The 144,179-nt window shown below is 43.4% G+C and overlaps 7 protein-coding genes across 8 annotated transcripts; 2 read left to right on the top strand and 5 right to left on the bottom strand.

Annotated features, from left to right (window-relative positions):
- Nucleotides 1–4,028: 4,028 nt before the first annotated feature.
- Nucleotides 4,029–6,635, bottom strand: crp1 (C-reactive protein 1). Its single transcript, XM_041898155.1, has 3 exons — nucleotides 6,528–6,635; nucleotides 6,310–6,385; nucleotides 4,029–5,788 (listed from the first exon to the last, which is right to left on the bottom strand). Exons 1-3 carry the CDS (start codon nucleotides 6,528–6,530, stop codon nucleotides 5,178–5,180), a joined length of 690 nt encoding a protein of 229 aa, XP_041754089.1. The 5' UTR covers nucleotides 6,531–6,635; the 3' UTR covers nucleotides 4,029–5,177.
- A 508-nt stretch (nucleotides 6,636–7,143) lies between these two features.
- Nucleotides 7,144–14,158, bottom strand: LOC121567309 (E3 ubiquitin-protein ligase CHIP). The gene is made up of 8 exons (XM_041877252.2): nucleotides 13,967–14,158; nucleotides 12,627–12,863; nucleotides 12,197–12,395; nucleotides 11,619–11,784; nucleotides 11,169–11,247; nucleotides 10,926–10,982; nucleotides 9,310–9,426; nucleotides 7,144–8,999 (listed from the first exon to the last, which is right to left on the bottom strand). The coding sequence occupies exons 2-8, from the start codon at nucleotides 12,738–12,740 to the stop codon at nucleotides 8,874–8,876; spliced, it is 858 nt and encodes a 285-aa protein (XP_041733186.1). The 5' UTR covers nucleotides 12,741–12,863; nucleotides 13,967–14,158; the 3' UTR covers nucleotides 7,144–8,873.
- Nucleotides 14,159–27,347: 13,189 nt separating this feature from the next.
- On the top strand, nucleotides 27,348–28,056 carry LOC121584918 (myeloid-associated differentiation marker-like protein 2). Its single transcript, XM_041901172.1, has 2 exons — nucleotides 27,348–27,457; nucleotides 27,531–28,056. Exons 1-2 carry the CDS (start codon nucleotides 27,348–27,350, stop codon nucleotides 28,054–28,056), a joined length of 636 nt encoding a protein of 211 aa, XP_041757106.1.
- An 860-nt stretch (nucleotides 28,057–28,916) lies between these two features.
- LOC121584911 (myeloid-associated differentiation marker-like protein 2) lies at nucleotides 28,917–29,723 on the top strand. Its single transcript, XM_041901162.1, has one exon. The coding sequence runs from the start codon at nucleotides 28,917–28,919 to the stop codon at nucleotides 29,721–29,723; it is 807 nt and encodes a 268-aa protein (XP_041757096.1).
- A 3,719-nt stretch (nucleotides 29,724–33,442) lies between these two features.
- Nucleotides 33,443–38,661, bottom strand: mss51 (MSS51 mitochondrial translational activator). The gene is made up of 6 exons (XM_041898141.2): nucleotides 38,506–38,661; nucleotides 37,135–37,287; nucleotides 36,830–36,954; nucleotides 35,899–36,462; nucleotides 35,634–35,727; nucleotides 33,443–34,393 (listed from the first exon to the last, which is right to left on the bottom strand). Exons 1-6 carry the CDS (start codon nucleotides 38,520–38,522, stop codon nucleotides 34,189–34,191), a joined length of 1,158 nt encoding a protein of 385 aa, XP_041754075.1. The 5' UTR covers nucleotides 38,523–38,661; the 3' UTR covers nucleotides 33,443–34,188.
- Nucleotides 38,662–40,633: 1,972 nt separating this feature from the next.
- LOC121567300 (putative protein MSS51 homolog, mitochondrial) lies at nucleotides 40,634–53,741 on the bottom strand. The gene is made up of 7 exons (XM_041877240.2): nucleotides 53,516–53,741; nucleotides 47,567–47,734; nucleotides 47,140–47,289; nucleotides 44,323–44,447; nucleotides 43,410–43,973; nucleotides 41,324–41,417; nucleotides 40,634–41,113 (listed from the first exon to the last, which is right to left on the bottom strand). The coding sequence occupies exons 2-7, from the start codon at nucleotides 47,722–47,724 to the stop codon at nucleotides 40,891–40,893; spliced, it is 1,314 nt and encodes a 437-aa protein (XP_041733174.1). The 5' UTR covers nucleotides 47,725–47,734; nucleotides 53,516–53,741; the 3' UTR covers nucleotides 40,634–40,890.
- A 5,247-nt stretch (nucleotides 53,742–58,988) lies between these two features.
- On the bottom strand, nucleotides 58,989–130,355 carry capn15 (calpain 15). 2 transcript variants are annotated; one of them, XM_045220781.1, is made up of 12 exons: nucleotides 130,112–130,355; nucleotides 90,695–92,390; nucleotides 81,200–81,408; nucleotides 75,994–76,177; nucleotides 75,107–75,330; nucleotides 72,179–72,304; nucleotides 71,785–71,937; nucleotides 65,737–65,898; nucleotides 65,192–65,424; nucleotides 64,120–64,283; nucleotides 63,182–63,360; nucleotides 58,989–60,418 (listed from the first exon to the last, which is right to left on the bottom strand). In XM_045220781.1, the coding sequence occupies exons 2-12, from the start codon at nucleotides 92,366–92,368 to the stop codon at nucleotides 60,241–60,243; spliced, it is 3,486 nt and encodes a 1,161-aa protein (XP_045076716.1). In that variant the 5' UTR covers nucleotides 92,369–92,390; nucleotides 130,112–130,355; the 3' UTR covers nucleotides 58,989–60,240. The 2 variants fall into 2 exon arrangements, with proteins under 2 accessions (XP_045076716.1, XP_041733160.1); XM_041877226.2 differs by lacking the exon at nucleotides 130,112–130,355 and having other exon boundaries at nucleotides 90,695–92,412.
- Nucleotides 130,356–144,179: the final 13,824 nt, after the last annotated feature.

The raw sequence follows: 144,179 nt of genomic DNA, 5'->3' as shown, positions 1-144,179 counted from the left end.
ATGAATCTGTAATAAATTGTTGTAACATATTGGTTGAAATTGTGTGATGAAAACAAATAACCTGATATGTGCTTATTACTGTATTGGATTAAACACCAGACACACTTCTCTTCAATGCACATTTCCATGTTTTAGCATCATTATGCATAATAATCATAATTCACACACAGTCGCCAACCAATGCATGTACAATTTAATACAATTAGCTGGTAATACTTTTTCATATTTCTTCAAAGAATAATGGACCTTATACTGTATGTCTTGTTAAGATTAAACAGTAGTTGTTTTCTGAGGACAAAAGCAGGTTGAACGTCCACATTTTAATGAAATGAACATTTCTGCAAGAAATCTCTTTAAAAAATTCCATCTGTTCAATGGACACATGCCAGAGCTCACCCGGATAGCTCGTGGCACTGTCTTGCGTATGCAAATATGTTTTGCCTGGAAATCTATTTGGAGTTGCTCGAAGGAATCCAGAACGGGCCTCCTTCTGTCTTCCCCACCGGCTCATGCGGGCCTCCCTCACGCCGTCTATGTCCTCTCGTGTGGAAGACATTTCACCAGCTCACACACGCAGGGACGAGCAGCGCGCTGCATGCACCACATCGCACCGCACCGTCTCAGATGGCCCAACCATTGGCGACTATGCAGATCTCACAGGCCGCTGCTGCTGGCTCTCTCTATCTCTGCGAGCAGGACAAGGCGCCCCGCAACTGTTTGCTCAGTTGTATAATACACGCTGTAGACCCCATTCAAAGGACAGCGAGCAAGTAATTAGAGGCCTACTGTTTCACTAGTTAGCCATAAAGAGGTGAAAAGGGCTCTACAATAAATGTTTAGGTGTTGTAAGTAAACCTAACTTTAAGGTAAAATGTTCTGTATTGTTGTTTAAAAATTCAGAGTGGATCAAAACATCAATATGGGACTTTTTACATCAATTTGTGATGTTTTTTGGTGTGAAAAACATCACTATATGACTAAAACTGTTCTCATACTGTGTTCAACCATGTTCGATCTTGCCTAGCCATCTTGTTTCAAGAGGACCACAATGGAAATAAGTCCCAGATATTATTGTGTGTTATCCTCAATGATTTTACTCAAGTTTTATGTGTGCTTGTTTTTTTAAATGGTTGAATTATTAAACTAAACTAAAACCAGGTTGTATATAATCCTATAAAATAATGTTTGAAACAAATATGCTGATAGTTGATTGTGTATAAAGGGTTCCAATGGTATTTTTGGCACTAAAGTCTATTCTTAGTATGGAAAATATTAAATATACTGCAATCAAAAACACACAAATTTGACCATTTTGTACTGAACCTTCACTTCAGTACAAAATAGGCCAATATAATTATTTGTTCAGAAATATTCCAAAATATTCCTACTCACTAATCTATAGTCTACTGCAATATGGGATGTATTCATAGTTCATTCATAGTTCATCCGATCTCAAAAAGTTCAAAAACCTGACTAAACTTGAAAGTTAATCTACCATAAGTAAAAGTAAAGAGGATATGGTGATATGGTGTGTACGGGTTGAGGGTGTAGTGTGTAGTGTGACGGGGGGGGGGTGTTATGCGCGCGTGTCTAGGCTGGAAGGCAGCTAGCACTCCTCTTGGGCATGGATGCGAGAGGATAGAAAGGAGGAGAGGAGAAACAGAAATGTGTGGTTGAAACAAGAGGGCTGAGGAGCCTGCCTGGGCAGATGGTCCACAAAGGTGTTACCACACAGTGAGTGGGCAGCGCGATTGATGCATTGCAACATTCAAGAAGGTGGAACATTTGGCTGCTGACCCGCAGTCAGAACTCATTCGCCCTCCCTTCCTTATTTAGCTGCTGCTGCTGAGAGAGCCGACGGGGGATTGGGTCCGAAGAAACACACACACACTCGGAACGCCGCGCTTTCCCACCCTCTGGGGGGCCTAGGCTGTGTGTTCACTGGAAACTTCTCCTTCCTCTCCAAGGAGGTCAAGATGGAGGGGGGAGGGAGAACGGGTTCATAGTGCCACAATATAAGAACAACAGGCTAACTACTACAGTGCTACAGTACATGGCGGCTAATAAGGACACATGCTTTCCCACTGGGCACACACTGGTTGAATGAATGTTGTTTCCACGTCATTTCAATGAAATTACGTTGAACCAACATGGAATATACGTTGAATTGACGTCTGTGCCCTGTGGGTTCTTTCAAGGGTCAATGTTATCAGGACTACACCCTACACTTCATTATTGGCGCAGTGAACAATATACTGTTTATGTGGTGTTGTTCCTTTTGAGTGAGATCATTCACAACATATACAACATATACACTACCTGTCAAAAGATTTAGAACACCTACTCATTCAAGGGTTCTTCTTTGTTTTTTTTACTATTTTCTACATTGTAGAATAATAGTGAAGACATCAAAACTATGAATTAACACATATGGAATCATGTAGTAACCAAGAAATGTTAAACAAATCTAAATATATTTTATTTGAGAGATTCTTCAAATAGCCACCCTTTGTCTTGATGACAGCTTTGCACACTCTTGGCATTCTCTCAACCAGCTTCACCTGAAATGCTTCTCCAACAGTCTTGAAGGAATTCCCACATATGCTGAGCACTTGTTGGCTGCTTTTCCTTCACTCTGCGGTCCGACTCATCCCAAACCATCTCAATCTGGTTAAGGTCGGGGGATTGTGGAGGCCAGGTCATCTGATGCAGCACTCCATCACTTTCCTTCTTGGTAAAAAAACCCTTACACAGCCCGGAGGTGTGTTGGGTCATTGTCCTGTTGAAAAACAAATGATAGTCCCACTAAGCCCAAACCAGATGGGATGGCGTATCGCTGCAGAATGCTGTGGTAGACATGCTGGTTAAGTGTGCCTTGAATTTTAAATAAATCACAGACAGTGTCACCAGCAAAGCACCCCCACACAATAACACATCCTCCTCCATGCTTTACGGTGGGAAATACACATGCGGAGATCATCCGTTCACCCACACTGTGTCTCACAAAGACACGGCAGTTGGAACCAAAAATCTCCAATTTGGACTCCAGACCGAAGGACAAATTTCCACCGGTCTAATGTCCTTTGCTTGTGTTTCTTGGCCCAAGCAAGTCTCTTCTTCTTATTGGTGTCCTTTAGTAGTGGTTTCTTTGCAACAATTCGACCATGAAGGCCTGATTCACACAGTCTCCTCTGAACAGTTGATGTTGAGATGTGTCTGTGACTTGAACTCTGTGAAGCATTTATTTGGGCTGCAACTTCTGAGGCTGGTAACTCTAATGAACTTATCCTCTGCAGCAGAGGTAACTCTGGGTCTTCCATTCCTGTGGCGGTCCTCATGAGAGCCAGTTTCATCATAGCGCTTGATGGTTTTTACGACTGCACTTGAAGAAACTTTCAAAGTTCTTGAAATGTTCCGTATTGACTGACCTTCATGTCTTAAAGTAATGATGGACTGTCATTTCTCTTTGATTATTTGAGCTGTTCTTGCCATAATATGGACTTGGTCTTTTACCAAATAGGGCTATCTTCTGTATACCCCCCTACCTTGTCACAACACAACTGATTGGCTCAAACGCATTAAGAAGGAAATAAATTCCACAAATTAAGTTTTAAGAAGGCACACCTGTTAATTGAAATGCATTCCAGGTGACTACCTCATGAAGCTGGTTGAGAGAATGCCAAGCGTGTGCAATGCTATCATCAAGGCAAAGGGGTGGCTATTTAAAGAATATAAAATATAAAATATATTTTGATTTGTTGAACACTTTTTTGGTTACTACATGATTCCATATGTGTTATTTCATAGTTTTGATGTCTTCACTATTATTCTAAAATTATTATTCTACTAAAACTTTTGACCGGTAGTGTAGGTTATTACACATGAACAAATGGCCATTTCATTTTAGAACAACAATTTAAAAAAATAATTCAAGTGAAAACAATGGCACACTATACCACCATTAATTTACATTTTGAAGGTCTCACCAGCAATTGTAGGCATACTACAAAAAGAGGATACTCAAAAAGTTCAAAGACCTATTTTCTCTTTAATAACACACACTTTTAGTTATGCACATGCCAAGATTTGATTTCAGACCCAAAAGCATTCTTACATCAGTTTAAACATGGTACATTTATGAGAGAGAGTGTGCTAACCAAAGGCAACATTATGGCAATGGCTTTTAAACATCATAATTGCTGTTTGTCTGAAAGCGCAGTTAAATTATTAAGTATAGAAATAATGAATCATCCTTCTCTTTCACGCTTTCATTCACCTCCTTTGACTCTCGTTTACTCATCCTGTTTTCCATAAACAATTGCCAAAATAGGGCTAACATTATTGTTAACTTTTATGAATAAAATCAATATCAAAGAATTTGAAGGACATGCATGACTTTAACATTACAGGTCTAATGTTACCAGTTTCAATTGAGCCATTAGCGGGAACAAAAGCAATTGAAATCTTGAGCACAAGAATGCCACACCATGTATGATCAAGCAATGTCTTGTTTGACGCTCACTGAATAAAGAAACTAGCATATACTGCCACCTTGTGGTTAAATCTGGTACATCAACAATACATTCCATTGAAATTAGGGCTCACCAGCCGCGTGACAATTGTATAAAAGTCCCTAGAAGCCTTGCATATGAGGCCACATAAAAAAGAAAATCATGCTGAGAGCAACAAATAAATTAGCTCTGTAACTAAATAACAGATTAAATTGCATATTGTATGAAATTTGTCCTGAACATTCATGATAATTACCAAGAGGAGACTAATAAACTCCTTAATAAATTAACATAAAAACTGCTGGAATGCTAATAAAATATAGTTAACCTCACCATCCATGCATTAGGTGAGTGGACATACTGTATCTATCCTAAATAGTTAGTTCTAAAGAAGAATTGTGTTACATACATGTGCCTGTCTGATGAAGGACCTTTTGGAATCAACTGGTTCTGATCTTTCTGCATAGACTATTTAAACATCACAAAATGAATGTCCATCTTTTCTTATGAACCACTGGTATTTTGTGAGTGAATATAGTTAACTGGCTACATAAGGCATGCAAGTGACTAAATCTAGAAGACCAAACTAAACAAAAAGGTCAGCAGCAGTCCAGCACAGACACCCAAATGGGTCACATCCACGTCCGCTCGCGACTCCACTCCGAGTCAGTCATCATCCACCACCATCACATTCCCGTTCAGCTGGTACTCGATGGTGGCCCAGTCAAAGATGTTTCCCTTAATGATCTTATGTTCGTAATGCAGGGCTTGGATCTGGCTTCTGGGCAGCACATAGTCCCACATGTTGAGGTCGGTCACCTCCCCCACAAAGCTTTGCACCGCCTCCAGGTCTCCCAGGTGTTTGTCCGGGTCTTGCCCAAGGAGGACGGTCCCCTTGGGCCGAATGGTGTGACCCGGCTTGTACACCTGGTAGGTGCTGCGGCGGCCGTCCACCCAGAAGGCGGCCAGCCCCGTACGGGACTCCCAGGTGAGGCAGAGACTCGTTCTGAAGGTGGTGATGGGTGGCAGGTGGAAGAAGGCACCGTCGCCACTCAGGTAGAAGGCGATGCGGCCGTCTTTCTCGCGCCACACGTTGAGCTCGTCGTAGTCGGGCGTGCGGTAGGCGAACAGGATGATCTGCCGCTCGCCCTCCAGCTCGGTGGCCACGCGCATGCACAGAGTGAACGCCCGCAGGTCCATCTCCTTTTGGGGGATGAGCGCCACGAAGCTGAAGTCCGTCTCGTACGGGAAGACCAGCACCTTTCCGCCCAGGCCAACTGTAAACAACAACATCAACTGTCTATTAAAGCAGTCACTGGTGAAGATGACACAACAGTATTGTAGCACATTAACGGTGGTCTGACTGGGAATTGAACCCGGGTTCCTGTGACTGTCAGTCCAACACCTTAAATCGTTCAACCAAGAGGTCCAAACCACTTTACGGTCACTAGATGTTGTACTGCCGTCACAACAGTATAAAACAGCTTTGCATGAGAGCAATCTGAGTATGACTTCTCTCTGAGAAGTGCAACATGTTAAAACATGAGTTAATAAGGAATTTTTTACTTTAGGTATGCACACATGATATTTACATTTACATTTTAGCAGACGCTCTTATCCAGAGCGACTTACAGTTAGTGAGTGCATATATTTTTTTTCATACTGATATGAGCTATAGGATTTACTATTTGGGATTTTCCCAATAACAATTGTTGTTTAGTAAAGAAATAATTACAAAGAAATAATCATTATCCTAAATGATTCCCCTATATTCCATAGCCTACCAACCAAAACATACCTTCATTGGCTGAGGTGACACCCATGATACCCAGTAGGAGTATGACACTGGCAGCTATCTTTTCACTTGAGAGTATCTACCACAACAAACACATATCAGTATTGTGAAACATGCCACTACTACAGTCATTGTGAAAATAATAAATAGTAGTAAATACATCATATACTATAGTAAAAGTGCATATCCTGCTAACAAAATACTAACAGTATTGCTCTTACCATGTTGATTTAAGGTTGTTATTCCACTGAAAGGTGATGATGCTAGCTCACTCTGTCACGCCTGTCTGTTCTTAATGCCATGGGGTCTGGACTCCTCTTCCCTCCTAGTACCAGACCATTACATCACTTCAATGGACGGATGTGCTGACAATGGACCCGGTGTGTGCGAGGGGGCTTGTGTCTGGGTGACACTGGTCTTTTGTGTTGACTGACGCCCGAGCGGACGCACACACACTTTCAGAACATGTGATTGTGGGTGTGTGTGCCTATCAAGTAATTAAATGACTGTGTTTTGAGGAAGGGTGACCTCTAGGTCCAGCAACCTCATGGTCTCTTGTACATTTTGTTTTGAACAGTACTAATGTCTGATTGACGGGGTTGATTCACTTACCTACAACTCTTCTTTTTGCCGTCTGTTTTTTAAATTCCCAACCTCCCTAGCACGACACACACCTCAGATGCTGGAAGCAGCTCATGGAGCACCCCTGGAGCAGGTTAAGTGCCTTGCTAAAGTGCACAACAGCAGTGAACCATTAGATGTGATCAAAAGTAGTGTGAGCAAAATCGGATGAACATTTCACAAGGAGACAAAGGAACAACAAACCAAGGTCATGTGTATAATTAACATATCTACATTTAATACAGTTGTTTATTCTCAAGCTCTCCAGAAATCCTCAAAAAGCCAATCCCTCACCCCAACACAAAACCTGCAGTTCACTAAAATCACATACATTCAGCTGAAAGGGGACTTATGTAAACTAATTGAGAAAAACTGAGGATAAATATTTAAGGAGAATCTGTCAATAGCAGAGACTTCCAAGCTCATAGTCGAGGTACTGCAACATTGATTGTTGTGATTGTCCCCCTTCCAGCATTTCTAACCATAGGTTAGATCAAAATAGGGAAAGACACTGAAATGAGAAGGTGTAAGAGACTCTCAAAGTTTTGAGAATTTGACTGCTTTGACCATTAGTCAGTTGTCATAGACATGTGTTAAGTTGTTGTGAATACCTACTGCTACTGTGTGGTTATAGTAAAGCAGGTATGTACGACAGGGCTTTTCCCTGTAATGGAGTGGGGGAAACAATTCTTTGCAAAGCAGACCTGAATGCTTAACAACCTGAGCAGACCTCATGCTTAGCAATGTAGGGAGTCCATTGTCATGTCAAATGCATACTGTACCGGCGGTTGCACTACTAGCCATCAGCCAAACACATTGTCCAAGCGCACGTACCTATTGTTTTGTCTCTAATAACAGCACAGTCCTTCAAAACATGTTTCAAGAACTTCAAAAGAGAAAGTAAAGACGATGTTCTCATATGATAAAAGTGCAGCTATTTGAACCATTATAGAGGGAATAGAAAGGACCTTGTAGAGTCTCTATGCAGCACTTTCAACTGATGAATTGTCTATCAAATCTCCTTTTTGGATGATGAAAATAATGCAATTTGGTACTACTGTAATAATACATACAACTTGTTGTAAAATAAAATAGGTTTAATCTATTCACTGTCACTATATGCATACATTCAACATAGTATAACTGCCTGCTATGGGGGACTGATATAATGCAATAGTGGACCGTTGACCATCGATTGGAACATTCTAGTTTGTATGATCTTGTTATAACTCCACAACACAGGCAAGGACTTGAAGCAGACCGACTTGGTTGGTCAGTTTTTCTATAATCAATTTCTCACATTTGCTATCGTCTTGCATAAGAAAATCCACACTAGATTGTTTGAAAAGTCAAATAACAATTTGGCATCAAATTGACCAAGACCACCAACACTGAATTGTAGGAAATGAGTAATTACGGTACAACTAACTATACAACTAACCCATTATTATTTTAAAAATTGAAGTAAACAAAAAAAATACTGGAGTAAGAGTTGGATAAAAAGCTAATATTTTCATCGTTTGGGTAGATAGTTCCAATGGTTATATTTGAGAAGAGATTGGAAGCGTTACATTAGAGGGTTCTGAGACACCTGAGTGCAGAGCGATGTGTTCAGAGAGGATTGTGGCACAGAGAGAGATAGAAGGGAAGAGAGAGAGACCTGAGAAACATGGCCCCCGATTCTGAGGAAGGAAGGGAAGCGATAAAGAAAGATTTCAAGAGAGAAGGGGAGGAGAGAGGAGACAAATTTAGAAAGAGAGAGGCATCACCTCGCGATATGGCTGTCATTTCACAGTCCATTGTGTCGCCCCCCCCCTGTGTAAAGTGCATGTCCAGGAGGGATTTTGTGAATTCTGTCTCTTCCTTTTTTCTTTACACTTCTGGTGTGGGTCTCAGCTCTGGGCCGTGTGGGTCTATGAGCCATAGAGGGTTAGGGTTATGGGGGTTCAATAGTCCTCCACCCAACCGTTCTCCTGGATAAAGGCGTCGATGACCTCCTTCATGGCCAGGTTGGGGATCAGCTGGTCGTGGGTCAGAGGACTCCGGGTGACCGGGTCAAAATGACCCACTCGCTACAGAGGACGGAGGAAAAATTTAATGATTGTTTGAGGTATTGCTGTTGCTGTGAGATGGTAGCTTTCATTATTATGCATTTTACTCATGGTTTACAGTTTACTTTGGATAGTATTACCCTTGTGGATGAGTGGTTGGTAGAGTAGGAACTGCAAGTGTATGTATAGCTATCTAAATGGGTGGTAATTTAGCGGTAAGTGATTGGTAGTTGGTTGTGTGGATAACACAGTATGTCTATGAATGGGTGACGGTTTACCTATACTTCTGCTGAGTAGATGTCTATGACTATAAAAGGATGGTATACTGTACCTGTAGATGCTCCTCGATGTCCTTGCGGTCGTAGGTGATCCCACTGGGGGTGATGCAGGGCTCCCTCATCAACTCAAAGCTGATCTTTCCACACAGGTAGTCAGGGATCTCCCGCTTCTGTGGGGTGTACAAGAATATACATGCATGTCAATTATACATACATGTCATTATAAATACTACCCCCTAGACGAGTGGTTCCCAACCTTTTTTTAACCGTGGCACACTTCAAATGTCCCTATTAATGCATTTACATTTTAGTCATTTAGCAGACGCTCTTATCCAGAGCAACTTACAGTTAGTGAGTGCATACATTTCTCATACTGGCCCCCCGTGGGAATTGAACCCACAACCCTGGCGTTGCAAACGCCATGCTCTACCAACTGAGATACACAGGCCTATTTATTTAGTGGTAATGACCTCCATCTCATCTGATCCATACTGCAAATCATCTATTTTGTGACAAACATTTTTTATAGATTAAATAGGGTTTATTTTAACTATTTTCATAGTTCCTTACTCATGATGATTCATGTGTGTGTACCGAGGTATAAGCAGTAACTTAGGCTCCCTCGGACGCATTCTAAAGGTGCAACCACCGACACAAATACATGTTTTGTTTGTTTCTATGACAGAGGCTGTGGTACAGCTAAGCCTAATCAGACTTGCCTGTGCTAATGGTTCTCACAGGTTAAGTAAAATTATACAAATGGCTTTGTTCGTGATGCGCGTCCCTCAAATTATACAAATGTAACAATAGCCTGAGCACACCGGACTTGAAACATCGATACAGATGTAACCATGTGTGCCATTCAATGTATTATCTGAGCCTCACTGGTGCTCCCAAGTCAAAATTCCATGAGCATTCGACAGGTCATTTTTATAAGAGAGTTCCATAAAAATAAAAATAAATATTAGGAAAAGTTTCACAGCACATCTGAGAGTTCCTCAAGGCACACAGGTTGAAAACCACTCCCCTAGACACCACCTAGATCTGGGTTGTATTCATTAGGTACCAAACAGAGGAAAACGGACTGTAAAAGGGCGGACTACCTGAGCTTGTCCAATAAGAAATCCTAGTTTCCCATGGTAAAACATTTTGCTACGGTGTGCACAACTCAGTATAGGGGTTTGAAACACCAATGTTGACAGAGGCAAGACGGAGTCTTCCTAACTGACAATGACAATTACATGTACCAAGTCAACAACTATATATAGGCCCCGATAATCCTTCATAACAAGCCTCGACAAGCAACTTGAGGTGGTGGTTGCTGTAGAAACGGCTTGGACTGGAAATAGGAGGTGGAGGGCTAGTCTATTTTGGTAACCATAACACTGACACAGCTAAGTGTCAAAGCAAGAGGGTGGGTCAGATCCAGCTGACCAGAGAAACAGAGTGTGGACAGATTGTATGCGTTTCTCTAAATGAAATGGTGAGATTTTATGAATAAGATCGAATATGTATTATTATTTCAGTAATGCATAGAGCTGTGTTGTGCTATGGCTAACGATATTGAGTAATCAGTAAGATTCAGTGAAATGACCATTAGTCTGGATTGAAGGTTTGTTTACAATAGCGGTAAACGGTGTGTTCAACTAACTTAAAATGTATCACTCACTTTTCTCTTCTCGTCCACTTGGGAAAAGAGCTCCTCCATGTCCATAAGGAACTTGTCCTATTTAGGGAAAGAGCAGAGTTGGGTGAGGCTAGCACAGAGCATTAATACAAACACCCCTCAATATCAATGAGATATAGAGAAATAGGCTACATGATGGCAATTCTGTTATACAACGCCAGTGCTTAATACTTTAAGGCAAGTGGTCCCTGCATATAGACGTAGGAGGATATAGACATAACTTGCATGTTTTGATTTGATCTTGACAACATCACTTCCACTCGAATTGTCCTCCTCTTTGTTTTCCCGGCAATCCGCCACTTCCCTGAGAAAATATAAAGACGTAGCATTTCCTTAATCATTCGCTGAAGATCCCAAGATGAATTGAACAACAGAAAATGCTCTCGCAAATTGTAATGCATTAACCAGACTTAATCCCCAAGATTTGCACCAACATCTCAACAATTTCATTATCACACATGATTATGCATGTGTAGAACACTGGGCAGGATATGTAGCAACCCATGTAATGTCATTCAAGGGGGTTCTGGCAATGAACTCATATGCAATGAACCTACAGGGTATGCAATGAACTTGTATGCTTCCCTATAGGAAATGGAATATCAGCGCAGACGTTTTGCTCATACACTAGTATGAGTCTCAGTCCAAGAGCGTTGCGCCAGGTCCCTCCCTCACCTCTCCTTCTCAGCCAGGATGAGTTTGGTGAGATAGGTAAGCAGCTCGTTCTCCTGGTTGATGCGCTTCTCCTCGATGCTGTTCCAGCGCTTCTTCTTCGCGATCCGCAGGGCACTCGGGATGTCGTCTCCAAAGTTCAGCTTTTGCTCCTTGGCCAGGTTGTAAGCTGCCGACAGAACGGATCCAGATATCATTAATGTTGTCCGTTGAAAGTAAGAGCTTAAAACTGTAATGCTGCCTCTTTTCCTTCTACAGATCTTAGCATTATACAAAATAACATTTTAGTTACATTAAAACATTCTATACAATTGCAGTTTAGTACCATAACCTCAAAGGAGGTACCTAGTACTGGGTATAGTTAGATTGCGGCACATAGCATACTAACTAGCACTCAAAACAAAAATGCACATCTACGTTGTTGGGCAATACTGAGGGGGCCATATAAATACCGTCCATAGAATCTTATTTATTAACTTTAAAGACAAACTGAGCCTATATTGGCACTCATACTCTAAGACTTTGTGAAGGCCCAGGCTAAATCTGTGTCCGGGAAACTGGCCCTGAGGGTTGAGCCTGACCTCTCTGCAGGTTGCCGATGGCCTCGTCGTAGTTCTCCAGCTCCAGGTGACACTGGCCCAGGAAGAAGTGGGCCTTGACCGACTGGGAGTCCATCTCCAGCGCGTGCTTGCAGTCCGCCAGGGCTTTGTCGTGCTGCTGCAGCTTCAAGTGGCACAGAGCCCGGTTGGTGTAGTACACCGCCACCGACGGGTTACGGTTCTGTTGGCAGGATACACACACACACACACATATATTGCACAGGCTACTGTTGTAAGGGTGCATCAGTCCAGCGGATAGGCTACTTTCTATACGTACATCAATCTATTCACAGTAGGTGAATAAGTCAGTGTCAATATCTCACGTCATACCCTTTCAAAGCAAGCGGACAAGTCTAGCCATGTCAGCTACTGCTACATTATCCGGCATAAAGGGCAGTAGCTCGCTACTCACGATGGCTTTGCTGTAGCAGGTGGCAGCCTCCTGGTACTTGCGGCACAGGAACAGTCGGTTGCCCTGTTCCTTCAGCTCCTGTGCTGTGGAACTCTTCTCCGGGCTGCCTGCCATCTTCTCCGGTGGCTCCGCGGCGCCCGCTCCGCGCTGCTTCCCTATCCTGTTCCCCGTCTCTCCGGCTGTCTAGCTGTCAGGTGGAAGAATGGCCTGGCCGTCTGTTCTTTGTCTTCTCTCCAACTACAAACGAAAGATGGGCAGCATCGTGTATCACTCGTGATGAGGTGCAGTCGCTGTGGCAACTCATAAATTGAGCCCTCACACTTCACTGGCTAGCTATGCATCATCATCACTGTTATATGGTTGTGCAACTGCAAGATGCTGAAGTCGAGGTTTGAGATGCAGAAAAGCCAGTCACTACCGGGCACACCACCTGGCCACACTGAAAGGACCGCATTTGTCAAAATGCAGAATCCATGTCATGTCCCGAAAGTTAGCTAGGTAGCTAGGTCAAGACTATAACGTTAGCTCCTTAGTCCAAGGAAGCCACAACAGCCAAATAACGTTACTCAATTTAAACGTGAATCTATGCTCAATTGCCGTACGGTTCTAGAAACATAAATCCCTCTACTTTCATATCACATCAAAATCATTTAACAAATGCAAAATACACACTTACTGTATGTACACCGTTTTAACCTGGTTTAACACTATTTTTCAGTGACAACATATTTGTGCCGTCTGTCTTCCGTTTACACACAGGAGTTCGGAGACGCTGGTAGTTAAATTAGCACAGGTTGTCAGTCCAGTCTGTTTCCCGTAAACAAGAGCTGTAACATGGAAATATGCTCGTGTGGGAACCATAACCCTATAAAAGGTGTGATTTTAGAAAATTATTTCTCGCCGATTTGAAAGATAACGTATTTATCCTTCCAAAACCGTACTGTTAATGTTCAGACCGAGCGTCGCTGCTCTTAACAAAACTTCCCCCTTCAGAAGACGCCTTCGTCCAATTACTTATGTGAAATGTACTGATGGAACCGTGAGTCATGATCAAAGGCTAGTAACGGTAGTTAGCTAAGAAGGTAGCTAGCTAACTAATCTTAAAGCTAGCTAGAGAGTGGACTTTCCCCACCATGAGTTTGCTGTTGACTGAATTCGAAATGATGGCAAATGTATGGTAGTTAGCTACATTGCAACGTCCAAATCCATGCAAACCCCACAACAACCCCCCGCGGCTAAACAACAACAAACTAGCTAGCTAGCTAACGTCTAGCCTACCTCAAATATGCGGTTATTTAACTACTACTAGCTCTACACAACATAAACATCTTCAACCTCACCTTTTCAAAGGAATTTCACATACAGACGATTGATGTGCCAGTATCTTTCGATTTCAATTCTTAATTGATTTGCATTTCCCATCGAGCTTTCACGACAGAGCGATAGGAGCTAGCAAGTTTGTTGTTATGACGTCATGCTGTAGACGACGGAAGCCCGCGAGGTACGTTTTAGTAAAAAACATTATAGGTTTCTGAATCCCACTTATCTGTCTAACAGATGGCACTCTTTGACAACATGTAATCTCAAATTATATATGCTCATGCAATTCAGAGGAATAATGGGTGTAAATGATACACGTTTTTAAAATATGTTAATTGATTCTGTATCATCAAAGTCAGGGTTGGTCTAATTGCCTTTCAGCAGCAACTGAGGCTCACACGTCTGAGCAGGGTTGGGCCTGACCATGTTGCTGGAAGCAGTCCCGGAAGCGAAATTTCGTTTCATAGAACACCCGGAGGCAAAGTCATTGGGCGCGTTCGAGTGGATCACCTTTGTCATGACGTTGACCAACGTTGGTCACCTCCTTTCAAAGTGTGTTGCATTATGGGTATAAAAATGTTCCGACTTGCGACTACATGCAGAGAGGACGAGAGAGGCCTACTCGGCGGAAAATCTGTCTCCCTCCAGCAGATGGCGTTTTTCGTTGTTTTGCCCAACAAGCAAGGAGTTTTTGTATAGAGGTCAATGAGAGTCGAATTTGGTCAACAAAAAAATGAATGGTTTATTTGCTATGTGAGGTTTATTTGATTGGATAGAAGTTTCGTAATTCTTAAGTTGTTATGAGTGTACTGATATAAGTAGGACACGTGACATCCTGCGAACTTTGAGAAAAAACACTTTATATCGGAGTTGTCTTGACTTGGCTATGTATATTCATGCAGAGCTGCAAAAAACACTCAAACTGGACAGTTTTAATCTCCAGCTCTTCATTCAAAGACTCAATCATGGACACTCTTACTGATAGTTGTGGCTGCTTCGCGTGATTTATTGTTGTCTCTACCTTCTTGCCCTTTGTGCTGTTGTCTGTGCCCAATAATGTTTGTACCATGTTGTGCTGCTGCCATGTTCTGTTGCTACCATGTTGTTTTCATGTTGGGTTGCTACCTTGCTCTGTTGTCCTGTGTTGTTGCCATGCTATGTTGTTGTCTTAGGTCTCTCTTTATGTAGTGTTGTGTTGTCTTTCTTGTTGTGATATGTATTTGGTCCTATATTTATATATATATATATATATATATATATATATATATATATATATTACTTTTTTAAATCCCAGCCCCGTCCTCGCAGGAGGCCTTTTGCCTTTTGGTAGGCCATCATTGTAAATAAGAATTTGTTCTTAACTGACATTTTTTTTTAAAGGCTAGTAGCATAGCATCTCTCTCCATTGAATGCAGGCGGTTGACGTCAACAACCCTCTTCGAATATTCAAAAATGGATTACAATAATGAGATGTATCCAGAGTGACTCCCATTGTTAGGGCGGAGAGCCATGCATCTCCAGAGTGGCACAGCGGTCTAAGGCACCGCATCTCAGTGCTAGAGGCGTCACTACAGACCCTGGTTCGATTCCAGGCTGTATCACAATCCGGCCGTGATTGGGAGTCCCATAGGGCGGAGCACAATTGTCCCAGCGTCGTCCGGGGTAGGCCGTCATTGTAAATAAGAATTTGTTCTTAACTGACTTGCCTAGTTAAATAAGAAATATTGTCAGTATAGAGTACCACTGTATGAGTCATAACAGGGGTGCAACTTTCACTGGGGACATGTCCCCCCCACATTCTGAAATTGCATTTTTGTCCCCCCCAGTTTTATAATTGGAATGTGATACAAATCGAGGCGTTGGTGTGCTTTAGGACCATGCGGACGCCTCCGAGCAGTCAGGTAGGTGGTTTGGAGTGTTTATCCCGCTGGATAAGAATACAATTAATAAAATTAAAAGTTATGGCCCCCCCACTTCTAAAACCAAAGTTGCGCCCCTGAGTCATAATACCCATAAACCTAGTGGTCAGACAGGGAAATGGTTCCAATCATTTTCCCACCATTAATTTTTCCAATAGGCGATTTTAGAAACACGTAAAATAAGGGCTGTGTTTCGTGTAGGCTTACCCTGGTGTGTTGTTTTGATAACCGTGTAAATCTCTCTAGTACAAGGTGACTGTATTTAGCCCCAAAAAAAGAAAAAGAAAAAGACATACAAATGCCATGATGATTTGGACGAGACTTCCGAATCGAGGCAAAGGTAAGAATCTCTTGGTTAACTATTTACTGTTAGCTAAATGTAGTAATTAATAAATTGGCAAAATGTCTTGAAATTGACAATTCTGTGAACTGTCTTGTGCAAGTTTCAGCTAGAGATGACGTGCAGGAGCTTGCAGGGATTTGTAGTCTTGCATGATGTCTACTCCGATGCTAATGAGCATTCTAATAATGAGCATTTTCGAATATGAGAGTAAATAGAACCCAATATATTGATAAAAGGCACCTTGTCCGAGAGAGATTTACATGGTTATCAAAACATCACGCCAGGGTAAGCCTACACGAAACACTGCCCTTTTTAAAAGTATTTCTAAAATCCCCTATTGGGAAAAATAAATGGTGGAAAAACTATTGGAACCATTTCCCTGTTTGACCGCTAGGTTTTATGACACTGCCACTGTGGGGCTCTATATCCATAATCTTTGCTACATGTGACTGCATGACCTTTACAACAACCATGTGATCAAAGGTCATTAACTTTCGGAACCAAAGCATTGTGGGAGACCACCTGCTTCTGTTTTTTTGGAAGCAAAAAGCACTACATGCTCATAAATGGTTAATGTTGCCACCCATCATTGGGTATTATCAATGCATGTTTACTGTTTTGGGTGGATTACTATTTAGAGCTTAAAGATGCACTATGCAGAAATGGCTCCGCCATTTCCTGGTTGCCAAAATTCTAATAGTTCATTTCAGTTTAGGTGACAAAACAAGCAAGTGTAGTGTAAAGAATCATTGTACCATTTAAACCGCTGTGAAATATATTTTCCATAACCAAAAATATGGTATTTTCAGCTGTTTGAAGCTGGTGTACAAAACCGAAAGTAAAAGACGCAAAAACGAAACATGAACATGAAGCATAGAAATAGCTCACATAGAACAGATCTACCGCTTCTCAGACTTGCTTTCAATCAGAATGACCGATCTATAACTCACATTTCTATGTGAATTTGGCCAAGTCGCCCAAAAAATTACATATTGCAGCTTTAAATACATATTTATCCTTACATCCTTACAATCTAATTACATAGGCCTACATGTGATCCAAATGTCAAAATAAGTTCAGGAGTAAAAATGTGCTTAACAAGTCACATAATAAGTTGCATGGACTCATTCTGGGTGCAATAGTCTTTAACATGATTTTTGAATGACTACCCCATCTCTGTAATCCACACATACAATTATCTGTAAGGTCCCTCAGTTGAGCAGTGAATTTCAAACAGATTCCGTGTAGCTCAGTTGGTAGAGCATGGCGTTTGCTATGTCTGTCTAACTTGCTGAATGCTTGATTTAGGTCACCTGGTAATAACAAAGGGGTTGAATACTTATTGACTCAAGACATTTCAGCTTTTCATTTGTAATTATTTTGTAAAAATTTGAAAAAACATAATTCCACTTTGACATTATGGGATATTGTGTGTAGGCCAATTTAATCAATTTTACATTCAGGCTGTAACACAATTTTATTGGGGGAAAGTCCAGGGATGAGAATACTTTCTGAAGCCACTGTATGTACATGAAGGCAAGGTAAAGTGACTAGGCATCAAGAGGAAGTAGGGGTGCTGATGGTGCTGCAGCACCCCCTGATAAAGAAAAAAGAATATATCACACAATTTGTGAACTAGGCCTTTATTACTCCTGTATGAGCAGAGAAGAATACTCAGCTGTTTGGGTTGTATCAGTATGTGTGTGTGTGTGTGTCGGTTTTGTTTGGGAGTGTCAATGTAGTGTACAGTACCAGTCAAAAGTTTGGACACACCTACTCATTCAAGGGTTTTTCTTTATTTTTACATTGTAGAATAATAGTGAAGACATTACAACTATGAAGTAACACATATGGAATCATGTAGTAACCAAAAAAGTGTTAAACAAATCAAAATAGATTTTATATTTGAGAATCTTCAAATAGCCACCGTTTGCCTTGATGACAGCTTTGCACACGCTTGGCATTCTCTCAACCAGCTTCACTTGGAATGCTTTTTCAACAATCTTGAAGGAGTTCCCACATATGCTGAGCACTTGTTGGCTGCCTTTCCTTCACTCTGCCGTCCGACTCATCCCAAACCATCTCAGTTGGGTTGAGGTCGGGGGATTGTGGAGGCAAGGTTATCTGATGCAGCACTTCATCACTCTCCTTCTTGGTAAAATAGCCCTTACACAGCCTGAAGGTGTGTTGGGTCATTGTCCTGTTGAAAAACAAATGATAGTCCCACTAAGCCCAAACCAGATGGGATGTCGTATCGCTGCAGAATGCTGTGGTAGCCTTGCTGGTTAAGTGTGCCTTGAGTTCTAAATAAATTTACATTTACATTTACATTTACATTTACATTTACATTTACGTCATTTAGCAGACGCTCGTATCCAGAGCGACTTACAAATAGGTGCATTCACCTTATAGCCAGTGGGATAACCACTTTACAATGTTTAAATCACACAGTGTCACCAGCAAAGCACCCCCACACCATAACACCTCCTCCTCCATGCTTCACGGTGGGAACTACACATGCAGAGATCATCCGTCTCACAAAGACACGGCGGTTTGAACCAAAAATCTCCAATTTGGACTCCAGACCAAAGTACACATTTCCACCAGTCTAATGTCCATTGCTCGTGTTTCTTGGCCCAAGCAGGTCTCTTCTTTTTATTGGTGTCCTTTAGTAGTGGTTTCTTTACAGAAATTCGACCATGAAGGCCTGATTCACACAGTCCCCTCTGAACAGTTGATGTTGAGATGTGTCTGTGATTTGAACTCTGTGAAGCATTTATTTGGGCTGCAATTTCTGAGGCTGGTAACTCTAATTAACTTGTCCTCTGCAGCAGAGGTCTTCCATTCCTGTGGCGGCCCTCATGAGAGCCAGTTTCATCACAGCGCTTGATGGTTTTTGCGACTGCACTTGAAGAAACGTTCAAAGTTCTTGAAATTCTCCGTATGTCTTCAAGTAATGATGGACTGTCATTTCTCTTTGTTTATTTGAGCTGTTCTTGCCATAATATGGACTTGGCTATTAGCCACCGTTAGCAGTTTTCACCCAGAACATCTGATTTTCTGCCAGAATAACTGAATCACTGGACCTTAACACCGGATCGCAACTAGCTAGCCGCAACCGAATGGATGTCAAATGGATGTTGCTGTAGGCTAATTACCACTGCCCCCGAAGCAAGCGTCAGTTAGCCTTGAGCTAGCCTCGAGCAGGCCCATATCCCGGCTATCTACCTCTGTCTACTGGCGGGAGTAGCCAACTAACCAGCTAACTAGCTACATGCTATTAGCCACCGTTAGAGGTTTTTCTCCATTGTCCGTGGCCTGCACTACCTACCAGCCAGCTCTAGCCTGGACTATTATCGGCCAGTCTGCACTGTCTGCACAGCGCGTTATCGACCCAGAACCTATCAGATTTTCTGCCGGAATCACTGAATCACTGGACCTTTAACACTGGATAATCGCAACTAGCTAGCTGCAACCAAATGAACGTTGTTGTTGGCTAATCAGCTTTGAGCTAGCCTTGAGTCAGGCACATCTCCCGGCTATCTCCCTCTCTGTCAACAGGACGGGACCTCCTAGAGTCGACACGGAGCCCCGCCGATCCATCACGACTGGTCTGCCGACGTAATCGTATGTGGTTTCAACAGGCTTCCCGTTGCGACGACCACGAAGATCCATCTGCTAGCCCCGGCCCGCTAGCACACGCAAACGACAGCCGTGCTTCCTGATCGCTGTGCTGTAGTACCAATTCGAACTGTTCTCGGACTCACATATTGCTGTTCACTGGACCTTATGATCACTCAGCTGCACAGCTGATGCCTGCTGGACTGCTCCTTTACACGGTACCCTGTCCTGTTTATCTGTTTAGCCTCAGCCCAAACTTTATCGCCATTACCAGTTGTTGTCTTAGCTCTCTCTAATAACACCTGTGATTGCTTTGCCTCTCTCCCATGTCAATATGCCTTGCCTATTGCTGTTCCAGTTAGTTCTTATTATACAATTTCACTGTAGAACCCCAAGTCCCTCTCAAACTGCCTCAAATAGTTCCTTTGTTCCAACCCCATACACGCCGAGACCGGCTTAATCGGTGCCTCCAGTGATGCTATCTCTTTCATTGTTACCCAACGCTTAGGTTTACCTCCACTGTACTCATATCCTTCCATATCCTTGTCTGTACATAATGCCCTGAATCTATTCTACAACGCCCGGATACCAGTTCTTAAAGCCTTTAGCCGTATCCTTATTCTAGTCCTCCTCTGTTCCTCTGGTGATGTAGAGGCTAACCCAGGCCCTGCAGCCCCCAGTATCACTCCTACTCCCCAGGAGCTATCATTTGTTGACTTCTGTAACCGTAAAAGCCTTGGTTTTCTGCACGTTAACATCAGAAGCCTACTTCCTAAGTTTGAGTTATTCACTGCGTTAGCACACTCCGCCAACCCTGATGTTCTAGCAGTGTCTGAATCCTGGCTTAGGAAGGCCACCAAAAATTCTGAAATGTCCATCCCCAACTACAACATTTTCCGTCTAGATAGAACTACCAAAGGGGGTGGAGTTGCAATCTACTGTAGAGATAGCCTGCAGAGCACTATCATACTATCCAGGTCTGTGCCCAAACAGTTTGAGCTTCTACTTCTAAAAACCTACCTTTCCAGAAATAAATCTCTCACTGTTGCCGCTTGCTACAGACCCCCTCAGCTCACAGCTGTGCCCTGGACACCATATGTGAATTGATTGCCCCCCATTTATCCTCAGAGTTCGTACTGCTTGGTGACCTAAATTGGGATATGCTTAACACCCCGGCCATCCTACAATCCAAACTAGATTCCCTCAATCTCACACAAATTATCAACGAACCTACCAGGTACAACCCTAAATCCGTAAACATGGGCACCCTCATAGATATCATCCTGACTAACTTACCCTCTAAATACACCTCCGCTGTCTTCAACCAGGATCTCAGTGATCACTGCCTTATTGCCTGCGTCCGTAACGGGTCCGCGGTCAAACGACCACCCCTCATCACTGTCAAACGCTCCCTAAAACACTTTAGCGAGCAGGCCTTCCTAATTGACCTGTCCCAGGTATCCTGGATGGATATCAATCTCATTCCGTCAGTAGAGGATGCCTGGTTGTTCTTTAAAAGTAATTTCCTCTCAATCTTAAATAAACATGCCCCATTCAAAAAATACAGAACTAAGAACAGATATAGCCCCTGGTTCTCCTCAGACTTGACTGCCCTTGACCAGCACAAAAACATCCTGTGGCGTACTGCATTAGCATCGAATAGCCCCCGCGATATGCAACTTTTCAGGGAAGTAAGGAACCAATATACACAAGCAGTTAGGAAAGCAAAGGCTAGCTTTTTCAAACAGAAATGTGCATCCTGTAGCACTAACTCCAAAAAGTTTTGGGACACTGTAAAGTCCATGGAGAATAACAGCACCTCCTCCCAGCTGCCCACTGCACTGAGGCTAGGAAACACTATCACCACCGATAAATCTACAATAATCGAGAATTTTGCTACGGCTGGCCATGCTTTCCACCTGGCTACCACTACCCCGGCCACCAGCTCTGCACCCTCCGCTGCAACTTGCCCATGCCCCCCCCGCTTCTCCTTCACACAAATTCAGACAGCTGATGTTCTGAAAGAGCTGCAAAATCTGGACCCATACAAATCATCTGGACTAGACAATCTGGACCCTTTCTTTCTAAAACTAGCCGCCGAAATTGTCGCAACCCCTATTACTAGCCTGTTCAACCTCTCTTTCGTAACGTCTGAGATCCCCAGAGATTGGAAAGCTGCCGCGGTCATCCCCCTCTTTAAAGGGGGTGACACTCTAGATCCAAACTGTTACAGACCTATATCCATCATGCCCTGCCTTTCGAAAGTTTTTGAAAGCCAAGTTAACAAACAGATCACCGACCATTTCGAATCCCACAGTACCTTCTCCGCTATGCAATCCGGTTTCCGAGCTGGTCATGGGTGCACCTCAGCCACGCTCAAGGTCCTAAACGATATTATAACCGCGATCGATAATAGACAGTACTGTGCAGCCGTCTTCATTGACCTGGCCAAGGCTTTCGACTCTGTCAACCACCGCATTCTTATTGGCAGACTAAATAGCCTTTGTTTCTCAAATGACTGCCTCGCCTGGTTCACCAACTACTTCTCAGATAGAGTTCAATGTGTCAAATCGGAGGGCCTGTTGTCTGGACCTATGGCAGTCTCTATGGGGGTGCCACAGTGTTCAATTCTTGGGCCGACTCTTTTCTCTGTGTATATCAATGATGTCGCTCTTGCTGCTGGTGACTCTCAGATCCACCTCTATGCAGACGACACCTCCAACGAGCTTCAATGCCATACAACAGTCCTTCAGTAGCCTCCAACTGCTCTTAAACACTAGTCAAATTAAATGCATGCTCTTCAATCGAACGCTGCTGGCACCCGTCCACCCAACTAGAATCACTACTCTTGACGGGTCTGACCTAGAGTATGTGGACAACTACAAATACCTAGGTGTCTGGTTAGACTGTAAACTCTCCTTCCAGACTCACATTAAGCATCTCCAATCCAAAGTTAAATCTAGAATCAGCTTCCTATTTCGCAACAAAGCCTCCTTCACTCATGCTGCCAAACATGCCCTCGTAAAACTGACTATCCTACCGATCCTTGACTTCGGCGATGTCATTTACAAAATAGCCTCCAACACTCTACTCAGCAAATTGGATGTAGTCTATCACAGTGCCATCCGTTTTGTCACCAAAGCCCCATATACTACCCACCACTGTGACCTGTACACTCTTGTTGGCTGGTCCTCACTATATATTCGTCGCCAAACCCACTGGCTCCAGGCCATCTATAGATCACTGCTAGGCAAATCCCTGCCTTATCTTAGCTCATTGGTCACCATAGCAACACCCAACCGTAGTATGCACTCCAGCAGGTATATCTCACTGGTCATCCCCAAAGCCAACACCTCCTTTGGCCGCCATTCCTTCCAGTTCTCTGCTGCCAATGAGTGGAACGAATTGAAAAAATCTCTGAAGCTGGAGACTCTTATCTCCCTCACTAACTTTAAGCATCAGTTGTCAGAGCACCTTACCGATCACTGCACCTGTACACAGCCCATCTGTAATTAGCCCACCCAACTACCTCATCCCCATATTGTTATTTATTTTGCTCATTTGCACTCCAGTATCTCTATTTGCACATCATCTCTTGCACATCTATCATTCCAATGTTAATACTAATTGTAATTATTTTGCACTATGGCCTATTTATTGCCTTACCTCCATAACTTGCTACATTTGAACACACTGTATATATATTTTCTGTTGTATTTTTGACTTTATGTTTTGTTTTACCCCATATGTAACTCTGTGTTGTTGTTTTTATCGCACTGCTTTGCTTTATCTTGGCCAGGTCGCAGTTGTAAATCATAACTTGTCATAATATGGTTATAACACTGTCATGACACATATTTAGACCTGTTGTGACATATATTGCATTATTTTATGGCTGGTTATGACACCTACATAAGAGTGTCAAAACCCACAAAACCTACCATGGTAGTTATTTTATGGCTGGTTATGACACCTACATAAGAGTGTCAAAACCCACAAAACCTACAACACAAGGCAAAACATTCCATTACAGTACGTTACATAAACTTTTCTGAAATTGACCATATAAAATTATCATTGTAATTGCGCCCAAATTGAAGTCAGACATGCACCTATGACGACTGGGATGAATGCAGGAGCAGATTTCAGGAGCAGGACAAGACACCCTCTTTTTGAATGATAAACGACATAAGGGCTATCTGGTTTATATCATTATAATGGTCATAATCAATGTTCCCTCTGAAATGCGCTCAGGCGCACAGCTCCCCTCACACTGCTGCACAGAAGAAATATGAGCCCATGCAGAGAAGCGCGAGATTGAACTTCACTCAACTTTCTAGTTTTCCCCTTTAGTTAACACTATCAACGTTTTGCTCTACTGTGGGAATTGTGATACAATCAACGCAATATTAGCCACTTTCAATGTAATTTAGCATGCAAAACTAACTGTGCAAAATATTTTCTTGTAGGCAAAGCACATTGGAGTAGGATTCTATTGCATTGACAGGCATGACTCAGGCCTGTAGTCTACACAGACTGGTGCACCATAACCAATCAGAGCTGCAGTAGGCCTATATGCAAATAGCCATTGCCATATATGGATCTGTGCCATTCACTTTTAACTGGACTGTGTTTAGGCTACACTATGAGTGGTCGGATAAGATGCGCTTGTTTTGAGATCAAAGTGAGAGCTGCATGTAGCCATGTGTGCACATTTGTTCATATTTTTTGCTAGTAAGTGAGTTATTAGCCCAGTTATTGCTAATTTCTAGTCGACAGTGGGGGAGTGGTTGCTTCCAACACGAGCACAAAATGTGTGCATTTCTAGCCATCTTTGAAAAGCGAGTCAGGTAAAGAGCTTTTTTATGTCTTAAAGGGGAAGTGTTGTATTTTGAGACGGTCTTGAATAATCTAAGTAGCCAATAGGCAGAGCCTAGCATAATTTGTCTTATTCTCTGTAATAATGGAATGGGAATAATAATGCATTTTATTTTGTAAAGTGGTTTCTTGCATCAAACACATTTTCAGTCACCTCCTTGTCTGAAGGACAAGTGGATAAACAGGTTAATGTCAAGTCCTGCATGTTTTTTTCTTCTCCAAAAGTATCATGGAATGTAGGCATTGAACACCACACATTGGCTGCTAATGTAGGCTGAATGATAGAACAGCTATTTCCATGTTAAAATGTTATGGGATGCATTTTCTCCATTGTTTTGACGGTAGGCCACTCTGGTAGGCCTACATTATGATCAAACAGCCACAGTAGCCTACTTGGCCACTGTTAAAACTCCCCATTACAACAACAACAAAGGACTTAAGAAACACATTTTCAAATTAAAGTAAACTTCTTGGCAGGGAAAAAACACATTTGAATAAATGTGGGTTTTGACACTCTTATGTAGATGTGATAACCAGCCATAAAATAACGCAATATATGTCACAACAGGTGTAAATATGTGTTATGACAGTGTTATGACAAGTTATGTCAGCTGTTATGACATGGTTATTACCTACAGGCCCTAGTTTTGTCGCACCTGGACTACTGCCCAGTTGTGTGGTCATGTGGACAAAGAGGGACATGGGTAAATTGCATTTGGTCCAGAACAGAGCAGCACATATTGCACTTAGGTGTACACGGAGGACGAATGTCAGTAACATGCATGTCAATCTCTCCTGGCTCAAAGTTGAGGAGAGATTGAATGCATCACTACTGGTCTTTGTGCGAGGTGTTGAAGGTACTGAACTGTCTGTTCAAGCAGTTGGCACACAGTTCGGACACTCATCGGTACAACACAAGACATGCAATCAGAGGTCTTTTCACAGTCCCCAGGTCCAGAACAGAGGCTGGGAAACGCACAGTATTAAATAGAGCCATGACTACATGGAACTCTCTGCCACCCCAGGTAACTCAAGCTAGCAATAAAACAATATAAAAAAAAAACAGATAAAAGAACACCTTACGGCGCAACGGGGACTGTGAAGAAACACAGACATTTTTATATATTTTGTATTGTAATTTGCACTGTATTATGTATTGTATTATGTAGGTGGGTGGCCTTGCACGAGCCTTGGCTTGTGCGAGCTGGAATGGCTCATAGGGCAGGAGCCATCTCCTGTTTCTGAAGCGTGAGGCAGAGGCAGGAGATGATATATATTACATTATGTATATTATGTATTTTATTTGTTGTTTTGTTTCCTGTTTGGACCCCAGGAAGAGTAGCCTCTGCCTTGGCAGTGGCTAATTGGGGATCCCAATAAAATACTAAATACAAAAGAATTGAGCTTACCTCAACAGGAGCAAAAAAATAGGCTACTAAGTTCTCATAATAAGCTTTACAGAGAATAGGCTACCAAGAGACAGTAATGTGGCGCTCTGTGGTGAGGCTGAGGCAGGCTGCAGTGTATGCAGGAGGAAGCAGAGGAGACAGAGAGAAAGAGGAAGGAAGCAGAGAGAGAGGTTAGTACATTGGTTCCCAAACTTGGGGTCTGGGCCCCATGTGGGGTCCCCTGAGAAAATCTGTACTAATCTTATCAAACAAGTTAGGAACTTAAAAAAATAAGATATGTTTCAATATGAAGATCCCTACATAGCCTATCTTTCCTATAGGCCTACATTAAAATGCAATAGAAATGCAAACAATACATTTCTAAAAATGTCATATGGTGGTTGTTCGTCTTATCTCGATCGCCCACTGGAGTTTATAGTTGCTCTATTACCCACTTTTTTTTTACCACTACATCACTGATATTAATACAGAATCTTAATTAATATTGTAATAATTAATGTGAATGTGATAATACGATCATCTGTGTGCTCCATTGATGTCTGTTTGTGCGGAGCTTGATTAGTAATGCCTTGGAATACAAACGTGAACGTAATTTGAGAAAATAGATATCTATGTAAAGAGTTGCTGATTTTATGCAATTAATCATTACAACTGACTGAACAATCGCTGATGCTACATGTCAGTGTGAATCCTTTCTCATATGTCCCTCCTTTCAGGGGTATAAAATTACAATTGTATAGCTAATAGGCTATGTGTTTGCAGATCGACTGAGGGGAATGAACCTAAAGCAGCCAAGGTGATAATGGCTGGAGTAATTTTTGCTTGTTTTTGCTGTTCTCCAAATAGCATTTTAAATTGTATAGAAACTCCCCCACCCCCTTCCGGACCTCACTAAAACCCTGATTACGGCCCTGATGAGTACTCTTAGGGATAAAATGGGTGATCTAGCTATAAAAGGTCTATGGACGAAAAAAATGTAAGAAGAAGACAGAGGTGAAGAGCTGGAGCAAACATGAGTTATTCTGGCCTGGCAGGTTTCGATAGCTCCCTGATCTCTGATGCGACCTTAAAGGGAGTCATTGTTGAAGGGCAGTATTTCCTCTGACTTGTTCGAGGACACATCGTTAGCACCGTGGCCTCATCCAGCGCTGTGCAATTAACCCAGTCTCTCCGAGACTGTCCTTCCATCGAGAGTATCCAACAGGAACGCTCCCTGCAGGACCAAAACAACATGTTCAAGCAGCAGAGAGGTATTCTGCGTCTCCTGGAGATCCTGCTCTGTGTCATACTAATCACTGTGGTGGGACACAGAAGTCTGTCCTCCAACCCCTGCTGGGTGTGGTGCATCTTGGCCTGGTCTTTCTGCCTCCTGACCACCCTAGTGACCTCCACTGCCGAGCTCTGGTCCATGTAGCCCGCTGAGGGAGTTCCTGGACTGGGATGACCTCACTGCTGGCCTGGTCCTACTGGACACCCTCCTGGTCCTCTCGCCGTCTGTCATCTACCCACTGTTCTACGTGTGCTGGAGCTGCCCCATCCCCCTGGTGGCCACCACGCTCACCGCCCAGTGCTCCACAACCTTTGCCCTGGAAGCGGTCACGGCCAAACAGGAGGGCAAGGGCAGCTACCTGTCCACCTTACCAGGGTTCCTGAAAGTCGCAGAGGCGTTTGGGGCGTGCATCATATTTGTGTTCCTTACCGACTACCAGGGAAATCCAGGAATGGAGTGGTGTGTGATCGTCTACTCTGTGTGTTTCCCCTTGACGATCCTTGTCATCGTCCTCAACTTCTGTCCCTCTGTAAAACATCTCCTGCAGCCTCTGGAGGTGTACCTGGCTGGCTTTGACGTCCCGACAATTCTCCTGTTCACCTCCGCTGCGACCCTGTGGCCCGTTTTCAGCTTCCAGAAAGACCTTGGTCCTTCCATCTGCCACAACTGATGTGTCAACCTGGTCCTTTACGCTGTGAACTTGATTTATTCCCTGTGTGGCTTAGTTCGTTGTCGTACTGGTGCATGATGACGCCTACATATATGTAGCACGTTCAGTACATCCTTGTCAATAAAACTTTTCATCTTACCATACAGATGAGTGTTGCTGTACTTTATTTAGTCTGTCTAACTAGCTTTTTTTATTAAAAATAAATAAATAATAATAATCACCAACGCGCTGCGGCTCACAGGCCTTCCCCGAAGAAGCAATGCAATGCGATAGCCGCTAAAATAAAGGCTTTTTAACTTTTCCACAAGAGAGAGTGCCTTGTATTTTTTGAAGTGCAATGTTTTTACACAGCTGCAACTTCATTTGGTCGCTATAAGTTATACCCTGTTCTCCAATGAACACCTTTCTTTGTCTTCATTCTTGATGCCAAAGCAGCTCTCCCTCCCTTTTTTGAATATTGAAATAAACCTTTTTTTTTTATCCTTGGAAACTTTAGGAGGGAGTGTGCATTTGTCACAGATGTTTTCCATGCTTGAAAGGAACACTTTTAGCCAGTCTCTCTTTCAGAAACTTGAGAAACACGCCCTCTTAAAACTCACTGGAGTATACTGTCCAGCGTAGATACTGCACACCTTATTTCATGAATATTATGCAAAGCACATTGTGACTGGCTAATTACTAGGTAACAGATAAGAGGATAGCTCAGACGAAGCTCACTCTCTCCTCTACCATTACAGCTGTCTAGAAAGCCTAATAGAGGAGAAGAGGCATCACCAGAAACAATGGACAAAATAAAAGGGGCACTGTCCGAAGCCATATTCACCCCTTCCACTCTGTTAAATGGACGAGGGGCTTTGCACATGACTCAGATAGTGCTGGGCATCGTGACCTTCATCCTGGCCGCTGTTCAGGGCGAGACTCAACACACCTACTGGAATTATGCCATGTTCACCTGGGCCTTCTGCTCCATCATGACCCTCATCATCACCGTCATTGAGATGTTCCTGCTCCACCTCCTCCTCAAGTTTTGTCTGGACTGGGACGACTTCACCACGGGAATGGCGATGTCCTCCGCCCTCATGACCACGTCCGTCTTCGTCATGTACGCCAACTTCTACATCTGCCAAAAATGTTTGTACTCGATTTTGATCGCCTTCCTCGCCCTACTTTGCGGCGTGGCCTACATCTTAGAGGTCGTGAAAGATAAGTTCATGGATAAGAAGAAGGGGAGCTACCTGGCCACCCTGCCTGGATTCTGGAAGGTTCTGGAGGCTTTCGTGAGCTGCATAATTTTTATCTCCCTCACGGGTTACGACGGGAAACCGGCCCTGATAATGTGCATTGTGGCCTATGTTATTCCCTTCCCCATCATCCCTATTATCATCATCACCAACATCTTTAAAAAAATTAAGAACTGTTTGCCATTTAGTATAGACAGGTTTGTGTTTATATTTCTGGTCATCTCTGTGGTTCTCTATACCTTTGCTGCCATCATCTGGCCCATCTATACGTTCAGAGGCAACCCTCGTCCCAGTGACTGTCCTGGAAGCTTCTGTATCTGGGCCATTCAGTTCATGGTGGCATTCATGACATACGTCAATCTGATCCTCTTTGTAGTGGACTTGGTGTTCACCCTGCTTGGGATATGTGGCTTCAAACGCTCATAGCTGACGTCTAGCGGTAACTGATCTCTGTCTGTATGTCCGTCTCTGTTTTACTGTACTATTTATTCCATAGCTTTATGAATTATTTGTTGTTGCATTGAAAAGTAATTTAACGAAAGCTGCTTGTTCCTGTCATCTTTTTTGATTTAGAAAAAAATATATTATAGTTTAAGTAGAACAAATATAAACCGTGCAGTGACCTCTGAGGAATTTGTCCTAATTATCCATATAGAACGTGAAGAGTATAGTTACAATATCAATCACACATGGATATTTCCATGGCAACAAGGCATACATTTACATAAAAGTAGCCTATGTAACAGCATTACATGGCCAACATGCACAACTGCTGTATATGATAAAGGATTTTGAAGTACCACAACCACATTTCTTTTCATTCTGTTAAATTATTGGTGTGAGTTGCAGCACTGGCCTACTGTCCTTTTACCACTGGCATTCTCGGTAACACTTTATTTAGATAGTCTGTAGACATTGTCGTGTATTAGGATTATGCCTTTGTTAAATGTTTTAAGTGGAACCGGAGAGGACGTTAATTTTAGTATCAAGAGGGAATGTTTTAGTGTAACGCCACATACAACAGACAGGAAGTGTGTTGTAGACAGGGGAGACTGGTGATTGGCCAGAAGAGGGAGCACCCATCTTTTTGCATTGTTTATAAGTAGGGGCTAAACGAAGAAGAAGTCAGAGCGGCCATTGCAATCTGAGGCGTCGCTCTCCGGGTGGTCATGACATCTGTCACTTATGCTGTAAACGTGTGATATTAATAAAAGCCTCTAATCACAGTGCAGCCTAAGCGGACTCCTTGTTGACAGCAATAGCCACCAACAACAGACACGACAACATTCTAAAGATTGACTATCAGTAACATGTCAACTAACTGTCTACTAACCCTAGCCCTTATCCTAACCCTAAACTCAATCCTTCCCCTAACCCTTATTCTAAACCTAACCATAACCTTAGCAAGCAGTTGCTTATCAACAGATAGTTTGTTGATAATATGACTACAGATGGACTTTTCAGACTATCTAAATAATGTGTGACCACATTCTCATTGGTTTATAACAGTAACAGTGCAGAACAGCTTCTCCATAGTGTCCTGTATATCTACTCCTCCAGGGATTTGAATAACGATATTAGCCTGGCCACTTCTGTCTTTAATACTATGAGGGTTGCCTCCATCCGACACTGTGAAACACTCAGTTATGAAGGTGGAATAACACAGCGTAGCTCAAGGGAAGTGTTGTCACTCAAGAGTCTACAGCAAAAGTTGAGCTTGGAAAATCATGGTTATCCTAAAAAAGCCACACATTTTGGAATTGAAGTTTACTGTATTCAGGAGATGGAGATGTGCAAACATTTCAAGAGTCTGCCCAACATCTTGCGGCTGCTGGAGATCATACTGCGTGTGTTAGCCTTGGTCATCCCTGTGTTCAGGGGTAGGATGGTGAACCCCTACGGCATGTACTGCAAGTTTGTCTGGGTCTTCTGTGTTATTGTGGCCTTGGTCCTTCTGGTATTGGAGATCTTGTCCACCCCCCCCCCTTCCCCGACCTCTCCTGTGGTCTGACCATGCTGTGCACGCCAGTGGAGGCTCCTCAGAGAAGGAAAGGGAGGACCCTCCTTCTCAGTAAATTTCCTTATTTTTTTTGTCAAACATTTAAAAAGTTATATTTTTTAGATAAAACTATACTAAATATATTCACGTCACCAAATAATTGATTAAAACACACGGTTTTGCAATGAAGGTCTACAGTAGCCTCAACAGCACTCTCTGGGGCAGCACCATGGTGTAGCCGGAGGACAGCTAGTTTCCGTCCTACTACGGGTACATTGACTTCAATACAAAACCTAAGAGGCTCACGGTTCTCACCCCCTTCCATACATAGACTTACACAGTAATTATGACTACTTCCGGAGGATGTCCTCGAACCTATCAGAGCTCTTGCAGCATGAACTGACATGTTGTCCACCCAATCAAAGGATCAGAGAATGAATTTAGTACTGAAAGCATAAACTACAGCTAGCTAGCACTGCAGTTCATAAAATGTGGTGAGTAAGTTAGATGACTCAAAGAGAAAGACAATAGTTAATTTCTTCAAAAATTAAGAAGCAAGAGAGAGAGCTAGCTACTGTATATTTCGTTGGTATTTGTTTCACTTTCACTTACTTAGCTAGCAAATGCAGCTAGCTAGTTTAGCCTACTCAAACACGCGGCTTAAACAGAAAGGGATGCTATGTTAGCTAGCTGGCTAAGGCTATCCAAAACTAGAACTCTTCCAAGTCAAGGTAAGCTGGTGTAACTGCTAAAGTACTTGCTATACACTGCACTGCATGATTGTAGCAGGTTTACTAACGCGTTAGTTCTAGTAGCTATGTTGACTATGACGTAATATGGTGACAACGATGTAGGCTGTGTGTAGCGGTTATGGTATGAAGGTTTGGCTTGGATTTTTTTTTTGCCTGGTCACAGACAGCTGTTGTGTTGTGCACTGAAGTCCACAAGCGAAGGGAAAAGGTGAGAGGAGGAGAGCGAGTAGATGCGAGAAGGAATTATACAACGAGCAATGTGATCATGCTGTTTGTATGTGGCTGCTATGAAAGTGAACTGTGTGTGTGGGTGATCAGGGGTGTTCATTACGCCGATTATGTTAAAACATTTCTTAAATGGAACCAAATGGAACGTAACGGGGATAAACATACCTGAATTTGTCCAATAGAAACTATCGTTTGCAACTGTTTGGACTAATGATTACGCCCTAGATCAGCTAGATGCAGGCAAGAGTGTGCAAGGCGGTATTGAATGTGTAACTGTCTGTGTCCTTGATTACAAAACATGTGCTCTCAACCCGTGCACCTACGTTGTAAACTTTCATTCGTAGGCTAGGTTGTAGCAACCTCATGATGGTTATTGGGAAATTTTTTGTATCATGTAGTAGCCTAAACCTATCGATGTTACATTGAGCTGGGTGAATGGAATATGAATGACAGTCATCCAATATGTTGCAATAGAAATAAGGCCATGCTCATTTAAAAAAAAGTTGTCCTTCCTAATCTTAAACGGCACCGACCGCCACTGGTGCACGGTCATGTTCGCAGCCACCACACTCATCTTCGCCATCAAATTTGCTTGCCTGTCCTACATCAGCAGTATCTTCTGCGTCATCTTCTCATCATAAGGAAAATTAAGTGTCTGGAGGGCTATTTGTCCAGTCTCAGGGGGTCCTCCGCTTCATAGAGGCCGTCTTGGCTTGCATCATCCTGGCCTGCGCCACAAACTACTTCCTGGGTGTGCGGTGGGTCATCTGCCCGCCTGCCATGGTGTGGTGCATTGTGGTCTATATAGTTTGCCTCCCTGTCACTGTGCTCATCATACTCATCCATCTGATCAAGCTACTTGAATGCTTCATCTCCTGTAATGGAATGGAGCTGTTGGAGTTGGGTGTCAACATAGTGGCTGTGGTGTTGTACCTGTCTGTTGACATCCTCTGGCCCGTCTTCGGTTACAGACACTACCCTAACTATAATCTGCCTAACTGTGACTATTGTCGCCATGATGACTTGGTTACTGTGGGGACTATTGCCAATCTCAACTGCTTTAATACTACTAACAAATACCTTGAAATAAATCAACATAATGCAAGAATATGTGGCCTTCTTGTCTTTTTTATGACTTCAAATGTAAAATCCACAGGTACACTTGATGTCATTGAGGTGTTTATAGATTAGAAAAATTATAGATGTAGGACCACACACAAATTTAGATTTGCTTAATTATTTCAGCAACCTAACAGCTGATAGTATTTAAAATAAATAATGAACTAAGCAAATCGAAAACCTACATGCTGCTGTCCTCTTCTGCAATTAAACATGTTCCAGTATACCAGCAACTTGGCTTAACTAATTATTGTGTGTTAGTTCTGCTTTTTGAACCGTTTTTTAAATGATCATTGTGACTGCAATTAGAAAAGCACCCTCTATCTCCTGTAAGCAGTTTGTTGAACCATAGTAAGTGTAGCAACATGCAAACTCAATTTCATAGATAACATAGTATGTAGATGTACATAACTGTCACTTCATTGTACACTGGCTCAGAAACACATGGCTTGCATATAAAATGAGTGCAATATGCTACTGTCCAAAATCTATGCAAAGGATCTATTGCCTGCCAACAAGACAATGGTTTTGTATGGGTCAATTCAAATTGTGAGATATAAACGTTCAATTTAATTCCACTTATTATGGAAGAGCAATTCGATAGTCGATGCAAATGCTTAAACGTCACTACGCTCTTGACTGAACTACTGTTATTGTTTTTCAATGAGGCATTGCACTTATTTTTCTCACTTTGAGTTGAAAAATATGATATCCTTGTCTTCTCCCTACTCCTAAAATCTTCTTTGTGTCTTGAATAACAATGTCCCGTTAGTGTTTGACGTCAATTCAATTCTCAATCGTCCTCTGGTTCTTCAAACTCCACTGTCTCCAGTAGGCCCTGGAAGCAGAAGTAATGGGAGTTGCAATATACAGGTGGTTTGTTAGGAGTGGCCTGGACCTGCTCTGGTTTCTGGGAGGCAAAGGGGTTGACTCCACTGCATTTTAAATCCATCTCCAACTCCGAGAGGATCTGCAAGCAGTAGGTCATCTCTGTCTTCCTGCGGGGATCAGGCAGGATCAACAATTACACACTAAATTCTATGTAGTAGACAACAGTGAGCACACACACACACACACAATACAGATGAATATAAAGGGGCAATCTGGGATATAGAGGGAGTATGGGGGGGTGTTCTAAAGCTAAGTTAGATACCATAGGTAGGTCTCAGCATTGTGAAGATAATGTGTGTTTGTGAATGTTAGTAAATATATTACATCATACAATGCACCATGATATTATGCTAAACAAGTGAGTATTATTAAAGTGCTAATCCTGGATGGCAAGGAGCTCGGCCCCAGTGATGTACTGGACCATCCGCACTACCCTCTGTAGCGCCTTGCGGTCACATGCCAAGCAGTTGCCAATGGGCCATCAGATAGTCAAAATATTCTACAGTTGGACCATTGAGAGCATTTTGACTGGCTGCATCACCGCTTGGTATGGCAACTGCTTGGCATCCGATCACAAGGTTCTACAGAGGGTACTGCGTACGAATGGGGCCGAGCTCCCTGCCATCCAGGACCTCTATACCAGGCGGTGTCAGAGGAAGGCCCTAAAAATTGTCAAAAACTCCAGCCACCCTAGTCATAGACTGTTCTCTCTGCTACCAAGTCTGGAATCTACAGGACCCAGAAAAGCTTCTACCCCCATGCTATAAGACTGCTAAATAGTTAGTTAAATAGTTAACCAAATAGCTACCGGACTAACTATTTAGCCGTTTTATGGCTTGGGGGTAGAAGCTGTTCTGGGTCCTGTTGATTCCAGACTTTGTGCAGCTTATGTGATGAGTCAAAACAGTTATGGCAAAAAGATAGTTAAATAGTTAACCAAATAGCTACTGGACTATCCGCATTGACCCTTTTTGCACTAACTCTTGACTCATCACATACGCTGCTACTGTTTACTATCTGACACTTTATTCCTAGTTATATGTACATATCTACCTCAATAACGTTGTACCCCTGCACATCGACTCGGCACAGGTACCCCTTCTATACAGCCACGTTATCGTTACTCATTGTGTATCTATTACTTTTATTATTACGTATTTTAATTTTGTTATTTCTCTATTTTCTTTCTCTCTGCATTGTTGGGAAGGGCCCGTAAGCATTTCACTGTTAGCCTACACCTGTTGTTTACAAAGCATGTTGATGAATAAAATGTGATTTGATTTGGTAAAGATGGAGGATTCTATTATGCTATGGAGGGTATTTAGATCAGGGTTATGTGGGGCTTACTCTAGTGCAGTAAACAAGGAAGGGATCTCGTAGTCCCTGAGGAGCAGCAGTGTTGGTAGCCAGCCCTGATCGAGGCCTTGACTGGCATCAAACCCTATAGGAGACAGAGGAAGTCAAACAGAGCTTAGCTCAGACAAGAACAGCTCCTAATCTGTTTCTTGCCCATTTGTTTTATCATGAGATAACTGGAGTTTTAGCAAACACAAACTTTGTCAATTCTATTTCCTTGAAAAGCTGGACATTGCACAATGGCAGAGCTTCTCACCTGGGTGAAATCCAACCACCAGATCTGGCTTAGCTGCTTTCTCTGTCTCCACAAGCTCCTCAAAGAACTGGTGGTAGAGGCCCTTGTAGGCACTGATATAGGTCTTCGTCTTGGGGCCAAAGTTAGTCAGTGGGGGCCTCATGATTGGCCCGTCCACCACCTCTGGCCCCACCATCACCACCTCCAGACCTTTGTGTCCAGGGAACATTCGGTCCAGTTCATCATAGTCCGTCAGTCGTGCTCCCAGGGTCTCACTGTCAGAAACCCCTATCAAGTGGATGGTGAGGGGTTTGGAATATGGGTTTAAGCCAAACAGTCTAAACCCTAGGGCAATAGTCATCGGCCGTGAGAAGAACTCGCTCGATACCCGCCAAATCGACTTTCTCAGGTCATCGTCCTCTGGCTTGGGCCTGCCGGCATTGGTCCAAAGGTCTGTCATATTAGTGCCAGACAAGATGGCGTCCAGACGTGGGGTGAGGTCCCCTTGCATGGCAAGCCAGTCATCCCAACCCTTCACCTCCCCTTGTGGTCGGGTCCACTTCTGTGTAGAGAATGGGAGGTCTCCTGATTGGGTAAGAGGAAGGGGGAGTATGAAATCAGTCTGGGCTATCCAGAAGTTGGTGCTATCCTCCTGGTGTTGTCTATTTTTATTTATTTGAATACACTGTTCAGACAATAACTGTCATAAAACATTAATAGGAAATGGTCCTCCTAGAATCGAACCCTGTGGAACACCTTTTTAATTCATTTTTCAAAATGATCTCAGATAGGTGGTGCTTTCATCTTGACAAATAACAGAGGACGATGGCTCTTGCTAGTGTCGATGTCAGGACCCTCAGTGCACATTGTTAATCTAAATCACGACAATCATGCAGCAATTGGCCCAATGTCATGGCTCGTTCCTCTTTTATCTGCCTTCTCTTTCTCTCACCTTTGAACACAAGCCATTCCACCAGTCGGTCAATGGCTACTAGACGCAACTCCGAGCAGACCTTCTTGTGCTGAGGCCAATCAGCCTTCTGACACTCTTTACTGCAATAGTAGACATTCAGACACCTGGGGTAGTCAGAAGGAGGAAGATGAGGGAGAGGATGGAAGGGAAAGGAAGAACCTGTGAGGACAGTACACCCACTTCCAACCAGATAACTATTTTGGATCATGTAACCAGTACAATACATAATGGAGTGCAAGTTTCATGTTCAAGTATATTTTTTATTCTGTCTTTCTCATAATTACCTCACACAGCGTTTGAGTTTTTGTGCATCTGAAACCTGACCAGGCTGCTTTCCGCAACTGGCGCAGAATTTGAACGATTCCTCCATCTTCTGAAACATCTCTTTCTGAGACTTGAAGGCCATGGCCTTGGCCTTACCCCCTGGTGCTGGGGCACTAGGGAGTGGTAGATGGAGACAATAATTGTATTTGTATTTACAGATGGCATACAAGTTTGTTATTAAGGCACATGAAAGTTCACATGTTCTAGAAGGCATTTCTGCCAAAAAAAAAACGTATTTTGATATACATATCTTTTTTAAACGTTCAAACGGCTCTCCTGTGAAGTCGTGACTTGTGACATACGGAAACGGGTCACATATGTGCAATTTTTCATAATTATTTTAAAGCATCAATAATGCTATAGGACCACATTCAGCTTTTTTGAATTAAAACTTGACAGGGAGAATAAAAAGTAGGCCTTTTCTAACACACTTCAACGGCAAGAGAGTTTGTAAAATGTGTGAAAAAAATGTTTTTACAATGAGAATGAACTAACCACAGAAATGCATGCAATAGAAACACAACACCCTATACTCAATGAGGGGATTTCTATAATAAGGTGAGTGTGTGGGTGGCTGGTGGGGTTGGTCATGGAGGGGTTAAAAAGGAATCCCACATCACAGAAAAAAAATATGTTAATACATGAAAGGCAAATGTATTTGCCAGGGTTCAGACCCCAACTCACATCAGATGGGATCAAATCATGACTTCATGACTTGAATGAGACCTGTCTTACAGCTATTTTTCATTGGTGTGCTACCCAATCCTAAAGACCACTACTGACCACCGTGAAGCACATGTCCCTTATTTTTAGATTGGAGTATTTGGTCTGCCATATATGGAGAGGGTTGAGGGAGGAGGCGGGGGGGGGATTGTTCGAGAACATGGCACATGAAACACACATTACAATACTTATATAATAAATCCTTGAAATATCAGTAAAAAAAATAGGTTGTGTTCGATATGTTGTGTTGTTAGACCCAGATCCAGATGACAATGTTTTTAAAGCACAGAACAGAATGACAAATTCCTTTAGTAGAGGAAATACTACATATAAATTGAACATCATATTGACAGTGACAATAGAGTTATGAGACACAGAAAACCATCATGGCCTTGACTACATCTGAATGCAGGCCTACGTTCCTTCAGTAAGTCCTCAGTGCATATTTGAATGCCATAGCGTGTCCAGTCCCGCAATAGACGTAGTAAAACCCATGGGGACATTCAGTGTCTACCTTTAAAGCATAACACGAACATGAGGCAGGGGAGAGACCATGCACACACGTTAGCGTACCTGGTAATTCTCGATCAATAAAGCCATTTGCTTACCTCTTGGTATCTGTCATTGGAACTCTTGAAGTAACGCACGTTGCTGAATTACTCTTCTCACGGAGCTTGCTTGGTTTGCAGCGATGGCTGCGCCAGCCACTTATACCACCTGTGCTCCCCCTTCCAGAACTGTCTGACAACTCTAGACCCTTCCCGTCTCTTCAGATGGTCGCAGTTCCTTCATATAAACTTTCCCTAAACTCATTCCACTTGTAGGACAATATTATTGTTTTTTTGAACGAATAGAAAATATTGCATACAGTAGGCTATGCTAAAGGCTGTATACTAGTCAGTAGCAGGCTGTTGTAATATAGATTTTCATAAGCTTTGAAGAATCTCCAGTTTAGATTCAATATATATATATATATATATATATATATATATGTAGGCCTAAATATATACACTGAACAAAAATACAAACAACATGTAAAGTATTGGTCCCATGTTTCATGAGCTGAAATAAAAGATCACCGAAATGTTCCATAAGCACAAAAAGCTTATTTCTCTCAATTTTTTTAGCACACATTTCTTTACATCCCTGTTAGTGAGCATTTCTCCTTTGCCAAGATAATCCATCTACTTGACAAGTGTGGCATACCAAGAAGCTGATTAAACAGCATGATCATTACACAGGTGCACCTTGTGCAGGGGACAATAAAAGCCCACTCTAAAATGTGCAGTTTTGTCACACAACACAATGCCACAGATGTCTCAAGTTTTGAGGGAGAGTGCAATTGGCATGCTGACTGCAGGAATGTCCACCAGAGCTGTTGCCAGAGAATTGAATGTTTCTCTACCATAAGCCGCCTCCAACCTTGTTTTAAAGAATTTGGCAGGTTGTCCAACCGGCCTCACAAGCGCAGACCACGTGTATGGTGTCGTGTGGGCGAGTGGTTTGCTGATGTCAACGTTGTGAACAGTGATGAGATCCTGAGGCCCATTGTGAGGCCCATTTTTGTTAAGGTATCTGTGTCCAACAGATTCATATCTGTATTTCCAGTCATGTGAAATCCATAGATTAGGGCCCAATGAATTCATTTAAATTGACTGATTTCCTCATATGAACTGTAACTCAGTAAAATCAATGAAATTGTTGCATGTTGTTTTCATATTTTTGTTCAGTATACGAAGGCCTAAATACCTGAATGTGTAAGCTTATATATCGGCCTACCATAGCCTTCTTGTAAGTCACTTTGGCTAAATGGCATATTATTATTATTCTAAAATTGCACTTTTATCACAGATAGGACATTTGACTGTATTCAGGAGTGCATTTATGATTTTGATCCACAAGATGGAGTTGTAGGTCTATTCAAGACTGGGGCAAGCATCTATAGATGTGGATTGGATTGAGTCAATGGGATGGAATTAATTGCACTCCTCGGTTTCGACACTGAATTATTCATAATTAAACTTCAAATATTGATGGACAATTTTCACACTTCTGGAACGTCCACTTATCTGTGTAACATAATTTTATTGTATTTATTAACCAAATTAGTTTTCAGTTTCACTATTCAGCTGGTTGGTCTGCATGCAATTGTGTGCAGTGGTGGAAAAAGTACCCAATTGTCATACTTGAGTAAAAGTCTAAAAGTACTTGGTTTTAAATATACTTAAGTATCAAAAGTAAATGTAATTGCTCAAATATACTTAAGTATCAAAAGTAGAAGTAAAAGTATAAATCATTTCAAATTCCTTATATTAACATTTACGGATAGCCAGAGGCACACTCCAACACTCAGACATTATTTACAAAAGATGCATTTGTGTTTAGTGAGTCCGCCAGACCATATGCAGTAGGAATGACCACGTGTTCTCTTGATAAGTGCATTAATTTCACAATTTTCCTATGCTGCTAAGCATTCAAAATGTAACGAGTACTTTGGGTTATCAGGGAAAATGTCTGGAGTAAAAAGTACAATATTTTAGGAATGTAGTGAAGTAAAAGTAAAAGTTGTCAAAAATATAAATAGAAAAGTACAGATACCCCAAAAAAACTACTTAAGTAGTACTTTAAAGTATTTTTACTTAAGTACTTTACACCACTGATTGTGTGCACACAAAACATGTAGGCTTTAGCAAACTAAGTGAATGATCAGCATTAAAACTAGACACACAGGCACCATAAATGTATATAGCTTCATTGGTTCATCATACACAAGAGATACAATGGAGAGCAACACCATAATGCATTTTGCCTATGCATATAAGCAACACTAAAAGCATCCATATGAATACGTTTTTTGAACCTTTATTTAACTAGGCAAGTCAGTTAAGAACAAATTCTTATTTAAAATGACAGCCTGCCCCGGCCAAACCCGGACGACGCATGCAATATAGGATGCTAATGTGGCTATCCAGAGGCTATTCATTTTATACTTTTTAAGCCTTCCAATAAGTTTTATAATTGTCCGATTGCTGAAGCTCTTCTTGCTCCCATAGGCCCTGAAAATAGAGGAAGTGGGAGTTGCAGTATGAAGGTGGTTTGTTGGGACAGGCCTGGACCTGCTCTGGCTTCAGGGATGAAAAGGGGTTGGGGCCACTGCCCTTGATATGCATTTCCAACTCAGACAGAATTTGCAGGGAATAGTTCAGTTCCATCTCACTGTGGACAGACAGAAAAACACACAACATGATATCTGAACCCTATTTAAGTCAACAACAATCCTAGCTTTGAGCAAAGCCTTACTACTTGACCTGACCAGTGAAAACCCTATAACTTGTCAGGTCCTGGTCAGGTAAGATGGTCAGAAAGAACTTCTGAACACCACTCCTGAACACCACTGTCTTAAAGCATAGAGGTGAGGTGACTTACTTGTACATGGTGAAGAATGAGGGGATGTTGAAATCTCTCAGGAGGAGGAGGCTAGGCAGCCAGCCTTCTCCCAGACCCTGTGTGGCATGAAACCCTGGGACACAAAGAGAAACATACACATGAATCTCCTCAAGTATGGACAATACATTGAATGAGTCTCAAGTTGAATCTGAAAAAATATAAATCAGACAAAAACAAAAAAAGAGAATACAATCTAATGTGCATACACTGTTTTGCACACAGAAAGTGTCCATATCTCATTCAAAATATGGATATCGAAGGGGTCACATTAAAGCATACAGGAATGTCAGCAGCAATGGAGTGCATGTTCAGAAAAGGCGTCCCGAGGGATACTATTACAGGGACAGTGTAAAGCTTCTAATGTAGGGTATCAAATGAAACACAGTCTTATGCCCCCATCATGTCTCGCGAGAGAACACACACCTAAGAAGGAGAGGATTTGCGGGTGAATAATGCATGTTATGAAATATACACCCAAGGTTACAATTTAAATGGCGATAAAACATTTAACACGGACTAAGCAGCGTTTATCCCTCTAGGAGGTAAGGTGACAGAGAGACACCACATCATTACATTTACGTCATTTAGCAGACGCTCTTATCCAGAGCGACTTACAGTTAGTGAATACATTTTTTTTTAAATACTGGGCCCCCATGGGAATCGAACCCACAACCCTGGCGTTGCAAACGCCATGCTCTATCAACTGAGCTACATCCCTGCCGGCCATTCCCTCCCCTACCCTGGACGACGCTGGGCCGATTGTGCGCCGCCCATGAGTCTCCCGGTCGCGGCCGGCTGCGACAGAGCCTGGATTCGAACCAGGATCTCTAGTGGCACAGTTAGGACTGCGATGCAGTGCCTTAGACCACTGCGCCACTCAGGAGCTCATTTACATCATGACTGTTAATGGTCGCAATAACCACCGGCTACAGGGCCGGCCGCCATTTTGAATGTGGGACAAAGATACTAAATATACCACAGTTAGGACCATTATCTGGATTCGTTATACTTCTTCTATGAGGGTAGTTTAACATTGTAAGGAGGAGAAAAGGCAGTGTAAGATGGCTTTCAATGACTAAACCAAGTACAGAAAAGTTGGACTTGCATGTGTTTTATTAAGGTTTTATATGGGGTCTCTGCTTCAGTCTCTATCTTTGCTGTGATGATGTCACTAATTACTCCTCCATCAGCTGTCTTTGTGGAGTTTCCAGTTGGAGAGTCAAACATTCTTGGCAAATAACCATTCTGGATTGTTTGAAACACTGTAGAGATTAGCCAGTTTCAACCAGAGAAGATACTAGACTGTATCAGTAAGTCAAGTTACTGTTAAAAGAGTAACAGATAAAATAAGTGCATGTTTTGAAGTTAGATGCATCACTGTTGTCAATGCATTGTAAAGAGCCTTGCTTGGACCACCTTTACATGTGGCATTAGAATTAAACTACTTTATTACCTTCGCCCTCTTAGCAGTTCTCAGCTTTCATTAGTACCTACAGAGACGGGGCTTGACTATGGGATAGGGTTGCTTGGGTTTGGATGTGAAAAGGACACTGCCAGGGGTGTTAACGGGGTTGGGGGCTGCGTGTTAAGTAAACTCCAGGGGGGACTGGAACTCTCCCTCGCAGCAGGAGATTGCGTAGAGTCCAGCAATCAGGTGCCAGGTTCGGCCCAGCTGTCGCCATGAATCACTAAGACGCCAGTAAAAGTCTGGCCTAAACACATCTTTCTAATTTAGTGAGTAACACTCTCCTCCTCCCCCATCATCCTGGCTCTAAAGCAGACCATTTTCCTCTCAAAGACAGCTGACCACTTGAGTTTGACTCTGCTTAATCTGTCAGGACAGACTGTTACCAGATGGCCAGGGCACACGCGAGATTTGGTTCTGGGTGCCGAGATAAGACCCTTAAAATAGCTTGACGCAGCAAATCTGGCAATAACATGTTTCAAACAAAAACAGACTTCTCAGAACTCTGAAGAGGGCATTCAACTCATTATGCCAACTACCGTTCTTTCAACCCTAACCCTCTTTTAAATTGGATTGAATTTAAAACAAGGAAATGTTTACCTGGATGGAATCCAACCACCAGATCTGGCTTAGCTGCTTTCTCGGTCTCTACCATATCCTCATAGAACTGGTGGTAGAGGCCCTTGTAGGCACTGATAAAGGTCTTCGTCTTGGGGCCAAAATTCGTCAGAGGGGGCCTCATGATGGGCCCATCCACCACCTCTGGCCCCACCATCACCACCTCCAGACCCTTGTGTCCAGGAAACATTCGGTCCAGTTCATCAAAGTCTGTCAATCGGGCTCCCATCGTCTCATTTAGGCCGGCCCCTGCTAGATGGATGGTGAGTGGTTTGAAGTAAGGATCTAGGCCAAAGAGTCTTATCGCCATGCCAACAGAAAGTGCCCGAGACAGGAACTCGCTCTCAACTCGCCATACAGAATCTCTCAGGTCAGCATCTTCTGGTCGTGGCCTAGAGGCATTTTTCCAAAGCGCTCCCATATTTGTGCTAGACAAGATGGCGTCCAGACGGGGGGTTAGGTCACCTTGCATGGCAAGCCAGTCGTCCCAGCCCTTCACCTCTGCTGCTGGCAGGGACCACTTCTCTGTGGTGAATGGGAGATCTCCTGATTGGGTGGCAAAGAGAAGCAGTATGAAATAAATATGGACCCTTGATGACTGTATGTCGTCATTTAGTAGCACAGAAAACCTAGTTATACTATGGAATATCATACAAAACAATAGTGACATTTTAAAAAATGATGGTCCTAATATTGAACATTGTTATACGCCATTTTAAAGTTTCAGACACTGTGTATTCAGATTTTCTTGAATTTCAATATTGCATTGCAATGAACTGATATTTGAATTGGTTGCACTTTCAAAAAGCTGAGAGTGTGGGACTATAAGTACAGAAGAAATGGTCAAGAAATGTGTTACAATATCAGCTCTCTCCCACACCTTTCTACGTCTCACCTGTGAACATAAGCCACTCCACCAGCCGATCAACTGCCACTAGACGCAGCTTCTCACAGAACATCTTATGTTGAGGCCAGTCCTTCTTCTGACACTCCTTTGTGCAGTAGTATACATTCAGACACCTGTGTGAGAACAGAGGAAATAAGGGCAAAGAGGAGGATGACATTTATGTTGAACATGCAAATAGAGTGCGTCTTTGGAATCACATCACAGGCTTGCTTCTTGTGAGATTAGTGGCTATTTTGTCTTGGTATATTAATAGTAGCCATATCACATTGGTGTGTAGAGTCATGCCACGGCCAGGTTCAAACTCTGACCTTAGCTATCAATGGAGGCATTTTGACACATTTAAGACTCTGTTGGAGTCTGTCCTGTTTTCAAGAGCAGCCGGTGTTAAATAGCTGCGGTAAAGGACAGAATTTAGGTGGGAATTTACTGCTGATTATACAACCACCGGTCTTGTGCCTGGCCACATGGTTTAGGTGGTGAGATAATGCTGTCGACGGGGTGGCTGCCTGGCTACTCTCTGAGACCATAATACACTCACCCATCATCCACCACTCTAAGCCCCAGACCTGGTTACATTTAGATTAACATGTATTCAATTATCAGTCACCCTTGTCCAGAGCCACTTTCAAATACCCTCAGTGCTGATGAGGTGATCCAGACTGGACAAAGTCGTTTATCCACTTTCTGGGCAGCGAGTCTCTGAATTAATGGTAGTGAAGTGTTTTCAAACTATTGTCTAGTGCAGAGGTTACAAAAATGTCCTTTAGTCTGTGAACTATACCTAAAGCTATTGGAAGTTATTTTGTGAAATGCCAAATTCTGACAAAAGCTATCTTTCGAGTCATAAATCACAACCCACCAGTGAATACGTTTTCCCATGGGTTTATAGGTGATAATCCTTTATGCCAAAGACCCTGCCACCCCTAGTCGACATTGCAATAATGCGAACAGCTCTGTCTTGCGTCCCCAGGAATCGGTTGTACTTTCCTTGTCTGGGACAGGCCATTGTAGCTGGAATCTCCTGAGCCTCAAAAATGCCCAGCTGGCGCTTCAGACAGGCTCAATCATATGCTCAAAGTATTTGAAAGAAATCAAATGTTATTTGAACCCAGGTTTGATGTGTCTATACTGTTTGTGTAACAGCTATGAAGCTTTCCGGCTGGAATGGAACTGAATGACGAAAGTCTGTCATGGAGAAGTTTGTAGATATAAATTGCTTACCACTATGGTCAATAATAGATTCTTATATTGAAATATGATAGACTTGACGTGTCATTAGAAACTGCAGGTTGAGTTCAACAAATCGTCTTCTCCAACTGGACAAAGTCATAGAGTTGCTGAGAGATGAGAGAGTCGGAACGCCTGGCTAAATCTGCCCTTGGCTAGGATCCAGTGAGTCTTCAGTTCTGTCTGCACCTAACTGTCCTATCATCATGTTGTTGAAGAAATGAGCTGCACATGAATGTGTTGTGTGGACGGCACTGGTCAACATGCTTAACACATGACAGCTATTGGGGAATAGATCAAAATACCTTCCCTTCTGCGTTATGACATTGCTGACCATAGAATGATGTCATGTTGTAGAGAGTGCATCGAGGGGTTGGCAGGCAAATGTGGAAGTTATCTGCTCTTTTTTGATAAGCAAATATACATTTTACATTTTTTACATTTTAGTCATTTAGCAGACGCTCTTATCCAGAGCGACTTACAGTTAGTGAGTGCATACATTATATATTTTTTTCATACTGGCCCCCCGTGGGAATCGAACCCACAACCCTGGCGTTGCAAACGCCATGCTCTACCAACATCCCAGCCGGCCATTCCCTCTCCTACCCTGGACGACGCTGGGCCAATTGTGCGCCGCCCCCGGTCGCGGCCGGCTACGACAGAGCCTGGATTCGAACCAGGATCTCTAGTGGCACAGCTGGCACTGCGATGCATTGCCTTAGACCACTGCGCCACTCGGGATGACAAATATATAGAAGTTAGAAACGTACTGTATACAGTGTATAACATGCAGAACATTAGGAACACCTTCCTAATATTAAGTTGCACCCCCTTTTGCCCTCAGAACAGCCTCAATGGACTCTACAAGGTGTCGAAAGCTTTCCACAGGGATGCTGGCCCATGTTGACTCCAATACTTCCCACAGTTGTGTGAAGTTGGCAGGATGTCCTTTAGGTGGTGGACCATTCTTGATACACACGGAAACTGTTGAGTGTGAAAAACCCAGTAGCGTTGCAGTTCTTGACACACTCAAACCGGTGTGCCTGGCACCTACTACCATACCCTGTTCAAAGGCACTTAAATCTTTTGTCTTTCCCATTCACCCTCTGAATGGCACACATACACAATCCAATCTCAATTGTCTCAAGGCTTACAAATCCTTCTTTAACCTGTCACCTTCCCTTCATCTAAACTGATTGAAGTGGTGACATCAATAAGGGATCATAGCTTTCACCTGGATTCACCTGGTCAGTCTGTCGTGGAAAGAAAGGGAAAAGAAAGGGGGATATCTAGTCAGTTGTACAACTGAATGCATTCAACTGAAATGTGTCTTCCGCATTTCACCCAACCCCTCTGAATCAGAGAGGTGCGGAGGGCTGCCTTCATCGACATCCACAAGAGCAGGTGTTCCTAATGTTTTGTACAGTCAGTGTAGACAAGTCCTTTATACGCAATGAAACTATACAAGTAAACATTTATCAACTTTAATAACTTTCATCAAATTAGTTTATGAGTTTAACCCTACTTTGTGGTCACATTTCGTTCATTGACCTGTAACTCCTCAATGTTTTGACTCACTTCACACAACGCTTGAGTGTCTGGCCCTCTGAGAGGTGCTGTGGAAGCTTGTTGCATCTGGCACAGAATTTAAACGTCTCCTCCATTTTCTGGAACATCTCCTTGTAGTTACGGAACACCCCTCCCTTAGTCTTCCCTTCCATAGCTGCCCTGGGGTGAGACAGACACACAACTGCTTTCACACAAAGAATAATCATCAAATAGTATCAATACTTTACCATCATGTTGTGGGTGAGTATGTTGTTTATTGATGTAAAATTGTGTAATCAGAAAATATTACAGGTTTGATATGGTGGCCCTAAGGGTCAAAGTAGCTTTTAAAATGTAGTGACAGCGCGCACACGTTTGGGGTTGGTGAAATGGGGCTATTGGTTGGGTGCTTGCTTGGTAATTGAGTGTTTCAGATTACATGTCAGCCTATATTTACCTGTATTCCCCATAATCCTTCATGTTGAGTTTGTTGAGAATGACCTTGGACAGGCCAGGGACGTTGGAGTCCAGAGAGTAGAAGCCAATGCGGTCCGAGAACACGCCATCTATTCCTGGAGCAAAGGATTCTGGGAGTGCTGGGATTTGTCCAGACATTTTGATGTGTCTGAATGTTGTTACAAGGGGACACAGAGAGAGAGAGATACAAAGACACACAGCTGATGATCAATCAACTGCAACTCTGCGGCTTCATCAAGACATTTGGTCCATCAAAATATGTCCTATAGATAGCTTGTCTATGGTATGTTTTAGAACTGGCACACCACAGTGACTTACAAGGACAAATCTATATGTCCGCCAATTGTCTACAGCAGTAAATATTCCTAGCATGTGGCCTAAGCCACAGAGCTTCAGGAAGGCACTTTATAATTGATTGACAGACAGAACCCAGACACTCTTGGGGTAAACAATGGGACACGGTTAGGCCCCAAGAGCCCAGATTGACAATGACAAGGAGCAGGGATGGTGATGCGATCTCAGACAGACAAGTAATTGGGGATAGTGGGGAGGTCAGAAGGACAGACCACTAGGATATCCCACTTTCTAAAAAAATAAAATATATTCAGTCACAGATCAAAATGTATAAAACATCCACCAGGAAGTCATAACCTTGTGTTATAATAGACATGTCCACTAATCTCACTCAACTCAGAATTATTTAAGGAATTAAGTATGACTTAGTTAGAAGTGCACATGTATTATTTCACATCGTTTTTTACTTAAACGTTGCATGATTCTACTGGTGTTATTACATCATATGATGAGTAAAACATTGAAAATGTGGAGTTTAATCAAGTTAAGAAACATTCCTCAAAATGAAAATAAGACATTAGCCTCAGCACGATCTTGGACCCTTCCCCATCTTCCACTACGGTTGCCAGCAATACACTGAAGTCACTGACACATGAATTTTTTATTTTTTTTTATTTCACCTTTATTTAACCAGGTAAGCCAGTTGAGAACAGGTTCTCATTTACAACTGCGACCTGGCCAAGATAAAGCAAAGTAGTGCAATAAAAACAACACAGAGTTACATATGGGGTAAAAAAAACATAAAGTCAGAAATACAACAGAAAATATATATACAGTGTGTGCAAATGTAGCAAGTTATGGAGGTAAGGCAATAAATAGGCTATAGTGCAGAATAATTACAATAGTATTAACACTGGAATGCTAGATGTGCAAGAGATTATGTGCAAATAGAGATACTGGGGTGCAAAAGAGCAAAATAAATAACAATATAGGGATGAGGTAGTTGGGTGGGCTAATTTCAGATGGGCTGTGTACAGGTGCAGTGATCGGTAAGGTGCTCTGACAACTGATGCTTAAAGTTATTGAGGGAGATAAGAGTCTCCAGCTTCAGAGATTTTTGCAATTCGTTCCAGTCATTGGCAGCAGAGAACTGGAAGGAATGGCGGCCAAAGGAGGTGTTGGCTTTGGGAATGACCAGTGAGATATACCTGCTGGAGCGCAGACTACGGGTGGGTGCTGCTATGGTGACCAATGAGCTAAGATAAGGCGGGGATTTGCCTAGCAGTGATTTATAGATGGCCTGGAGCCAGTGGGTTTGACGACGGACATGTAGTGAGGACCAGCCAACAAGAGCGTACAGGTCACAGTGGTGGGTAGTGTATGGGGCTTTGGAGACAAAACGAATGTAGGCTGAAGAGGGGTAACTGGGTCTCCCTTATCCTTTCCTGCCCTGATGTCAGAGTCCCCCTAACAGGATGGTAATACCCATGTAATGGAAACCCTGGAGAATAGAGCTCCATTAGGGAAGATCAGGAGATATGTCAGAAATGAGGCGACCAGCCTGTTGCCCTTGACGCCAAATCACAACCGCAACAGTGAATCAATCCCCTCATGGCCACTTGCATAAGTGTGTGTATCATATCACAGGGTGTGTATTGTCAGTATACAGTAATTTTCATCATAGGTACACGTCAACTATGACAGACAAATAGAGAAAAAAAAATCCAGAAAATCACATTTTTAATGAATTTATTTGCAAATTATGGTGGAAAATAAGTATTTGGTCACCTACAAACAAGCAAGATTTCTGGCTCTCACAGACCTGTAACTTCTTCTTTAAGAGGCTCCTCTGTCCTCCACTCGTTACCTGTATTAATGGCACCTGTTTGAACTTGTTATCAGTATAAAAGACACCTGTCCACAACCTCAAACAGTCACACTCCAAACTCCACTATGGCCAAGACCAAAGAGCTGTCAAAGGACACCAGAAACAAAATTGTAGACCTGCACCAGGCTGGGAAGACTGAATCTGCAATAGGTAAGTAGCTTGGTTTGAAGAAATCAACTGTGGGAGCAATTATTAGGAAATGGAAGACATACAAGACCACTGATAATCTCCCTCGATCTAGGGCTCCACGCAAGATCTCACCCCGCGGGGTCAAAATGATCACAAGAACGGTGAGCAAAAATCCCAGAACCCCACGGGGGGACCTAGTGAATGACCTGCAGAGAGCTGGGACCAAAGTAACAAAGCCTACCATCAGTAACACACTACGCCGCCAGGGACTCAAATCCTGCAGTGCCAGACGTGTCCCCCTGCTTAAGCCAGTACATGTCCAGGCCCGTTTGAAGTTTGCTAGAGTGCATTTGGATGATCCAGAAGAGGATTGGGAGAATGTCATATGGTCAGATGAAACTAAAATAGAACTTTTTGGTAAAAACTAAACTCGTCGTGTTTGGAGGACAAAGAATGCTGAGTTGCATCCAAAGAACACCATACCTACTGTGAAGCATGGGGGTGGAAACATCATGCTTTGGGGCTGTTTTTCTGCAAAGGGACCAGGACGACTGATCCGTGTAAAGGAAAGAATGAATGGGGCCATGTATCGTGAGATTTTGAGTGAAAACCTCCTTCCATCAGCAAGGGCATTGAAGATGAAACGTGGCTGGGTCTTTCATTATGACAATGATCCCAAACACACGGCCCGGGCAACGAAGGAGTGGCTTCGTAAGAAGCATTTCAAGGTCCTGGAGTGGCCTAGCCAGTCTCCAGATCTCAACCCCATTGAAAATCTTTGGAGGGAGTTGAAAGTCTGTGTTGCCCAGCGACAGCCTCAAAACATCACTGCTCTAGAGGAGATCTGCATGGAGGAATGGGCCAAAATACCAGCAACAGTGTGTGAAACCTTGTGAAGACTTACAGAAAACGTTTGACCTGTGTCATTGCCAACAAAGGGTATATAACAAAGTATTGAGAAACTTTTGTTATTGACCAAATACTTATTTTCCACCATAATTTGCAAATAAATTCATTAAAAATCCTACAATGTGATTTTCTGGATTTTTTTACAGGCCTCTCTCATCTTTTTAAGTGGGAGAACTTGCACAATTGGTGGCTGACTAAATACTTTTTTTCCCCACTGTACCTGCAAGGTTTTACATGACTGTAAATTAAAATAAAATAAAAACATGACTTGGCATTTTTCCTATTTTGTTGCCTTACAACCTGGAATTAAAATGGATTTTTGGGGGGTTTATATCATTTGATTTACACAACATGCCTACCACTTTGAAGATGCAAAACATTTTTTTGTTGTGAAAAAAACAAACAAGAAATAAGACAAAAAACTGAAAACTTGAGTGTGCATAACTATTCACCCCCCAAAGTCAATACTTTGTAGAGCCACCTTTTGCAGCAATTACAGCTGCAAGTCTCTTGGGGTATGTCTCTATAAGCTTGACACATCTAGCCACTGGGATTTCTGCCCATTCTTCAAGGCAAAACTGCTCCAGCTCCTTCAAGTTGGATGGGTTCCGCTGGTGTACAGCAATCTTTAAGTCATACCACAGATTCTCTATTGGATTGAGGTCTGGGCTTTGACTAGGCCATTCCAAGACATTTAAATGTTTCCCCTTAAACCAATCGAGTGTTGCTTTAGCAGTATGCTTAGGGTCATTGTCCTGCTGGAAGGTGAACCTCCGTCCCAGTCTCAAATCTCTGGAAGACTGAAACAGGTTTCCCTCAAGAATTTCCCTGTATTTAGCGCCATCCATCATTCCTCCAATTCCGACCAGTTTCCCAGTCCCTGCCGATGAAAAACATCCCCACAGCATGATGGTGTTCTCGGGGTGATGAGAGGTGTTGGGTTTGCGCCAGACATAGCGTTTTCCTTGATGGCCAAAAAGCTCAATTTTAGTCTCATTTGACCAGAGTACCTTCTTCCATATGTTTGGGGAGTCTCCCACATTCCTTTTGGTGAACACCAAACGTGTTTGCTTATTTTTTTCTTTAAGCAATGGCTGTTGTCTGGCCACTCTTCCGTAAAGCCCAGCTCTGTGGAGTGTACGGCTTAAAGTGGTCCTATGGACAGATTCTCCAATCTCCGCTGTGGATCATTGCAGCTCCTTCAGGGTTATCTTTGGTCTCTTTGTTGCCTCTCTGATTAATGCTCTCCTTGCCTGGTCCGTGAGTTTTGTTGGGCGGCCCTCTTTTGGCAGGTTTGTTGTGGTGCCATATTCTTTCAATTTTTTAATAATGGATTTAACGGTGCTCCGTGGGATGTTCAAAGCTTCGGATATTTTTTTTATAACCCAACCCTGATCTGTACTCCTCCACATCTTTGTCCCTGACCTGTTTGGAGCGGTCTTCATGGTGCCGCTTGCTTGGTGGTGTCCCTTGCTTAGTGGTGTTGCAGACTCTGGGGCCTTTCAGAACAGGTGTATATATACTGAGATCATGTGACAGATCATGTGACACTTAGATTGCACACAGGTGGACTTGATTTAACTAATTATTTGACTTCTGAAGGTAATTGGTTGCACCAGATCTTATTTAGGGGCTTCATAGCAAAGGGGGTGAATACATATGCACGCACCACTTTTCCGTTATTTATTTTTTAGAATTTTTTGAAATAAGTTATTTTTTTCATTTCACTTCACCAATTTGGACTATTTTGTGTATGTCCATTACATGAAATCCAAATAAAAATCCATTTAAATTACAGGTTGTAATGCAACAAAATAGGAAATTGGCCAAGGGGGATGAATACTTTTGCAAGGCACTGTACATTTACAGGCTGAATAACAATCTATACACTAAATATATACAGGGATTTACACAGGTAATTATAGGGATATCAAAAATATAGAGCACTTATTTTAAAAGATGTTGTATTATGTTACCTATGGAGTGCATTCTTAATAGTATATATTCCAGAGTAAATAACATGCATAAAACTATTATGTTTGAAGTTACTGTAAAATACAATGACCTTTACCTATTCTACTCACATTTTGGAGACAGGGCTGGCTCCAAAAGCACCACAGAAATGTACTAAAAGCAAAATTAGCTTCACAGACAAATGCCTAGCATTTTCTGGAGTATACGTATACACACACACTGGCTATACTGCGTAGGCCTGTGTAACTTAACTGTATAGAGGTACAGAAGTTCCATACTGGAACTGCACAGAACGTTTTTTTTAAAGTGTGAAACAGTGGACATTTCTCTTTGTCAGAAATATGGCATACTGTATCTGCAAGGCATAAAAATGCATTGTGTAATTAATTTCTAAATTAATTTTCCAGCCAGAAAAAAAAAAAGGTCTTATCTTCATGGGGCCAAATTGAAAGAACTACAGTATATTAGTACGTTTCATATCTACAGGGCACAAGGAGGGCAAAGCATAAAATGTATAAATTTCCCACGAGAGGAAAAGTTTAAATTCTTGAGAGACCGGTTTCTGACCAAGAAGTTAATCACTCAGTGCACCATACTGTTTGCAATCACTACAGACAGGCTGTATATTCTAAATCATTCTAAATCACTACATCACTATACTGAACCACTATGCAGACAAATCACAGCAACACTGTGATTGACTCACACAGGTAAACCAAAATAACTTCACAATACCTTGTCAGGTCTGGTTCAGAGGAATGTTCCTGGTTCTTCACTGGGTCTCTCTTTCTAGTCTCTTCCTCACTCCAGACTGCCTGGTGAGGGATGGTGAGGGTGATTGACAGCTCCCCAGGTTGGGTGGTGGTTGTGCAATGCTAACCCCAAGCAGGGGGGCCAGCAGTGAAAACCTATCCCCCTCCGAGCAGGCCTGAGCTGGGGGCAAGGAAAAGTGCTGATGCCTGAGCTCTGGAGGATTCCTGGCATCCGAGGTCGAGATTTGGGGGGCAAAGGGAGGGGATGAGGGGATGGAGGAGGGAGGGGTGGAGGTTAAGTGATAAACAGGGGCGGAGGTTAATAATAATAATACACTACCGGTCAAAAGTTTTAGAACACCTACTCATTCAAGGGTTTTTCTTTATTTTTTACTATTTTCTACATTGTAGAATAATAGTGAAGACATCAAAACTATGAAATAACACATGGAATCATGTAGTAACCAAAAAAGTGTTAAACAAATCAAAATATACTTTATATTTGAGATTCTTCAAATAGCCACCCTTTGCCTTTAGTCCCCTGTAGCTCAGTTGGTAGAGCATGGCGCTTGCAACGCCAGGGTTGTGGGTTCGTTTTCCACGGGGGGCCAGTATGAAAAATGTATGCACTCACTAACTAAGTCGCTCTGGATAAGAACGTCTGCTAAATGACTAAAATGTAAATGTAATGACAGCTTTGCACACTCTTGGCATTCTCTCAACCAGCTTCACCTGGAATGCTTTTCCAACAGTCTTGAAGGAGTTCCCACATATGCTGAGCACTTGTTGGCTGCTTTTCCTTCACTCTGCGGTCCGACTCATCCCAAACCATCTCAATTTGGTTGAGGTCGGGGGATTGTGGAGGCCAGGTCATCTGTGGCAGCACTCCATCACTCTCCTTCTTGGTAAAATAGCCCTTACACAGCCTGGAGATGTGTTGGGTCATTGTCCTGTTGAAAAACGAATGATAGTCCCACTAAGCCCAAACCAGATGGGATGGCGTATCGCTGCAGAATGTTGCAGTAGCCATGCTGGTTAAGTGTGCCTTGAATTCTATATAAATCACAGTGTCACCAGCAAAGCACCCCCACACCATAACACCTCCTCCTCCATGCTTTACGGTGGGAAATACACATGCAGAGATAATCCGTTCACCCACACCACGTCTCACAAAGACACAGCGGTTGGAACCAAAAATCTCAAATTTGGACTCCAGACCAAAGGACAAATTTCCACCGGTCTAATGTCCATTGCTCATGTTTCTTGGCCCAAGCAAGTCTCTTCTTCTTATTGGTGTCCTTTAGTAGTGGTTTCTTTGCAGCAATTCAACCATGAAGGCCTGATTCACACAGTCTCCTTTGAACAGTTGATGTTGAGATGTGTCTGTTACTTGAACTCTGTGAAGCATTTATTTGGGCTGCAATTTCTGAGGCTGGTAAATCTAATGAACTTATCCTCTGCAGCAGAGCTAACTCTGGGTCTTCCATTCCTGTGGCAGTCCTCATGAGAGCCAGTTTAATCATAGTGCTTGATGGTTTTTGTGACTGCACTTGAAGAAACTTTCAAAGTTCTTGAAATGTTCCGTATTGACTGACCTTCATGTCTTAAAGTAATGATGGACTGTCGTTTCTCTTTGCTTATTTGAGCTGTTCTTGCCATAATATGGACTTGGTCTTTTACCAAATAGGGCTATCTTCTGTATACCCACCCTACCTTGTCACAACACAACTGATTGGCTCAAACGCATTAAGAAGGAAATAAATTCCACAAATTAACTTTTAAGAAGGAACACCTGTTAATTGAAATTCATTCCAGGTGACTACCTCATGAAGCTGGTTGAGAGAATGCCAAGAGTGTGCAAAGCTGTCATCAAGGCAAAGGGTGGCTATTTGAAGAATCTCAAATATAAAATATATTTTGATTTGTTTAACACTCTTTTGGTTACTACATGATTCCACATGTGTTATTTCATAGTTTTGATGTCTTCACTATTATTCTACAATGTAGAAAATAGTAAAAATAAAGAAAAACCCTTGAATGAGTAGGTGTTCTAAAACATTTGACCGGTAGTGTATATTTATTTTATATAGCACTTTTCATTACAAGTAGAATCTCAAAGTCGCTTTAAAAACAAAAGAAGGTTAAGTGAAATACAGGTTGAAAGGGGTAGACGGTAGGGGGGTTGTTAAGGGGTTAGTTGGTTTGGGAAGGGGTTCTGGGTGATGTCACAGGGAGTCTGACATATGCTTCTTGATTATCAAGGCACGTTCCTCTGCCCTGCACCAGCCTCACAAGCTGAGGTGCTCTCTGCTGGACAGAGGAAGTAAGGACAGAGCACCAGGGAAGATGAGTAGGGAAACTGACACTGAAGAGCATAGTTCACATAACTTCCAGCTGTGGCCAATAAAAACAGAGAATACTATTGACATAAGGTTGTCAAGAACTGTCCATATGCTATAAACATACTGTAGCCAAATTTACAATGAATGCAGACATTTTGACTACCTGTACTCTCTGATTGAACAGTAGAGTAGTTAGAAGAGAAAGCAGATACATAAGTGAAGGGCATATTAAGAAATGAACAATTGTATTTTTTTATTTAAAAAAACTTTATTTGGTCCATTGGAACCTGAGATTGAAAATTAAACATACATAGGTTTTTATACATATACTCATATATTTCCCCACAAAATCAATAAAATACTCTATATATCACATTCCTGCCCAAATAAGAATTCAATTTTCTGTTACAGCATTATGTTGGATTTGATTTGATTTTATCAAGGTAAAACAGTTGGTTCACTGTGTCGGTTGAGGTGGATTATAGCACTGGAGTCTGTACAGTTTACAAAGAGAACCAGATAGTTAGACAGAGGCTGTTGGCTATGGACTGTGAATGGCCATAGCCCCCTACTGAATATCACATGGAACCCCTACCGCCAGGAAGAGTCACCACCACCACAACTCAACACGAGATGAATAGAATTATCCACAGGAACAACATAAAGAGAACAATAAAAACATATATAACAAAAAAAAAAAAACGAAATGTAAGCACACAACATGTAAAGTGAAGTCACAGAGCCTCATGACGCTGACATTTGAGGTGCCTTTGATTTCAGGTATTTTTCAGTGCAGGTTTCAGTTTCCGACAAAAGCCAGTCCCACTGGGCAAAAATATATAAACATTCCCTTTTCTGTCACCTATCAACCAATGGGATCGTTCACTCAGGCAGTACTTATCATATCTGCAGTTTACACACTCATACGCATGCATCTCATCTTACTTGCACACGTTTTACATTTGCGATACAGCAGGTTCTCTTGTGCTTTGATCAAATCATTTTAACAATAACAAATGAATAACACACAGAATGGACAGCTACTTAGCTGCAATCACAGAGAGCGAACCGTCATTCTCCTGAAAGTGTTCCGGTACATGTTAGACTTTGACTAAAACAGCGGACTACTTGAACTATATTATGGTCATAATGCATACAGTACTTGATGACACTGTCATGAAATATGCTACTAGTTGGCTATCCAACAAGTTAGAAGTGGTTGCATTGCACAAGACAGCATGTATCATGACGTTGTCAGGCTATCTATTTGTCATGAGTGGTGTCAAAACTGTCATATGTATGACATCATCGTCAGCTCAAGGTCTTATTCCATAATTCCATTATTTTGTGGGGACACTACATTCGAACACATGCAAAGGAAGGTCAAGTATTTATGCAAATCATTACATCCAAAGAAAAACAATACCCTAAACAAATCATCTTTCGAGTGCACCCCCAAACTTTTTTTTCATGTTTTCCCAATTCATTTTATTACAGAAAAGAGAGATTTATAGTTCTGCCTTAACTTAGACTTAAGTTACATCTTAAGTTATTTCACTTAACTCCCAAGAAATCTCCCACACCTCAGCGAGCTAAGACGGTGTCGTGTTTAAGGATTTCCTCCTCTGTCAACCTCTGACAGGAGATGGAGCGAGTTAATTGTTTCAGTTTAAAATGAGGGATTTTTGTTGTCTTGGTGAAGTCTGACAGCCTGGTTAAATCAGACTGAACACTCACTGCATTGTCAACCAGGCTAGAAGTCTGATGGCTCCGGCGTAAAGCATGAATAACAGTTGTGACATCACTCACATCCCTCACTGCTCCCTGTGCATCCTGGGAAATATGGCACACAATGCTCCAAGATTGCCGGAGAGGGAAGAAACCGCTACATTCTGCCCTCACATCTACATTTCTCAGGGGCCTCTTCAGTGTATGTATGTTTGTGTGTGTGTGTGTGTGTGTCAGTGTCTGTGTGTGTGCGCATGTGTGTGTGTGTGTGTGTGTGAGAGAGAGGAATTGTGTGTCTGTGTTTGTGTGTGTTTGTGTGCGTGTCTGTGTCTGTGTGTATGTCCAATAAAATCTCATTCGTTATTAAAAAGCAGAATTTGTTCTCTAATGTGCTTTTGCGGCGTCCCTTAGGGACAGCAGTCCAGATGCTCTGTTGTCGAAGGCTGACGGACCAAACTAACTAAATGCTCTCACAACTCCTCCACCTTTAAAACACACTCACTTCCTCTTCAACATCCTGTTCATTAGGGCAAGCAATGAAAAACATTTAAAATGGAAATGACCATTTCTTATTGGACAAGTCCAGGTAGTCCCTCCCCGTTTCAGTCCATTTTCTTCCATCTGGTGAATAATGAATACGACACAGGTCTACCCCATCAAATGCACTGTAAACTAAACTCACTATCCAAACAATCATGGCTTCCTCAAGTATTCCCTTACTTAGTAGTCTCCACTTTAAGGAGAAGACAGACCAACATTTCAGGTAGACCGACAATGGAGACTTTAATATGACAGTGATCCACTGACCTCCACTGTTGTATTTTCCCAACAGGACTTTAACCAGCTTTGTGTATCTGAAGAGTTGATGTTGATGCTGGAGCGAGACTTGATGTACCAAATGTGAGCAGACAGGCTGACTGAATGTGCAAAGTCAATCAACCTCAGGGAGAAAATGATCTCTTGCCTCCTTCGGCATTGATCACTGAACTGAGGGAGAAAGTAAGACGAGGAAGAAAGAGAAAGAGAGAAACTAGAGGTTAAGAGGTTACACTCCCTCTTTCTCGACACCCAGATAATATTGACCAGATTTGCTGAAACAGCCAGAGAGACAACTATGTAAAAAAAAAAAAAAAAACTGCTGATGACACAGATCTGGACCACAAGCTCTTTCTCTCCCTCTATACTCAAAAACAACAGCTCCAACGTCATGGAAGAAAAGCAGCTACCTTCCCAAACCTGTCGAGTGATGGACCGCATGGATAACAAACGACAGCATGTCGAGTTAAAACAGCGAGATGCAACAACTTGAAGATTCCAGTTATGCTATATGTCCCGTACAGTACAGCTGTCTATGATACACATTGATTTGACATTTTTCTTTGTAACGGAGTCAGAGTCCAGCTTATATCTGAGGTGGATAGGCTTTGACTTGCGTTTGAGAAATAATAACACAGCATTTCAACAGCAGAGAAACAGGGGTTGACCGACAGAAAGACAGAGGAGACGGATAGAGAGATGGTAACCTAGATGGCTTGTTAAACGATTCCAGCACACGTACAAAACGCAGACCAAAGAAAGACAATAAAACATCTTTAAAAATGTAAATGACTGTGGTAAAATCGCTCGTCGGGTTTGGCTCACATAGTACCATGGTGTGGAGTACGGGGGAAGAATTGTACCCCCCCTCCCCATCCTGTTGATAGTTGACAGCTCCAAAGGTGCAGGGTACGGGAGGCAGGACAGGGGGCTTGGGGGAGAGAGCACCTAACTCTCCCCTCCATCCCCATCCCAAACTAAACCTCACACAGCTGCGCCTATTGGGAGTAGGACGAAGTTTCCCCTAGGCCCAGATGCTGATCTAAGGTACATTTTTGCAGTTCTGCCAATGAAAAAGGTTAGGCTTTGAGGAGGGGAAGCTGATCCTAGATCAGCTCAAGGCAACTTCTACCTTGAGTATGGTGGGGTGGGTCCATAGACCAAGAACAGTGGGGTCAGGTGGTCAGGTCAGTGTGGTGGATTGGCTCAGTTGGGGAACAGCCACCAGGTGGCTCAGTAGTTACAGCACTCCACCCTGACCTCTGAATGACATTTAACCTTTGGGATGTGGGGTCAACAGTCAGTGTTCCTGGGCGTTCGTTGACATCGGTTGGGGGTTAGAGAAAGAACGGGCGCTGTTCTGTTCTGGTCAGGGTGTCTGTCTGTGTAACATCCCTGGTCCATTGACAGAAAAACAGTACAGTGTTGTAGTTGACGAGGTGAGATCTAGAATCCTTCCTGGTTGGTTGGAGGTTGGAGGGTCTCAGGCTCAGGACCCCTCCAGTCACCCAGAAACACTGACTTCACCTGGGAGGGGTCCCTCATCTCCCATCACATCCACCCACTCCCCTCTCCTCCTTCCCAACTGGATCGAGGTGTTTTGGCAGGATTGAGTCCTCATCATTCAGGGATTGAGGAGGAAGAAGATGAAGCGCACGAAACCGCCAGTCATCCTTCCCACGGATGTCTCCTCCCTCTATCCATATGTGTTTATTCCAGCGTCACACAGCCCCTGCTTTCCGTACGTATGTGTTCGCGTACGCGTGTCAACGTGTGTATCATCAGCTTGTGTGTGTTTGTGTGTGTGAGGGGGGGGCCGTGGTCATAGGGGCCGTGGCCGGTGTAGGCCGTCGATGTCGGGGGTGAGCTGGGGGCTGTGCGTGGCCTTGGTGGGGGTCCAGTCCCCTAGGGAGGCCTGGGCGGCCTTACGGTGGGCCAGCCGGTGGGTGATGGAAAAGCCTGCGTTGCCCTCCAGCTGGGATAGCACCACCAGCACCTGCCTGCAGGGGGAGACAAAGTCAGATAACACAGTCAGGAAACATGGTCATGCATTCACGCAAGACTGTCCTCAGCAGAATGATGTGGTATATACCCTGACTGTACAAAACATTAAGGACACCTGCTCTTTCCATGACAGACTGACCAGGTGAATCCAGGTGAAAGCTATGATCCCTTATTGATGTCACCTGTTAAATCCACTTCAATCAGTGTAGATGAAGGGGAAGAGACAGGTTAAATAAGTATTTTTAAGTATTGAGACAATTGAGACATGGATTGTATATGTGTGCCATTCAGAGGGAGAATGGGCAAGGTAAAAAATGTAAGTGCCTTCGAACGGGGTATGGTAGTAGGTGCCAGACGCATCGGTTAAAGTGTGTCAAGAACTGCAACGCTGCTGGGTTTTTCACACTCAACAGTTTTCCGTGTGTATCAAGAATGGTCCACCACCCAAAGGACATCCAGCCAACTTGACACAACTGTGGGAAGCATTGGAGTCAACATGGACCAGCATCCTTGTGGAACGCTTTCGATACCTTTTAGAGTCCATGCCCCGACGAATTGAGGCTGTTCTGAGGGAAAAAGGGGGTGCAACTCAATATTAGGAAGGTGCTCTTAATGTTTTGTATACTCAGTGTAAATCAGGGATGGGCAACATTGATCAGGGTGGGGGCCACAAAAAAATCTGAACTCGTCATGAGGGGCCGCAGTTGCTCGCAGGTCTGCGTACCCACATCCATATCATTTTTTTAAACGTTTTATAGTTAATTTCGTGCAATTTTACACATTTGCCATGGGGTGTAGAGAAGATTTAGCAATTTTATAACTAATTTCATGCAATTCTACTAATTTAGCCATGGGGCAGAGTGGAAAATGAGCTGTTTTCCTGCTAATTTCCTGCAATTTTACACATTTTGCCATTGGGTGGAGAGGAATGTTTGCAGTTTTTAATATAATTGTATCCGTTTTTCACAATTCCTGACATTTAATCCTAGTAAAAATTCCCTGTCTTAGGTCAGTTAGGATCACCACTTTATCTTAAGAATGTGAAATGTCAGAATAATAGTAGAGAGAATTATTTATTTCAGCTTTTATTTCTTTCATCACATTCCCAGTGGGTCAGAAGTTGACATACACTCAATTCGTTTTTGGTAGCATTGCCTATAAATTGTTTAACTTGGGTCAAATGTTTTGGGTAGCCTTCCACAAGCTTCCCACAATAAGTTGGGTGAATATTGACCCATTCCTCCTGACAGAGCTGGTTTAACTGAGTCAGGTTTGTAGGCCTCCTTGCTCGCACACGCTTTTTCAGTTCTGCCCACAAATTTTCTATAGGATTGAGGTCAGGGCTTTGTGATGGCCACTCCAATATCTTGACTTTGTTGTCCTTAAGCCATTTTGCCACAACTTCGGAAGTATGCTTGGGGTCGTTGTCCATTTTGAAGACCCATTTGCGACCAAGCTTTCATTTCCTGACTGATGTCTTGAGATGTTGCTTCAATATATCCACATAATTTTCCTTCCTCATGATCCCATCTAGTTTGTGAAGTGCACCAGTCCCTCCTGCAGCAAAGCACCCCCACAGCATGATGCTACCACCCCCGTGCTTCACGGTTGGGATGGTGTTCTTCGGCTTGCAAGCTCTCCCCTTTTTCCTCCAAACATAACGATGGTCATTATGGCCAAACAGTTCCATTTCTGTTTCATCAGACCAGAGGACATTTCTCCAAAAAGTACGATCTTTGTCCCCTTGTGCAGTTGCAAACCGTAGTCTGGCTTTTTTATGGCGGTTTTGGAGCAGTGGCTTCTTCCTTGCTGAGCGGCCTTTCAGGTTATGTCGATATAGGACTCGTTTTACTGTGGATATAGATACTTTTGTACCTGTTTCCTCCTGAATCTTCACAAGGTCCTTTGCTGTTGTTCTGGGATTGATTTGCACTTTTCGCACCAAAGTACGTTCATCTCTAGGAGACAGAACACGTCTCCTTCCTGAGCGGTATGACAGCTGCATGGTCCCATGGTGTTTGTACTTGCGTACTATTGTTTTTACAGATGAACGTGGTACCTTCAGGCATTTGGAAATTGCTCCCAAGGATGAACCAGACTTGTGGAGGTCTACCATTTTTTTCTGAGGTCTTGGCTGATTTCTTTTGATTTTCCCATGATGTCAAGCAAAGAGGCACTGAGTTTGAAGGTAGGCCTTGCAATACATCCACAGGTACACCTCCAATTGACTCAAATTATGTCAATTAGCCTATCAGAAGCTTCTAAAGCCATGACATCATTTTCTGGAATTTTCCAAGCTGTTTAAAGGCACAGTCAACTTGGTGTATGTACATTTCTGACCCACTGGAATTGTGATACAGTGAATTATAAGTGAAATAATCTGTAAACAATTGTTGGAAAAATGACTTATGTCATGCACAAAGTAGATGTCCTAACCGACTTGCCAAAACTATAGTTTGTTAACAAGACATTTGTGGAGTGGTTGAAAAACGAGTTTTAATGACTCCAACCTAAGTATGTAAACTTCAACTGTAACAATTAAGTATACGACTGCAAGTAAACACTGTTAAAAAACACGGTCATTAATAATTTCTGTCTTCAACAGTGGTATATAGGCCTGTATACAAATTAAATGTGCTCTAGTTTATTTTATTTTATTTAGTACACTTTCTTCTCCGTGTACCTGGTAGCAAGTTAAGGTGTGTGAGTTTACTCTCTAAATAGGCCCTTAAAACAATGTACTGTGTGGTGTGCAGTACCTGTGCAGTGGCGGTACACTGTCGATGGTCTTAAGGCTGCCGCGGGTGGACACCACGTTGAAGCTGTCTGTACAGTCACATGACACGTGGAGGTAGTACTTGGGGTGGCGGTTCTCCACCACCACGATCAGCCCCGCCCAGCCGTGGGTCAGGTAGTAGCATGTCATACCCTCGCGACCCTACATACACAGATAAAGAGAGAGACAGACACGCAGACAGACACAGACAGACACACAGCCTGTTACTACATCATAATATATACATAATATGACAGGGTTACGCAATAGTTTAACGAACCAGTCTCTATAAATATTCCCTCTGCCTACTACTTTCGAGAAACGCAAGGCTCCACATACAGTAGGAAGTGTAACCCATGTTTTTACCCCAGCAGTGGAACATTCATGCTGCCTTGAATGTTTCCAAAGCTGTTGGTCACCTTCTGTGGATAGTAGATTCAGAGTTGGAAAACTGAATCATTTAACAGAGTATCGCTTACATTTAAAAGCCCCGCCGTCCCCCTCAAATACCTGGAAACATGACAGACCCTTTCAGACAGGCAGAAGTGTGTGAATGTAGAACAGATACTTGATTTGTGCATCCAACTCGCATCCACCCACATTCTCTTCCTTACTCTAGCCTTGTTTGGTGTGTGTCCATGAGAGTGTGTGTGTATGTGTGTGTGTGTGTGTGTGCCAGTCTCCACTGTCCACTGTGTGTGTGGGACATACATACACTCTCACAAACAGTCTTTGTTCTAGGTTAAGGAGGATGAAAAACAATTGTTTTTTTGGTGTGTGTGTGTGGCTCACCCCTCTTCCTCAACCCTCTCCCTTGTTGCCGATCAGGAGGACTACAATGTGTGTGTCTCCGAGTGTGTGTGTGTGTCTCTCACTGTGTGCATCTCTCTCTGTGAGTGTGTATGTGTCCATGCCCCTCACCTCGTGTCGCTCCCCCTTGTTCTCGGTTAGTAGGATGATGGCGTCGGCCAGCGTGGTAGAGGTAGCCTCCACCTGCTCCACCATCACCTGACGGGAGCTGTAGATGGCCAGGATGTACCCTGGGAAGTCCTGGTTGGGACGCCGTGCACTGGTTGGGCTCGACACTAAGAGAAGACAAGATTCCATTGTGATTGGTCCATGAACCCATAGAAAGCCATGTGAAATGTATAAAAGCCTTACTAAAACCCTGATGAAGGCTAAGGGCCAAAACATTGGTTTTATCAATAAAGAAGTGTTTGTATCAACTTCCACTGCCCTCCAAGTCGCTGAATTTCCTCTTCTCCTCCATTTTGTTTTCTGTTCCCTCATTTGAAAGACAAAGTTCAATCCAGAAGCTAGCAGGTTAACTACAGAGGGGTATTCCAGAAAGTCATGAAAGCAGCAAAGTCGGCTTGGCTGGTTGCTGTTTTTCGTCGCTCCCTGCTAGAGCGGCCCATCTCTCTCCCTCCTCTAGCGCTTTATCAGCTCTGGTTAATAAAGTAGCTTAAAAACTGACTTTTCTCCTGCTTCTCTCACTCGGAGTCTGGATCCCACCAGGTCTATACGGAACAGGTCTAGTTGTCCTCGGGTCCGTTCGGAGTGGGTCTCTATATTTTAAAAATGTATTTATGCATATTGGGTTCGGGTGGGAATGCCCCAGTTCCATTTCGGAATGGGTCCAACCTTTTGGACCCATGAAGACCTCTACCATGTGAGTCTATCATAGATGAATCAGTCCATAGGCATATTCTCCTTATTGAATGCTTTACCGGCTGCTCACACACATATTCAAACACAGCTGACACATTCGTACTATGAGATGACACATGCATATCATGAATGTGTCAGTTGTGTTTGAATAGGTGTGAGAATGTTGATGTGTATGTGTGAATGTAAATGTAAATGTAATTGTGTGTGTTTGTGTGTGAAGCTAGTGTGGGCGGTACTCCTCTACCATCCATTCATGCCAATCGGTAGAGGGATATACTGTAATACTGTATATGTGTATGTGTGTGTGTGTGTGTGTTTGTACCTGGTGTGGGCGACCCCACTCCGCTGACGTTCATCTGCCAGTGGTTAAAGGCGCAACACACCACGGCGTACTCGCCCGGCTCCAACATCACGTCGCAGCCCACAAACTTCTTGACGGCCCGCTTGCTGTGGGCCAGCAGCCTGCCCAGGGTCAGCTTGTTGCCATTGCCAAACGATGCTCTGAACACCATGATACACAGGTCCAACAGGGGGCTGTCTGCCGTCTCCGACCGTCTAGAGGAAGGAGGGGAATAGAGATTCAGAAGTTTAAAAGTTGTATTGTTTATTTACATGGTCTAAATGATTATTGTTCATTCCAACAGGTGGCTGTTGACCGAGAGAGAGAGCGAGAGAGAGAGAGCAAGTCAGCAAAAGAAAGAAAGAAAGAAAGAAAGAAAGAAAGAAAGAAAGAAAGAAAGAAAGAAAGAAAGAAAGAAAGAAAGAAAGAAAGAAAGAAAGAAAGAAAGAAAGAAAGAAAGAAAGAAAGAAAGAAAGAAAGAAAGAAAGAAAGAAAGAAAGAAAGAAAGAAAGAAAGAAAGAAAGTACCTGCTGCCCTCCTGGAAGAGAGCAAACTCCAGCGCGGTCCTCTCCAGCATGGTCAGAGCAGTAACCGTAACAGGACCACAGGCTCTACTGGGGAAATAGCCCTGTAACCGCACCTCCTGCCAGTCTGAGTGGATCTTACAGATGTCCACCGAGTCAAAGTACCTGTGGAAACACAAAAAATACACAGACAGGGTTAGAATCGCTGACTGTGTAACAGTCGGTTCCATCCTGACCAGGACGTGATCTTACAACCTAATCCACAATAACACTCGTCGCTCAAAGCCAATTGTGATGTCACTGATCACCACTAGTCACTTCACTACCCAGCCAGTTTCACCACTGCTTCAACTGCACAGGCACAAAGAGCCAAAGAAAAGCTGCCCAGAAAATAAACATACAATATCTGTTCTACGAATTTTGATACAACACGTGCTGACATCATATGATGAAATCTGTAAAGATTGTCGATTTTGATGTTCTGGGCCAACAATAAAACCATAGTCCCTTGATAGGGTTAATAGCAGTGTGTGATTGACTAAAACTAGCAGTGTGGTGCACCACAAGTAGCTGTGTTAGGCCCAATTAGAAATTCAAGCTGTGATGCGCCTCTGCAACATCTGTTCACATCAGCCCACAAACAAACACACAAACACTCACACACATGCACACGGCTGCTGCATGCCATGACAGGACTCCCTTCCTACACAGTAACTTTACGTGAAAGCTATACTGTATCAAAAGAGCACATAGATGCATACACACCCTCACGGCAATACTCCAATAAGCCCCATCTTTGATCAGCACAAAGTCTTCTGAAAGACAGCTCCTTCATTTGACTTCTTAAGGCATGAGCTATCTTGACATCCTTTCCTCTCCCTCTCTTACAAGTTGATGTTTTCCCGATAACTTTGACAGACACCCAACTCGGAAGACCACCCTCTGACCTGACATTCCAGTCGTTCACACGCACACACGATTCAAATGTATTTATACAGATCAAAGCCAACCCTTTACCTTTCTCCACCTTACTCCCCCTCCTCCGGTATGTTTACCAATCATCCCTCTCTCGTCTTGTGGTACGTAAACATTTGGCTTGCTAATAAAAATGGCTCTGCTTCAAAGCGACCGCCCCCAGAGACCCAACCAGTGACTGACTCACCCTCTTTTCCTCTCAGTCTGTTTTTCACAGTTTTATCACCCCCCCCGGCTTTGTCATCTGTCTGCTCCTCACTTTCGTCTTCCCAGAAGAAGAGAGGGATAAGAGGGTGGAGGTGGAAGAGAAAACGCTTTGAAACCAGAGTGAGGGCTACTGTGGTGTTCTTAGTTAAACTACTAGGCTACACCTGTTAAACGCTGTGAGGACTTCCCTTCAGTATTTGTTTGTCATGTACCCTTTACTAGGGATGGGCATTTGAAATGATTTCACTATTCAAATAATATCATGATATTTTTTCGGCTATCCGGGTAGTCGAAATACAGTACATGTTTTACAGAATATATATACAGTGCCTTCGGAAAGTATTCAGACCCCTTGACTTTTTCCACATCTTGTTACGTTACAGCCTTATTCTAAAATGAATTAAATTGTATTTTTATTCATCATTCTAAACACAATACCCCATAATGACAAAGCAAAAACTGGTTTTTAGACATTTGTAGAAACATCTCAAGGATGATCAATGGAAACAGGATGCACCGGAGCTCAATTTCGAGTCTCATATCAACCCCACGGTGGCGTTATAACGGGCACATGTTTATATCTCTTGATCTGTTTGACTCAGAGTGATGAAATTTGGCACACATGCTCAGGGATATGAGTTTTGCTAACCCACGCAATATCTCAGTCACCACTGGGCCGATTTTGACGAAACTTGGGTGAATGATGAGTCTTGCCATAGAGATCCACCATTTACAAAATTACACTGATTACGTACGTTAGTCACAGGTGATATCTCAGACGCCTTAAAAATAATAATTATTGGCCTATTTATTTTCTTCTCAAAAAGGAATACTCTCCCAAGTAATTGAATAATAATGTCAGTCGGATATTTGAATATTCAAATAACCATGCCCATCTATACCCTTTCCCTTGCGGTATGCTGAGCAGAGTTAGCTACTGTGTTCCTTCCCTCTTCTTTCAGATACAGTATATAGACAGACAGACAGTAGTGTTGTCACGATGCCAGAATTTTGACTTTGATTCTGATACCAGGTTTAGTATCACGATTCACGTTACCATCACGATATTTAATACCAAAACGATACCACTTTTTTTTTTTAAAGAAGGCATATTAACCAAAGTCACAGAATGGCACTTGATTCAGACAGATAAACCTAGCTACTGCTTTGTTCAATTGTTGGGCATCTTTTGAGTTCAACATCTTAACATTGGACATTTTTTAAGTCAACATTTTTCAGAGACAGCCATGTATGCATTAATGAATCAATCATACAATCAATTTGACTTTGTTTTTACCAATCTAACTACATAATGGTAATCATTTATTTGAATGGTAAATCTCTATTGATAAACTGGGTAAATCAAGATGTAGCCTAGGCCTATCCACAATACAGGTGAATAGATAGATATTCAATAGGAGTGTGTGCATGCATTGAGTTATTGAGCTTGTTTTGGCTGATTTCATGGGGCTACAGATGACAAACAATCTGTTTCCCTTCCATTTGGGGCTTATTTTATTGTCCTGATCAACATTTGCATAGATGTAGCTTATTTTATAAAAGTGTGCGCTGTCTCTTTAACAAGTAATGACATCATTCATCAGGCAAGAGGGGGGGCAGCCCAGAGTCAGTTGGCTGAGGCAATAGATAATTTTTATTTATTTTATTTTACCTTTATTTAACTAGGCAAGTCAGTTAAGAACAAATTCTTATTTACAATGACGGCCTACATCATCTTTGGGAGAGACCTGAGAGAGAGACCGATTAAGTGAATTAATAACGTTTTTGGTGGCATTCAGCTTTGAAATCAGCATATTTTGCATTATGGTTAGCATATTATCACAAACAAAGTACCAGGGTAGTGAATTGGTGATAGCTTTAGCTGTAAGCTAGCAAGAAAAGTGTGCCTACAAAGCTGGAAACTACCGGTACCTTCTCATATTGTAAAGTGTTCTAGCCTGTATGGACATTGTTTTGCAAAAAGTAATTAACAGTTTCAACATTTCTACATGCCGTGTCGCATTATTCAAGTGTGTTAACTTCTGTGCAGCATGAGTGGGGAGCTCCCATGATGCAGCCCAGACTCCCAGTGCAGACAAAGTGGAGCAGGCACAGTGCTAAAAGGGGGACATCGGCTGCGCTGATAGACAGAGTTGATCCGTGAGACACATTTGACAGAAGTACCTAAACTAACAAAAATGATAGTACCGAACCGTTTTTCAGGATGGCTCACCCCTCACAGTTCTGGGTGACTTTAACCTCCCTAAGCCTTTGACTCATTTCTCTCTGCCTCCTTCTTTCCACTCCTTTCCTCTTTTGACCTCACCCTCTCACCGTCCCCCCCCTACTCACAAGGCAAGAAATACGCTTGACCTCATCTTTACTAGATGCTGTTCTTCTACTAATCTCACTGCAACTCCCCTCCATGTCTCCGACCACTACTTAGTATCATTTTCTCTCTCGCTCTCCTCCAACACTACTCACTCTGCCCCTACTCAGATGGTAATGTGCCGTCGCAACCTTCGCTCTCTCTCTCCCGCTACTCTCTCCTCTTCCATCCTATCATCTCTTCTCTCTGCTAAATCCTTCTCCCTCCAATCTCCTGATTCTGCCTCCTCAACCCTCCTCTCCTCCCTTTCTGAATCTTTTGACTCTCTATGTCCCCTATCATCCCGGCCGGCTCGGTCCTCCCCTCCTGCTCCGTGGCTTGACGACTCATTGCGAGCTCACAGAAGAGGGCTCCGGGCAGCCGAGCGTAAATGGAGGAAAACTAGACTCCCTGCGGACCTGTCATATTTTCACTCCCTCCTCTCTACATTCTCTTCCTCTGTTTCCATGGCTAAAGCCACTTTCTACCACTCTAAATGTCAAGCCTCTGCCTCTAACCCTAGGAAGCTCTTTGCCACCTTCTCCTCCCTGCTGAATCCTCCTCCCCCTCCCTCTCTGTGGATGACTTCGTCAACCATTTTGAAAAGAAGGTTGACGACATCCGATCCTCATTTATTAAGTCAAATGACACCGCTGGTCCTGCTCACACTGCCCTACCCTATGCTTTGACTTCTTTCTCCCCTCTCTCTCCAGATGAAATCTTGCGACTTGTGATGGCCAGCCGCCCAACAACCTGCCTGCTTGACCCTATCCCCTCCTCTCTTCTCCAGACCATTTCCGGAGACCTTCTCCCTTACCTCACCTTGCTCATCAACTCATCCTTGACCGCTGGCCATGTCCCTTCCGTCTTCAAGAGAGTGAGAGTTGCACCCCTCCTCAAAAAACCTATACTCGATCCATCCGATGTCAACAACTACAGACCAGTATCCCTTCTTTCTTTTCTCTCCAAAACTCTTGAGCGTGCCGTCTCTAGCCAACTCTCTTGCTATCTCTCTCAGAATGACCTTCTTGATCCAAACCAGTCAGGTTTCAAGACTGGTCATTCAACTGAGACTGCTCTTCTCTGTGTCACGGAGGCTCTCCGCACTGCTAAAGCTAACTCTCTCTCCTCTGCTCTTATCCTTCTAGACCTATCCGCTGCCTTTGATACTGTGAACCATCAGATCCTCCTCTCCACCCTCTCCGAGTTGGGCATCTCCGGCGCTGTTCACTCTTGGATTGCGTCCTACCTGACAGGTCACTCCTACCAGGTGGCGTGGCGAGAATCTGTCTCCGCACCACGTGCTCTCACCACTGGTGTCCCCCAGGGCTCAGTTCTAGGCCCTCTCCTATTATCTCTATACACCAAGTCACTTGGCGCTGTCATATCCTCACATGGTCTCTCCTATCATTGCTACGCAGACGACACACAATTAATTTTCTCCTTTCCCCCTTCTGATAACCAGGTGGCGAATCGCATCTCTGCATGTCTGACAGACATATCAGTGTGGATGTCGGATCACCACCTCAAGCTGAACCTCAGCAAGACGGAGCTGCTCTTCCTCCCGGGGAAGGACTGCCCGCTTCATGATCTCGCCATCACGGTTGACAACTCCATTGTGTCCTCCTCCCAGAGTGCAAAGAACCTTGGCGTGACCCTGGACAACACCCTGTCGTTCTCCGCTAACATCAAAGCGGTGACCCGATCCTGCAGGTTCATGCTCTACAACATTCGCAGAGTACGACCCTACCTTACACAGAAAGCGGCACAGGTCCTAATCCAGGCACTTGTCATCTCCCGTCTGGATTACTGCAACTCGCTGTTGGCTGGGCTCCCTGCCTGTGCCATTAAACCCCTACAACTTATCCAGAACGCTGCAGCCCGTCTGGTGTTCGACCTTCCCAAGTTCTCTCATGTCACCCCGCTCCTCCGCACACTCCACTGGCTTCCAGTTGAGGCTCGCATCTACTACAAGACCATGGTGCTTGCCTACGGAGCTGTGAGGGGAACGGCACCTCCTTACCTTCAGGCTCTAATCAGACCCTACACCCAAACGAGGGCACTACGTTCATCCACCTCTGGCCTGCTAGCTCCCCTACCTCTACGGAAGCACAGTTCCCGCTCAGCACAGTCAAAGCTATTTGCTGCTCTGGCACCCCAATGGTGGAACAAGCTCCCCCACGACGCTAGGACAGCGGAGTCACTGACCGCCTTCCGGAGACACTTGAAACCCTACATCTTTAAGGAATACCTGGAATAGTATAAAGTAATCCTTCTACCCCCACCCCCCCCTCCACTTTATAAAAAATAAATACAAGTGGTTGTCCCACTGGCTATCATATGTTGAATGCACCAATTTGTAAGTCGCTCTGGATAAGAGCGTCTGCTAAATGATGTAAATGTTAATGTAAATGTAAAAAAAGTACAGGAGTTTCGGTATTCCGTGAAATACTAACAGACAAACACATTGAGACGCATTGGTGCATTGAGACGGGACCTACTTGATGAAGTCTCCGTACTCTATCCAGAAGACACCCTCGCTGCTGCCATGGGCCATGAGCTCATGGCGGAGGTGCTGTGGCCAATCAGGCCACTCGTCTGACCAGCTGCCATTCCACGAGAAGCGTCCCCATGGGTTCCTCAACCGCAGTAGTCTGAGCGGCAGAGAGAGAGCAAAAAAAATGCAATTGAATTGGGACTGAAAAACTGAAGGACACTTATCAGGGTTCGATAAGTTTCTTACAACTACCCGCGGCAATAATGGAAAGGACACAATGACAGGAATCTGAAAAAGAGACATGGCCCTTCTCACCAATAACGTATAGCCCCACCCCCTTAACACTTTTGACCAATTAGCCAAAACCAGCTCCCACTAGTAACCCAATCGGCTCTCACCTGTAGCCCTGTACGTCCCGTACGTCCAGGATAGAGTAGGCGTGGCGAGGGCGGAGGCCCAACGACTCATACATCACATCATCCACCTTCATGTTCCCTCCTCCGCATGACGCCCCCATTAGAAACCTACCCACCGCACACAGAACATTGATAGAGATACATTCTAATGAGTTGGGGTCCCATTTCCATTATGTGCAATGTTCCCTCTAAGATGCACGCGCGCGCAGTGGCCTTGAGACTGCTGCGAAGCTCCCCGGGACTGCCGTGCAGAAATATCAGCCCACAGAGAGAAGCACGAGATTGAACTTCACTCAACTTTCTAGAGCAGTGGTCACCAACCGGTCGATCGCGATTGACCGGTCGATCTCCAAGGCATTCCTAGTTGATCGCCAAACATTTCTGTAAAAAACACAACGATAAAGCCTTGTGTTCCTATTATTATTATTTTTGTCTGTTGGCGGTAGGTGCAACAATTCAGCTGCCTGCACACCAGGTAGGCGAACTGTTGTCATTTTGAACCATTTCACGTGTCTGAAGGTACAAACTCTGCCTTCCCGGCAGACCGGAAAATCAAGTGCACTATAGGCCTACCGCTGGCCAATCGGACGACTCAGATGACTGTGTCTGCAGTAACGTAGCAGGCATAAAAGAAAACTACAGCAAAGCTGATACTGTGAGATATCAAAACGTTTAAAACCATGACTAGAGAGAATGTCAACGAATACAGCAAAGAGATGCTGCTTTCAACACTTGTATAAGCCATAAAATGCGCATTCTTTCTATTTCCACTACAACAAGCACTGCAGCAGTAATGAATGAGTAGGAAAGTGTATCGATAGGCTTGCGTTGTTATAATTAGCGGCTTGGGTCTTTTTTAATATCACGGAATATAGAATATAGGATTAAACAACATTAATTTGTGCATGAGGCAGAAATCATGCGGTGCGACTTGAGTTTCGCCATAATCTGGAAGACGGTGTCCCTTTTTGGTCAGTGTCAGTGGAGGAAAGGGAGAGAGGAGGGATGTTGAGAGGCGGACCATCAGTCTACTGCTCTCTCTCTCTCCGCTGAGACTGACCATCAGATGCAGGCACCATCAGCCCAGTAAAATAAAAATAAAAAGCACATTATTTAAATGTATGCTCACTCAGCTGTGCTTCACAAGTAATACAACAACAGATCTATCACCGGTGCGATCAAGTAGCGTACGTCTTTTTTTTATTTTTTATGGCCCGAACAACAATGCATTGTCAGGGTAATTCAAGCAAAGCCAATATGCGGTGATAAGGTATTGGGCCTATAGCTTACTGCACAAAACTCATTGCTACAGTACTGTTTTAATTAGTTGATGTTGCATAGGCTTTCGTTTTTAAGTCATGTAAAACAAATATTCTGAGCGGTAGATCTCGGCTTGCATTTTGACTCAAAGTGATCTTGACTCAGAAAAGGTTGGTTACCACTGTTCTACAGTTTTCCCTGTTAACACCATCAACGTTTCCCTTTACTGTGGCAATTGTGATCGAATCAATGCAATATTAGCCACTTTAATGCAACATACCGAAACAAAACGAACTATGCAAGAGATGTTGTTGTAGATTCTATTGCATTGACACGCACTACTCAGCCAGTACTCTACACAGACCGGTGCGGCAAAAACAATCAGAGCTGCAGAAGGCCTATATGCAAATAGACCATTGCCATATATGGATCTGTGCCATTTACTTTGAACTGGACTGTGTTTACAGCATGAGCGGTCGTGAGTAGATCCGCATGTTTTGAGATCAAAGCGAGAGCTGCATGTAGCCACGTGTGCACATTTTGTTCTTATCCTTTGCTAGTTAGGGAGTTATAGATCATTTGTAGTCAGCAATAGGGGAGTGTAGCTCAGTTGGTAGAGCATGGCGCTTGCAACGCCAGGGTTGTGGGTTCGTTTCCCACGGGGGGCCAGTATGAAAATGTATGCACTCACTAACTGTAAGTCGCTCTGGATAAGAGCGTCTGCTAAATGACTAAAATGTCAAATGTAAGTGATTGCTTCCTACAAGAGCACCAAGCGTACACATTTCTAGACATCTTTGAAAAGCGAGTCAGGTAAAGAGCTTTTTTTTCTGTCTTAATGGGGCAGTGTTGTATTTTGAGACAGGAATGAATAAGCTAAGTAGCCAATAGGCATTGGGTAGCATAATTTGTCTGATTCTCTGTAATAATGTTATGGGAATAATAATGCATTTTATTTTGTAAAGTGGTTTCTTGCATCAAACAACACAACAACATTTTCAGTCACCTCCTTGTCTGAAGGACAAGTGGATAAACAGGTTAATGTCAAGCACTGCGTGTTTTTTTCTCTCAAAAGTCTCATGGAATGTACGCCTACATTGACCACCACACATTGGCTGCTATTTCCATGTTAAAATGTTATGGGATGCATTTTCTCCATTGTTTTTGATGGTAAACCACTCTGGTAGGCCTACGCTATGATTAAATAGCCACAGTAGCCTACATGGCCACTGTTAAAACTGTAACTTAAAGCGGGTACAGCCTCAGTGTTCACAGTAAACACGCGCTGGAAGTTGCACAGAATTGTTGCGCTTAGCAGACCTGAAATTTGCTCAGTGCCGAAAATTTGTTGAGGGAACATTGATCACGTGTCACCTTAAACTCTTGGGGGTGGTTGCCAAAGTGGACCCAGATATAAGCCTCCTCCTGGACTAAAAAGCATTCTCCATTGAACATGCTTGTTAGTCAAGGAGTAGGCTGAATCAGGGTCCATTCAATAGGCCTCTTCATGTCTTTTCAAATAAATGGACTTGTTCTTGACCTAGACTCTTGAGAAACTACTTCATACCTCGTGCCATCTGTGCACATCATGATACATCTACACAGCATTATCGACTTTCTCCGAAGACAAACCTCCTCTATCCCCCTTACCCGGCCTCCTTAGAGCTGAGCATCTTGGCCCAGATGAGGTCCGTGTCGATGGGCTCCTCGCGGGGGTTGGTGGAGCTGACCTGCAGCATCAGGGAGTCACACGGTGCCCCCGTCAGCGTGGCCAGGCCCTCGATGGCGCGCCCTGCCTGCAGGGCAAAGTAGGAGCCATGGAGCTTGGCCAGGGCCTTCTCTATCAGGGCCACCCAGAGTTGCTTACGCTGAGCCTGGCGAGAGAGAGGAAGGAGGAAGAAAAAGGGGGATGGAGAAAGGGAGGAAGGAAAGACAGAGAGAAGAAAAGAGGGATAGTGAGAGGCAGAGGGGGATAGAGGTGGTGAAGTAGGGAGGATGGAGAAAGGTAGTGAAGGGGATAGAGGGAAGTGGAGGATGGAGAAAGGTAGTGAAGGGGATAGAGGGAAGTGGAGGATGGAGAAAGGTAGTGAAGGGGATAGAGGGAAGTGGATGATGGAGAAAGGTAGGGAGAGAACAGTAGGAAAGGGGAGCGAGACACAGAGAGAGAGCGCAAGGGAGAGGGAAAGAGAGAAGAGTAGAGAGAAGGAAGGATGGGGATAGAAGGAGAGGGAACGGGATAGACAGAGAGAGAGAGAGAGACAGAGAGAGAGAGAGAGAGAGAGAGAGAGAGAGAGAGAGAGAGAGAGAGAGAGAGAGAGAGAGAGAGAGAGAGAGAGAGAGAGAGAGAGAGAGAGAGAGAGAGAGAGAGAGAGAGCGAGAAGAGGTCAAATTAATGAGCAGTGAATAACCTTGCAATGCAATGAACTTACAGGGAAGAAAACATTCAGAGTTCACAAAAGCAATGAAGGACCATTTCATTTTTGTATTTAATGCATAATACATCCGTGCGCGTGAGTGTGTGGTGTCCCACCCCTTACCTGGGAAAAGAGCAGGTATCCGTACTCATCGCAGGGAAGCATGTCATCCACCAGCACGGTGATCCAGGTACCATCCTTACAAAGCCTGACCTGGTAGGCCCCCTCCTGGCAGATCCCCCTGGTGATCATCACCCTCTCCACCAGCTCTGGACGCTCCGCCAGCACCGCCAACGCACTCAGGAACCTACAGGAGGCAGCAACGAGATAACCAGTCAGTAAGTCAGGCAGGCATAGTCTTGAAAACCCGACCCAAGGCAACACAGTGACTAGGGTCTGGTTTCAATGATGGACTCTTTTGGCACTGCCTACGTCAATAAGGGGAGAAACAAAATTCTGGGGACTATCCCAACAAATCACAAGGCAGACATGCCAGAACTTTGTGATTCAATACCAAAGTTTAAATAAAATCAAATCGTATTGGTCACATACACATATTTAGCAGATGTTATTGCGGATGTAGCGAAATGCTTGTGTTCCTAGCTCCAACAGTGCAGTAGTATCTAACAATTCACAACAATACACAAATCTAAAAGTAAAATAATGGAATTAAGGAATATATAAATATTAGGACGAGCAACGTCGGAGTGGCATTGACTAAATACAGTAGAATAGAATACAGTATATACATATGAGATGAGTAAAGCAGTATGTAAACATTATTAAAGTGACTAGTATTCCATTATTAAAGTGGCCAGTGATTCCAGGTCTATGTATATAGGGCAGCAGCCTCTAAGGTGCAGGGTTGAGTAGCCCGGTGGTACCCCTGCTAGTGATGGCTATTTAACAGTCTGCAGGCCTTGAGATAGAAGCTGTTTTTCAGTCTCTCGGTCCCAACTTTGATGCACCTCTACTGACCTCGCCTTCTGGATGATAGCGGGGTGAAGAGAACGTGGCTCGGGTGGTTGTTGTCCTTGATGATCTTTTTGGCCTTCCTGTGACATCGGGTGCTGTAGGTGTCCTGGAGGGCAGGCAGTGTGCTTCCAGTGATGCATTGGGTAGACCGCACCACCCTCTGGAGAGCCCTGAGGTTGCGGGCGGTGCAGTTGCCGTACCAGGCGGCGATACAGCCCGACAGAATGCTCTCAATTGTGCATCTGTAAAAGTTTCTGAGGGTCTTAGGAGCCAAGCCGAATTTCTTCAGCCTCCTGAGGCTGTTGCGCCTTCTTCACCACACTGTCTGTGTGGGTGGACCATTTCAGACTGTCAGTGATGTGTACGCAGAGGAACTTGAAGCTTTCCACCTTCTCCACTGCGGTCCTGTCGATGTGGATAGGGGCGAGCTCCCTATCCACATCTGTTTCCTGAAGTCCACGATCAGCTCCTTCGTTTTGTTGACGTTGAGAGAGAGGTTATTTTTCCTGGCCCCACTCTGCCAGGGCCCTCACCTTCTCCCTGTAGGCTGTCTCATCATTTTTGTTAATCAGGCCTACTACTGTTGTGTCGTCTGCAAACTTGATGATTGAGTTGGAGGCGTGCTTGATCACGCAGTCATGGGTGAACAGGGAGTACAGGAGGCGGCTGAGCACGCACCCTTGTGGGGCCCCAGTGTTGAGGATCAGCGAAGTGGAGGTGTTGTTTCCCACCTTCACCACCTGGGGGCGGCTCGTCAGGAAGTCCAGGACCCAGTTGTACAGGGCGGTGTTCAGACCCAGGGCCCCGAGCTTAATGATGAGTTTGGAGGGTACTATGGTGTTGAAGGCTGAGCTATAGTCAATGAACAGCATACTGAGGTAGGTATTCCTCTTGTCCAGATGGGATAGGGCAGTGTGCAGTGCGATGGCGATTGCATCGTCTGTGGATCTATTGGGGCGGTAAGCAAATTGAAGTTGGTCTAGGGTGTCAGGTAAGGTAGAGGTGATATGATCCTTAACTAGCCTCTCAAAGCACTTCATGATGACAGAAGTGAGTGCTACGGGGCGATAGTCATTTAGTTCAGTTACCTTTGCTTTCTTGGGTACAGGAACAATGGTGAACATCTTGAAGCAAGTGGGGACAGCAGACTGGGATAGAGAGAGATTGAATATGTCCGTAAACACTCAAGCCAGCTGGTCTGCGCATGCTCTGAGGACGCGGCTAGGGATGCCGTCTGGGTCGGCAGCCTTGCGAGGGAAAACATGCTTAAATATCTTACTCACGTCGGCCACGGTGAACGAGAGCCCAAAGTCCTTGGGAGCGGGCCGCGTCGGTGGCACTGTGTTATCCTTAAAGCGGGCGAAAAAGGTGTTTAGCTTGTCTGGGAGCAAGACTTCGGTGTCCGCGACGTGGCTGGTTTTCCCTTTGTAATCTGTGATTGTCTGTAGACCCTGCCACATACATCTTGTGTGTGAGCCGTTGAATTGCGACTCCAATTTGTCTCTGTACTGACGTTTTGCCTGTTTGATTGCCTTACGGAGGGAATAACTACACAGTTCGTATTCAACCATATTCCCAGTCACCTTGCCATGGTTAAATGCGGTGGTTCGTGCTTTCAGGCACAACCTTTACAGTGGTTTTAGTTAAGGTAGTTGATGCAAACGAGCCACTTGCGAAATGCACTCATTAATAATAACCTCCATGTTCTCCATCTTCCTAGCTACTATTTTATTCAAGCGGATAAATTAGTGTGGATAAATTAGAGTCCATACATTTTATTTTAGTTTATGGTAATTTGACCCCCTTTTTCTCCCCAATTTCGTGATATCCAATTGCGATCTTGTCTCATCGCTGCAACTCCCCAACGGGCTCGGGAGAGGCGAAGGTCGAGTCATGCGTCCTCCGAAACATGACCTGCCAAGCTGCGCTGCTTCTTAACACCCACTTGCTTAACCCAGAAGCCAGCCGCACCAATGTGTCGGAGGAAACACTGTTCAACTGACGACTGAAGTCAGCTTGCAGGCTCATGGCCCGCCACAAGGAGTCGCTAGAGCGCGATGAGCCAAGGAAAGCACCCCCGGCCGAAACCTTCCCCTAACCCGGACGACGCTGGGCCAATTGTGTGCCGCCCTATGGGACTCCCGGTCACGGCCGGCTGTGACACAGCCAGAGATCGAACCCCAGGCTGTAGTGACGCCTCAACACTGCGATGCAGTGCCTTAGACCGCTGCGCCACCAAAATAGTTTATAATTGAAACCAGATTTTTGAGACTAAGGCAGGCAGACAAGAAGGTCATAAGTAAGTAAGTTAGTATAAGTCAGTCAGTCAATATAAGTAATTAATCACATTTATGACAGGATTCCGGACTGTAGGGTTTTTACGCTATTTCCAACTTCACAGTAGGGCTGAAATGCCTTGAACATGTGAACTTTCATATGCCTTAATATGCCTTTTATTATGAGCCTAGTTTAGCCAAGGAAAAAAGCACTGAGCTATGTAGGGAGAAAGGCAGGACCCATGATTGGCTGAGATAATGGATAATAGACTTCCTTCTGGAGGACAATGCCATGCTGACTCAGGCGTTTACATGTGAATTCTGAAAGAGATGGGTGAGGCTTAAGAGGGTGTGAATGATTCTGAATGGGTCGTAAACAAAGAAGAGCTCTCTATAGAAGTGCGAAAATCATTCAAGGTATTTTTCTCCTACTCGTCTCCAAAGTGGCATAACAAGTTTATCACATTTCAAAGCAGCATAACTTCCCCATGTTTCCTCCAACTGCAGTGTATGATACGCCACTTTGAAGCTCAGCTTCTGTACTTTTATAAATTGATGGTTGACTTGCCACCAACCTCAACCCCTAAAAGAGCAACGCAAGGTGACAGAAGCCAGGACAAACTCCAGATGTAGGAGGACAACATTGAGAGGAAGCAGACTAGAGTGAGGTTATGGAATGCAGGAGATCTTCTACTAATCTATCCTTCCTAGTGCTGAGCCCCTTCATTTGAGGCCTTACTCAACAAGCACTCACTGTATGTGTGTATGTGTGTGTGTCTGTGTGAGCATGCGTTCTCGAGCTAGAGAATCTGTCTCAAGAGGGGCTCTGCATGATATTCTAGTATCATCTCAACGAGACATTTTCAATAATAACTCTATCTCCCTGTCTGCTCCGGGTACAGTGCTAGACAAGCGTGGCCGATCTGGCCATTCAACCCCATGCAAATCCAATCAATGCAAATCAGATAAAAAGAATTGAATCAAAATCCAATTACTTTGGGCATAGCGACAAGAACGCTGGACTATGACGGGTCGTGTTTCTAGCCTCTCCGGCCGCTCAAGGGTGGGTTGATGTGACGGTATGCGATTTGACGTGGTTGCGTGGCTGGGGATGTGTAACATGGACTGTAAATGTGACTAGGGTGGGATTCAGAATGGGAATTGGGTTACTTCCTGTAGTGTGAGAGCGAGTGAAGGGGTGCCTAGGGAGGGTTATTTTTGATAAGCGGCTGTGTGTGTGTGTGTGTGTGTCTGTATTTGAGAGTAAAAAGTGTATGAGAATGAGTGTGTGTGTGTGTGCGTGTGAGAGAGAGATAATGAGTGAATAAGAGTGTGTGTGTGTGTGTGTGTAGGAATGACTACACAGGCCCCAAGGACACCCAAAACAAGGGCGTGGAGATAAAATGTGTCCAGACCTACATTCCTCTGAATAATCCCCCAGTCAGGTGCTGTATCAGTACATCTGGCCGCCTCACCCCTCCTCTCTCTTCCCCTCTCTCCACTCTTTATTCATACTCCTTCTCTCTTCCCAGCTCTTTCTCGATCTTCTCTTTCTATCTATTTATTTATCCCTACCTCTTTCACTCGCTCCCTCCCTCCCTCTAGCTCCTTCTCTCTCTCTTTAGCACCCCCCCTCACTCTCCCTCGCTCCCTTTCTCTCTCTCGCTCTACTTTAGGCCCAGGGAGTACATCTATATTCATTTTTCAATGATGAACAACCCGGGCCACCAGTGTGTTTATTTATTCTCTCCCACTGACCTTTAAGACGAGCGTTGAGAGATCACCTCTCTCTCACATGCAGAGGGGAGTCGGTTTATTCATTCAGAAACACCTTAGTAATAAACCAGGGAGAGCAGAGACAAACACTGTTTCTAACAAGCACAGCAGGCACACCGAACACGCAGGCCCAGTGTATACACTATGACACACAAGCATGCACACACACACTGTTTAAGGAAGGTAGTACACAGTTTGGTACCCACACAGACTCACGCGGACACACACACACACACACACACACACACACAGTTGAGCTACAGATACTACGACGCTGCAAACGTTCAATGATGACAACTCACCAACAATTTCCCAGCAGGCCTTGCAGGATGTCCGAGGGCCGAGGGGTGCGGAAGACAGACCATTTGACGCCCCGGTCCTTGAAGTTGTTGCAATTGATCTCGTGAGGGCGGAGCCACTTTTTGATTCGCTGCTGGACGCTGTCGCCCTCGGGGAAGCCAACGGATCGCGGGCCGGGAGGGAAGCTGTCGTCCACGAAGTTCACCACGTTCTAAAAGTCAGAGAGATATAAAACATTACCCTTAAACTCTAAAAGTGACAGAGGTTACACAAAAGTCCAGCTGAGAAACACACAAGGATCAGTAGAATCTGATGAAGTAAGTTAATGGCCTGGGTACGAGCACGAGACATTTGCTTGGAGAGGAGAAGGCTGAACAAGTGTATTATCATCCTGGCATCAAGACTAGTCAAGACAAGACTAAGTCACCACACTGAGAGAAAACATGTATGTTGGCTGCAGTCTGGAAATCCCCACAATATAGAGGAATGTGGGGTAAGTTCAGCCAAAGGGTTAAATGAGCCACCCCTTGTTTCTAGGACGCCATACACAAAATGTATCATGTGACCAAATATTTTGGAAGAGGTCATCATTTCATGGAGGCTGTGAAGGAAAAAACCACATGGAAAAAGTGGTAAGCAAGTTAGGTCCAAAAAACAGATTTTCACAAAGTTAAATAAATGTATTGTTATAGGTTTCATGATGCTTGTATCTAAACCAAAGTAGATCGTTTTAATATTGTTTTGTATATCAGTTGGGGTCTCTATAAGCTACAATATGAGATCCTAAACCTAGGATGAAAGTGCACCCTTGTAGCTGTGTGGGCTAATATAGTCAAAATGTTTGCCTTGGGGTAAGTTGAGCCAATGGCCACCATACCCCATACAAATTATTATTACATTTGGTTAGTTTTATGCATAATATGCATTTTTGTTGCAATGTAGACATCATCATGCCCCGTGTTACAAATGTAAAACAAGCAGGGGTCTGGCCCCCCTTGAGGTTCTTCAGAGAGCAGCGAGAAGGGAAGAAGTCCATTCGAGCAACAGCAAGGGATGAACAAATAGACTGAATGACACTGTAGAGGTACAGTGCATTCGGAAAGTATTCAGACCCATTGACTTTTTCCACATTTTGTTACGTTACAGCCTTATTCGAAAAATGGATTGTATGTATTTTTCCCCTCATCAATCTACACACAATACCCATAATGACAAAGCAAAAGCAGGTTTTTAGAAATGTGTGCAAATTTATAAAAAATAAAAAATTGAAATATCACATTTATATAACTATTCAGACCCTTTACTCAGTACTTTGTTGAAACACCTTTGGCAGCGATTACAGCCTCGAGTCTTCTTGGGTATGACGCTACAAGCTTGGCACATCTGTATTTGGGGAGTTTCTCCCATTCTTCTCTGCAGATCCTCTCAAGCTCTGTCAGGTTGGATGGGGAGAGTCGCTGCACAGCTATTTTCAGGTCTCTCCAGAGATGTTCGATCGGATTCAAGTCCAGGCTCTGGCTGGGCCACTCAAGGACATTCAGAGACTTGTCCCGAAGCCACTCCTGCGTTGTCTTGGCTGTGTGCTTAGGGTCATTGTCCTGTTGGAAGGTGAACCTTCACCCCAGTCTGAAGTCCTGAGTGCTCTGGAGCAGGTTTTCATCAAGGATCTCTCTGTACTTTGCTCCATTCATCTTTCCCTCGATCCTGACTAGTCTCCCAGTCCCTGCAGCCGAAAAACATCCCCACAGCATGATGCTGCCACCACCATGCTTCACCGTAGGGATGGTGCCAGGTTTCCTCCAGACGTGACGCTTGGCATTCAGGCCAAAGAGTTCAATCTTGGTTTTATCAGACCAGAGAATCTTGTTTCTCATGGTCTTAGAGTCCTTTAGGTGGGCTGTCATGGGCTTCCATCTGGCCACTCTACCATAAAGGCCTGATTAGTAGAGTGCTGCAGTCCTTCTGGAAGGTTCTCCCATCTCCACAGAGGAAGTCTAGAGCTCTGTCAGAGTGACCATCGGGTTCTTGGTCACCTCCCTGACCAAGGCCCTTCTCCCCCGATTGCTCAGTTTGGCCATGTGGCCAGCTCTAGGAAGAGTCTTGGTGGTTCCAAACTTCTTCCATTTAAGAATGATGGAGGCCACTGTGTTCTTGGGGACCTTCAATGCTGCAGAAATGTTTTGGTATCCTTCCCCAGATCTGTGCCTCGACACAATCCTGTCGTCTCGGAGCTCTACGGGCAATTCCCTTGACCTCATGGTTTGGTTTTTGCTCTGACATGCACTGTCAACTGTGGGACCTTATATAGACAGGTGTGTGACTTTCCAAATCATGTCCAATCAATTGAATTTACCACAGGTGGACTCCAAGTTGTAGAAACATCTCAAGGATGATCAATGGAAACAGGATGCACCTGAGCTCAATTTCGAGTCTCATAGCAAAGGGTCTGAATACTTATGTAAATAAGGTATTTCTGGTTTTTATAAAAACCTGTTTTTGCTTTGTCATTATGGGGTACTGTGTGTGGATTGATGAGGATTTTTATTTATTTAATCAATTTCAGAATAAGGCTGTAATGTAACAAAATGTGGAAAAAGTAAAGGGGTCTGAATACTTTCCGAATGCACTGTACATTGACAAAAAATAAAACAACAGTACCTGTGTGAGAGACTATGATAGAGTACCAGAGGCACACAAGGTCTTATCTGATGACATGGAGTCTGAGCTTGCTAAACATATCAATAATCTCGCAGACCAGTTTCATGGGCTTAGAAGCCTCAAATGCAGAGAACTTGCCTACAAATTGGTACATCCTCCCTGTCCCCTGTCCCAGACAACTGGTCAAGAAATGGAAGGGTAAGTGATATTGAACAGAGAGCTCTATATCTAAATGTAGGCATACATTTAGATATACAATATACCACACCCCCATTCCATGAATTCAACTTTGACCTACCAGCACCCACTGTCACGTAACACCATCACCGACTTACCCCAAAGCGGCTCAACTTACCCTGTCCCTAGACTCAACTTACCCCATAGTTGTGCCAAGAGACCACTTTTTTGGACAAGCTATGTTTTCAAAACGGTTATGTTTACATGAATTCTGATTATTTCCAGGGATACACATCCTGAAATATATGTAGATATCTATGTTAGAAAGAATACTATATTTCCCTTGCTGTAGTGATGCTGAATGTAAAAAATGGCTCAACATACCCCACTCTTCCCTACTGCAAATATAGTATGTGTTAACTAACAACACATGTCAAATAGCCTAAACATGCCAGGGTAGCCTAAACATGCAACTATCAGAGATCCAAGGTTAGGACTATAAACCATTATAGACCCTAGCCTACATGTTTTCTGTCTGACGTCTGTGTTAAACGTATGATTATTAATTCGGAGCCCTGCATGCCACCATAGGAGCCACAGAATGCTGAGTCGTGAACAAACACCGGCAGCGAATATTCATGTGGCGAAAGGAGCCTCCCCCTGCTGCTAACACATTAAGATGCACGAGCAGCATGGAAGGTGCCAAGACACATCAAAACGCATATTCCGAGATCAAGAAGACGGCACGCTGAATCACACAGCGATGCTTCTAAACACACCGACTCGTGCACCCCATGAAGCACTTTCAAGCGCTCACTTAGGCTAAATCGTGCTTCTTTGAAAAGTGCAATTGATTTAATCTGTTCAATACAAATGTAAGTGATCACTGTTTAACAAAACAGTTTGAATTTAGGCGAACCGACCTACAATAATGACCTGCCAAAACCCTGCTCGACAAACCTGAGGGAACTCATACAAAGACTAGCCTATCCTATTCCCTCTGTGCGCTGGTGGCAGCGGTGGCATCCTGCATCCTGAACCAGTGGTAAGTACTGTAAGCACCCCGGCGGTGCACAGTCAGTGGAGGCAAATTGATTCGTCACCCTACCCAAAAGCCACTTCTGTCGCCCTCGACACCGTGGCAGACAGCGGCAGCAGCACATTGGCCCCTGCTCCCGTTTCCCATCATGCCCCAGCAGATTTAGCCCCCCCCCCCTCCGGGTCCGTCGGTGGCTCACTGGCTCTGCAGTTCAGAGGATAACACCGTCCCTGTTTGTTGTCGGGCTTAGCCAGCAACCGATAACATTTTCCTTGCTTCACAGCAGTTGGGAGGGCTTTCAGCGTTGGCTGACCTGCAAATAGAGAGGCCTTTTTTACTTTAGTTCCAAAAGCCACTCGCCGACAGCACAGGACCTCGGAGACGGCAGCATATACGAAATAGGATAAACGTGTACAGTGTATGTGGCGTGTCCACTTTCAGCACACGTGGAAATCAAAGGCAAACGAGGACGAAGCAGATGAGTCATCATGACACGTGTAGAAATAGGACAGACTGCCACAGCGAGCCAGACAGACAGACAAGACACAAACAGTCCCATGAAGCGTTAGTGTCCCTTCAGCTATTCTCGCCAGGGCCAGCTGTTTGAGGCCTGTTGTGATGGCGACAGTGCAACACAGTGCTGGTCTGACTGCCTGACTGTCTCCGATGGAACCGTGTTGGGTAATTCCCAAGGCTGGGCCAATGCCAATGCCTGAGAGCACTCTACTGCATTCACAGTCACAGTTCATGGCTAGGCAAGTCCGGCTAACAAAACACACAGCACTCCAGCTGTCTGAGTTTCTATAGAAACCTGAATCAATACTGGGACATTTGAATGCGGAGAGGGAGTGACTGGCACTCACTGCAACCAAGTGCGATGCTACAGTCAACCTATTGATCGTGGTAATAGATGGATTTTGAGTCGACATGACAGTGGCACACTTATTGAACCGCCATCACATAGAAACAGCGCTGATAACGCTTCCACTGACTTATTGTAAAACACGTGCCAATATGGCGAGTTGAAACATGTGGCAGTTGAAATTTGTCAGAGTAGAAAGTGGTGATTTGCCTGTCGCTGTAAGGTTCACAAGCTTTCAGTTAAAATCCACGTGTAGGCCTACTGTTTGAATCGTGCTGTTATATAGCCTTGGCTATTTAATGAAAAGTAGAAGGGACAGATGGAACATATGATGTTGTTGTCAACAGAGGAAACATAAATCAATATCTTCAGTGTAGTCTGCATGTTCCCAAAGAGTTCATTCCTGGTGGCAAGCGAGAAACAATGTTTTGCTAACATGCCTAAGCATTGTTACCCTATCTGAAATTGTACAGTGGATGGGCACACTTCCCACTGGGCACAAAGTGGTTAAATCAACGTTGATTCAACGTAATTTGTCAACATATTGTGACGTGGAATATACAAGGAAAATACATTGGATTTAAAAAAAAAAAGTAATCAACTGTTGTTTTGAGGGTAACATTTCAACCACATGATTATGTCATCATGGTAACCAATTTTCAACATAGACAAACCTTTGTACCTTGGAAACAACGTCAGATCTTCAACGTAATATCCACTATTAGAAAAAAACAATAGGCTGGTCAGCACCTCCTACTGGAGAGTTCATATATCTACAGCTATACCTTCGGTCTCCCATCCAAGGTTTTAACCAAGCCCTTTCCTGCTTAGCTTTGATATTTGTCACTGACTATATGTGCGATCGTGAGAATGATTGTTGAGAAATCTCCACTTAAGATATTCACTGTTGCTATAGAAGTCATTCCAAATGAAATGTAACCATACTTTATCAATCATATATCACCAATGCTGCTATTTAGGGCCTATATTTACATTTACATTTACGTCATTTAGCAGACGCTCTTATCCAGAGCGACTTACAAATAGGTGCATTCACCCTATAGCCAGTGGGATAACCACTTTACAATATAATTGGGAAGTCATCAACAGCTATTGTTTAAATTCAGCCCTGGACTCAACAACACAATTGACAATACATATAGGCCTAGGGTTTGAAGATTTGATTGATTTCAAATAGAATCTACAAGTTAATAACAAATGTTGGAATCACGTCTCCATCTCTCGCAAAAAAATCAACGTTAAAGAATAGGAGTAAATCAAATCAAACTATTTAAAGTGCATTTAAAGTTAGATTTGATTTAGTCCTATTCTTTAACTTAGATTCAAAACGATCTATTACTAATCTGTAGACAAACTTGAATTAAAGCCAGACTCAGTGGCTCAGATGGAACTATCCAAGCAGAAGATACAGTTTATGTATACTGTTTAAGCCAGTAGTCTGCTCATAGATTATGAATGTAAGAACTACACATTGACACATACAGCCCAAAGCCGGAGGTTTAAAAAATATTTTGCAGTCACCAAAGTTCCAGAGAATGTCTTTAAGGAGGAAAACCACACCTTTGCAGCCTGAATGAAGAATGTTTTATGTACAAACCTGTCCACGGGGGATACGAATGTATAGCTGGCTGCATGTTGGACGGTATGATGAAACGACTCAATATTGCCATCTGCTAGCCTTTGGGCTACATACGCAACAACTCTCTACAAAAAATGTCCTACCCGGACGGAAAACAGTGATGCACATAACACTTCTACAGGCATGTGGGGAGAGGGTTCTTGAAATGTAACATCCAATCAAAATCCCAGCAGACCATTCAAACCGTTTTTGCAACACAAAATTCTCCAGCGACATGATTTTGAAGGTATGGCAACGTGAGCCTACACCCTCTATAACCAATGTGGTTATTATCTGACCCTGCTGGTTACCTATGAACGTTTTAACGTCTTGAAGAACTATCTGGCTTTAATGGCCATGTACTCTTATAATCTCCAGCCGGCACAGCCAGAAGAGGACTGGCTACCCCTCGGAGCCTGGTTCCCCTCTAAGTTTCTTCCTAGGTTCCTGCCTTTCTAGGGAGTTTTTCCTAGCCACTGTGCTTCTGCCTCTGCATTGCTTGCTGTTTGGGGTTTTAGGCTGGGTATCTGTAAAGCACTTTGTGACAGCAGCTGATGTAAAAAGGGCTTTATAAAATACATAATTTTACGGTATTTCAGCATCTCGTGTGAGGCTGAGGCAGTCATGAGGCACCCTGTGGGAGATAGATGCACTGCACGGGGGGTGCTTAGCTGACTCCACCATCCCTAAACTAAGCTGTGCCGCTCGATGCTCCCGCTGATTACATTTGCTTTAGGGAAGCGGATAATTGCTGCTACTCTACTCCCCCGTTTCTAAAGATAGAACGGCCCGTGTTCACCTTAGCGTGCACATCAGTAGCACCACAGCCGCAAAGGAAAAAAGGGGGAGTGGTATGGTGCACGGGGGGTAGAAATGAGGAGAGGGGGGAATAAAGTAGGGGGGTATGGGAAGAGAGGAGGAGGATGGTGGGATGGGATATTGGAGTGAGGGATGAGAGTAGAGATGAAGGGATACATTTAGCCTAGTTGTTGAAGAGGAGGAGAGGAGAGGCTCTCCAACATCCTTCCTCTATAAGCCGGCGTCCCACCCACGCTCCCAAAGGTGAACCTGCAACTCGCAGAGCAGCACTTGACATAAATAATGCATGGTAGAGCTGACGGTGTGCCATTCTAAACATGACACGATACCCTCCACATGGAATGAAATGCATACGCGTGAGCGACAACGTTCCTGTATCAGTTAAAATGTACCGCCCATTTTCTTGCTTATGACAAATAGCGTAGGCAAACACATTTGATGACTTACAGTAGGCCTAGGTAAACTTTAAACATGATGGAATTCTGTGGCTTCTTTCAATCCAGATTCCATGGTGTCGAGACAAAGCAAACTTGAAAAAGTCAAAAAGTGAGCTAGCAACAGATGCTGCTATCTTCCTTCTCTCTCTCCCTGGGGTCAGTCTTATGTCCCCTCACCCAGTGTGTTCTATACACTGCCAAACAAATAGCACACTACTAACCATTATGTGGCTGGCTACTTAATTGACTAATACATTTTCTAGGGCAAACATTTTGCTGGGGGGGCATGCCCCCGCACCCCCCTAGCAGGTAAATTTTTTCATTATGCTGGCTACTTCAGGTTTTCAGGAACACAATGTTCACCCGAACAGGCAGTTGCCACTGGTTACATCACGCTGGCTACGAAACCAACCACTCCAAAGGCTAATCAAAATCGGACCAATCAAAACGCTTACGCAAGAGTACTGACCCAAAATGGTCTTTTAGTATTTCAAGATGAGCACAAGTGGTGGGGCAAAGGGATGTCACTCTACATGAGGTGTTTTAATCTAGAGATTAGGTTGTAATTAGGTTTTCTCCATTAAGAAAAACCCTTGATTAATTCTTCCAGACTGACAATTATGCTGGTTAATGAAAATTCATTGTTTCTTGATGGGGGTCAACGTCATTATGGTTAGAGGATCTACGTTTTTGTTGGCTATTTGAGAACTTTCAACCCTCTTGTAATCTTGCAATAGTTTATTAAAATTGTTATTTCTAAGTTTACTATAAATTAAATTGTACTGACTGAGGTTGATTTGTATGCATTGACTGACGCCATTATAAAAACCACATTTCACTGTTTCAATTTAAATAAAAATGTATTAAGATTCACGTCTCCTTGTGTGAACTGAAGACTGAAACAGACTGGTAGTGTCTGTGTGAGAGAAAGTAAAGCCAGAGAGACAAAGTCTTTATGCAGATCAGAAAGTGTACCGGGGCAGCTTGGTGTAGCAGCGTGAAGTTGCCCCTAAACGCTGACCTTCGGTCAGTTTTGCATTTTCCCCACTAAGGTTAGGATTGTGGGAGGGGCAGCTAATCCTAAATTTGTGTAGCTCACTTAAACACCCGCCTGGACGTGACCGAGAGATCCTTATGGGCTTTATAACCATCTCTCTCAATGTTGTGTTGTTGCACCGCACATATTGCAATGATAAATATGATACACACAGACTCTGGGCTTGCGAGTAACTTACTCATGGACAAACAGAACCCTTTCACTTCGGAGCATTTTTAGGACAAACAATTACTAATTGGAAACCATTATGAGGTATGGAAAAACGTCATCCGACTTGGAGATTTCAGAATTACTATTTGGGATAAACAGAGACGCTCAGGACCGCCAGTGCAATCAAGGGACCAACGTTCACCCCGTGCCCCATTAAACATCAACTAATGAGCAGAGGAGTGCAAACTGAAACTACAACAACAATAAAAGCCTATTAGGGTCTCTTGGCAGCGTCTTAAAAAATTAGGCTGATCGGAGTAGCGCGTTTAATCACCGGAACCATGGTAAAGAAGCCAGAGTATTAGAAAGCAGTATTGTGCCACTTGGCAGTTCAGAGTTGCAGTGTGATGCATGTAAAACACCCCTAATGCATTCAATATTCATGGAACAATGAAATATGTTCTTTGGGAAGCTCGTTGACTATTCATCTCTACTGAAAGAGATGCTGACATGTCAGTGGCAAGCTCTTGGAAACTGATGTAAGTTGCTAGCGTATGATGTCAGTTGTCTTGACACATGCTCTTTAAGAAGACGCTATTAGCTTTTGAAAAGCATAAACACAATCCATTTCCCAACCCCCGGTTCCCAGAGCGGCTTACCTCTCGACAGAAGGTGGTGATGTTCTCCCAGAGTTCCTTGGCTTCGCCCTCGTCGTTGCGCCGGCGTGCCTCCACGTGCATGCTCTCCCTCCTCTTCAGTGGCTTGGCCACCTTGCGCAGTGTTAGGTACTGCTGGGCCGTGTGGCATGCCGCGCAGTTCTTTGACTTGACATCGTTGAGCAGCGTGCATGCCGGACAGCCCCACTGCTTCTCCTGCAGTAACGTGCACGAGGAAGAGGAGGATGAGGAGGATGAGGAAGAGGAGGAGGTGTTGGTGGCCGAGGGCGAGGGTGAGGGGTAGACCCGGGCTTGTTTTCGGGCCTTGTGTCCAGAAGACGATGAGGAGGAGGCTGAGGAGCAGGAGCAGGGGCCGGGGAGGCCGCAGTGCGGGCAGCAGCGAGAACTAGGCTCCTGGAAGCCATGGAGCTTGGAGGAACCGCAGGCCGAGCACTTGGCCGCCCCGGTGGGGTTGCGGAGGGTACACTTGGAGCAGGCCCAGGTGCTGAAGTCCGGACTGGAGGGGCTGGCCGGCGTAAAGCGCACCGACTCGCAGCCCACCAGGTCGATGAGGTCGGCGCCGGCCCGCGATGAGCGGCATGCCTCGCACTTGGACGAGCCGCTCAGGTTGGGCAAGGAGCACCCGGGGCACTTCCAAGTGGGGGGTGATGTGACTGGGTCGTGGGAGGTGTGATGGGGTTGGGGGCTGTCCTCCTCCTCCAGGATGCTGAGGCGCTTGCTGGGGAAGGAGGGCTCCTGAGGCTGGGCGTGCTTAGGCTTGGCAGGGCGGAGGGGAGGGCAGGGCTGGGGGGGCACGCAGGCCGTGGAGGGAGAAGTGGGGCTGGGGGCGTTGGGGTTAGGGTTGGGCGGCCGCCCTGGTGGGGGCACCTCTCTCCTGCTGCGGGGCACTGGGTTGTTCTGGAGAGAGGAGAAGGGCGTGAAAGGGGAGGAGAGTGGCGGAGGGGGCAAGTTGGCGTCGGGGGGCTCCTGGGGTTCGCAGGGGGGGGCTGCGGGGGGTGAGTCGTCTGTCAAGTCAATGAGGAGCGGAGGGGCGGAGGCCCCTGCTACGTGGACGGGAAACCCTAGCACGGGCGTGCGCACCTCGGGCACCACCAGCGCCTCGGGGGGGATCTTGGGCAGCGACAGTTTCCTTGGTCCCCCACAGGCCGAACACGACAATGCAACAGGAGTATTATGAAGCGTGCATCGTGGGCACGCCCAGCCTGAGTGGTGGTGCTTCTGCCCCTCGGATCCACCCAGGCCGCTCAGGCCCCCCACCTCCCCGTTGCTTTCCGATCTCCTCAGCGCCTCCTCCTTGGCCGGCTGCTGCCCGCGGGGCTCCGGGAGAACCGTGGGAGTCATGACCGGCATCGGAGGCTGCGGCGGCGGGGGCAGGAAGCCGTTGGTGGTGGCAGCCATGGTAGTGGTCGGCGTGGGGGTGCCCGGCGAGGGTCCGAAGCCACAGACGGTGCAGGCGCCAGAGCCCTGGGGGTTGTTGAGGGTGCAGCGGGGGCAGGCCCAGCGTTGCTGCTCCTCGGTGCTGCTCAGCCTCAGGATCTGATTGAGGTCGGGCTTCTGGCGCGGTGCCTCGCAGATGGAGCAGCGCGGCGCCGCCCCTGCGTTCAGGAAGGTGCAGCGGCCGCACGACCACTCGCTGCCTTGCACTGCTGCCGCCATGGAGCCCGGGGACTGAGAGTGGCTGTATGAAAGAAAGACAGAAAGAGAGAGAGAAGAGGAGGAAGAGTGGGAAATAGGGAGCAGACGTTAAAAGGGAAGTTGGAGATAAGTGGGGAAAAAAAGTGAGGAGAGAAGATGGAATGAGAGAGGAGAGGGAGATTAGCCAGTGCAGTGGAATCAAATCTCTCTCTTGGGGGCATTGAGGGCAGTAAATCCGTGCACAATGCCCCTGTGATGAGAGGAGCCAGACAGACAGACAGACAGGAGAAGAAGCTGCTGGTACTACTGCAGGAGAATACTGAGTGAATCCCCTCACAACCATCCACCTGACTGACACTTATTGGAATGGAAAACACCGGGACCTTCTGATCTAGCACCTCCTATCATCCTCTCTCTGGTCAATGTTAATGGAGAGGACAGGAGTGGAGGGCCAAATAGAGTGCGAGTTAGAATCAAAGCAAAAAATGATTTTAAATGGGCACTGACGTCCTGCTGATGTGAAGACGAACTTCTTATCCAGGTTTATCCTCCTTGATCAAGATCCCTGTTGCCTATACTGTTATGTGCAACAAAAAAAGCACCCCTTGTGTGCACTTCCGGTAATACCGTATACCCCGGTATGGTATAGAAAGTGTATGATGTATGAAAATCTGGATACCGCCCAAACCTAACTAGAATAACTAGTATGTGTTCAAACTAGGACGTGTTCAAACTAGGACGTGTTCAAACTAGAATAACTAAGATTATGTAGATGTGTTCATAAGGCCCGTCCTAGGGAACTAGGGACTAGCACGGTTGGCCAACTCTATAGAGTGTGCCAGGCTGATGGAGGCGAGGGACTGAGGGGCCCCTGGGGCCACTCGACATGGGGTGCCGTTCGAGCGGAGCCCATAAATGTCACTGCCACTCAAAGCGCTCATGTGTGAACACGGACACAGGGAGAGAAATGGACGAAGTGCTAAGAGCTATTGCCACTATCACTGCGTTAGACCGCCCCGGCTGCCCCATTGGCTAGCATATCATCAACTAACCCAGTGGTTCTCAAACCTCTCCTCGGGGACCCCTAGGCGTTCCATGTACAGTGCTATGAAAAAGTATTTTCCCCCTTTCTAAATGTTCTCTACTTTTGCATATTTGTGATACTGAATGTCTTCAGATCTTCAACCAAAACCTAATATTAGATAAAGGGAACATAAGTGAACAAATAACACAACAATTACATATTTATTTCATAAACAAAGTTATGCAACACCCAATTCCCCTGTGTGAAAAAGTAATTGCCCCCTTCCACTAAATAACTGGTTGTGCCACCTTTAGCTGCAATGACTCCAACCAAATGCTTCCTGTAGTTGTTGATCAGTCTCTCACGTCGCTGTGGAGGAATTTTGGCCCACTCTTCCATGCAGAACCGCTTTAACTCAATGACGTGTGGGTTTTCAAGCAAGAACTGCTCGTTTCAAGTCTTGCCACAACATCTCAATTGGGATTAGGTCTGGACTTTGACTAGGCCATTCCAAAACTTCCAATTTGTTGCTTTTTAGCAATTTTCATGTAGACTTGATTGTGTGTTTTGGATCATTGTCTTGCTGCATGACCCAGCTGCGCTTCAGCTTCAGCTCACAGACGGATGGTCTGACATTCTCCTGTAGAATTCTCTGATACAGAGCAGAATTCATGGTTCCTTCTATTAAGGCAAGTCGTCCAGGTCCTGAGGCAGCAAAGCATCCCCAAACCATCACACCACCACCACCATGCTTGACCTTTGGTATGATGTTCTTACTGTGGAATGCAGAGTTTGGTTTTCGCCAGGCATTACTGGAACCATGTCTTCCAAAAAGTTATACTTTTGAATCATCTGTCCATAGAACGTTCTTCCAAGAGTCTTGATGATCATCCAGGTGCTTTTTGGCAAACTTGAGTCAACTTTCTGGACGAGATGGGTCCCATTAGTTAAAAATATATTATTTAGCAGTGATGGTGAGCGGGGATGCAGACCCAGACCCTGATGAGTCTTCTATTGTTAGATTTGTACATATGTTACATTGGAGCAGCAAAGCAAGCAATGTTCATACATTGTATAATTTCATCGCCTGTTGTAACCAAGAGCATATACCAGTTTGAGTAGACTTTGCAAGTTCACTGTCATGCAGCCTCTAAGTGTTAGAGGGGAAATGCTTGCAGCTTTACAGCAAAGAAAACAGCTCGTCTCCAGCCTTAAGAAAAAGAAAAAGAAAAAAAAAGACCCATATTACCGGAGATGCCCTTTTTTCTTTCTATCGTTATTCGCGCGCATTTTATATAATTTCACAAACCATGTCGCGGTCCTTTTTAAACTATTCCCGGGTCGTTAATTATTGGTTTGATAACAAAGAACTTTAGCAAATATGAGCAAATCAGCCATTCTATGCAGCATTCTATTATACACTGAACAGTGTGAAGTTAAATTCAAATGTGTTTTATTGAGTAGAAGTGTGAATTTCAGTGACAGGTTTTTAGAGAACGTTTAAAAAACGGGAACAAGTGGCTGGGGGACAGGGGCAAACAGAATGTTAGGCCACTTTTTTTTATATACCGTTGTATCGCGATACTACTCGGTATCATGATACTTGGCCTGGTACGTATCGTTTGTATAATGTTGGTATCGTGACAACACTACAGCGTTCTACATTTTCAATGCGCTTTACAGTGGTGTTATACAGTAGGAAATACATCCATCTCGCCCTTTGTCTGTGTAAAAGTGTAGTAGAATTGACTGACTCTTTCGCATTTCCAATGAAACGTAGCCTATGGCGGTACAGAAATAACAGCATATGTACGATTCGGTTCTTTGTGATGATCATTGTAAAATGCACATGAAGCAGAACTGACTGTAGGCTACATCCTTAGAGGTTTGCATCTTCCCTTTTTAAGACGATTCTGTGCACTCCTTCGAAAAGCATTGCGAGTCTATATTCCTTGTACTGTGTGTTTTATGCAATAGGGGAATATGAAAAACCTTCTCTCTAAGATTGACAGCCGTTGGACTGGCCCGGGTAGATCCCACTGCTGCACTACAGCTCCACTGGAGCACCATGTGTCCTGGCCAGCTAATTGCCCTTAGTTCAACTCCATTAAACCCTTTCAGGCAGGAACACGGCTAAAAACCCAAGAGGTCCTTTTAGAGACCAGGCCCACTCTCTCTCTCTCTCTCTCGCTCTAGTCCTGTACTAGCCATGGGTCCCAGAGGTTAGAGAAGGGTCATTTTAAGCTGGGGAGGAAGTGAGAGAGGTGGAGGACAAGAGGGAGGAGTGCAAATGCTGCTGACGTGCTCTGTGTGTGTGTGTGTGGGCGTGTCTGTGCATGTGTGTCCACTAGTAGCCTGGGGCAGTCAGATGGGGAGGAAGCCACATCGTTTTGTGTCAGAAGCCATTAGTGATCAGCTCTCACTGGCCCGGCCAGCACTCCACTCATCAACAGGGAATGGACTTAGTTACTGTCCAGAAAGTTAACTCTCCAACACTAACACAGAGAGAAGTTAGAGAGTAAAAGAGAGCCTGATTAAGTCATCTTAACCCTAAAAACACTAACTGTCAGGTAGAAAGTACTTGAAGGCCATCACTCAAACATTTACAGTATTCATCTTTCAAACAAAAAAGATTATTCAGAAATGTAGGGGTATCTATTACTAAAACACTAAAGAGGATAAGAGGTTTGGGGAATAGGCCCATCACTAAAAGCACTAGGCTAACTCAGATTGGAGTCCAACTCATCTAACCAAAATAGTTCTGGGATAAGGGCACTTCTCCCTAAAACAATGACAACAGAAACAGGATACATGCTACTCTGTCCTCACATTAGAGGTCTTCACAGGTCCAAAAGGTTGGACCCGTTCCAAAATGGACCCGAGGACAGTCAGACCTGTTCCAAAAAGGCCTGTGAAAAACAGACCCAAAACAGACCCGTGCCGGTTCGGATCTGAGAGACCCATTCAGATCTGAGAGTAGAAAGAAAGAGAGAGAGAAATAAATATCAGACTGGGTGCTGCCAGCGCCATCAATAAACGAGTGATATTGGCCAAATGATCCACAGACTGCCTATAACAAATGACAAAAAAACTATTTGTTGCGTTTCAAATATTGTTTTATTGATTTCCTAAAACAATAATTGTCCACCTCACGGTTCAGCTGTTGGAGATTTGAGTGCTAAATGCATTAGGGCATTGCATGCATATTGTCACGTCTACTCTCGCTCTGGCGCTCGAGGTCGGCAGTTGACATTAAGGACACCTGCCACCATCATTACGTGCACCTGCGCAGTATTATGAGACTCACCTGGACTCCATCACCTTCCTGATTACCTCCCCTATATATATATATATATATATATAAAATCGCACTAACTATTGTCACCTTCTTACCAAGCTGCTTGCCGATTGTCTTGTAGCCCATTCCAGCCTTGTGTAGGTCTACAATCTTGTCCCTGACATCCTTGGAGAGCTCTTTGGTCTTGGCCATGGTGGAGAGTTTGGAATCTGATTGATTGCTTCTGTGGACAGGTGTCTTTTATACAGGTAACAAACTGTGATTAGGAGCACTCCCTTTAAGAGTGTGCTCCTAATCTCAGCTCGTTACCTGTATAAAAGACACCTGGGAGCCAGAAATCTTTCTGATTGAGAGGGGGTCAAATACTTATTTCCCTCATTAAAATGCAAATCAATTTATAACATTTTTGACATGCGTTTTTCTGGATTTTTTTGTTGTTATTCTGTCTCTCACTGTTCAAATACACCTACCATTAAAATTATAGACTGACCATTTCTTTGTCAGTGGGCGAACGTACAAAATCAGCAGGAGATCAAATACTTTTTTCCCTCACTGTATATATATATATCACTCACTTTGGTTCCTTCCTTAGGCATTATTGATTCTGTTCCTGTGTTTCATGTCTGCACGCTAATCGGGTTTCTTGTTTTGTTCCATTTATTATTAAATTCATTCCCTGTACTAGCTTCCCGACTCCCAGTGTACACGTTACACATATAGGCTATAGGCCTAGGTGTCCACTGTATGATATGAATATTTAAAAAATATAAAAGGAAGAGAAGCTTAGGCCTAGTCCTAGCCCTAGAGAGACCGACAGAAAGATAGAGATATGCCGGCGCCATGTTCCTGACACCAACATGAATTCTTTATCCTTGTCAGATAGGCTTACAGGAGGAGGCTAATTCGTACATTTTCTATCAGAATATTTTTTTGATAAAGATAAGCATTATATTGTTAGATTAAAGGAGTAACTCTGGTAGGCCTAAAACAATCTTCCCCACCTCAAGTTCAACTGTCGGAGAACCTTCACAAAAGTTTCTTAACTTTATTACGGTAATATCAAAAGTAAGTCAAGTCATTGTTTATAGGGAAAATACGAACAGGTTATTATATTGCAGCATTAAATTAGGCTTTGCATCTCGCCCTCTTTGGTTTTCCTTTTCATGATTTGAGTGTGAGTAGCCCTATTTAGGTCTACCGGTCATTCTATTATATTGCAGCAAACACAACATTACAGTTGGAATTTAATTTGGCCAAAGAAAATGTCTCAACAGAATGAAACAAAACACTTGTTGAAAATCTAAACTGAACTGGTTTAAACCTTCAAAGTTTTGCAGTTTTTAACAGGCTAGGCCTATATTGCAGCAATTACCAACAAAGGTGAGTTCCTACCATAGGTCTACCCAACAAATGACAACAATAGGCTAATGATATTTATTTTACATCAGGCCTACTTTAGGATAGTACACTATATACAAAGGTATGTGGACAGCCCTTCAAATTAGTGGATTCGCCTATTTCAGCCACACGTTACTGACAGGTGTATAAAATCGAGCACACCGCCATGCAATCTCCATAGACAAACATTGGCAGTAGAATGGTCTTACTGATCGGGCTCTGGCTGGGCCACTCAAGGATATTCAGAGACTTGTCCCGAAGCCACTCCTGCGTTGTCTTGGCTGTGTGCTTAGGGTCGTTGTCCTGTTGGAAGGTGAACCTTCGCCCCAGTCTGAGGTCCTGAGCGCTCTGGAGCAGATTTTCATCAAGGATCTCTCTGTACTTTGCTCCGTTCATCTTTACGTCGATCCTGATGCTGTCACCACCATGCTTCACCGTAGGGATGGTGCCAGGTTTCCTCCAGATGTGACGCTTGGCATTCAGGCCAAAGAGTTCAATCTTGGTTTCATCAGACCAGAGAATCTTGTTTATCATGGTCTGAGAGACTTCAGGTGCCTTTTGGCAAACTCCAAGCGGGCTGTCATGTGCCTTTTAGTGAGGAGTGGCTTCCGTCTGATTGGTGGAGTGCTGCAGAGATGTGAGAACCTTCCAGAAGGACAACCATCTCCACAGAGGAACTCTAGAGCTCTGTCAGAGTGAGCAACGGGTTCTTGGTCACCTCCTTGACCAAGGCCCTTCTCCCCCAATTGCTTAGTTTGGCCGGGCGGCCAGCTCTAGGAAGAGTCTTGGTGGTTCCAAACTTCTTCCATTTAAGAATGATGGAGGCCACAACACTTTTTGGTACCCTTCCCCAGATCTGTGCCTCGACACAATCCTGTCTCGGAGCTCTACGGACAATTCCTTCAACCTCATGGCTTAGTTTTTGCTCTGACATGCACTGTCAACTGTGGGACCTTATATACACAGGTGTGTGCCTTTCCAAATCATGTCCAATCAATTGAATTTACGACAGGTGGACTCCAATCAAGTTGTAGAAACATCTGAAGGATGATCAATGGAAACAGGATGCACCTGATCTCAATTTCGAGTCTCATAGCAAAGGGTTTGAATACTTATGTAAATAAGGTATTTCTGTTTTTTAAAATAAATTTGCAAACATTTCTAAAAACCTGTTTTCACTTTGTCATTATGGGGTATTGGGTGTAGACTGCTGAGGATTTTTATTTATTTAATAAATTTTAGAATAAGGCTGTAATGTAACAACATGTGGGAAAAGTCAATGGATCTGAATACTTTCCGAAGGCACTGTATGTATATATATATATATTACACTGAGTGTACAAAACATTAGGAACACCTGCTCTTTCCATGACAGACTGACCAGGTGAATCCAGGTGAAAACTATGATCGCTTATTGATGTCACCTGTTAAATCCACTTCAATCAGTGTAGATGAAGGGGAGGAGACAGGTTAAATAAGTATTTTTAAGTATTGAGACAATTGAGACATGGATTGTATATGTGTGCAATTCAGAGGGAGAATGGACAAGGTAAAAAATGTAAGTGCCTTTGAACGGGGTATGGTAGTAGGTGCCAGACGCATCGGTTTGAGTGTGTCAAGAACTGCAACGCTGCTGGGTTTTTCACGCTCAACAGTTTCCCGTGTGTATCAAGAATGGTCCACCACCCAAATGATATCCAGCCAACTTGAAACAACTGTAGGAAGCACTGGAGTCAACATGGGCCAGCATCCCTGTGGAACGCTTTCGACACCTTGTAGACAAATTGAGGCTGTTCTGAGGGCAAAAGGGGGTGCAACTCAATATTGGTGGTGTTCGTAATGTTTTGTACATTCAGTGTATGTATATATACACACACAAGTTAGGACCCACGGTCCATATTGACCCCGTTCTGGGTCTGGATCCGGACAGTGGTAGACCATTTGAGTACGGCTGCTCTATGGCTAAGTGGAGGAGCCCCCTACTAGGGAGTGAGAGGATGTTCACACACACGCAAGCACGCACACACAGGCACACACACTTTCTCTTCACAGCCTAGTATGCTTTCACTATGAGGGGATTAATTGAGGATGACAAGACAACAACAACAAAGGGACACCTCAGGTTTTTCGGACAGAAATCCCCCTGCGGCCATTTTAATAACTGTCAACCTTCTTCATCGCCAACAGCAAAAGCTGTCAGCCAAGGAGTGGCACTGTCAAATCAATTGATTTGGTGCTCACTGGAGCAGCGTGATGATGAAGTCATTAAATGTTACTCGTCCGTAGCAGCTGTTGAGGGATTTGTATTGATTTTATCACATCTTTTAATAGTCATCCATTTTGGGATTCATAGTAGTAAGAGTGGGTCATTATTTTGCAGTGAAGCATTATTATATTTAACTAATGGAGAGATCATGATCTGGCATAGCCTGTGGTACCAACTATCGCTTCTTGCACTGATGTGACACACACACACACACACACACACACACACACACACACACACACACACACACACACACACACACACACACACACACACACACACACACACACACACACACACACACACACACAGACACAGACACAGACACAGACACACACACACACTCTGTCCTTGGCCTTGTGTTTGGTGGAGCTGTTCTAAAAGTGCCCACTTCAGCTCCTTAGTGTTGCACACCTGGGCTCTGGGCCAAGAGCTCACAGTGGCGGAGAGAACTGCAAGACGACTGCTTTCCTGCACAAAACCCTGCTGCCTTCACATTCGTTTCCACTGGCCACCCTGCAGCCAAGATGCTCATTATACTCCTCCTCATCTTCATTCACTGTAGCCCCGAGGAGAGGAGGCTAGATGTATCACTTTAACCAATCACTGACAGTGGGTTCTGAACCAATCACATAGCATGTCAGTGAACTGGGAAAGAGGGCAAAACACCCCCCTCCTGTAATGAGGAGATGGAACGGTAAATGGAGTGAGAGGTTAGTGTTAGTGGTTAGGAGTAGGTTGAACAGAGGAAGGAATAGTAAATAGTGGGACAGATTATATCCAGAAAAGGTAGTGAACACTATGAATAAAGGGAGAAACAAAGACGGGAGCAGAATAAAGTCTGCAGTGGAAGGACTGGATAAGAGGGGAACGGTTAAGGGACGGCAGGCCAGGTTAGAGGCGGTCTGGTCAGTGCTGCAGGCAGTGATGATGGAGTATGCCACCGTAGCCGGCTGGCTGTGCTCCACATTCTGAGCGTCGGTGTGAGAGCTAGTGAGCCGAGTCGCCAATGGCTTCCCCCGCCACGCCGTGAGACATTTGGCCTTTGTGTGACAGTCATTAGCACTGCCTTTCCAAGGTTGGCCCACAGCCCAGTGCCTCAGCCTGGGGAGAAATATTACCCTCCTTGGCCACTGTTTGTTTGTTTCTATTCTTCACAACATAAAAAAGGGACAAATGCCAACACCAAGGGACAGGCCTACCGTAATCATACCATCCTTGCCAACTAAGAATAAAAGGCATAGAACTTGCCTTAGATAGATAAACACTTGCACAGTATTGCTCACATATTTTGGCATATAATGTGCCGCTTTCCAACAATAGTGATTCAGCAGATAGGCTATTATATTTATTTACTTGACATTTACTTCTTAGAATTCAGAGTAACAGTGTTTTGTACCGTCTGCATATTCACATGTTCGAGAGAGATTTATTTAACTCGGTTCACAATAAATATATACTTTCCCATCCTTTTTTTGTATTACTCCAAGAAAGAGTTGCAGGATCTAAGCGGTGTGGGAGAATGTTTTGGTTGCAACATCAATTAAATGACTGCCTCTTAAATAGCCATCCCTATGAACCATATTCTGGACGAAAAATAAAGCATTATCAGTTTATTCTGTGAAAACAAGAAGGAGATGGAGAAACCACAGCGCAATTACAAAGTAGATATGCACAGCAGTATGTACAGTGCATTCGGAAAGTATTCAGACCCCTTGACTTTTTCCACATTTTTGTTACGTTTACAGCCTTATTCTAAAATGGATTAAATTATTTATTTCCATCAATCTACACACAATACCCCATGATGACAAAGAGAAAACAGGTTTTTAGACATTTTCGCACATTTATTAAAAAACAGAAATACCTTATTTACATAAGTATTCAGATTCTTTGCTGTGAGACTCGAAATTGAGCTCAGGTGCATCCTGTTTCAATTGATCATCCTTGAGATGTTTCTACAACTTGATTGGAGTCCACCTGTAGTAAATTAAATTGATTGGACATGATTTGGAAAGGCACACACCTGTTTATATAATGTCAGAGCAAAATCCAAGCCATGAGGTCGAAGGAATTGTCCGTAGAGCTCCGAAACAGAATTGTGTTAAGGCACAGATCTGGGGAAGGGTACAAAAACATTTCTGCAGCATTGAAGGTCCCCAAGAACACAGTGGCCTCCATAATTCTTAAATGAAAGATGTTTGGAACCACCAAGACTTTTCCTAGAGCTGGCCTCCCGGCCAAACTGAGCAATCTGGGGAGAAGGGCCTTGGTCAGGGAGGTGACCAAGAACCCGATGGTCACTCTGACAGAGCTCTAGAGTTCCTCTGTGGAGATGGGAGCACCTTCCAGAAGGACAACCATCTCTGCAGCAATCCACCAATCAGGCCTTTATGGTAGAGTGGCCAGACGGAAGCCACTCCTCAGTAAAAGGCACATGACAGCCCGCTTGGAGTTTGCCAAAAGGCACCTAAAGGACTCTCAGACCATGATAAACAAGATCCTCTGGTCTGATGAAACCAAGATTGAACTCTTTGGCCTGAATGCCAAGCGTCACGTCTGGAGGAAACCTTGCACCATCCCTACAGTGAAGCATGGTGGTGGCAGCATCATGCTGTGGGGATGTTTTTCAGTGGCAGGGACTGGGAGACTAGTCAGGATCGAGGGAAAGATGAACGGAGCAAAGTACAGAGAGATCCTTGACGAAAACCTGCTCCAGAGCGCTCAGGACCTCAGACTGGGGCGAAGGTTCACCTTTCAACAGGACAATGACCCTAAGCACACAGCCAAGACAATGCAGGAGAGGATTCGGGACAAGTCTCTGAATGTCCTTGAGTGGCCCAGCCAGAGCCTGGACTTGAACTTGATCTAACATGTCTGGAGAGACCTGAAAATAGCTGTGCAGCAACGCTCCCCATCCAACCTGACAGAGCTTGAGAGGATCTGCAGAGAAAAATGGGAGAAACTACCCAAATACAGATGTGTCAAGCTTGTAGCATCATACCCAAGAAGACTCGAGGCTGTAATTGCTGCCAAAGGTGCTTCAACAAAGTACTAAGTAAAGGGTATGAATACTTACGTAAATGTGATATTTAAAAAGTTTTGTATTTTTATAAATGTTCTAACATTTCTTCTAAAAACCTGTTTTTGCTTCGTCATTATGGGGTATTGTGTGTAGATTGATGAGAAAAAGTATAATATTTAATCCATTTTCGAATAAGGCTGTAATGTAACAACATGTGGAAGAAGTGAAGGGGTCTGAATACATTTACATTTTTACATTTTAGTCATTTAGCAGACGCTCTTATCCAGAGCAACTTACAGGAGCAATTAGGGTTAAGTGCCTTGCTCAAGGGCACATCGACAGATTTTTCACCTAGTCGGCTCGGGGATTAGGAACCAGCGACCTTTCGGTTACTGGCACAACGCTCTTAACCACTAAGCTACCTGCCGCCACTAAGCTACTTTCCGAATGCACTGTAGCCTCCTCTCCACTTGCTGCTGCAAATAAAATATAACTTCAGACACAAAGAGAAGAAGGACCAGGACAGAGACAAGGCAGCCATTCTTCAGAGGCTTGTGCTTATCATGAAAGAATAAAGCTTGATGGAAAAAAGACTTGCTGGATGTTTCATAAATCAGTGGCTTCGTCTGGGACACAACGCTAATGGGGTCGCTCTTCAGACGACTCGGATCTCCTTTGTTGTGAATCATCTCTCACATAACCGTCAAAGAGGTCTCCTTTAACTAGCGCTGCTTGACAGTTCTTTTGATATTACGGTCTTAAACAATATGACATCAAATATGACATCGGCTTCTACTGCAACAACACTTGAGAATATAAAGAACAGCTAGGCCTAGCCATAGAGAAACTGCAGTCTGGAATCTCTGTACAATGAACATGTTGCTAATCATGCAGGATGCTAATCCATATAGCCTATACGCGGTAGTGCAAATTAGCTGCACCGCTAAAAGCTTTTCCTCATAGGTTACTCTACAGGAGGCCCTGTAGCCCTGTGACTACAGGGCCTCCTGGCCCGATCATAGGGTGGATGTAGTGGTGTGCTGTTCCCAGCCTCACTCCCCTGCTGGTTAATAATTCAGGCAATCCATTAGGGCTGTGACGATACCACAATCGCAATATGTTTTCCATGGGAAAAATGAAAACACGAAGCAGACCTAACTCTTCGGTCCTTTAAAAGCCTGTTGTACACTACCGGTCAAAAGTTTTAGAACACCTACTCATTCAAGGGTTTTTCTTTATTTTTGCTATTTTCTACATTGTAGAATAATAGTGAAGACATCAACACTATGAAATAACACATATGGAATCATGTAGTAACCAAAAAAGTGTTAAACAAATCAAAATATATTTTATATTTGAGCTTCTTCAAATAGCCACCTTTTGCCTTGATTACAGCTTTGCACACTCTTGGCATTACGTGCATAGCTTGGAAAGTAAAGAAATGTGACTCTGGACGACAACATAATGATGCTTGTTTCCAACATTAGGGCTGTTTTCCTAAAGAAGTTCATCCGCTTCGTGTTTTGTTTCCGTGCCACGATACTAATGAGTATTGGGATACTGGCATCGTCCCGGCCCTACAATCCATATAGCACCGGCGCTAAGGACAAGACTGTCACTGGGGCAGGGACTGCAGGGTCTGACAGCAAGGATCCTGGTGTTGGGGGATTTTTTATATATTCAAGTGTGAAGTGAAGAATCAGGGATGAGCCGGGACAACGACGTAAAGGCAAAATAAGAAGTTAATTACAATGCCTAGGAGCAAGAGGTTGACAGCTAGAACAAATAGAGGCATAAAAGCAGGCGTTAAAGCAAAAATAAATCCCATGACTGAAACTTAAAGCGCCAATATGTAACTTTTTGGGCAACCCGACCAAATTCACAAATACATTTTAGTTATAGATCCAGGGCAGGCGCTAGAACAAATCAGTTGGAAGGGCATTTGATTTCTATAGGCGGGCCCGTTTTTTTTCACAGGACATCCTGTGTGCACCCGCTTGCAATACTTTTTTTAATGGGTGTTATAATAAAGACCATAGGCCGTGAGTTTTAAGTTTGGGGAAGCTTACAATTTATCCTAACATTTCCTCATATCTGCATGCCAGTTATGATAATTTTTATATGCACATTTTCATGAAATGGTTTCATTTCAACAATAATGTTTCCATTTCTCAAAATTATTGTCACGTCGTTAATCATAGCAATCTGAAATATATGATAAAAGTCCAAAGTTAAAATTCAACTAATGCAAGAGCACCAGCCTTTGCCATATAAACATATTGATACACCGTGATCCATTGGCAGCTAAAGAAATTAGCGCATGGAACTCAGATATACCCTATAGGCTAATGCAGCAGTAGGCCTATAACGTCCATCGTCAACTAAGTAAAATACATAGACCTAATGCTGACAAATAAAAACTGTAGAAAATATTCTAATGATAATTCAGGTTCTTTCAATCGCATTAATCTCTCTACTCCGCATGTCTGTCTCCCTTTCTATCTGTCTTGACTACAGCTATCCCTAGTGAAAAGCAACATTTTATCAACTCAGCAGGTTGGCGTGCTCAGGAGCGCTCGCGCCCACAACATTATCAGGACAGAGAAACCACACACATGCTCATTGCTCACATGGGAGCACTCCAAACAAAAGACAATGAAAAAACGGCATGTATGAACTACACATTGACACATCCAGCCCAAAGCGGCAGGTTTAAAAAAAATACTTACTAGTGTCAAAGTTCCGGAGCATGTCTTTAAGTCGATCTCAGATCAATTGTCTGGGGCCAAGTTAACCTCCCCTTTCATGTAAGAAAGAGGATAATTTTGTATAAGACTGCAAGGACTGAGAAGCTCAGGACATTCTACTCCAAAATGAATAAAAATAAAATGATGCTGACACCAACTAAAATATAATTTCCACCACCAGAAATGTATATAATATAATAATAACATATTGGGCCATGCATATAGCCTATGCATGGTCTATATTATCAGTTGTGCTATTAGCAACAAGCATTATCACCTGTAGCCCAACTGATGAATCATAGTGGCTATAAAATGTACATGGGCTGAAGCATGGGGTTTGTCCATCTGCATTTACCCCATTGGACACCATCTTGATTGTTATTATTAAAAATATAGTATTTGTAACGCCAAGGTAGTGGGTTCGATCCCCGGGACCACCCATACACAAAAAAAAATGTATGCACGCATGCCTGTAAGTCGCTTTGGATAAAAGCATCTGCTAAATGGCATATTATATTATTATTATTATAATAAAAAAAATAGCTTTCTATTACAAAGTATGTCTATGCCCTTTTAAGAGCTCTGTTGCGCAGAAGCACCTAAACCATGCGTGAAACTCCAGTTGTAACAGCATTTGTAAAAGATGCCACTAGGGCAATTGAGGGGTTAGAGAAATAAACGTGGTAGTAATGCAAAACTGGCATCCCCCTCTTTTTTAACAAAGGCTAAAACTGCTTTCAAAATACATTTGCCAGAACTTCTTTCAAAAGCATTGACTGCTTGTCAGAATACGGTTCCCTCCATATGGCTCTCACAACTTGAATGCGCCTCGAGAGGAATATTTCTCTAGCATTGAACACACAACAAGCTGAATAGGTAAATGGGTAAACTATTCTACTTTGGGGTTGTCAGCAGGCTACACACCTCGGTTTGAGTTCAGCGCTGCTGTGGTGCGCATTATAGACTATTTCATTTCCTTCATCTGAACATCGGCATGTCAGCAACAATCATTCATGTCAGTTCACTGCAAACAGCATAAAAGAGAAAATCTAATCAAATCTTTGAGAATACATTTATTTGGGAATATATTTTGTAGAACAGACATGCTTCTGTATTAGGCTGTGATCTCCATTCCCACTCCTTAACCCTATATATAAATATATACGTATACCTATACATGTATATTTTATATAGCATAAAAGGATACATCATCTGACTTCAGTTTCTATCCCTTCAGGTCTATCAGCATGCTAGATGCTACTTCATTATGGCATTTCAGCATTGGTGGGCACAATATATTTAGGAAATGACACTGGCCTTTTTTCTAGTGCCCGCTGGGGCTAAGACAGGGGAGGCCCAGTCATGGTGAGCTGTGCCCAAATAAGACTGGAGCTTCAGCAGGTAATTAGCCCAAGATACCTTCGCTTAGCCTACCCGCCGCTGGAGGAGACACTAAGGGGCAAGGTCACACTCACAGGGAACTGATGGGTACAGCTACCATCTGCCAGAGGCACACTCAGTCCCTGAGGGGGATGAACTTGAAGATGTGGTACTTTTTACCCCTTTTTCTCCCCAATTTCGTGATATCCAATAGGTAGTTACAGTCTTGTCCCATCGCTGCAACTTCTGTACGGATTTGGAGAGGCGAAGGTTGAGAGCCATGCGTCCCCTGAAACACGACCCTGCCAAGCCACACTGCTTCTTGACACACTGCTGGCTTAACCCGGAAACCAGCCGCACCAATGTGTCGGAGGAAACACTGTACAGCTGGTGACCGAAGTCAGCGTGCATGCGCCCGGCCGCCACAAGGAGTCGCTAGAGCGCGATGGGACAAGGACCCTCCCCTGACCCGGACGACTCTGGACCAATTGTGCGCCGGCCTCATGGGTCTCCCGGTCCCGGCTGGCTGCGACACAGCCCGGGATCAAACCCGGATTAGTTGTGACGCCTCTAGCACTGCAATGCAGTACCTTAGACCACTGCGCCACTCGGGAGGCCCCTTCATAGTGATTTCTGCTTTACAAATGAGTAAAGCAAGAGGTCGAATCAATGGCCAAATATCCTTGGCTCTAGAGTGTGTATATCATAAATCTCAAGGATAAAAAGAGTGTTCAAATAGAAGGATGTGTTGGAACATTTTACATTTTAGTCATTTAGCAGACGCTCTTATCCAGAGCGACTTACAGTTAGTGAGTGCATACATTTTCATACTGGCCCCCCGTGGGAAACGAACCCACAACCCTGGAGTTGCAAGCGCCATGCTCTATCAACTGAGCTACAGTCACTGCCATTCAACTTCCTAAAGAATTTGTTAAGCTCAGGAATGCCATCTACCCTAAGGCAAACCAACGTATTTGGCAGCGGGACGTATTAATGGGACTTTGCTGCTCTGTTCACCGCTTCCTAGCGAGAATTCTCCCGGTTTGAGATTAAAGCAAAACTATCCACTTGAAAGTATTTGTATTTATTTGTATTTTTGGAGGAGAGTTCCTCATTCCCTCCCTTCCACTCCCTGTCTGTCAGAGAGTAAATGATGAGTCAGACAGGGCCTAAGACACGAGGATTAGCTTGAAGAGCCTCTTCTGTAGCCGGCAGGTAATGCATTCTGGCACCGACATGACTCACTCGTGTGGTTGGCTTCACTGATGAGAGAATGGACAGTTTTCCGTCGCCTTACTTTCCTGTCCCTATTGTGGTGGACTAAATTAACACCGTGTGATGGTACTGAGTGGAGTCGTGCGAGGAAATCTGAGCTTGGCCAGACTTACGGCAATACTTTTGTTCAGCTCTGCCCACTGGGCAGACGTCAATTCAACGGCTATTCCACGTTGGTTCGACGTACGTTCACTGAAATGACGTGGAAACAATGCTGATTCAACCAGTGTGTGCCCAGTGGGTGGTGACTCAGAACTGAGTCAAAGAAAGACGGGGACGTAAGAGTACATTTTTACTTTACTCATCGGATTCTACAGACAACACTAGTGAGAGACTTCTCTCTACTACAGTATGAGCAGAGGACTGAGGACTTTGAGTACTACAGTGATAGTAGACAGAACCTCAGCTGTGACACACTGAAACTGGTGACTTGAGAAAGAGGGCTTGGTGACATTGACAGACACTTTGGTGATAAGTGAGAGGAATGAAAGTAAGACACTGAACTGAAGCTTTCATGACAATTTGACTAAGTGATTAAGGCTTTAGCGGTAAAAGCAGTAAAGCTTTGGTAGCAATGTATTGGGAGGGAGACATCCACAACAGAGGGTCTTTTCAACATGTCTCCTTGAGCCATGTAATCACTCGAAACCACACGACTGACTGTGTGGTAAGGAGATGGCTGCCGGAGGAGATGGCTACCGAAGGAGATGGCTGCCGTTTTACGGCCCCCTAACCAACATAATGATTACTCACCTCGTATTGGACGAAGTTTTTTTCTTCAAAGAGATTCGGACGCGATGGATTTTCTACAGACACCCGACAAGGCCCAAATCCCCGTCATTTGCAAGAGAAAGAGACAGAGATATTGTAGACGTAGGTCGGGGTGCCTTGTAAGGATCCGACGGCGAGCGAGTAATCTGCCTCTTCCATCAGACCTATTAGCCAACGTACAATCATTGGAAAACAAAATGGACGACCTAAGATCAAGGATATCCTACCAACGGGACATAAAAAACTCTAATATCTTATGATAAGCTGTAGACCACACTATTTACAAAGATAATTTTCTTCTATATTTTTCGTAGCTGTCTATTTACAACCACAAACCGATGCTTGCACTAAGACTGCACTCAATGAGCTGTATAAGGCCATAAGCAAACAGGAAAACGCTCATCCAGAGGCAGAGCTCCTAGTGGCCAGGGAATTTATTGCAGGGAAACTTAAATCCGTTCTACCTAATTTCTACCAGCATGTTAAATGTGCAACCAAAGGGAAAAAAACTCTAGACCACCTTTACTCCACACACAGAGACGCGTACAAAGCTCTCCCTCGCCCGCAACTCTGACCATAATTATATCCTCCTGATTCCTGCTTATAAGCTAAAACTAAAGCAGGAAGCACCAGTGACTCGGTTAATAAGGAAGTGGTCAGATGTATTTTTTTTTTTTTTTCACCTTTATTTAACCAGGTAAGCCAGTTGAGAACAAGTTCTCATTTACAACTGCGACCTGGCCAAGATAAAGCAAAGCAGTGCGATAAAAACAACAACACAGAGTTACATATGGGGTAAAACAAAACATAAAATCAAAAATACAACAGAAAATATATATACAGTGTGTTCAAAGATGATGCAGATGCTAAGCTATAGGACTGTTTTTCTAGCACAGACTGGAATATGTTCTGGGATTCTTCCGATGGCATTGAGGAGTTCACCACATCAGTCACTGGCTTCATCAATAAGTGCATCGATGACGTCGTCCCCACAGTGACCATACGTACATACCCCAACCAGAAGCCATGGATTACAGGCAACATCCGCACTGAGCTAAAGGGCAGAGCTGTCGCTTTCAAGGAGCGGGACTATTACCCGGACGCTTATAAGAAATCCCACTATGATCTCAGACGAACCATCAAACAGGCAAAGAGCCAATACAGGACTAAGATTGAATCGTACTACACCGGCTCCGCAGCTCGTCGGGTGTGGCAGGGCTTGCAAACCTTTACAGACTACAAAGGGAAGCACAGCCGCAAGCTACCCAGTGACACAAGCCTACCAGACGAGCTAAATCACTTCTATGCTTGCTTAGAGGCAAGCAACACTGAAGCATTGCATGAGAGCATCAGCTGTTCTGGATGACTATGTGATCACGCTCTCCGTAGCCGATGTGAGTAAGCCTTTTAAGCAGGTCACCATTCACAAGGCCGCAGGGCCAGACGGATTACCAGGACGTGTACTCCGAGCATGCGCTGACCAACTGGCAAGTGTCTTCACTGACATTTTCAACATGTCACTGACTGTGTCTGTAATACCAACATGTTTCAAGCAGACCACCATAGTCCCTGTGCCCAAGAATACTAAGATAACCTGCCTAAATGACTACCGACCCGTAGCACTCACGTCTGTAGCCATGAAGTGCTTTGAAAGGCTGGTCATGACTCACATCAACACCATTATCCTAGAAACCCTAGACCCACTTCAATTTGCATACCACCCCAACAGATCCACAGATGATGCAATCTCTATTGCACTCCACACTGCCCTTTCCCACCTGGACAAGAGGAACACCTACGTGAGAATGCTATTAATTGATTACAGCTCAGCGTTAAACACCATAGTGCCCTCAAAGCTCATCACTAAGCTATGGACCCTGGAACTAAACACCTCCCTCTGTAACTGGATCCTGGACTTCCTGACGGACTGCCCCTAGGTGGTAGGGGTAGGTAACAACACATCTGCCACGCTGATCCTCAACACTGGGGCCCCTCAGGGGTGCGTGCTCAGTCCCCTCCTGTACTCCCTGTTCACCCATGACTGCATGGCCAGGCACGACTCCAACACCATCATTAAGTTTGCCGACGACACAACAGTGGTAGGCCTGATCCCCGACAACGATGAGACAGCCTATAGGGAGGAGGTCAGAGACCAGGCCATGTGGTGCCAGGATAACAACCTCTCCCTCAACGTGATCAAGACAAAGGAGATTATTGTGGACTACAGGAAAAAAAAGAGGACTGAGCACGCCCCCATTCTCATCGACGGGGCTGTAGTGGAACAGGTTGAGAGCTTCCAGTTCCTTGGTGTCCACATCACCAACAAACTATCCAAACACACCAAGACAGTTGTGAAGAGGGCACGACAAAGCCTATTCCCCCTCAGGAGACTGAAAAGATTTGGCATGGGTCCTCAGATCCTCAAAAAGTTCTACAGCTGCACCATCGAGAGCATCCTGACTGGTTGCATCACCGCCTGGTATGGCAACTGCTTGACCTCCGACCGCAAAGCACTAAAGAGAGTAGTGCGTACGGCCCAGTACATCATTGGGGCCAAGCTTCATGCTATCCAGGACCTCTATACAAGGCGGTGTCAGAGGAAGGCCCTAAAAATTGTCAAAGACTCCAGCCACCCTAGTCATAGACTGTTCTCTCTGCTACCGCACGGCAAGCGGTACCGGAGCGCCAAGTCTAGGTCCAAAAGGCTTCTTAACAGCTTCTACCCCCAAGCCATAAGAATCCTGAACAACTAATCATGGCTACCCGGACTCTTTTACGCTGCTGCTACTCTGTTTATTATCTATGCATAGTCACTTTAACTCTACCCACATGTACATATTACCTCAATTACCTCGGCTAACCAGTACCCCCTGTATATAGCCTCCCTACTGTTCTTTTATTTTACTGCTGCTCTTTAATTATTTTTTTCACATCTGTTTTTTTACTTAACACTTATTTTTCTTCAAACTGCATTGTTGGTTAAGGGCTTGTAAGTAAGCATTTCACTGTAAGGTCTACACCTGTTGTATTCGGCACATGTGGCAAATTTTGTTTTGTTTTTGGTAACAGAATATAGTAGAAGTATCCTGCACTTCATAATAATGGCCCATTCTCTTCTTCTAAATAGGGCAATATGGTAACTGTCAAAACAAATGGGGCTTTGTATGATCACCAGGTCATATGAGGGAATTAATAGCATATCAAGGCTTAAATAGGTTTGACTTCTTTGTCTAGGTGTAAACAGCCAGATGTATTTCAGTATAACATAACCCATGGCCTCTGGTGATAGTACAGAGACAAAACTCATCAGCTCTTGCCCCATATGCAGATGAATAATGATCCATGCACTACTTAGCTGATATAACAGCAACCTTACCGAGTAGCAAGGCCCTGAGAACGTTCTTACCGGATGGGAGTCTATAGCTTTACAAGCTGGACGGGAATTTGTGGCAACACAACACAAAATTGTGTGGAGAAGAAAAAAAACACCTGACCTCTGGCTGTACCGTTAGTGAATATCTCACGACCGGCGCTCACATTTGATGGGTGAATCTGTCAGTGGGGGAGACAGCTGCAGACGTCTGAATCTTTAAACAGAGAAAACGGTCTGACTGGGTTTCAGCAGACAAGGTGTTGCAGAGTAGGGTTGGGAGGTATACCGTATATACCATATCCAAGGGTATTTCCAAATACCATCAGTATGATTTTTCAATGCTGTTAATACCGTATGTTTGTTTTTATTTTATTTTTTATGAGTACTTTTTAAATAAATACCTGCAATCAACTTGTGCACTAGGTAATAGATAAAGCATCTCGCATTCATCATTTTGCCTGTTAGACAATATTTTCATTATGAAGCTTACTGGTATTAGTTACCCGAAACAGCTGTTTGAGCCAGTCACGTGTGTTTGTTTACAAAGAAGCACAACGAGCAAAATGGGAGCTTTTGCATCGAAATTTAAGTGAGGTGATCAAGTTACACTTGTATGAAATTCACAACTGTTTGCCAGCTATATATATCTTATTAAGTTAACTATCTAAGATGTGCCAAATAAATTCTCTCCAGCTGGGTTTTGTTAACTTGCTAATGTTAGCTAAGTGGCTAAGTGCTCTTAGCCACTTAGCTAACATTCTTCTTGGTAACAGCAGCAGAGACAATCCCCTTCTGGATTAAGATCCCTGCTGTTTGTTTTGTGCGTGCTGCAAACTGCGTTTTGAGATACTTGCATAACTTTATGAGCTCGGTTGTCTATCTTAGTAGTAAATTTGCATTGGCTCGTTAGCATTTCCCTAGCACCCACTATGGGGATTCCTTAGTACTTGTTAGCATTTTAGTAGCATTCTGGTAAGTGTTGTTTTTGGGGGGGGGGTTTACATTTGGGAGAAAAAAAAATAATAGTGCCCCTTGTGTGCACTACCGGTAATACTGTATATCCCGGGATGGCACAGGCACGGTATGAAGGTATGGAAATCTGGATACCGCCCAACCCTATTGCAGAGACAGAGAACCATGCATGGACGGATGGGGCAAGAAGCTCTGGCTTTCGGGAGAAGGAAGAGGAAGAAATGGCAGGGGCGCAGGCATCGCGTGATGCTGTGCCGCTAATCTGATGTTCCTAACGAGCGCTCGAGCCTCACAGGCAGTGGCGGTGCTGACAGCACATCCTTCAACCAGGAAGGAGCTTCGGAATGGGGAGTCGCAAAATTGAGCTTTATTCTCTGCTATTACCCCCTGAATTCAACAATTATCGGGAAAGACCAGTGAAAATAATTTGCCCATAAAATGTCCCCACTCCACATTGGATTCTATCCAGCATTACTGGATATTGAGTTGAATAGAGTAGCTGTTGTAGGATTTTCTGAGGGTGGTGGCAGTTTGCTCGCCCTTCTTTTTGTTAGAGATACATATAGTAAGATATCTACGGAACATACGTTATGATCTCCATGGAAATAGGGAGGCAACTCTAAAATCATAATACAGATGGCGTTAATTAATGAAAGTATACCAACACTCCGGGTGCGTCAATGCACTTACAACAGTGCACCACAAAACCGTGCATGTGTGCTAAATCCATTGTGATCACTTGGAAACGAGTGTCCCGATGTGGCCTGCCCATCAGACAGGCAATAGTCCTAGTTGGGAAAACACGCTGAAAAACAGACCAGTTTTAATCCAATTAAAGGGAGAAGAGCCAGTGGAATAGAGCAATGGTAAACACTCACATCCATCATACTAGGACAGACACAGATGCTTGCAATAGGAACCAACCAGGGAACAGCAGACAGGCACCCCAGGAGGGGCCGGGGGAATTGGCCATAAAGTCAGTCACTGTACGTACAGCACATAACCACCTAGTTGCCCTCATGGGGTTATGGGAAGAAACAATGGAAAAAGACTGGCCCTGAGATGATGTGAAACTACCTTAAAAAGGTCAGCCTGGCCTCTGGATAACACACTTTAGCATTTCCTGGAAGCATCACAAAAGGAGGAAAAACCTCCTTGACCTTTTCTAAATGTTGTTGTGTTACAAGGTGGGATTAAAATGTATTTAATTGTAATTTTTTTGTCACCAATCTCCACAAAATACTCTAATTTCAAAGTGGAAGAAAAAATAGAAAAATAAAACACTAATATATATATATTGATTACATAAAGTATTCAACCCCCTGAGTCAATACGTTAGAATCACCTTTGGCAGTGATTACAGCTGTCAGTCTCGAAGACCTTTGCACACCTGGATTGTATAATCGTTGCATTTATTTATTTATTTTTATTCTTCAAGCTCTGTCAAGTTGGTTGTTGATCATTGCTAGACAGCCATTTTAAAGTCTTGCCATAGATTTTCAAGCTGGAAACTGTAACTAGGCCACTCAGGAACATTCAATGTCGTCTTGGTAAGCAACTCCAGTGTATATTTGTGACCCACCACCTCGATTATGTAGAAACATTTGACAAGGTGTTTTTTACATTGGAAGTAGAGACAGAGCTACAAAATGGTATATCATACACAGCAGTTGAGGAACAATGGGAAAGTAATTCTGCTTTGAAAGTTGATAAACTTGTAATCCCACTTTTGAGAAAATGGCCCTTGAATGTTTTGGTACACCTACTGGAGAGCTCTTCTTTGTCTACACCAATTCAGAATCATTCACAACCTCTTAAGCCTTAGGCCCACCCATCTCTTTGAGGATTCACATGTGAGGCCATGTGCTAAAGAGAGTGAGTAAGGCAGTGTAGTAAACAAATAAAGATTTCAAGACTAAAAGTGGTGAAAGTAGTAGCCTACAATAAGGAAAAACTCCAGGTAAAAATACACTTTATCTAGTCCTTGGCCTATATCCTAATCGGACTTTGAAAGTGTCCAGATACAAATATTTTATAATTATTAGATGATTCTTACCCAGACACTTGTCTAAATTGATGGGTCATGTGAAATAAATGCTATAACCCCCCCAGCCACATCTAGCTAAGTGGATGGGTCACTTATTGTCTAGACCTGTACACGTGTTCATGAAATACAATAGATGGCCGTAATCACCCCCAGACACACCTGGCTAACTTGATGGGTCAAGTAATAACTATCTTGCGAAGTGGAGTTTTTTGTTTAGACATGTAGCTAGCTAGCTAAACAATGAACCATAATCCCAACCCATAGCTACAGTACAAACGGATTGTCATAGCTAGCCACTATGCATGAAATGCTGGTGTATGAATCTGCAGGTAGCTAAAGCTAACCAACAAGGTTCAATGTTAGCTAGCTAACATTAGGCTATAACTTGTAATGCAAATGGTTTTCTGAGATACAAATAATATTACTACACAGATCATACACGTAACATTAGCTAGCAAGCTATCATTCGCTAGCTAGTGAACAGTACGCTTTAACTTGCAATTAAAACGACTTTCGGACAAAATTAGAAACGTATAATATCTGAAAATGTAGCTAGACTCTTACCCGTATACATGGAAGAATGCTTCACAGCAGTGTGTCTTTTCCGTTTGGTTTGTAGCTAGCTACAGTATGTTTGGCCCATTGTTGTGTCAAGTTACTCCGGTTCACACTGACCTTGTGCAGAAAAGTAGTCCATCACATCTTTTTTCCCACTGATCTTTGTCGATAGCGCCTGCTAAATTCTGTGCAGCAATATTGTTGAGAGCAGTAGCAACACTTTTACAGATCTCCTAATGTTATATCTTTCAGCTAAACTAACTAGGCTCGTAATTTAACAATGTTATTCGTATTTACAGATGGCATACAAGTTTGTTATTAAGGCACATGAAAGTTCACATGTTCCAGAAGGTATTTCTGCCAGAAAACGCATTTTGATAAAAGATAAATAATAATAAACGTTCAAATGCCTCTCCTGTGAAGTAGTGGCGTGCAACATATGCCTAGCTTCTTGAAACGGGCCACATTTGGCCTTGTGTTTCAGGTTATTGTCCTGCTGAAAGGTGAATTTGTCACCTAGTGTCTGTTGGAAAGCAGACAACCAGGTTTTCCTCTAGGATTTTATTCTGTTTCTTTTTATCCTAAAAAACTCCCTAGTCCTTGCCGATGACAAGCATACCCATAACAAGATGCAGCCACCACCATGCTTGAAAATATGAAGAGTGGTACAGAGTCATGTGTTGTGTTGGATTTGCCCCAAATCATAACACTTTGTATTCAGGACATAAAGTTACTTTCTTTGCCACATTTTTTGCAGTTTTACTTCAGTGCCTTATTGCAAACAGGATGCATGTTTTTTAATATTTGTATTCTGTACAGGTTATCCTTCTTTTTCATTTAGGTTAGTATTGTGGAGTAAATAAAATGTTGTTGAACCATCTTCAGTTTTTTCCCATCAAAGCCATTAAACAATGTAACTGTTTTAAAGTCACCATTGGCAGTGACTGGGTGTATTGATACACCATCCAAAGTGTAATTAATAACTTCACCACGCTCAAAGGGATATTCAATGTCTGCTTTTAAAAAAAAAAATTATCATCTACCAATATGTGTCCTTCTTTGTGAGGCATTAGAAAACCTCCCTGGTCTTTGTGGATGAATCTGTGTTTGAAATTCACTGCTCGACTGTACCCCACACATACAAATAATTGTATGTGTGGGGTACAGAGATGAGGTAGTCATTCAAAAATCAAGTCTATGCAACTTATTATGTGAAAGTACAGTGGGGAAAAAAAGTATTTAGTCAGCCACCAATTGTGCAAGTTCTCCCACTTAAAAAGATGAGAGGCCTGTAATTTTCATCATAGGTACACGTCAACTATGACAGACAAAATGAGAAAAAAAAATCCAGAAAATCACATTGTAGGATTTTTAATGAATTTATTTGCAAATGATGGTGGAAAATAAGTATTTGGTCAATAACAAACGTTTCTCAATACTTTGTTATATACCCTTTGTTGGCAATGACACAGGTCAAACGTTTTCTGTAAGTCTTCACAAGGTTTTCACACACTGTTGCTGGTATTTTGGCCCATTCCTCCATGCAGATCTCCTCTAGAGCAGTGATGTTTTGGGGCTGTCGCTGGGCAACACAGACTTTCAACTCCCTCCAAAGATTTTCTATGGGGTTGAGATCTGGAGACTGGCTAGGCCACTCCAGGACCTTGAAATGCTTCTTACGAAGCCACTCCTTCGTTGCCCGGGCGGTGTGTTTGGGATCATTGTCATGCTGAAAGACCCAGCCACGTTTCATCTTCAATGCCCTTGCTGATGGAAGGAGGTTTTCACTCAAAATCTCACGATACATGGCCCCATTCATTCTTTCCTTTACACGGTCGTCCTGGTCCCTTTGCAGAAAAACAGCTCCAAAGCATGATGTTTCCACCCAAACTTCAGACGGGCCTGGACATAAGCAGGGGGACACGTCTGGCACTGCAGGATTTGAGTCCCTGGCGGCGTAGTGTGTTACTGATGGTAGGCTTTGTTACTTTGGTCCCAGCTCTCTGCAGGTCATTCACTAGGTCCCCCCGTGTGGTTCTGGGATTTTTGCTCACCGTTCTTGTGTCATCATTTTGACCCCACGGGGTGAGATCTTGCGTGGAGCCCCAGATCGAGGGAGATTATCAGTGGTCTTGTATGTCTTACATTTCCTAATAATTGCTCCCACAGTTGATTTCTTCAAACCAAGCTGCTTACCTATTGCAGATTCAGTCTTCCCAGCCTGGTGCAGGTCTACAATTTTGTTTCTGGTGTCCTTTGACAGCTCTTTGGGCTTGGCCATAGTGGAGTTTGGAGTGTGACTTTTTGAGGTTGTGGACAGGTGTCTTTTATACTGATAACAAGTTCAAACAGGTGCCATTAATACAGGTAACGAGTGGAGGACAGATGAGCCTCTTAAAGAAGAAGTTACAGGTCTGTGAGAGCCAGAAATCTTGCTTGTTTGTAGGTGACCAAATACTTATTTTCCACCATAATTTGCGAATAAATTCATTTAAAATCCTACAATGTGATTTTCTGGATTTTTTTTTCTCAATTTGTCTGTCATAGTTGACGTGTACCTATGATGAAAATTACAGGCCTCTCATCTTTTTAAGTGGGAGAACTTGCACAATTGGTGGCTGACTAAATACATTTTTTCCCCACTGTACTTTCTGAAGGCACTGTATAGGCTACAGGCATGAGTACAAGGCACTGTAAAGGGTTACGTTTTATTAGAGACCTGTTCCATCATAGACCCAGGCTAAAAAACACCCATTGAATGCCTAGCTGGTTTAAGTGTTTAGTTCATGTGTGGGTTGCTTTCTTGAGCAAGCCTAAATCTGTGATTAAAGCGAAGTGAAGAATACTGATTTAGAATACGGACCATTCCCATGACCAATGAGTCACAACTGGGAAAAGCCCATTTTCAGGGGCTGGGAAAAAACAGCCAGAGAAAGAGTCCAGTGTGTTACAAGACACTAGAACTAGAACTATTTGGGGACTAAACCCTCGACATGAATCACCAAATTTAAGCTGAGCTGATATTTTTTTTTTCATCCTCTGCCACGGCTCAGCTAGGCTTGCCTAACCTCGTTAGACTCACGCAGAAATGTGTATGTGTGTGGGGTGAGAGAGAGGGCGAAAGTGCGCTCTAAGCATCATTGTACATTGCTCCTCAAAGCCGTGTTGTTAGAGGATCTGTGTGTGAGTGCGTTGTGTGTGTACGCAGACCCTCGGCGCTACCAAAAGCAGTGTTATGAGAGCATGTGTGTGTGGTGAGATGTGCATGCATGTGTGTATATGAGCTCAGCTGACTGATGCTCAAGTCTGATTGGTGATGGAGACAGGGGATTGTTGCTATGGAGATGCACATGAACACAGTGTAAAAGGGTCTCCTGAAACAATAAAGGATTTCAGTGTCTGATGATGCAAACCGACACTGACAGAGTTATTACAGAGACCGCAGTCATCCAAAATTCCATGACACTTCTCCAAGAGATACTACAGTTTGACTTAACTGACGGGCAATAGCAGAGTAAGTATTGACAAGCTCAGACAATAGTAGTGAGAGATGAAAGAGCTAGAGAAGGCCAACGCTGAATAAATAATGACATCCATTGAAAGGACATTTGATAAGTCTTTTGAAAATCAATAACTAACAACCAGACTTCATTCCCCCGGTGACTCAGCAATAATCTCAATATACTGGAGGAGGAAGCCGATAGCAGCTCCACTGTTCTCCTTCCCCGAAGAACTGACATACAAACCTATTACACACCTATAAGCGGGAAGAAAATAAAGAAACACGTCTTTCACGTAGCTCCTCTGAAGAAGGTAGACTAATCACAGATCACTGGTTCGGTTAGCTGTATGGGAAGTTGGAGCCACCCGTTTCAATTATCATGAGCTAAGGGTAAAAACGGGTTATTCAAACTAGGCTGTCCTTTCACATTATTGACTAGCTAGGCCTATATCCTCAATCATTCAAAGCGCACAGACTCAAAGAATGGCATACTCTAGGTGGTGGAATATTCAATTAAAGCGCATCCTGCCAACATTACAAAATATCAGGACTCTTTCAAACAAAAACGATAGCAAGCTGTTTCTGATACAATGCTTCGTCCGGTTTCACATTCACTTCCTTCTAGGAAAATGACCGGGCCTCTAACACTCCCCCCCCAAGCTAACAAGATGTTTAATGGGACTGGAGAATCCTCCAAGGTTTTATAGACTACAACACCATTAATTACACTAGACGGTCGGTCAGTTTGCAGGGAGGACTCTGCCATCTGCGCAGCGGCGGCCATCTGTTAGTGGACGGCACGTTTCGACAGAGGTCAAACAACAGAGCCAGGTGTAGCGCGTGTTCGCAAACTAAGCCGACAGCATGGAATCAACAGTTGTCTGGTCTGGTCTGGGAGCCCTCAAAAGTATTTGCCATGATGCGAGCTCCCCAAACAACCCGGCGAGAGAGTTCGTGTCCGGGTCACTCCATGGGTGCAATCAACTTGGCACACCAATCCAATCAGCTTTTCCTCAAATTCGGCACAGAGCTGTAGAGGGGAGGTACTAAGAGGCGGGATTGTCAGATGTCAAATCCAGCTTAAGTGGATTTTGGATATCATATTGGATATCAAAACATTAAAGTGGAACTATGATTAGATCAAATTTGGTGGTGGAACAATAGTTTTGATTAAATAATATTTTGTCAGATTTAATGATACTGCAATATTGTCAGTGCATGTAAAGAGATTGTATTGAAAAGGCTTGAATATGACATAATAGTCAACAGTAAGGTGTCTGATTTAAAGTGGATCTGAGTTCTCTGAAAATTGCCACACTAAAAATAACAAAAAGCCCTTAGGATACCACTCAAAGAAAACACACAACACCTATCACAATATTGTGATCTGCACAACAAAGCAATCTGTCCTTTATGCTCACTCTTACTGCTCCCAGTAACAGCAGTCCCTGTGTAATACAAGCCCTAGGGCTGCAGAGCATGGCCCATTTCTCTCCTTGCTGCCCATCAACAGGTCTGACCAGTCTGGTCTGACCACCCTGTCGCCCAGGTGCAGTGGACTGAAATGTTGGCTCTTACCTGCGCTCTCTGTGTGGAAGTGGCGGCTGCTGCTGGCGCGTAATGAAGGTGGTGCCCCACACAGGGCTGCTGTGGCTGTTCCTAAGCCAGCCCATAGGAGGCGACGACGGGTACGGGGTGCTCCGGAACCCGTGGTCCGACTCGGTCTCCGCGGTGAGAGAGGAGGCGGAACTCCCCATCCTCCTTTTGCAGTCTACTGGGGTTCTCACCCTTTGAACGCGGGACGGGGAGTAGCGGAGTGACAGTGCCTTGTGTTTCAATCTCGGGCTTACAGTTTAAGGGTGGGGGATGGGGGAAAAGGGGGGAGTCTAGGGCTGGGTGAAAACCCTGCTCATGTGTTCTCAGTCCTGCCAAACTTCCAACTGGCACGATTCGAGACAAACCCCATTTCAAAAAGGGATGGATTTCATCCTGTGAAGTGACTCCAAGTGTGCTTGAAGATGGCTATATGGAAAAAATGGAATAGGAAGGCAATAATGAGGAAATCAAAGCGAGGGTATTCAAAAAACAAGTGGAACACGACGACGTTTCAAACTCCAGATCAGGGTGGATTTCCCACAGTGAGGAGGAAGTGCTCAATACAAAATGCAATTGGTTGCCTCGGGCACTGATTCCAATTTGACATTGTCTCCAGGAAATAACTCACACTCCTCTCTTCTCTGTAGTGGGTACCAATTTTTCTCTGTCGTAGACTTGTAGGCCATGTTGTCTGGAGTGTCATTCAACTATTCCTTCTGCACTACTTGCAGTGTTCCTCCCTCGCGTATGCAGTCTCATGCCTGATCCATCATGTTTGAACTCTTTGTCACACACGGACACAGGCAGTGGAAGGGGCACACACAGAGATGACGAGGTCCTCAGTCAATCGACATCTCTGAGATAATATGGCACAGTTGAGGCACTGGAATGTTTTTTGTTTGTTGACAAAACAGGAATACATTTATTTTACCAAAAAGGAACTGAAAAGTGACTGGGATGTTGCATTTGTATAGCTTGAGGCAGAATTAATTAAATGTCAAATTAAGGACAGACCATGACATGGATAACAAACAAAGTTATTTAGCTATTGTCAAATATTAGGCTAGTTTTATGTTATTTATTTATATGGCTTTGAATAAGCATTTCACTCAAAAGAAAATCTGAATACACTAAACAAATAAGTCCTTTAGTTTTGTATTATTTTTTACTGTAATGTTTATCTGAGAAGCACAGTCTCAGTCTACTGTCTCAGTTGACTTGTAGTCCAGATTATGAGTGATTCTGTGTGCAGGCACTGCTGGCACACTGACTGAAGCTCTGGTATACAAAGCTTATCTTTCAAATTTCGACATTTGCCCACAGCTGCTAAAGCAGATTATCCAGAATATTGCTCAAATCACCCCGTTGCATTTCTTAGCGGCTGAAATGTGGGATACTGAGTGCTTACAAAACGTCGCACTCTTCACAACTAGGCTACTCTGATTGAGGCAATGTCCCGAATAGCTATTATAACATGAAAAGAAACATGAACTTTGGAAGTGAAATTGAACAAAACCCAAACACAACGTGTATGCAGGCCTACATAAAGCGCAGGGTAGAACACGAACGGCACAGAATGACATTTGGCTACTGTTCCCAGACAGTCCCAACCCAAAGAGAAGTTCTAATAAATATTCGACACGTGCGACCTTTATAGCGGAGTGTCCCGTTATGGTGCGTCCACGGTACGAAACGGGAGATGATCCCGGTTTCCACTCCGCTGTCTGGGTAGCCTATTCGCAGCTTTACTTCAGTCTGATCCCATTGATGATGCGGCCGGTCTGGTGGTTCATTTGTATACAGTAGGCTTTACGTGTGCCAACCTGCCATAGAGAGTAGGCTAACTATGCCAGAGGAACTACGATGGTGCATGCCGGTGCAATGAAGGCATGAAGTCTAATTATATGCACATGCATTTTTTTCCCCATGGAGACAACAACTGTAGCCTGCCTGGTGCCTCTAACACGCGAATACAATACCCCACTTATATTATTCAATCTCACGTATATTAATTATCGACATAAAAAGCTATATAAAAGGCACATAGCCTATCACTATCAAATGCGCTGCGTCAATATTGACAATTAAACCAATACAGTCTTGCTTATTACAATGTAGCTAACAACAACGTAAAGCGTTGCCTACAAAGGCATTTAACAATGTATCGAATTACCGTCAGTGCCAGAGCTGCAAAACAGAGGCGAATTCAGAATAAACCATGTAGGTATGCTACAATTGTAGCAATCTGCCAGTTTCCAGTGACTAACTCGGGAGCTGACTAAATTGTATTGAGGGCAAGGACTCATCATGCCAGAGCCGACATATCAGGCTTTTAAAAACGTGAAAATGGTACTAAACAGTCTCATCCAGAATTGATTTTAAACGCAAATTCCACTGTCTTCTGCCCGGTCCATTATCTTCTGCCCGGTCCATTCTCGTGCGCTCATAATTCCAGTGTTTTATGACGCTGATCCTCTTTGACTTCTATTAGGAAACATCCTCGCTTCGGCCCCGTCGTCGCTTCAGAAATAAATGACTACCCATACTGCAATGCTCCATCCTGGGCCCACTGTATGTTTTTGCACCGGGGGCTGTTTTCATTGCATTATATTTAAAAAATATATATAATTCCCCCTCTCTGATAAGTGCAGAGGATGCAGTTGCAATCTCTTCCTAACAGGGAATGACAGCGAATCAAGCAGTGCGCAGGCGCAGTAGGATGTTGGCTGAGAAGGTGAAAGGCTACATTCAAGAGATCAAAACTAAATAAATAAGCTCCATCAAGTGTTACTCAGTAGCCGGACTGATCCTGTCAGTGTTGTGTTCGAGACCACCTAAAGCGAGACGGATTCAAGACCAAGAACGGAGTAAATCGAGTCCAAATGAAGACCGGAGGGTCGAAATGTTCTGTGTCCATATTTCAGAAGATCATATGGATTCTTTAGACATTTAGAATGCTGAACAAAATGCATGCTGAGGGCAAATAGAGAGCCACTCTACAAATGATCATTAACCCAAACAGGTCTATAATATACTGAACAAAAATATAAACACAACATGCTGGTCCCATGTTTCATGAGCTGAAATAAAAGACCCCAGAAATTTTCCAGACGCACTAAAAGCTAATTTCTCTCAAATTTTGTGCACAAATTTGTTTACATCACTGTTAGTGAAGCATTTCTCCTTTGCCAAGAAAATCCATCCACCTGACAGGTGTGGCATACCAAGAAGCTGATTAAACAGCATGATCATTACACAGGTTCATCTTGTGCAGGGGACAATAAAAGGCGACTCTAAAATGTGCAGTTTTGTCACACAACACAATGCCACAGATGTCTCAAGTTTTGAGGGAGCGTGCAATTGGCATGCTGACTGCAGGAATGTCCACCAGAGCTGTTGCCAGATAATTGAATGTTCATTTCTCTACCATAAGCCGCTTCCAACGTAGTTTTTGAGAATTTGGCAGTACGTCCAACTGACCTCACAACCGCAGAACACGTGTAACCACGCCAGCCCAGGACCTCCACATCCGGCTTCTTCACCTCTGATACGAGCCACCCAGACAGCTGATGAAACTGAAGAGTATTTCTGTCTGTAATAAAGCCTTTTTGTGGGGAAAAACTCATTCTGATTAGCTGCGCCCCTGCCCAGTCATGTGAAATCCATAGATTAGTGCCTAATTCATTTCAATTGACTGATTTCCTTATAAAAATTAAAAATATGTTATAACTTCCCCGGTCTTCCCTTACTAATAGTGACCGTGCAACTTTCAAACAATTTCCCGGATTCTTCCCTACCAAGGAAATTCTGACAAGCCCGACAAAGTTTGAGGATATTTTTCAGTGAAAGTAAACGACAGTAATGTTACCAGTAAAGTAGGAAGCCCAGGTTTCAACAGGCGATAATAAATGTGACATGAAACGAGCATGGACATTTGGCCTGGCGAAGTAGTTTTATGCGCTGACTGAATGGATGCTGATAACGTGTATGTGACGATATATATATATTTTTGTATTATTCGTTTTTTACTCTGTTGGTCTCGGGAAGAAATTACAGTCCTCATTGACTGAGACAGAGTCAAGAAAAGTACAAATGTATCCGACACCGAGACAAGACAGAGACACTCAATATGTGGTCTGGAGACCGGACTCGAGTACTACAACACTGCATACTGTAGCCTATTTGTATTATTATATGTTAATTACAGGAGGCTAGGCTACTTATCATAAACTGAGAAAATAAAAGGAGAGGTATTAAAGCCAAAAAGTATTTAAAATGGGAAAATGTCTCATGTGTCAATAAAGGGTTAATAAGCCAGTGTGGAACAGCACCACCAATCACTGCTCAACTGTCCCTTCACATTGCTGAGATAAGCCTTGATCTCCCTTTCTTCCTCTTTCCACTCCTCTCTTCCTTTATTCTCCCCTCCATATCACTTTGACCTCATTCCTCCCTTCACAATAATCCTTGGTAGAAAACACTGAAAAAAGAATAGGCCTACAGTGTATATTTTAGCCTACCTCTAGCACAGAACATTTGCACTCGAGTCTGGTTCCCACAGCAAAACAGTGGGTAAATCATTAGCTACATAGCAAGCAATAGGAAGCAGCACACACAGTCCATTCACCATTGCAACACATAGGCCATTTTGTTTAATAGAACAGGGAGCGGTGACTTGGCTAGCCCATACTTGTCTGATAACTGTAACTGTGTTCGTGTACCCTGGAAGGAAAGGTCATGCCTCTCTGTGGAAGACCGCTTCCTGTTTTGTCACACGTGTTGAAAGAAGAACCCAAACTAGTCCGACTAGTCAGAACTACTGGATCATTTACAAAGTATGAAAATTAATAATATAACACTATTGACATTTGTGTTGATCAAAAGCTATAGTCTTTCACTTTAAAATGTATGTCAAACAAAAACCTCTGATTTCAAAGTTTAACAAACAATACAACTCATATTCACAAAAACTGTGCAGATGTAAACTTTGGTAACGGAATTACGGTAAAATCTCCCTCAGGTTTTTAGTAGGGCTGGGAATTGCCAGGGACCTCACGATACAATATTATCACGATATTTTGGTTCCGATACAATATGTATTGCGATTCTCACGATTCTATATGTATCGCGATTCGATACTGTGAATTTATTGCGATTCGATGTACCAAACATATTGCTCACCATATGTCTCCTGCAGAGGGACAAGAGAGAGCCATGAGAAAACAAGTTGATCAGTCATGGAAATAAAAGTACTGTAAACAAATTGGCTCCCTATTTAAAAAGAAGATGGAGAACTAGCTATGAAGAACAAATACTGGAGTTTTGGTGCAGGTACAGCCAACTAGCACAAAAATAATATTACGATAATGTCAAAATGATATGATATCTCATCAAAAAGAATATCAAGATATGTAACTGTATCAATCCCCCCCATCACTAGTTTTTATGTGACAACGTGCTGCTTTATGGTGATATCTGCACCGAATTAAGATTCAAAGATCAGAAAGACTGGGGTGTCAGCTATCACATGGAACCTTGAGGTTGAAAAAAATCTGTGGATTTACACCCGGTAACAGAATTACGGTAACGGAATTACATCATGGGTCCCTGATCTGTACTACACAGAGATGCAATTTATGGATATGAATGTCATTCTCCTCATGTTTCACAAGTTTGGACATCACAGCAGAGCACAGTGCAGTACAATACAACACAGCAGAGTTGAGTTCAGCACAGTGTAGTAGAGTATAGTACAGTAGAGTTCAGTACAGTACAATATACTGTACTTTTCTTTACTGTATTGTACTACTGTATTGTATTGGACAGTACTCTACTTTGCTCTACTCACTGTACTGTACTATCCAAACTTGTGAAACATACATCTATGATAGGTTCAGATTTGGTCCAGTCCGGTCCATCTGTGGACATTAACATCAAGGCCAGGTTGTACTGACCAAATTTCAACATCCATGGACGTCCGATGTCGGTCAATGCTCAGTGGGTGAGGAGGCTGGTTACAGTAAATGGAAAGAGGAGGCTCATGGGTAGGTGTTAAGCCTTCCGCATTCTGCTGGCGCCCAGCCGAACTCGGCTAGGTGAACTCAACGAGGGCGCTCGCATACTTCCTTAAAAGACCTTTGCATGAAAAACGTGAAAAAAGCGGAAATAGTACTGTTTGTCCATCTTGAGATGCCGTAGCCAGTATACACTTTCTCAAAATAGTCAGAATTAGTCTAAGATCACTCAAGAAATCTGTCATTAATTTGGACGTTTTTGCAGAGGAGATCTTAGTTGCACAATTTTACATTAACTAAGATGTTTGATCCAATATTTCTAAAGTGAAAGAATTTGCATGAAAACTAGTCATCTCTCGTTGAATGACAACAAACAGTGCACTGAAGAATCCCTACTGTTGACCAATCACCGACGAAGGGGCATAGATTTCAGTAACGGAATTACACGTTTTAATCTCTTAATAATTCATAAACACAATTGATATCAGTAAAACTATAACTAATTGTTAGGTCTACCATTACTTTTTACTTCTGTGAACTTTCATTATCCTCCCACCTTATGAGGGAGAAACAGAAAATATTTTAAAGATATGTGGGTTTTTGGTAACGCAATTACATGGCACAAGGCAATATTTCTTAAACTTACAGAAGGTAAACAATTTCTCCAAAACTAAATATAAGTGTTGATATTAGTTGGCAGGGGTCTTTACGTCAACATTGTGTTTTGATGTATTTCTGATGCCCTTTAAGTCTTTTTCTGGTAGATGTTTTCTAAGACCCCTTTTCCATCTGCTTATCCAGAAATCCAAGCCTTTACTTATGCCACATTTTTAAGATGGAAAATGGTTGAAAAATGTATCTAAGCCTTCATTTCTCAAAAATATAGACTCTCAGTTTTCATTTGACACCCAATTTGATATGCTCCTATGAACTTCACATGTTGGTGCTCATGGGTCCTTTTCGGTGGAAATGCCCTGCATTTAGGTTGCCAGTATGGAATGCTGTCCTGACATAGTAGACTAACACAAGCTTTGTCATAAAACTAAGAGTGGTGTGCATGTTCCTTAAAGCAAGCAGTGCTCTTCCAAGCTCCCTCTCAAACAGAAAGCGGTCTTCAGTAGACAAAATATGGCTATGGTGCAGTCTTCAAACACCAGTTTGAAAGAGTAACACACTTACAGATTGGGAAAGCATTACATACATTTCTTTGGCAACGTTTCTTCCATAGGCCATGTCGGTTCTATTTAGCATTTAGGAATTAGTTTGATTCTACTCTAGTCTACTCTATGGTAAGCTAGCCAAGCCATAGCTGGCACCATGTAAACTACAATTCCTACGCTTTGTTTTAATGTTAAGAAACGTCAATAATCATCGCTTGCGAAACGGTTTTCGAAACATATGCCCTTATCTTTCACATCAGCAAGAAATAATATTTCAACTAAAAAAAAGATACACTTACTGTAGCAAATTTTCACAGATCCATACACTATGTGCAGTGGTTGAAAAAGTACCCAATTGTCATACTTGAGTAAAAGTAAAGATAATGACTTGAGTAAAAGGGAAAGTCACCCAGTAAAATACCACTTGAGTAAAAGTCTAAAAGTATTTGGTTTTAAATATAGCCTACTTAAGTATCAAAAGTTAATGTAAATTGCTAAAATATACTTAAGCATCAAAAGTAAAAGTAAAAGTAAAAGTATACATTATTTAAAATTCCTTATATTAAGCAAACCAGACAGCACCATTTTCTAGTTTTGTTTAAATTTACGGATAGCCAGGGACACACTCCAACAATCAGACATAATTTAAAACGAAGCATGTGTGTTTAGTGAGTCCGTCAGATCAGAGGCAGTCTTGATGACCAGGGATGTTCGCCAGACAAGTGCGTGAATTGGACAATTTTCTGCCCTGCTAATCATTCAAAATATAACGAGTACTTTTGGGTGTCAGGGAAAATGTATAGAGTAAAAAGTACATTATTTCATTAGGAATGTAGTGAAGTAAAAGTAAAAAAAATAGTCAAAAATATGAATTGTAATGTATAGTACAGATACAACAACAAATAACTACTTAAGTAGTAATTTAAAGTATTTTTACTTAAGTACTTTACGGAAAGAAGATACCTTCATCAATAGGTGCTAAGGGTAGTTCGCGTCTATGAATGGACTAGACTAGCCATACAGGGGCAGGCAGACAGTCAAAGCATATCCTATTTTGCTTAGGGTTAGCTGGAGAGCAATGGCTAGTCCAACTACCATTATGTTCCTACGGCGGGGAAATAAAATAACTCGTAACAAAGTTTTGAAAGCAGCACAGCGTGACAGCTAAATGAGCTACAATGTAGCAGCAAGAAATCTTTGCATCGTCAACCCATAGCATGACGCGGGACAGCGGGAGACAAGGAAGCCGGGGGACAATTGTAAACAAAGACAACCACGAATATAGATTGACATAATCGATATTGTCACAGGTTTGCGTCTATTTCTGATTTTACAATCTATGTTGAAAGGATTCTTACCCCAAAACACGTAGCTGGTGATGTAAGGTTGAGGACAAGCTGCTCCTTTCTTGATTGTCGAACGTACTAACTTTTCTCTATTAGCAGCCAAATGTTAAGTTCTATCAGAAATTACAGTTTGATGTGCGTTAGCTGCTGAATACATTGTTCAACGTTACCGTCTCACTCCAGTGCATCCTTGAGCTATTTGTTTCACTAGCTAATATCTAATTTCTCTTTCCACTCCATCGAGTTAGGTATTGAATACAGCCATCATGTACGTTACCTCAAACACCCCAGGAAGGGGAATCTCCAAGGAGCCAAAGCAAAAGAAACGTACGTTTTCTTCGTAGAGTTAAATCAGTTTCATTGTGTTTCTACGTTCAGTATGCGTAGAATTCGTTCGGGAATATGGCCAACATAACTACGTTTCCCATGGTACACTGCAACTCCAATAAGTAGGATATCCGTTCTCCGTTTTTTTTACACAAATGTCGTCATCAGTTGAATTTGACAACACTTTATTAAAATACCACTGAATATTATTTTCTGACGTTGTTTAATACATATTGTATGTGACAAGTACAATTTGATTTCAAAATTTGATTTGATTATATTATTGTATTGAGCACTTTATGCATAATGCTTTAAGGTATTCTTGTTTTACAATTAAAAAAAAATGTTTTTATATATTGTTATAGGTAGCCTACATCTAATGTATTAGGCTACAACAGTTTACACACCCTTTTATCAATAAGCACACAAAACATCACAAACAAACAAAACCCCACAGAAACCAGTGTTGGGGAGTAGTGAACTACATATAGTTCAACTAGTAATTTACTACATTTTGCAGTAGCTTGGTGGAAGTTGAACTAAATTTAAATCTAGGTAGTGTTTTCAGTAGTTAATTAAGCACACACAAGGTTATAAACTGGGTGGTTCAATCCCTGAATGCTGATTGGCTGACAGCCGTGGTATATCAGACCATATACCACGGGTATGACAAAACATTTATTTTTACTGCTCAAATTACGTTGGTAACCAGTTTATAATAGCAATAAGGCACCTCGGGGGTTTGTGGTATATGGCCAATATACCACAGCTAAGGGATGTTCTTATGTACGACGCAATGTAGCTTCCCCAACACTGACAGAAACACATAAAACATATGTTTTACAAATACCAGTCAAATATCGAATCACTTATTAGAATGTCTTGGAATATCTTATTCAATGCATTGTTTATTTTCCATTTCATTACATGTTATATGAATATCACAGTGTCCCACAAACAAAGCCATAATAACTATCCCACCTATTCTTATTATTGTTGCAGACATCTGCTGTCATCTAGTGGCACTTACATACAAGGCTTTTCCCAACTCAGTAAACGCATATATAATATCATATAATAACTAAATATTTCCCCAGAGCTAACTTCAGTTCTGGCATTCGGATTAATAAACATGTAACAGCAAGATAACCCCCCCCACGAAATTAATCGCAGCTAATCCGTGTTGAAAATATCTCTTTAAAATGGTAATGTCAGAGTCCCTGGCTGTAGACTAGACATGAATGAATAGCCTAATATCATGAAGCAATAATGTTATCATTCACTAGATGTAAATGATAGACCTTTGAAGTCTCCTTAATGATGACAGTCTTTGAACTCATATACACCTTTTTGTCATGGCCTTAAAAAAATAAAAAATCTCAATAAAAAAAAATCTCAATTCGTGTAGAGTGGACTGATTAATTTTACAGATGGAGAGTGATAGGTTAATTTATAGATGTAGAGTAATAGGTTGAATTCCAACCAAAATGGTGCTTACTTAAATCTGTGGCCTGAATGAATGGATTTTGTTTCAGCTATTGTAGGATAATATTTCATTTTAATGTCTGACTGCCTGAATAAAGAAATAGGCCTAAATAAAATAATGATTGTTATTATTATTATGTATTTGTTTTCACAATTTTTTAGAGGACATCTAACATATCAATAAACAGTTTATACACATACATAATGCGGGATTTTCTAAATCATCAACATTTGCTAAAATCTGGGAAAGGGCTAATAACATATTTAATCAAAGACATGACGACATGCCTTGCATAAACTACTTTTATTTTACGTCAATGTAGGGCCTAAATCTTAAATGCACAAATCCTTTTGCATAGCATGTGAAAGAATTTGTGAGCACGGATAATCTCTAATGCTGGTGTCACTCCATGTGTTTGAACCGCGGAGGGTTCAAGGATTATGTTCGTCATTGTTATGACTTTAAAGTGTGTCATGAGAGAGATTGAACAGGGGCTATAGTATTAATTCTACATTAATTGTACTGTATTACATTTTGAACTGGTCCTTAAACCATTTGATTTATAATCAGATGTTGATCTCTCTTTCTCAATACTAGAAATGGCACCGTTATCAAGTGGACAATTTAAACAAACATAAAATAAAACATATTTTCTATAAATAAGGGTTTGACATAATGTATCATTGGGCCCGTGTGTGGTGGGAAACGTTGTTCAGGCGGAGTTCTAGTGAAGTGAGGCGGAGCGAGCAATCCTTTCAGGGATGAAACGCGGTCTGAAGAATAATGAATGAGAGAAACTGGGCGGAGAAAGTTAGACTTGATTTTCACATGTCGCTTAGTGCCATGGTAAGTTAATTTTTTGGGAGTAATAGGACCGCTATTCTACAGTGGATATTCATTTGACTTTATTTGACTGTAAAGTAGCCTATATAAAAGAACATTATAAAACGGTCTGGACTGGAGTTAGCTGTACTTGGATTGGAAGACTTCTTTGTGAAGAAGGTATGTGATGAAATGGGATTGGAACATTATTTTTGCGCTTGTCGCTCTGAAAGACAGTGAGTGCACTTGTTCTGCCTTTGTTTGACAATCCAGAGCTCTGGTTTGTGATTCACTTTTGATACATTTCAAATACAGCCTATGCTCCAATGTTTTAGACCAAGCAACTAATGACAGAAATAATTTATTTCGGCTTTTAGTGTGTGTATTGTTTTCAAATGCCAGTAGCTCTGCGTACACACTGTTGTCATGACAATGCTACGGAAACAGCGCATGGCAAGTTTGTTTGGCGCTACTGCGTTGAACTTCTATTCAACTACTGCTATTCTACTACAGGCAGTTTACAAATCCACTCTCACTACAAACTAAGTCTACTTTCATTGGCTATGAAGTCTGGAATGTCATGGTTCATGACGCCACATCTTTTAAATACAAACGTACTAATTGGGTGTTAGCTAGGTTCTCAAATTTAATCTTTTTGTCTCTGTCCAGCTGCACTTGCTGATGTTTGACTCTTGTTGTAGCCTATTTCTTCAACAACACATGGCCATAATTATACAACTTGCAAATAGCTTTATTTAATAAGAAAAAACATGTTGTGTTCTATGTAAAGAAGAATAGTTAACAGTGGTTGATAGTGGTTAGAGGTTAAGGGGTTAGTAGGGTATGGGGTTAAGGAAATAGTTCAGTGATCTGTGTCCTGTGTTTATGTGGGACTGGGACAGCTTGTGACCCTGCTAGTCAGGAAAGGGATGCTTTTAGGCAGACCTCTTATTGTTAATAGCCAGCACATATGTGGAAGTGACAGCCTCTACAATAGGGCTAGGAAAGAGTTTGGGCTAGCTGCTTGGAGGAAAAAGGAAATCCAGAGGTGTGTGTGGGTTTGTGTGTTTGTGCGTGTGAGTGTGTGGGTGCTTGCGTGTGTGTGTGTGTGCTTGCGTGTTTGTGTGTGTGTCTATTCGCCAGTGTGTGTACAGTACAAAGACAGTTTGTGTTGGTGGGAGGTTCGCTGAGATTACAGGGTTATGGACTCACATGAGGGGATGCCAGTTCACAAGGGGCTTTCCTTTGTCCTTCATAAAATGATGTCATCATTGGAACAGATCAGACCTGTATCCAATTTGATGGCTGTAACATAGTCATAAACAGGATATGAATATCCTGCTCTGCTCAGCTGAGTCTGATCGTTTTATTCATTTACGAGTTTTCCAATTATTTCCTCAATGCAATACAACCTGTCTCATTGCCTATGGACATTTAATAAGTACTTACAGTGCTAAACATCAACTTGCTCTCCGGAAGACTATAAATCACTTGAACATCCAAGGTTGTTGTGTACATGCTGTTTGCTCCCCTGCCTCTCTGTCAGAGCACGCAATGACGCCTCTCTCCAGCTATATGATCGCCCGTAAGGCACAGATATGCACATAAGCACAGAGGCCTGTCAAAATGAATACATCAAAGATACATCTGTTACTTATGCATCTTTGATGACATAGGCAGGCTGTAGACACTCACTGCCCTGAGTTACAGCATTTATTAGCATGCATGACTAGGTGGAAGCTAAGGCGTGAATGTAGATGACTTGGATTAGGGAGAGAAGGTAGGGTATAGCTAAGATACTGTGTCAGAAGAACAGGGTTGCACTTAGTAGGCATGAAACAATGAAAAACTGGTTAAAACTAAGGGAGGGGGTACAGGAGCCTGTCCAATGTGTTAATGTTCATTTTGGTTTTGCGTTGGAAAACCTTTTCAACCATTTGGGTCCACTGAACTCGATTCAATCGCTCCCAAACTGGTCCCTTGGTTAGAGCTTCTATGTGCTTTAATGGAATCAAATGACTTGGTTGATTCCAAAAAGTGCATTCACAGGGGTTTTAAAAAGGGGTCAAATGGAGTCTGACATGTATAGGAAATGTGTGTTTACTGTGGGCCCGTCCCAAATGGCACCCTATTCCCTATATAGTGCACTACTTTTCACCAGTGCACTTTGTAGGGAATAGCATGCCATTTGGGACTCAGTTATTTGGGACGCAGCCCTTTTTATTACAACTGTGCTCGGGGCGTATGGTTGTCAATACCGGAGCCCACTTTTCAGCAGGTGCTGTGGCCGTGAATGATTTGTTGCATAATTATGCTGAATAAATACATTCACAAGATTATTAATCATATTCATGGTATGTTTTCATAACTGGGGAAAAAGCTATGTGGCGTTAGAATAAAAAAATACTTCAACAGAGATGAATTCTAGGTTTGTTGCTTTTTTAAAGTTCATCAAACAAGAAGTATGTTTTATATAGGTATATGTATGGACAGTATCTATGGATGTGTCATAGATGTGTTTGTGTGTGACTTGTGTATGTGCGTGTGTGTGTGTATTTAGTATTTACTCATACCCACTCTGACCCAACTACTAATTGCATCCTTCTAATATCAATGTCCAATAAACAATCTACCATATCTACCATCCAAGCAGAGTAAGCACTAGGCCTAAGTATGACTCAGTATTGGAGAGGAAAGAGCTTTTATGTGATCATCACATACCACTAAGAGCACTTGACAATCCCAGCCATTGTTGGGTTCATCTCCATCTCCATCATTGCCATCCAATAGTTCCTATGTGAGAGGAGACCCAGGACAGAACATTGGAGGAAAATAACATAGAAAGAAGATACACGACAGTGAGACAACAGAGAGGCTACCACTCCACTAAATCACAAGGCCTAAAGGACAGTTTTGAAATCCAAGACACCAAGATCTGAGAGGACTTAGGAGGCCCTGGAGAGAGAGAGAGAGACTGAGAGAGCAAGAGAGAGAGAAAAAGATAAATGTGAGTTAGCTGAGCCATGGAAGTCTTCATGGAGCCTCCTCTGTAGATGACGTGTGACAAGGTGAGAGTGAAAGAGATATACCTACCCTTCCACAACACCCCCCATCACCCATCCCTCACCGCACCCTTCGGAACACTGCATACGTAATGAGTTCCTTGCCCCCTCCCTTCCACAGAGCTCACTCAATCTATCCCATGTGTGTGGTACAGTAGCTGGTTAAATATCTTAGCCAACTGCAGGCTACTGCAAGAGGCGGCAGGTAGCCTAGTGGTTAAGAGCGTTGGGCCACTAACTGAAAGGTTGCTGGTTTGAATCCCTGAGCCGACTACGTGAAAAATCAGTCTGTATGTGCTCTTGAGCAAGGCACTTAAAATTGCTCTTGTAAGTTGCTCTGGATAAGAGTGTCTGCTAAATTACAAAAATGTTTTCTCTGTAGGTAATGGTTTCACTGTGAAGAGAGGGCAAACTGGGGAGTCGGAGGATCCAGAATGGAGGACCTCATAGGGTAAGAGAGCTGACCATTTCCTTTCATCATGCGTTTGTTGTCAAGCGGAGTTCCTGCCTCTTTTTTTGTCATTTCCCCCCTTCATGAGCACATTATTGCAGTTTCCTGGAAGTGTTGTTGCCATGTGCTTTGCAGGCGTAGAATCAGGATTGGGGAAGCATTTGATCCACGCACTACCACACTGTTGGTGATTTCATAGCACCAGGAGGCTATTTGGATAGGATGACATCTTATTTTTTGGTTAAACACCACTCTAGTTACAAGGTCCAAAGCGAATGCAAATGCAGGACTTATTTAGAATAAAGAGCCTTTGTGGTTCTTGCTGGTTGGTTGAACAGTTCTTTACGATCTGGATTTATGTGTTGACTGAAGTCAAGGGAGCATGTGGATCCTGTTGTTTTTGTTGTGGGGTGGGGGGGATTATATATTTTTTGCCCACGCTACAAACGGCTATATCGGTCTGCTAATACAGGACTAATAAAGGCCCGGTGCACCACCTTTGTGAAAAACACATTTAATATATTTTGAATTCTGATTTTTCAGGGGGTGCTCCAGTACCCTCAGTACCCCTACTTCCCGCGGCTATGTGTACAAGTTCAAACGAAACCTGGAGCGCTAATCTAGGATCAGCTTTGAATACAGGCCCTGGTTCTATTGCTGCCTTTCATATAGGAGAAGGATGGAATTATCTCTAGACACTGTCCCTAAACCCTTAATGGTTAAGGTTAGTATTCGGGGAAGGAAAGCTGATCCTAGATCTGCGACTAAGGGAAACGTATTTTCGGAGCCCCTTTGTATGACCTCATGTCTCTGGCAGATGTTTTTTGTAAACAGATGCTCTGTGTCTCCTGGTTTCTCTTGTCTCTCTGATGATCATCTTGGGACTTGTTCTTGTTAGGGACTGAGCGGTTTACAGGCAAACAGGTCTGTGCATTTTAATAGCTAATCATGCTTTATTTTTAGCCATTAGGAGAGTGAACTCTTTCCAAAAAGTTAGAGTGCCTACTGTCGAGTTTGTTGGTTGACTTTCACATGCCACGTGCGCGAGCACACACACACACCACACACACCACACACACACACACACACACACACACACACACACACACACACACACACACACACACACACACACACACACACACACACACACACACACACACACACACATACACACACACACACGCGCACACACACATCCCCATCGATATAATCACTCTGTTCTGTACGCTGCAGAGTCAGCAAAAGCAGAGAGTGATGCCCCGGAGGATTGATAAGCTAGCTGTCTGTAGAAGGGAAGCCTTTTACATGTAAAAGCCTGCCGATAGCGATGTGGAGCTGATCTGTAAAGTATTTCGTACCTCTGTAGAGCATCCTGAGTGGCCTCTGGTGCTGGATCCTGACAGGGCCGATAGATACTGTATACCCAAGTCCTTACTGCTTTAGAAACACATTTGACATGATCAGCTTGCTGACAACCTTTGTACAACCATAGCTTAACCTATGCTTTTGTTGCAGTTTTTACTTAACTCCCCAAAACAAAGTCCACACAACTGCTACGCTACTGTATGTCCTGTTATTCTGCAAACAACTGCCACGCAACCTGATTTCAACATTCAACCAACCTTCGCAACCAATCTTTAAATCTCTTTTATGATTCCTTCACAACCCACACAAAATCTTCATTAAATCTCCACACGATCACCATTGAACTCCCAAACATAGATCATTCACAATGTCTAAACAACCTCCGCAAATCCACACATACTCTGCAGCTTGGCCCCAACCTACCTACTATAACCAGGGTTCCCATTTTATAAACCGTCAGAAGAACTGTTTCCTTTTCTAGGTATACATACTGTGTAGTTCCATTCATAAATATGTGTTCCCTAGTGAATAAAGCTTAGGTGTATAATTAGATTAGAGAAATGGGGATGTACCCTCTAAGGCTTTTTAACATACTCTTCTTTACTCTCTTCCCCTTTCACAACTGCTCGATGCTGATAACAACATAGAGACAGCATTGTGTGTCTGCATGGGAGGGCTAAGCCTTATTGTAATAAGGGCATGTCCTAAGATAATCAATTCATGTACTATACAGATGTAGGATCTTAATTTGAGCTAGTTTGCTACAGCAGGAAAATCATTCTACAGCAACAGGAAATGTGAATTATTATGTGGATTATAATTCATGGACATTTTTGTAGGGGTTGATACATTTTTCTTAAGGGAAAATCAAGTATGACATTTCTAAATGGAAATTACAAACTTCAGAAGCCATTTTAAACCTCAAATACACTACACGTTTACAATTTCCTGCAAAAGGGTGATCAAATTAAGATCCTACATCTGTACTGTTGGCGTGTTTGTGTGGGTGTGTTTCCATCAGCACTCCTCAATTTGTCAGGTTATGATATGTGTGTGTGTGTGTGTGTGTGTGTGTGTGTGTGTGTGTGTGTGTGTGTGTGTGAATATGTGTGCATGACACCCCTGTCTATTGTATCAATAGTGAAATGTCAGTGATTGTTGTCATCTCTCCCTCATTCCCCCTGCAGACATGTTTCCGTTAATGATGAGGTTACACTATACACTATACACACACACACACACAAACAAACACATCGACCACCCCCCAGCTTCCCAGGGGAAAGCCTCTGGAAAACAGGAAAAGTGTGTAAATGACATGCTAAATGCCACATCCACACGCCACTCAACCTCCTACAGTAGCATCCATCACGAGTTATGAACCCAGCATGAGATGAACACCAGGAGGAGGACAAACCCCATGCAGATTCACATCACAGTTACACAGTGGGAATATTATGCAGGGCATATCATATCATGAATTTGATGGAAAGTCCAATTCTACCTGAGACCATCTAGAAAGGCATGCATTGTGTGAGTAGCAAATACAATCTTCCAGTTGCCACAAGAATGAATGGATAAATGTAAAGATGAAATGATGAATGAATAGTAGAGCTTATGTGAATGTATAGATAGAGTATGTTTAGAGTATGTTTTAGAAGCTGTAACATTTCATTCATTTCTGCATGACTCGTTATTTTTAATAACATGATATTCTAGTCTGCAGTCTGCAACATGGTATGTTATGTTATTCCCTGCCACTTGTTGCACAACCAAGTAAACGGTTGCTCACAGTGAAAACAAACCCTGCTTTAGTACTAGCTACTATTCCTATCTATTCTGCTGTGTGTGTCTGGAGCAGGTGTTGCTCTGCAGTCCTGCTGGCTCCAAGGGGGATGAGAACACAGAGCTAGATTAACCCTCAGCCTCCTGGCCTGCAGCCAACACACTGCAGTTGGAGTCGGGCCGATGAAACACTGTTTAGAATAGATGCTATTGGAGTAAAAAAGGTGAAATCAAAATTGCAGGTACACATACCCAAACGCCAGTTAGATCACCTCTATCTGGATAGCTCCATATGCCACAGGGTGTCATGCACACCACAAAACCGACATAGCCCGCTGAGCTAAAGCCTAGGTATTAGCTATTGGAGGTAACACAAGTCTTCAGGTCTCAAGTGAGGTTATTTGTCAGCACGTGTGTGTGTGCATCCACCAGTGTGTACGTGTGTTCATGCGTGCGTGTGTTTCATCAGCTTCCCTTCAGACATATAAAGGCCAGCGCGAGTCAAGCTCCAATAATGGGCTGTCACCATTACGCCTCTCAACTCGACCTCAATTTTCCTTCCATGATCTCTTTGTGAAACAACTGAATAAATGTAACGTCTCGGGACCGCGATTATATCTCTGTGAACTCAACTTCACTGCTGGCAATTGAGCTTCTGAATAAGATTTGTAAATTGACTTGTCCAATAAGTTTGGAGTATGAAGAGGAAAATGTGACTGCCAAACAGAAGTTGAAGGTTAAGATGAGATGACTCCTACTCTTTCTCCTCTTGGACTGCGAGATAAGAACAGAGAGGGAGAAAACACAGCAGTGCATGGAGTAGGATTAAGTTGCTCCTAGAGAAACTGATCTAAAGCCTGTTTTTCTCTCTCTAATGGTTAGGATGTCGGGTGGATATGCTGATCCTAGATCTGTGTCAAAGGGCAACTTCAACCCGGAGTGTGGTGCAGAGTATGGGTAGTGCGGTCATAAAGCTTCCACTGTTATGACCGGGCCTGTATAGCGCTGTCATAACCATGGGTTGATTCAACAATGTAGCCTCCATGAATGGCTAGGGATCAGGTTAGTGCTTCACAGAGACATCAAATCAAATCAAATTGTATTTGCCACATGCGCCGAATACAACAGGTGTAGACATTACAATGAAATGCTTACTTACAAGCCCTTAACCAACAATGCAGTTTTTTAAAGAAAAAATTTAAAAGAAAAAAAGTGTTAATTAAGAAAAAAATTAAATAAAAGCAAATAGCTAAAGGGCAGCAGTAAAATAAAATAGCAGTAGGTAGGCTATATACAGGGGGGTACCGGTACAGAGTCAATGTGCGGGGGCACCGGCTAGTCGAGGTAATTGAGGTCATATGTACATGTGGGTATAGTTAAAGTGACTATGCATAAATAGTAAACAGAGTAGCAGCAGCGTAAAAGAGGGGGATGGGGTGGGGTGGGGGGAGGCAGTGCAAATAGTCCGGGTAGCCATGATTAGCTGTTCAGGAGTCTTATGGCTTGGGGGTAGATGCTGTTGAGAAGCCTTTTGGACCTAAACTTGGCGACCGGTACCGCTTGCCGTGCGGTAGCAGAGAGAACAGTCTATGACTAGGGTGGCTTGAGTCTTTGACAATTTTTAGGGCCTTCCTCTGACACCGCCTGGTATAGAGGTCCTGGATGGCAGGAAGCTTGACCCCAGTGATGTACTGGGCCGTACGCACTACCCTCTGTAGAGCCTTGCGGTCAGAGGCCAAGCAGTTGCCATACCAGGCGGTGATGCAACCAGTCAGGATGCTCTCGATGGTGCAGCTGTATAACTTTTTGAGGATCTGAGGACCCATGCCAAATCTTTTCAGTCTCCTGAGGGGGAATAGGTTTTGTCGTGCCCTCTTCACGACTGTCTTGGTGTGTTTGGACCATGATAGTTCGTTGGTGATGTGGACACCAAGGAACTTGAAGCTCTCATCCTGTTCCACTACAGCCCCCTCTTTGGGGGCCATGAAGTAAGGGCTGAGCTCTTTCCTTAACTCAGTTTGAGCATGAATCATTGAGAAACAGGACCAGTAGGTGTCCAGATTAGAGTGGGTTGGCATCATCAGTTATTAAGGTATTTCCCATGGAATGTTTGAACAGGCTGCACAATTTGTATCAATAGATAGGTCAACCTAGTAGGAAATAAGGTTCTAGGGAATATAAATTCCTATGGAAACGTTGTAACATCTTCTGCATTAATGAATATCAACTCCAAGGCATTTGTCGAAAAGAGGCAGATAACAGTACATAGAACTACCATCCATCCAACCCTCTTTACGCTCATAGCAGTCTTCTGAACAAACCAGCTCCCTGTTCAAAACCACAAACAACACTGCCCTCTAGTGTCCCTCTACTGAACTGCACTTCCTAGATCACCTAGTTTTACCAAACGTTACTGAGAACACCAATGGTTATCATAATAATATTGAAAGCCAGTGTCACAGGAGCGCTAATAGGTGTCAGTGTATGTCAGCCCTGTTGTTGATTGTGTCTCTTGGTCTTTGTTTAAAATAGACTAACTTAATTACTGTCGTGGTGATTATGGATAATTATGTGTGTGTGTGTGTGTGGTTAGGATTATGCCTGGTGGTGACTAACTGGTGAGTCAGAGGAGTAACAGAAGATTGTGCAAGCCACGCTACTGTCACCTCATCAGGGTGCCCACCTACTATACCACAGCGGTGGTGTGTGTGTGTGTGTCTGTGCGTGTGTTTGTGTACATATGTGTGGTAATGAATGTGTGTGTCAGAGATGGCTCACAGCTTGCCTCCAAGGGTGTGTACAGCATAGCTGGCAGGTGGATGGGTACATCGTCTTGTCAAACTGTGAACTCCTACCAGCAGGTCTGTGATAAAGACTAAGAGGGATGATGATGTGTAATGGAAAGATATTGAGTTAACGTTGACAAAAGCCGCTGACATCAACCGCAGCCTTTTGGTAAGTGGGGTGCGTTTCATACAACAAAACCTAATGAACAACACGCCATTAACGGAACTCGTGTTGCGAACTTTATCTTCGCAGCTCTATTAATGGCCCCGGAAGACATTGATTCGTCTTTAATCAGTGCTGATTAGTCTGGAAAACGACTGTTGGGAAAGGGGAACTTCAGACGGCCCGGAATATCGACAGCTACATCATGATAAATATTTAAAACCCTGGCTCTTCTAAACAGTCATTTACAGACTAAAAGATAATGTTTTCGCTGGTGCTGCTGGTGGTAGCCGTGAGACAATTATCCAACTCCTCACCTCACAATGTGCTAAAGTACCTTAAGGTACTTTTTAATTGGGTATAAATATAAGAAATAATATATTTCTTTAACATTGTTAGACGGTGGGCCCCCCTCTGGCTGTAATTCATCTTAAGCTGAGCTGCTGGAAGTTGCGGTCGGGTCTTTGGGGGAGTTCAAAGTTCTTCCCTCTGACATCACACCAGAGGTTCATGACTTATTAGTCTTGGCTACAGACCACAAGCTCTCTGATTTATGTCTGACTGGCTTAGAGAGAGCGCGGGAGAGAGAGAGATGGCTTAGAGAGAGAGCGAGAGAGAGACTCCTGCAGAAGACAAGGCATTTACTTCCAAATCCTCCAGGCCAAACATTTCCATTTTTCTCTGAAGATGATTAAGTTAGGAGCATTAGGCATCAGGGGTGGTGTGGGAGAGTGTGCATGACAGAGAGATGAAAAATGAGGATGAAACGCAAATGTATGTGCTTGGCTTGTGCTTGTAATTTCACTGTGTGCATGTCATTGTGGAACTGTGTTCTTGAAGTTGCCAAAGAGAAATGTCCAGTAGGAAGTTGGAGGAAAAATGTGTGTGTGTGCGTGTTTGTGTGTGTGAGTACGTGCGTGTGGTGTGATTCAATTGAAAATCCCTTTTGAGTCTGTGCCAAATAAAAATCCCACCTCCTAAAGTCTTTGGACTGTTAGTAAGAGGAAGAGACAGAGAACAAATAGGTGAAAAATAAATGAATGAAGAAAGAAAGAAAGAAAGAAACAATGAAAGAGAGCGAGGAACAGATTTGACAGAGGAAGAGAGAAGGTAAGAAAAACAAATGAGCAGACTGGAGGGAAAATACAAAATACATAGTAAGAAACAAATATCAAATGAGGTGCGATCTAACAGAAAAACACGGCTAAGACAAAAAAGTAGTAGTGGAAAGAGGAGTGGAATCCATCCATAATTGATATTTCTGGTCTTCTACTACTCTGAGTCCTCCACTGTGTTTGTGATACCCCCTCCCGCTCCAGCAGACAGACATCCAGAGCTATTAGGCTGCCTGTCACTCGCTCCGCTACTGTGTTCTCCTCAATGAGATGAAGCTGCGACTGGGGGAGGGCACAAAATGGCAGAACAAAAAACACCACACACGTAATGTCCAGGAGGGACTCCTTGTTCCTAAATACACTATAAAAAAAGGTGTGGATACGTCAAAGGACAGAACCAAAGTAGTCGAGGTATTGTGGTGAAGTGTCTTTCTCTTTCCACCTGGCTAACACAGATGGAAAACTGTGTGTGCTGGTTTAATGGGAGAGCAGGTAGCTTAGTGGGTAAGAGAGTTGTGCCAGTAACCGAAAGGTCGCTGGTTCTAATCCCCGAGCCGACTAGGTGAAAAATCTGTCGATGTGCCCTTGAGCAAGGCACTTAACCCTAATTGCTCCTGTAAGTCGCTCTGGATAAGAGCGTCTGCTAAATGACTAAAAAAAACACACAAAAAAACAAGACAAACTGTTCCCCTACTGGTTTAAAAAGGGAACAAGACAC

The sequence above is a fragment of the Coregonus clupeaformis genome, chromosome 1 (genome assembly GCF_020615455.1).
Source record: "Coregonus clupeaformis isolate EN_2021a chromosome 1, ASM2061545v1, whole genome shotgun sequence".
Taxonomy (NCBI): domain Eukaryota; kingdom Metazoa; phylum Chordata; class Actinopteri; order Salmoniformes; family Salmonidae; genus Coregonus; species Coregonus clupeaformis.
Note: the sequence above shows the minus strand (reverse complement) of the source record. Positions and strands in the feature narration are given on the sequence as shown.

What these genes read in the sequence shown, in the direction of transcription:
- capn15 (XM_045220781.1), bottom strand. Translation starts at nt 92,368, where the DNA reads ATGGCGGCAGCAGTGCAAGGCAGCGAGTGGTCGTGCGGCCGCTGCACC. An exon ending in GGCCTGCTGGGAAATTGTTG is followed by an intron (nt 76,178 to 81,199) that starts GTGAGTTGTCAT and finishes TGCCTCCTGTAG; the next exon opens with GTTCCTGAGTGCGTTGGCGG. An exon ending in GATACCTGCTCTTTTCCCAG is followed by an intron (nt 75,331 to 75,993) that starts GTAAGGGGTGGG and finishes CTCTCTCGCCAG; the next exon opens with GCTCAGCGTAAGCAACTCTG.
- LOC121567300 (XM_041877240.2), bottom strand. Translation starts at nt 47,724, where the DNA reads ATGTCTGGACAAATCCCAGCACTCCCAGAATCCTTTGCTCCAGGAATA. An exon ending in AAGGATTATGGGGAATACAG is followed by an intron (nt 47,290 to 47,566) that starts GTAAATATAGGC and finishes GTCTCACCCCAG; the next exon opens with GGCAGCTATGGAAGGGAAGA. An exon ending in ACACTCAAGCGTTGTGTGAA is followed by an intron (nt 44,448 to 47,139) that starts GTGAGTCAAAAC and finishes GTTCTCACACAG; the next exon opens with GTGTCTGAATGTATACTACT.
- mss51 (XM_041898141.2), bottom strand. An exon ending in GGTGGTTGGATTTCACCCAG is followed by an intron (nt 35,728 to 35,898) that starts GTGAGAAGCTCT and finishes TGTCTCCTATAG; the next exon opens with GGTTTGATGCCAGTCAAGGC. An exon ending in TCCTTGTTTACTGCACTAGA is followed by an intron (nt 34,394 to 35,633) that starts GTAAGCCCCACA and finishes TGATCCCCGCAG; the next exon opens with GAAGACAGAGATGACCTACT.
- LOC121584918 (XM_041901172.1), top strand. Translation starts at nt 27,348, where the DNA reads ATGTTCAAGCAGCAGAGAGGTATTCTGCGTCTCCTGGAGATCCTGCTC. An exon ending in TCCAACCCCTGCTGGGTGTG is followed by an intron (nt 27,458 to 27,530) that starts GTGCATCTTGGC and finishes TGGTCCATGTAG; the next exon opens with CCCGCTGAGGGAGTTCCTGG.
- LOC121567309 (XM_041877252.2), bottom strand. Translation starts at nt 12,740, where the DNA reads ATGGCAGGCAGCCCGGAGAAGAGTTCCACAGCACAGGAGCTGAAGGAA. An exon ending in CATCGGCAACCTGCAGAGAG is followed by an intron (nt 11,785 to 12,196) that starts GTCAGGCTCAAC and finishes TTCTGTCGGCAG; the next exon opens with CTTACAACCTGGCCAAGGAG. An exon ending in ATCCTGGCTGAGAAGGAGAG is followed by an intron (nt 11,248 to 11,618) that starts GTGAGGGAGGGA and finishes ATATTTTCTCAG; the next exon opens with GGAAGTGGCGGATTGCCGGG.
- crp1 (XM_041898155.1), bottom strand. An exon ending in TGTCACCTCAGCCAATGAAG is followed by an intron (nt 5,789 to 6,309) that starts GTATGTTTTGGT and finishes TGTTGTTTACAG; the next exon opens with TTGGCCTGGGCGGAAAGGTG.
- LOC121584911 (XM_041901162.1), top strand. Translation starts at nt 28,917, where the DNA reads ATGACTCAGATAGTGCTGGGCATCGTGACCTTCATCCTGGCCGCTGTT.